Source organism: Taurulus bubalis, assembly GCF_910589615.1.
Source record: "Taurulus bubalis genome assembly, chromosome: 11".
Classification (NCBI taxonomy): Eukaryota; Metazoa; Chordata; class Actinopteri; order Perciformes; family Cottidae; genus Taurulus; species Taurulus bubalis.
This window is the reverse complement of record NC_136599.1, coordinates 4764884-4875942: the sequence shown is the minus strand read 5'-3', so window position 1 is coordinate 4875942 and position 111059 is coordinate 4764884. Positions and strand designations below refer to the sequence as shown.

The window sequence follows — 111059 nt, the reverse complement described above, 5'->3', positions numbered from 1 at the left end:
TATATATATATATTTAAGCAATAAGGTACTCGAGGCAGTACTGTGTCGTGCAATAATGTACTGTTCAAGGGAGTTGTTCGGCAAACCCTTGAACTGTACATTATTGTCAGTAAATCACAGATTTTCTGACCAGGCCAGTTGGAAGCAGGGTGGAGGATGACACGCATCCACCGATGTAAAGAAATGCTCTCGCTGCTTCTGTCCGTCTTTTCTCCGTCATTTTTCTCCTCCATGATGTTTAGAGAACTTGCCTCGCGTCGGGAAATTACCAACGTAATTATCTCTCACTGAAAATTATCAGTGGTCAAACCCTTTTCATTCCTCATCTCATTTTAGGGAGGAAGTGGCGTGTGTGTTGTCGTTCGTTATGCTAGTGTGGGGGATGCTAAGTGAGCTTGTTAGCTGTTCCGTTTGAGCTAACGTTACTGTTAGCGAAGAGCCCCGTTGCAATACTGTGAACACTCAAGCAATAAACCTGCAAGTTAAGGAAACCAACGTCTGCGAGTCGTTACTGCGGACGTTACAATATCAAAGTTTACACGAACATGTTTGGAAACTGTCAAGCTTGAAATGACAACTAACGGTCGCGCAATTTAAATCTACCTGTTATTTTAAGTGCGCACTGATATGGAACGCTCTAACTGTAAACAGGCTGTACAGTACTTTATGGCTGAATAAACTACACCTCGTGACTCACTCTCAACCAATCAGAATGCTTGATTTAATCTACCCGTATTATAAATATATATATGTATATATATATATATATATATATATACATATATATATATGTATATATATATATACATATATATATCATTTTTTTTATATATATATACATGTATATATATATATATATATATATATATATATATATATATATATATATATATATATATATATATACATGTATATATATATATATATAAAACACACCAAATATTCTTGCAGAGGCCTCCAACTAGGGATGAGTCACTTCCTGCTACTCGGTGTATTTTAAACATTGACCTGTTATTTTGATTAAACCCGGAAATATTTCTGACACAAAACATTTGATGAATGTATCATACTCCTCTGCATTCATAGTTATTTGATAGTGAGGTTTTTCAAATAATTTTACTAAATAATCTCAAATCAAAGTCCACTTTCTGGCTTTTTCCAGCTCTTTCAGTTGCATGAACGCGACAAAAAATTAGGCAGACCAGTACTGGACATATTAGTTAAATACTGATAAACAATATTTTATTTTGTACATAAAACATATCAGCAGATATGCATTCATTTATTTTACATAACATGTAAAGTACACAGACATTTGATAATGACGTCATGCACACGTGGTCAACGATAATCTCACGAGAGCGAGGCGGCCGCAGATTTTAAAGCCAGGCGCCACAGTAGGTCTCCACCGACTGCGTGGCCCAGTGCATGATGGGAAACGCCTGGCTGTCGTTACATAAGAGAGCTGATTGGGTCTTAGATTTGACAGCAAACACCACGTGCTTGAAAATTCTTATTTCATGTGTAGTTGTAATATTTAACGCTCGATTGTTAGTCTCATGTTTAATCTGAAAACATCTTGTGTGGTTGATAATACAACATCTTATTTATATCAAAACGAGTAGTAATGTATTTCACAGGCAGACATAAAAAGAACAAAGGATGCATCTACACACACATTTCTACATAAATATATATTTATAAACTACATGTCGACTACAGATCGGAACTAACAGGAAGTAACCGTTTCTGTGGCATGAAGGCAGCTGAAAACTGGCCGACTTGACCACAGTTTTCTTTCCAACGGCCCCTACTGCTGCCGCCTGCTCTCGTCTACATTCCAGGCGAGGTGCAGTTATTGCGAACGAGCCTTAGCAAACGCTGGTGACACTGTAGGGAGGAGACCTTCTGCTGAACGCTCAAAGATGAGTGCATTATCTGGACACGTTGTGGCAACCCAGGGGACTTGGAGGCAAGATTCAGAAATAAAACAGTAGACTCAGAGACCATAGTAATGTAACAAAAAGTGTCCTTTAATAAATAGGTTAGGGTAAAGGGGTCAAACTCCAAAAAAGATTCCTTCCGGTCGGGGTCTTTGGCCTGTCTGTTCGTATGTGTGGAGACGTCTCTGCCTGGACGTCTGTCTGGACATCTAGACGTCTTTCAGTAGTCTGTCTGGTCACTCTTTGTGACCTGGGTTACATAGGTTTAAGAAAAGGTTGTGGTTTAGGTTAAAATAACTCCAGAAGTGATGCTACTTAAGTACAAAAGTTACTTGACAGGTAAATCAATGTCAACGTCTCATTTCCCACGGGGCAAGATCAACAGTCTGCTGGTTGAAAGACTGGTTTTGGTTTGACCTTGCCAAACTGTTCCTATTTGTGATTATATTAGGGCTGTAATGGGGTGGAAATGTCTGTCGGAAGTATTTGATCAAATTTAAGCTTTATTCATCAATGTAACGTCAAATTTAAATGGTCCTCAAACCTAAATTCTAGCATTGCTTAGTTTGATGTTAGATAATAAATCAACACTGTTGAGCGATCCAATTGGACTTGATCTTTAAATGTGTCATGCCATACAATACATATTGACACTAAAAGGTTGCAACACATTGGGGTTTCCCTTGGGCAAGTGCTCCTTTGAGTTTTTTTTGTTTACTTCCTCTCTGCAGGTTCACTGAAAGTATTTCTGAAAATGGCTCCAAGACTCTTTATCTCATAATCACATAATAGGCAAAGGGTGGTTACCTAGCACACAGTGAACTATGGCTTTCATTTGAACCAGAATAACCACTGCTAGAAAGCAGCTTTGTTGTTCTCTCTGTGTAGTCTGACTTAAAATGCATTATGCAATATGTATTGTAAGTTGAACCCATGCACACGGTGAAGACATTTCCTGAGATTGCTGCCATTGGTTGAATGTGGATGCAGTATGTTCCAAGTTTTTGTGTGTAAAATCTTGACTTTAAAGGAGATTTTTCAGTTACATGTGTCTACATTCTTCTGTGACTCCAGGGAAAGCAGAAAGAGGAAGGGCGGGAGCTCCATATCACATCTGGCACTGAGTGTCCAATTACAAAGGTTGAAGTGTTATGCAACAAGAAGAGAGAGGAAAGAGAACAGCTTGCAGAGAACGACAGCAGAGGAACAGCAGCAGTCAGCATGTCTTTTGATCTGGACAAGGTATGTGTCTCTATTCATCTAAGAAAGAAGAAAATGCAACACTACAGCAGCTTAGTAGTCAAAGAGGCAAGGAAGAAAAGTGATTAGAGTTATACATGAAAAGGTAAAAAAAGTTAGGGTAAAAAGACAAAAGTACACATATAATACAATGTATACATACGATACTATATGCACTATGAAGTTTAAAATCTCTTTTCAAAGAGCTGCTTCTCTCACATTGGGTTCATTTCTTGACACGATTTGTTAAAATGCATGTATAATGAACAAATAAATATAGCGCTGTGTAGATATAAAGCAGATGTCTACAAGTGTCATTTTGAAGCTGACTTCAGTGTCTGCAACTGACAGTGAACAATGTTTGCATTCTTTTCCGCTCAATCAATTTGCTGCAGTTCAATCACTCTGATAAAATGATCACATGCTTTAATGTTTTGATTATTGTCTTTTTAGTCACCCTCTCGACCAGAATTGTTTGATTTCCACGGGGTCTCAATGACCCACTACTTCACAGACAACTGGGAGAACATTCAAGACTTTCAGGCCAGGCCAGATGATATACTCATTGCAACATACCCCAAAGCAGGTAACCCATGAACCCATAAACATCCAGTGTAGATCATTTGTAGGTGATAATAACATCTGTATAGAGGTGGGTGGTTGGGATCATTTGATTTTCCTCTCTGTCTCTCTCTTCCTGTCTTTAAGGAACCACCTGGGTCTCCTACATCCTTGACCTGCTGTATTTTGGTCAGACAGAACGGAAGACCTCCGTCCCAATATTTGATAGAGTGCCTTTCTTGGAGATCATCATCCCATCTTTGGCTTCAGGTATTTACCTCACTGTAGCTGTCAAGAAACTATTGAATCATTGTTCAGGCTCAATGCTTTGCTCACTCCATCTTCACCTCTTCACACAGGAAAAGACATGGTGGACAACCTGCCGACCTCTCCTCGAATCATTAAAACTCACTATCCAGTCCAGTTCGTGCCAAAGTCCTTTTGGGAGCAAAACTGCAGGGTTAGTAGTTTGTGTGTTATTTGCAGTCTATCTATGCAAGATGCTGAAATAGACGAGTCACACTTGAGGCACGTCCACCTACAGTTACTGGTTATAAGACATGCCAGCCGTTTGAAATCAGAATTGGTTTCACCTCATTTATCTGAACGCTCGAAGCCTGTTACGAAGTCTGTTACCCAAGAAGTTTAGTCAGCTATTTGGTTTAAGACAGCCAACATGGTAACATGGAAATGATGGATGGAGGGCTGGAAAAATCTTTGTTTGCACTCACAAGTGGCACCAACATCCGCAATGGGGTTAGTTCAGTCTCAATAATGACAAATGCGCACAGAACAATTCACAAATATATTTGATTTACAAATGCACACAGAATCTGGACCTGGGATTTTTTTTTTAACATTTATATAAATCATTGGAATGTATTTGTATATTTGTGAATTGTTCTGTGCACATTTGTGAATCTTTCTGTGTGCATTTGTCATTATTGAGACTAAACCAACCCCATGGGAGAGGCCTACGAGCTACGAGCATGCACAAAGGCACTTATGCTCAATTAGCTGTTTGTTACATTATGATCCGCTTTGTAACTACAGAAGGCGTAGAAAAAGGAATGTACTGTGAAGATTATAACCAGCAAAACGGCATGAACAAACCTCCACAATGCCGTGGAGTTTGGTTTAACTGTCAACTCATATTCATGGATTCTTAATTGTCTTTATACAAGAACTGTAAAGAAAGAAGTCAAGTATTTAATGCATGATAAAGAAACAAATGTTCAACATCTTGTCAACAATTTGATTTGGCAAAATAACAAAATAATAACTAAAATATAGATATGTATTGGCTAACCTTTGGGTTGTCTGAGCAACCAAGGTATTTAAGTGTTTTCTTCTCCTGTAGATCGTCTACGTGGCCCGAAATGCCAAAGACAATGTGGTGTCTTATTTTCACTTTGATCGCATGAACATGGTTGAGCCAGAGCCCGGAGACTGGAGCGACTACATCCACAGATTCATGGATGGAAAAAGTATGTGTGACACACAATAACAATAGATGAGATGCACATATTTCCAATGAACGATACGGAGGTGCTTTCATGTTTCATTCTGTGGCCTCAGTGGTGTTTGGATCCTGGTACGACCACGTGAACGGCTGGTGGAAGAAGAAACAGACTTACTCGAACCTCCATTACATGTTCTACGAAGATCTGGTCGAGGTGATCTAGTTGTTATTGTGGGGCTCTTCCTATTCAGGCTACTTTGCTCCTCTACCCGGTAATAATGCAACAATGATATCTGACTGTGTTTCCAGGATACTGGACGGGAAATAGACAAACTCTGCAGCTTCCTTGGTTTGTCTAGTTCGGGCGAGGAGAAGAAAAGAGTTACGGAAGGAGTGCACTTTGATAACATGAAAAAGGACGGAATGGCCAACTACTCGACCAACCCAGTTATGGATTTCAAAATTTCTCCTTTCATGAGAAAAGGTAACCTGGTGAATAAATGTGTCTGACATGAAAAAACAAAACAGATTCTCCACTTTGAGCTAAAATACCAAAATGATTCTCTGTGGTTTACAGGGAAAGTTGGTGACTGGAAGAACCATTTCTCTGTGGCACAGAGTGAACAGTTTGATGAAGACTACAAAAAAAAGATGACGGACGTCACTCTTCAGTTCCGCACTGAAATTTGATCAGGAATGGTTGTGAATGCGTGGAGATGCGTCCAGGTGTGACCGGCAGCTTTGATTGTGGCATTACCGGGAGAAAATCGAGTATCGTAGATGTGTGGAGTACATATCCCACAGACATATGTTGTATGTTATTAACGTAATCATGAACAAGGAACGATAAAGATTGCAAAAGGAAAGTCAGGGCAGGCGGGAGGGGAGGTGGACGAGTTTGACCCAAGAGACTGATATTTGTTATATGTGAAACGAGAAGCCAACTCACGTAGGTTTGTTTTTGTTTTTTAAACATTTGCCTCTCGGGACTACAGATGGAAAATACCATCTTGGCTAATTCTGTCGCATTTAACAGAAATGTTTTTATTAATGTGCACTGTCCCCTTTTCAAATAAACCATTTAGAAAAAACATACATGGAGTTGACTGCGGTTTCACGTAGCTCTTCGTACTTATATACATATACATACACAATAAACAAGATAAATATAAAAAAGACATTAAAGACATCAGAGACAAAAAGACAAATAAAGACAACAGTAGTCAGAATAGTGCAAGTAGTGCAGATGGACGAGTCTGATTAATTGTTCATCAGAGTTCATATTGTGGAACCTGTTGAGAAAATCTTTAGTGAATCAATTTGTTAACCATTAGACAACCATTCCACCCCATTGTCGCAAGGTCTCCTAACCATGCGACAACCCAGCACAGGGAGGAAAACAAACATTTAGCAACAAGGTTTACCACCAGATCTGAGAAATCGAAAACGACCAATTTGGCTGCCTGTGCAGAGAAATGGTGAGAAAGAGAATCATATACAAAGGTGGCACAATCTGAATTAACAACAAAACCAATACGATTATTTCCTGTGGATGGATCACGTGATCTGGACTCATCAACCTAGAGAATTAAATCAGGGTTAGACAAGGGAATATCAGAGAGGTCCGGACGAGGAGTTCACAGAACTTGCAGTTCTGCAAAACAGTTCTGAGTAGTATATCATATATAATAATGCGCGCAACAGCCTTGTGCGCGCGCATTTAAAAAAAAATATGCATGTGCAAAATATTTTTTTTATTTTTTTTGGGAGGGGTTTGAAAAATAGGTGGAGTCATTTGAAAAGTGGGTGTAACTGTATGTATTTTAGAGTTGTGTCATAACATTGGGGTGTGTTTGAATATTTCTATATATACATATAGGTTTGTGACCCATGTTATTTCATTCACTTCTGGACCTTCTGGACCTTCTAACTGCTACTACCACTGCTGCTGCTGCTGTTTTAGCCGCTGTTGCTACTGCAACTATTGCTACCGCTATTACTATAGTTATTGCTACAGCTGCTGCTGCTGCTGCTGCTGCTACTGCTATAGCTGTTTGTATTTGTTGGAGTTCCTTTTGCTTGATATCAGGATGTCGTCTCCCGGTTATCTGGAAAAGACCCCATCAGGCAGTGCTATAGGTATGTCTGCAGGCCGTAGACCTGACATTTCTGGTGTGGAAGCGCCCAGGGCGAAGAGACGCCAGACAGGTCTTACCTCTGGGGGAGCATGTGTCTTAGAGTTAGAGTTAATGGGATTAAAGGGGTATGTTTACAGTGTTGTGTATGAGGATGTCATGGTGACCCTTGAATCTAGTATCACAGAGTGCTACAATGGCGTGGAAGAGTATGATTTTAGTGTGGGTGGTCAAATGTGTGTGAACGATTGGCAGCGGTTTCATTCAGTGGTGTGTGTGGATCTTGAGCACACAGAGTTTCGTGAGCCGCTCTATACGGCTTTATGGTACAGTGCTTCAGGCCCTCAAATACACCATGTTACAGCAGATCGTAATAACAAGCTAGCTGATGGGCTAATAGCTCTGTATGATTGTGAAGACCGCGAGGTGTTGTTTGCACATAGAGGATGTGTCGATTTGCGACAGGACCCATACCACATAATGGTAGCCCATGCCAAGTGGTTTTCCATGACTTTCATCATGCAATGGTGTGATTGGCAGGCACATTGTCTCTGACCATGTATGGAATTTCCTCGACGTCATTACAACTGATGGCACCTTCTCTTTTAATACCACTGCATTAAATCTCGGGATAGCCCGTGTGTGTACACCCTCCCCTGGGGTCCCACCTGCAAAACCCCCGCCTACTTGATGTGTCCCTCTCATTACATCTGTGTGCTTCATTAATGTACCACCAGCAGCAGCAGGCGTATCATTAGTAGTAGTAGAGGTAGCATTAGCATTACCCACTGCTAACACAGGGATTGACAGGTGGACATCATCATCATCATCATCACTGATCATTATTGTACCAGCTGCAGCAGCATCAGCATCAAAAGTACCAGCAACATGAGCAACCGGAGCATCAGCAGCAGCAGCATCATCGTCACTTATCACTATCACCTCTGTGATCAAATGTTCTTTCACAATGGTCACAACAGGTACCAACGGCACAGGTGTAGGTACCACTATGTCTGCATAAGTCTGTGTATCAACAAGTGAATCAATCACCAAGTCAGGTACATCTGATCTATCAGAAGCGATAGTAGTAGTAACATCTTCAGCAACAGGTGTCACAGGGGTTATGAATGATTTAGATGTTGATGCGATACTGTGCGAACGACTATTCAAGGCCAGTGCTAATAACACTTGATTTGCAGATACTTGTAACAGTGCTATGTACCTCTGTTCAATAGCCTCAATAGCGTTATCATCGAGCAGGTGGTCATGCACACTATCGCTGCCATCATGCTCTCTATTTTGTCTTAAAACTTTGGCAGGAGGGGTCATATTAGTGCCTAGTTAATAAAACGTTTAAAAAAAATAAAATAAAAAGCTGCTCTAAGAAACCCTCCCCACACCCTTTAGCATAATATTCCCTTTTTCGGGAATTAACCTCAGGAGTCTGGCCAGTAGCACTTCGTTGATCACACTCTGGTCACTCCTCTGCTTATTTATGTCGGCATCAATGACTGTTAGTGTTTTTTGCGTCGCTGCAGATTTCTTGCAGAGGTCTATGACTAATTCTTTTAAAACCTTATTGTCGCTTCGCGTCTCATTGCTTTCCTTTATCAAATGCTCATACTGAGCCTTTGTCACACACCCCACTGTGTGACAACAGGATGTGGTTGGTAGGTCACCCAGCAGTGAAAAGAGCTCCTCTGGGAGCACATCCAGCCATGATTCAGGGTTATCTATATGCCCAGTGCTTGGGGCTGTAGCTTGATCATAAACACCAATTTTCTAACTGGAGAAACCAAAAGATTGGTCAAGGACCGTAATCAATATGCTCTCAGACAAATGTTACCTTATCTAATAACGCATTAATCATTCCCTGTCTTCCTTATTGGTCAAAGGCTGTAGTATGAACCATTCCTTTTCTTTCAAGGGCCGTAGTATCAACCATTCCTTATCTTCCTTGTTGGTCAAAGTCCGTAGTCTAAACCATTCCTTTTCTTTCAAAGGCCGTAGTATAAACCATTCCTTTTCTTTCAAAGGCCGTAGTCTAAACCATTCCTTGTCTTCCTTGGAAGACTGGATGAATGATGATGAATCAGGAACATTTTACAATTATTTTATGAATCAACACACATTTAGAATAAGTAACAGGCTAAGACAAATTATCATCAATACAGACCATATCATTAAACAGAATTTGTTTCTTTCTCTGGTTTTATCAATTATTTTACAAAGTTCTGCGTCTTCGCAATCTCTATGAACTCAATTTTAAATTTGGAATATCAACTTCTTACCAGATTTGAAGAAAATTGCTTCCTTATTTGATCGTTTTGAAGTAAATCTGGCTCGTTGGGCGCAGGACTCCTCTCTCTTTGTCTAATGAGGTATGGGGCAGAACCAGTTTTTGGTTCTGAAGTGGCCACTACCCTGTACGCTCTTAGAGTCCAGACGAAGCTTCAAACGATCCCAACTTCTGACACCAAATTGTAATGGAAGATTTCCCTTATAATCCCTTAAGTCTCTGAATCAAAGTTGTCTTAAGTCTGTTTATTCCTGCAGGAAGGAAAAGTCTGTCACTGCTACTCGGTGCAGCCTACACAGAATTCGAAGAAGCCACATTCATCACCCCCAGGGCCGGCGATTGCTATAGGCGAACTAGGCGACTGCCTAGGGCGACAAATGGGTTGGGGGCGCCCTCACCACGCGACCGTGGGGGGGGGGGGGGGGGGGGGGGGGGGGGGGGGGGGGGGCGCTGTCAGGGACGATTCAGCTGTTTGTTTTCTCATCAAGTACCGAGACACGCATATTGAGAAACGGGCGCTGCAAACATCTTAATGCTCATTGGCCAAGACACGTCACATCTAAGATGTTCTATTACATAGATGACAACAACTCAGCCAAAAATCTGAATTTTTTTGTCGAGAAAACGGGACGCTGATTGGCCAAGACTCAACTCGTCACATCAAAGATCTTCTATTGTAAAGATGGCTTACTCCAAAAAAAAAAGTTTGTGCTCTCTGAAAAATGTGCGCGATCTGAAAAATAAATCTATTGCGCGGCCACTTTGACTGGCGCGTGACATTTGCAAAAATGAAGCGGTCTAAACCATCTGGAGAACAGGGACGAAAAAAGGAAGCAGAGGAAAAGAAATAGATATAGAGGTAAGTCTTCTGATCTCAGCCATCAAGGTGTCAAACGAAATACATTAATTATTGTGCATCACCTAATATTGGACGTTTCATTGCTGTCACTTAGGCTAGCTATAGCTAGCTAGCAACTGTTACTTTGCTAATTTGCTACATAGGCTATTACTAGCAAACGTAACTTCACTGATATAGATATCTGGATAACGTATGCTAGTTATGAACAGTACAGTTGCTGTCTACATTCATTATAAATGGCATAAGTTCTGTTTAGTGAATTCACAGCTAGCAGGTGCATACACACAGTAACCATTTTGGGGATAGTGGTAGTGTTCACCCTTCTGTACAGTTCCTCTCCAGGAATATACTAAAATGTATATGTGTGTTGTTGTTTTTTATTAAATTGGCCAGATGCACTCAGGCAATTTTTTCAGAGACCGGCACCTGCTGGAGAAAGGACGCCTGATTCGCCTCCCTCTGAACTTTGTAAGTAGCCTACACAACTAGTACTATTGTTGCTGTTTTTGTTATTGTTATTATTATTACTTTCATAATCACATCACATTAATACTTCTAATTGTAATCAGTAGCATTATTTAGCCTTGTAGCAGTGGTGGCAGTAATTGTAATTTATCTACTACAAGTTACAGGTCAGATAAAATGTATTTGTACAATGCAACTATGTGGTAGGATGATAGAAATGACCAAATGCAATTGTGTAACGAACAGCATGGATGAACTCTGTTTAAATTTTTTTTTTGTGTAATGAACAGCATGGATGAACTCTGTTTAAATACAGCTGCAGGAGAAGGGACATCCAGTAGTACTCAAGGGGCCAGTAACACACAGGCCAGGAACACACAGCCTGCATCAGGTGAGTCTATTTAATAGTATTTATTCAAGCCACATCCATACTTTAAAGTACAATAGAAACATGTTAGCATGTCTTAAATACAATAGGAGAGATGAAGTGGAGGGGAATTTGTGTGTAAGAGAAAAAAAACCTGTCAAACCTTGTTAACCATAGTCATTCCCTATACAGCTTGTATCATGTTTTGAGGCTTGTTCAATAAACATATTTGAAAAAAGATTGTTTTGCACAGTTTATGGAGTTAATTTAATCCTAACTTTGAGTGTGTAATAAATTATTTAAAATGATAAAAAAGAAAATGTTCTGAAACTATTCTGGTGTTTGTTGTCCATGCACCATTTATTGTTGAACTGCAATGTAGAAAAGTAGAATTATGTGGGTAAAGCAGTTAAGTTAATTTATGTCTCTTCAGTGATGTACAGTATTGTGTGTGCCCCATTTGGTACTTCATCTCTGAGGGTCATTTAAGGTTAAATTTAGACTCTCTTCTCACACAACCTTACAACACTATATTTTCCCATTACATTATACAGAGTTAGCATTTGGTTTTCTGTGAAGACCAGTGGCTTCTGCTCACTGCTGTCATGTTGGTATCATGGGTGGCGCTTGATGAGAATAGCCCTCCAGGAAGTCTTTTTTAGGGCGCTGATTGGATGAATTGTATGTCATTCATTTATTTCTTTAATCAGTGATTGGCTAAACTGCGTATTAGACCCGTCTTCCTTGGGCAGAATCGCTAGAGCGCCACGACGTGCACGCGCATTAGAGACGTACTGGAGCAGAGAGGAGGTGCATGAGCATCACAGACATGCAGCTCAGAGCTGCATGAGCAGAGCTGCATGAGCAGAGCAAATATTGATAATTTGTATAATTTATTAATATTTTTTATTGGTAGCTCAAGGTGGGTGGGGCCAAGCCCCCTTGCCCTCTATGGGCCTGCCGCCACTGCAACAAGAAGAGTGAGGAAAGAGAACAGCTTGCTTTTCTGGTATTTAACGACAGCAGAGGACCAGCAGCAGTCAGCATGACTTTTGATCCGGATAAGGTATGTGTCTCTATTCATCTAAGAAAGAGGAAAATGCAATTGCTACAGCAGTTTAGTAGTCAAAGAGGCAAGGAAGAAAAGTGATTGAGTTATACATGAAAAGGTAAAAAAGTTAGGGTGAAAACAATAAGACAAAAGTACACATACAATACAATGTATACATACTATATACTATATATTATACTATATATTCTATTAAGTTTAAAATCTCTTTTCAAAGGGCTGCTTCTCTCACATTGGGTTCATTTCTTGTCACGATTTGTTAAAATGCATGCATAATGAACGAATAAATCTAGCAACATGCAGATATAAAGCAGATGTCTACAAGTGTCATTTTAAATCTGACTTCAGTGTCTGCAACTGACAGTGAACAATGTTTGCACTCTTTTCCGCTCAATCAATTTGCTGCAGTTCAATTACTCTCTTATGCTTTAATGTTTTGATTATTGTCTTTTTAGTCACCCTCTCGACTAGAATTGTTTGATTTCCACGGGGTCTCAATGATCCACTACGTCACAGACAACTGGGAGAATATTCAAGACTTTCAGGCCAGGCCAGATGATATACTCATTGCAACATACTCCAAAGCAGGTAACCCATGAACCCATAAACATCCAGTGTAGATCATTTGTAGGTGATAATAACATTTGTATAGAGGTGGGTGGTTGGGATCATTTGATTTTCCTCTCTGTCTCTCTCTTCCTGTCTTTAAGGAACCACCTGGGTCTCCTACATCCTTGACCTGCTGTATTTTGGTCAGACAGAACGGCAGACCTCAGTCCCAATATTTAAAAGAGTGCCTTTCTTGGAGATCATCATCCCATCTTTGGGTTCAGGTATTTACCTCACTGTAGCTGTCAAGAAACTATTGAATCATTGTTCCGGCTCAATGCTTTGCTCACTCCATCTTCACCTCTTCACACAGGAAAAGACATGGCGGACAACCTGCCGACCTCTCCTCGAATCATTAAAACTCACTATCCAGTCCAGTTCGTGCCAAAGTCCTTTTGGGAGCAAAACTGCAGGGTTAGTAGTTTGTGTGTTATTTGCAGTCTATCTATGCAAGATGCTGAAATAGACAAGTCACACTTGAGGCACGTCCACCTACAGTTACTGGTTATAAGACATGCCGGCCGTTTGAAATCAGAATTGGTTTCACCTCATTTATATGAACGCTCGAAGCCTGTTACCTAAACAGGAAATGGGGAAACTCGAGGAAATGAAATTGAATGCTGTCAAAACCAAAGTGGTAGGGATTGATGTAATGAAGACTTTGAGGACCAATCAGGTAGAGACACGTAGGGGGAGATGCCCAGCTCCACCATTCACCGACATGACCTCAATCGTAACTGGGTCAGTGTCCTTGCTTCTTCATTAGGTTTGCAGTTCAATATTGGCCAAATTTAGATAAATCGGAATCAAGTGGGTGGACATTCTTCTCCGTAAAACTATATATTATAATAACAATATTAGCACCCCAAACCAAATGATTCTACATGTTACTTCAAACGGATTGTCATCATCAAAATGTGTTCACGTGAATGAAGTGTGTCTTACTTAGTCACTTAAATACAGATGTGAAGCTATCATTTGGTAAAAACTCTCCTGCGGATGGCTTTGAGAAGTTTAGTCAGCTATTTGGTTTAAGACAGCCAACATGGAAACATGGAAATGATGAATGGAGGGCTGGAAAAATCTTTGTTTGCGCTCACAAGTGGCACCGCAAGAGGCCTACGAGCTACGAGCATGCACAAAGGCACTTATGCTCAATGTGCTGTTTGTTACATTGTGATCCTCTTTGTACCTACAGATGGTGTAGAAAAAGGAATGTACTGTGAAGAGTGTAACCGGCAAAACGGCACAAACAAACCTCCACAATGCCGTGGAGTTTGGTTTAACTGTCAACTCATATTGATGGATTCTTAATTGTCTTTATACAAGAACTGTAAAGAAAGAAGTCAAGTATTAAATGCATGATAAAGAAACAAAGTAGGTGTGTAAAAGTATATTATATCTCATTTAAGTGTTTTCTTCTCCTGTAGATCGTCTACGTGGCCCGAAATGCCAAAGACAACATGGTGTCTTATTTTCACTTTGATCGCATGAACATGGCTCAGCCGGAGCCCGGAGACTGGAGCGACTACATCCACAGATTCATGGATGGAAAAAGTATGTGTGACACACAATAACAATAGATGAGATGGCCAGATTTCCAATGAACGATACGGAGGTGCTTTCATGTTTCATTCTGTGGCCTCAGTGGTGTTTGGATCCTGGTACGACCACGTGAACGGCTGGTGGAAGACGAAACAGACTTACTCGAACCTCCATTACATGTTCTACGAAGATCTGGCCGAGGTGATCTAGTTGTTATTGTGGGGCTCTTCCTATTCAGGCTACTTTGCTCCTCTACCTGGTAATAATGCAACAATGATATCTGACTGTGTTTCCAGGATACTGGACGGGAAATAGACAAACTCTGCAGCTTTCTTGGTTTGTCTCGTTCAGACGAGGAGAAGAAAAGAGTTACGGAAGGAGTGCACTTTGATAACATGAAAAAGGACAAAATGGCCAACTACTCGACCAACCCAGCTATGGATTTCAAAATTTCTCCTTTCATGAGAAAAGGTAACTTGGTGAATAAATGTGTCTGACAGGAAAAAACAAAACAGATTCTCCACTTTGAGCTAAAATACCAAAATGATTCTCTGTGGTTTACAGGGAAAGTTGGTGACTGGAAGAACCATTTCTCTGTGGCCCAGAGTGAACAGTTTGATGAAGACTACAACAAAAAGATGACGGACGTCACTCTTCAGTTCCGCACTGAAATTTGATCAAGAATGGCTGTGAATGTGTGGAGATGCGTCCAGGTGTGACCGGCAGCTTTGATTGTGGCATTACCGGGAGAAAATCGAGTATCGTAGATGTGTGGAATACATATCCCACAGACATATGTTGTATGTTATTAACGTAATCATGAACAAGGAACGATAAAGATTGCAAAAGGCAAGTCAGGGCAGACGGGAGGGGAGGTGGACGAGTTTGACCCAAGAGACTGATATTTGTTCTCTTATGTGAAACGAGAAGACAACTCACATAACTTGCGTACTTCAGTAGTAGTTTCATTGTTAGCACTTTATAATAACTACACACTATTTAGCATTAGGAAAGCATTCATGAACACTTAATTCATCATTTATAAAGCATTCTTCCAACATGAACACTCATTAGTAACTCATTAGAAAGTATAGGGAAAGAACTCAGAAAGAACTCCGGCCAGGTGATGGGAGTGTTGAGTATGTTTTATAGTTTGCTGGTACATACATATGATTGATTATGAGTATCGAGCTATCACCTGGATTGGTCTACTTACAACTGAGGTGGCGTATGTGTTACAGGTACCAGGATTGGTACCTGGGAAGCAGATAATATGTTCCTGCAAACAGGACACAGAGATTACACAATGACTTTTTCACGTCTGTTCACTGCTTTGGTGCTTTGCAGAATCCACATATTTATTTAGCCTGTTCAACAGCATGAGGCATAAACAAATGATAGCTTACATTTCAACAGCATTATAAAATAATAATATCACAGGAAACATTCATTGAGCCAAACAACATGCAATCTTGATGGACGTGACGATGTGGCGCCATTTTTGTGCGCGCCGCACACCGGACAATTAAACTGAGCACTCACTCACACACTCACATATTCATCAAAACAGTATTTTCATTCAAACAACCTCACACAATTCTCATTAATCTCACACACCTGCAAACAGGACACAGAGATTACACAACGACTTATTCACGTCTGTTCACTGCTTCGGTGCTTTGCAGAATGAGGGAATTCGCGCCGTTGTGGTCGTAAACCAGCTGATTGCCGTAAAGCGTCTGTCTGACGTAAAACGTCATAAACCACCATCCTGCCCCCTGCTGGCGACATGGTGGACTGCACTTCAGTACAGAATTCAGCATTTCAGTTCCTCTTTTAAACAGTATTAAACAGTATTATTTTGAATACACAAAGCTTACTTTAAACCCCATATGTAAGCACATTGGTGGGCGTCACACACTCCCCGACAAAATAACAAAATGGCTCCTGACATTTCCAAAACTCAAGTCTCAAAACTAACTTCATCAAAATACATATAACTCACAATTTCTTTCAACATCCAAAACTCCCTTTAAAATCAATAAACCGGTGTAATGTATGGCATGTTTGTTGGTGGCATGTACGGTGCAGGTTGGTATGTCAGTGGGAAATGAAAGGGTGTACCCCAAAATGGTAAGTACGGTGCACTGTAAGCCCCGACTACGTTAACTGTAGGGTTCGGTTGTAATGAAGGCTGGCCAAGTGTGTCATAGGTCAACATGTGCCTCGGCTTCCTTTCCCTAGCAGATCGCTTAACCTCTGTGTGTGAATTTGCTGGAGGTGGGGTCACTGGTCTCTCTTCCTGTCCATTCTCTGCTTCTGTTTGGAATGACAAGGGTAGGTTTTCATTCTCAGTGTTTTGTGGTTGTCTTTGCTCTTCCCTTCCAGGCACTGTAACTGTCACTGGATCAGGTAAGTATTCATTCTCACCCCAGTTTTCATCTCTTAGAGATCTTTGGGCTGATCCTCTCTGGATTGAACCAGGTGTTTCAGGCACTTGGACTGAACCTCTCTGCTCTGTTCTGCTCATAGGTATCCGTAGTGTGAGAAATATGTTCAGATCCTGGGAGGTGGTGGGAAATGAGGATCCAAAAAGTTATAGTATAATTATATTTAATAAAAAATGATAGACAGCTTATGCTACCGCGCGGGCCCTTTAAAATCCACGGCGCACTTCAGGACACCGGTCCGAACAGTCCTCTGAGCAGAGGAAAAGAGACCGAGCGCTCGCGCAACAGTTACTTTTCAACTCATTCGCGGGACTGGGTCCTTCCTGTTAGTTTAATGTTTTATTACCTTTCTAAACATTTTACTGGCTCTGCCGTTGGGGGCGGAAATAAATTCCTTCTTTCGTCTTCCGTCTTCCTCTTCTTCCCCAGAAAGGGTAGTGTCCATTGTCTAAAAAGTCAATATTCGGCTCCGCCCCCTCAGGCGAACAAGAGAACTACACTCCTTATCGCACTAGTCAATATATCATGCAGCATGCAGTATTTGTCTAACATTCATTCACACATCAATCATTCTACAGTAATAAAAGTGACCTTCATATGCATACAATTACAAATCCCTCATAATAATATCCCTTATTAATTATCATATTTCATGCATTGTAATTTACACACAAACAACTCATTTTATATAGATGTGCAAGTCACATGTGACAAACTAAGCTTAAAAACACTACAGTAGCTAATAGCCTCCAGTGCTCTGTTCATCCTCTGAATCTTCTGAGTCATCACTCTTATCTGTCTGGTCCTCCAAATCACTGACTCGGGCCTGTCTTTTCCTCTGTCGTGTCTCAGGTGCTGACTTCTCTGCACAAAGAGGAGTTTCAACAGGTAGGTCGCTCACAGGGAACAACAGGTTGCGATGTAGAGTTCTCTTTTTCAGCTTATCTCCAGACTCTGGATAGACAACATACACAGGATTTTCGGATACCTGTTCCTTGACTATGTATATGGTCTTCTCCCAGTAGGATCTTAGCTTCCCGGGCCCTCCTCGCTCATTGAGGTTCCTTACCAGCACTCTGTCTCCGGGCTGCAGGACTGCTCTTTTCATCTTGCTGTCATAATAGGACTTGCCTCTAGCGCCTGACTTCTTGCTGTCTCTCATTTGCAATCTGATAAGCATCAAACCTTCTCTTTGCCCACTTCTGTGCATATCCCTTGGGTGTGACTACATCTGCATCTCCCACCCGGCCAAATAAAAGATCGATTGGCAGGCGTGGATGATGTCCATACAGCAAATAGTAGGGCGAGTAGCCAGTGGACTCATGTCGGGTACAATTATACGCATGTATAATTTGTGGGAGATGGTCCTTCCAACGCTCGTTCTCCTTGTCGGCTAGTGTTCGCAACATCTGCAGTAGGGTTCGATTGAACCTCTCGGCTGGGTTGCCTTGTGGGTGGTATGGCGACGTCCTGGAATGACCCACCCCTGACACCTTCTGGAGCGTCCGAAACAACTCGTTTTCAAACTCACGACCCTGATCGTGGTGCAGATTTGACGGGTAACCAAACCTGGGTATGAAGTCATTATATATGCGTTCCGCCACAGTCCGTCCAGATTTGTTCTTTGTAGCATAGGCTTGGGCGAATCGTGTGAAATGATCAACTACCACCAGAATGTATTGGTAGCCACCTCAACTGGTCTCCAGATGCAAGTAGTCAATACATACAAGCTCTAAAGGGGAGTTAGATGTTATACTACCCATGGGGGCACGTGTGTGGGTGACAGGTTTCTTTTGTTTTATACATGGGCACCCACTCATATTCATCAAAACAGTATTTTCATTCAAACAACCTCATACAACTCTCATTATTCTCACCCACCTGCAAACAGGACACAGAGATTACACAACGACTTTTTCACGTCTGTTCACTGCTTCGGTGCTTTGCAGAATGAGGGAATTCGCGCCGTTGTGGTCGTAAACCAGCTGATTGCCGTAAAGCGTCTGTCTGACGTAAAACGTCATAAACCACCATCCTGCCCCCTGCTGGCGACATGGTGGACTGCACTTCAGTACAGAATTCAGCATTTCAGTTCCTCTTTTAAACAGTATTAAACAGTATTATTTTGAATACACAAAGCTTACTTTAAACCCCATATGTAAGCACATTGGTGGGCGTCACACACTCCCCGACAAAATAACAAAATGTCTCCTGACATTTCCAAAACTCAAGTCTCAAAACTAACTTCATCAAAATACATATAACTCACAATTTCTTTCAACATCCAAAACTCCCTTTAAAATCAATAAACCGGTGTAATGTATGGCATGTTTGTTGGTGGCATGTACGGTGCAGGTTGGTATGTCAGTGGGAAATGAAAGGGTGTACCCCAAAATGGTAAGTACGGTGCACTGTAAGCCCCGACTACGTTAACTGTAGGGTTCGGTTGTAATGAAGTCTGGCCAAGTGTGTCATAGGTCAACATGTGCCTCGGCTTCCTTTCCCTAGCAGATCGCTTAACCTCTGTGTGTGAATTTGCTGGAGGTGGGGTCACTGGTCTCTCTTCCTGTCCATTCTCTGCTTCTGTTTGGAATGACAAGGGTAGGTTTTCATTCTCAGTGTTTTGTGGTTGTCTTTGCTCTTCCCTTCCAGGCACTGTAACTGTCACTGGATCAGGTAAGTATTCATTCTCACCCCAGTTTTCATCTCTTAGAGATCTTTGGGCTGATCCTCTCTGGATTGAACCAGGTGTTTCAGGCACTTGGACTGAACCTCTCTGCTCTGTTCTGCTCATAGGTATCCGTAGTGTGAGAAATATGTTCAGATCCTGGGAGGTGGTGGGAAATGAGGATCCAAAAAGTTATAGTATAATTATATTTAATAAAAAATGATAGACAGCTTATGCTACCGCGCGGGCCCTTTAAAATCCACGGCGCACTTCAGGACACCGGTCCGAACAGTCCGCTGAGCAGAGGAAAAGAGACCGAGCGCTCGCGCAACAGTTACTTTTCAACTCATTCGCGGGACTGGGTCCTTCCTGTTAGTTTAATGTTTTATTACCTTTCTAAACATTTTACTGGCTCTGCCGTTGGGGGCGGAAATAAATTCCTTCTTTCGTCTTCCGTCTTCCTCTTCTTCCCCAGAAAGGGTAGTGTCCATTGTCTAAAAAGTCAATATTCGGCTCCGCCCCCTCAGGCGAACAAGAGAACTACACTCCTTATCGCACTAGTCAATATATCATGCAGCATGCAGTATTTGTCTAACATTCATTCACACATCAATCATTCTACAGTAATAAAAGTGACCTTCATATGCATACAATTACAAATCCCTCATAATAATATCCCTTATTAATTATCATATTTCATGCATTGTAATTTACACACAAACAACTCGTTTTATATAGATGTGCAAGTCACATGTGACAAACTAAGCTTAAAAACACTACAGTAGCCAATAGCCTCCAGTGCTCTGTTCATCCTCTGAATCTTCTGAGTCATCACTCTTATCTGTCTGGTCCTCCAAATCACTGACTCGGGCCTGTCTTTTCCTCTGTTGTGTCTCAGGTGCTGACTTCTCTGCACAAAGAGGAGTTTCAACAGGTAGGTCGCTCACAGGGAACAACAGGTTGCGATGTAGAGTTCTCTTTTTCAGCTTATCTCCAGACTCTGGATAGACAACATACACAGGATTTTCGGATACCTGTTCCTTGACTATGTATATGGTCTTCTCCCAGTAGGATCTTAGCTTCCCGGGCCCTCCTCGCTCATTGAGGTTCCTTACCAGCACTCTGTCTCCGGGCTGCAGGACTGCTCCTTTCATCTTGCTGTCATAATAGGACTTGCCTCTAGCGCCTGACTTCTTGCTGTCTCTCATTTGCAATCTGATAAGCATCAGACATTCTCTTTGCCCACTTCTGTGCATATCCCTTGGGTGTGACTACATCTGCATCTCCCACCCGGCCAAATAAAAGATCGATTGGCAGGCGTGGATGATGTCCATACAGCAAATAGTAGGGCGAGTAGCCAGTGGACTCATGTCGGGTACAATTATACGCATGTATAATTTGTGGGAGATGGTCCTTCCAACGCTCTTTCTCCTTGTCGGCTAGTGTTCGCAACATCTGCATTAGGGTTCGATTGAACCTCTCGGCTGGGTTGCCTTGTGGGTGGTATGGCGACGTCCTGGAATGACCCACCCCTGACACCTTCTGGACCCTGATCGTGGTGCAGATTTGACGGGTAACCAAACCTGGGTATGAAGTCATTATATATGCGTTCCGCCACAGTCCGTCCAGATTTGTTCTTTGTAGCATAGGCTTGGGCGAATCGTGTGAAATGATCAACTACCACCAGAATGTATTGGTAGCCACCTCAACTGGTCTCCAGATGCAAGTAGTCAATACATACAAGCTCTAAAGGGGAGTTAGATGTTATACTACCCATGGGGGCACGTGTGTGGGTGACAGGTTTCTTTTGTTTTATACATGGGCACCCACTCATATTCATCAAATCAGTATTTTCATTCAAACAACCTCATACAACTCTCATTATTCTCACCCACCTGCAAACAGGACACAGAGATTACACAACGACTTTTTCACGTCTGTTCACTGCTTCGGTGCTTTGCAGAATGAGGGAATTCGCTCCGTTGTGGTTGTAACCCAGCTGATCGCCGTAAAGCGTCTGACTGACGTAAAACGTCATAAACCACCACCCTGCCCCCTGCTGGCGACATGGTGGACTGCACTTCAGTACAAAATTCAGCATTTCAGTTCCTCTTTTAAACAGTATTAAACAGTATCATTTTGAGTACACAAAACTTACTTTAAACCCCATATGTAAGCACATTGGTGGGCGTCACATATGCTTGTCTCAGGACCTCTAGTTAGTGACGAGCTTGCTAGATGGCTAGCTAGCAAAAAAGTCACAGCTAGCTAGCTAGATACTCATAATCAATAATCAATCATATGTATGTGCCAGCAAACTATGAAATATACTCAATACTCATGCCACTGACGGGCATCGCCCCATATCACCATCATCTTATGGATGTTCTTTATTACTTTATGTTGTGTCTATTGCCCTTTTCTGTTGAGAAGATAACTGAGACTTTTGTTAGCTTTGAGGCACTGCTGGCCTTTCAATGCCATTTCTAAATGCTTTTGGGTTTTTTTCATGTGTGAGATATATATATATATATATATAGATAGACAACAACATATTATGGAAATATGTTTAGAGAACAGGGCGGATGGAAATTGCACTATATACACAATACAATGTAATGTACTTATTTATTTTCCAACACTATCAGTAAGCGTGTCTGTTCAATTTGTGTTTGAAAAGTGAAGCCAATGCTGAAGTGCCCTAAACCTGCATTCTCTCTAATGGCCATCAGGGGGCGACCACACTGGTTGCAAAAAGAAGTCTGATTGTGTAGAAATCTATGAAAAAATGACTACTTCTTACATGATTTATTCCCTCAGTAAACATGAGTTTATGTCTCCATCACTAGTTTCAAGTCATCTTCAATACAACATGATGTTCATTTTGTAAATTATAGTCCATTTAGAGTAAAATAGACCATAAAGCAGGGGATGCTTTAGGGCGGGGCTACCTTGTGAATGACGCTACCAGAGCCGTATACGGCGTCTCTACGTCACTTCTCCACACTCCAAATAGGGTCACTTCTGTTCACTGGTTGCAAAAAACAAATGGCAACGGACTAAATGCCGAACTCAAGGCTTCAAAACCGCAGTTCACAAACCAATGGGTGAAATCATGACAACGTATCCACTTCTCATATCCAGTAGTGATGTGAGTCTTTAGTCAAGTCAACATAAACCACGCTCTTTTCCATAACTCAGGGGTTTTGTTGCCTAGACCTAACTTCAGAATCAGAATCAGCTTTATTGGCCAAGTGTGTTGACGGATGTTTTTGCATCTGGGGAGAGGCTACAGGTTGTACCTGAATACAAGAATCTTGGAGTACTTTTTGATTCCAAACTATCATTCAAATCTCAGGTGAAAAAGGTCTGTAATCGGGTCAGATTTAATCTATCAAACTTCAGGTTCACACAAAACTACATGTCAACAAAGGCAGCTAAGACACACCTGCTTTCTATGGTTGTCTCCCATATCACCTTCTGTTTAACAACCTGGTCACAGGTCACAGTTAAGGCACAACTAAAGAAATGATTGATTGATGCCCAGCTCTGTCAGCACTAGAGCATAACTGCTCCTTGCCTTCCTCAATCTGTCCGTGTTGTACTTTCCCTCTGTTTGTCTGTTGTCAGCCGTCTGTCTGTCTTGACTTTGCTGGTCGACCATCATCTACCTGCATATCTTTTATTGTATTGTATATGTAATTCTGTTTCTAGGTTTGTTTTTGTTTTTTAAACATCTGCCTCTCTTGGCTAATTCTGGCGCATTTAACAGAAATGTTTTTATTCATGTGCACTGTCCCCTTACCAAATAAACCATTTTAAAAAACATACATGGGATTTGACTCCGGTCTCTTCATACTTATATACATACACAATATACAATAAACAAGATAAATATTTAAAATTAATTGTTCATCAGAGTGACGGCCAGTGGAAAGGCGTACAGAGCTCTGTAGCGCCTACCAGAGGGGAGGAGTTGGAACAGCTTGTGTCCAGGGTGTGAGGGGGGGTTGGGTACAAATATAATTCTCCTGCAGAAGATTCAGTCCTGATCCCACCTCCGTGTTCTCAAGGTCAATGTCCAACATTCCACAGTAGGAAAGACAGAACAAACTGGCTTTATTGTGTATGATTCAGACACACACACTGGTTTAAGAAATACGCTCTATGCAGGGTAAGTGGGCTACTTTAAACTGGAATAGGGACAAAAATATATGTTTTAATATGTGCTTCACTATAAATGTATTTGGCCGTTTGACTTGAGTTAATATTTGACAAGACATTTCAACAACTGGGATTAACTGGTAAATCATTTTGACACAAACCTCAACTGGAGAATATTTGGCAGAAGTGAACCAGAAAGGCAAAGAAACTATTGGCTGTAATTGCTTTTTCTTTTTTCTTTGGTTTTCTATCAAACCATACATTTATTTGCAACGCTTGTGGGAAAGTGTACACATCAGCTGCATTATTCCGATTATTATAGTCGTGCTTATTTTTGTTTTTGTATTGGGTTTTACTGGGGAACACGTTTAGCTGAAATGTCAATGTTTTTATCCTTCTGCTATTGTATAGTACGGTACATTTTACAAATTGCTTATATGTGCAAGGATACTTGGCCAATAAAGCCAAGTACTGTACTTAAGAATAATTTTAAATTAATTGTACTTTAATTCAGTAATTACATTTTCTTTTTCATTTAGCACGCCTTTATCAGCTACAAGTAATTTAATTAATGCGTGACTTTATAGACGAAGCTATTACGATGTTAACTGAAAGGAACAGGAGGATTTGAAGTTTTTTAATATAATTGAATATTGTTTGTACAGCAGTAACAGTAATGTTTACAACAGCAAAGTAATGTAATGAAGCCATTATTATTTCACAGGAAACAAATCTAAAATGTTAATTCAATGAATGAGTTTATAAAGAATACAGAACACAGACATCAAATATCAGGGATTCCTCCTATCTTCTGTTGCCTTGTTTGCTTTGTCTCAGCAAGCAGTGAAGTTTACAATAACAAATTAAACTAAACAATTAGACTACTGACAGACAGCTTTGTAATGTTTGCTAATGTTTGTCTATTCTGGGCTGCAACATGGTGGACTCATCTCCCTTTGTAGATATAAATGGCTTTTTCAAAGCAAATAAAACATATGTATGTTTGGCTGCATGGATTATACCTGATGATTAAAAATGTTTTAATTCTCACAGATGGAGGTGATACAGCCAACATTGTTTGACTTCCATGGAGTCTCCATGTCTCAACACTTCATTAACAACTGGGACGAGATACAGAACTTCAAAGCGAGACCAGATGATATTCTTATAGCTACTTATCCTAAAGCAGGTGGGGAACTTGTGGCTTTTTTTCTACTTTTAATTCATCATTGTATGTTGATGAATGCTTCCTATGCTCATCCCACTAATCAGAAAGTATCCATGTGTTAATCTCAGGAACAACATGGGTCTGTTACATGCTGGATCTTCTGTATTTTGGACAGACGTGTCCAGAGCGCCAGGCGTCCATCCCTCTTGATGAGAGAGTGCCGTTTCTGGAGATTGCCAAACCTTCTCTACCCACAGGTTCAATCATAAGATCAGGGTTGCGTTATGCATGGGAAAAACATTTTATCCAGTTATACAGGAATAACATAACCGTTTAACCCCATTATAATATACCATTATGAGACGGTTAGAGATGATTAGAAATTAATTATTATACATTTATATCAGAATTAGCGGATAATCTCATCACACGATCAAATAGAGACTTGACATTGGACCACATCATATATTTTAGTACACGTAAACATACAGATTTGCACATAGCAACACACATAGAAACGATAGTACACTATGCATGCAGTTCAGCCACTGACTCATGCTTCTCTTCACAAAAGGTAAAGACATAGCAGACACACTTCCTACCACTCCTCGTCTCATTAAAACTCATCTACCACTCCAGTTTGTACCAAAGTCCTTCTGGGAGCAGAACGTCAGGGTAAAAGCCATGCACATCTAATATGTAGCCTGCGAAATATGAGATACGAACCACACTTAATTATGATGCAGATGGATGATATTTCTTATGTTTTCTCTTTCTGTAGATAGTCAATGTGTTTCGTAATGCAAAGGACAACGCGGTGTCCTATTACCATTTTTGCCGCATGAGCAACAGCATGCCAGAACCAGGAGACTGGAGCACCTTTCTACAGAACTTCATGGAGGGAAAGGGTGAGTTCAAAGTAATGTTAGTGTAAGGGAGGCACACCATCTTGTCATTTCCTATATCACCACCTCATATAATGCTGTGTCTTCAGTGGTGTACGGATCCTGGTATGACCATGTGAGCGGCTGGGGGGAGAAGAAACAGACGTATCCAAAGATTCACCAAATCTTCTATGAAGATCTGATTCAGGTGAGCTGAGGTCTGTTTGCATGTGGTTTGTTTTCAAGAGAGCTTAACATAACAGAGGTGAAACAGTCGGACTGGGTCCTTCCTATCTCCAGTCTCCTCACTTTATAGAGAAATAGTTCATTATTATTATGGTTACAAGGAACTTTAATATTGTGCTAATTTGGCGATCCCTGCAGACGAAAGTAGTAGATTCCATTTAGAAAACCTCTCATTTTACTGGATTAGGGGTCTAGCAGTCTGCTCTGTTCAGCCCTGGTTTTTCTGCTGTTACATCTCTTAAAACAGAAAACAGATCTAAGCTCAACATTGAGCATGAATTGAGAGCGGCCGTATCAAGCCTGGAACTCTGTTTTAAAAAGATGCTGACAAGTAGAGGAAAGCAGGCTCATTGCAGCCACTAATACAGATACAATATGATGGCTCACACAGATCTGCACTCATTTTGTTTTGTTTTGCACAGGTTGCACGTTATTGTTATTATCTTAAAACGATATTCAGTGCAAAACAAGTTTATTGCAGTTGCCAAATGTTAGTTAGATAGAACTTTATTTGCATTGTTTTTGATTTTTGTCAGATGGAGCAATATGGTTTTCTTAACAGGGATTTCAATTTTCTTCATTCTATTATTTGAAAAAGCACAGATGGAGGAGTCACAATTCAAAATTCAGCATGGACCATTTTTTTTAAACAATTTTAATGGGGCGGTGGGGCATGAACATTTGTCTTCCTCCAAAGTGGGGCGTGACAAAAAAAGTTTGAGAACCACTGGGTTAAGGCAATAAAACCACTAAGTTACGAGGCTGAGTGGCAACAGATGTGTCGTGGAAGGTGATGTGGGGAGAGCAGGAATGGAAAGAGAGTCTGAGGGCATCTGGATAGTTGAAGCATGACAGGTCCAGGTAAAGAGGAGGGTCAGAGGTGAAAACAGGGACAGAGAGCAAGGCTAAACTACAAAGAGAATGTAAAGCTAAGATAGCTGTTTCCTTCTCTTAGAGGTATTTATGTAGAGCTAAACTAAGTGGCAAGTTTCATATTAATTATACAGGCATGAGAGTACTATTTCTCATCTTCCTAAAATGTCAAACTACTCCTCAAATAGACTTTATACATGTAGCGACTGATCTCGTGACTTGCCACTCGGCTGGGTGCGGGAGAAGATCCTGTTCCTTACGCGCTGTTCCTTAAAAGAGAATCTTTAATTAATGTGTAATAAAGCTGAAATTCTTACATTTTCTGCAGGACACGGGACAAGAGATGGACCGACTCTGTTCCTTCCTTGGTTTGTCTCCTTCCGCTGAGGAGAAGGAAATAGTCACAACGGAAGTGAAGTTTGACAAAATGAAAGAAAACAATATGGTCAACTTTTCCACTGTCAAAAGTATGAATCAAAAAGTGTCTCCTTTCATGAGAAAAGGTACAGTGAAAAAACGTTGATTGGGAAAGAAATTCCTGTTTGCACAAAAATCTGCTCATTAATCTCTGATTCTATATATTAAATACCTGCATGATTCTCTCTGTTTCTCCAGGGAAAGTTGGTGACTGGAAGAATCACTTCACTGTGGTCCAGGATGAAAAGTTTAATGAGGACTACAAGCAGAAAATGAAGAATAGTACACTGCAGTTCCGTGAAGTTTAGAGGCCTTTGCACCCTTATCATGAACTGTGATTAATCTGATAATGGTGAGTTTACTGAGGCAGATGTTATTTGGATTGACAACATTTTTAGTTTTGGACAATTCTTGTTATTGTGATGTTGACTGATGACCTACTCGTGTTTAACCCTTAAACTAATCAAATTGATCCCCGATCACTCGGATGATACATGTTTGGGTGCTTTCAATGTAATATGGCAAAAATAAAACTTATTGAAACACTTTTTCACAGAAGTGTGTTTTAGAAATGATCATGTAATACATACAAATTATTGTTGACTTTTAGTCATCTGACAAGCGATAGCCTGTGGCCCTGGCTCCTCATGCTGGAGGAACAGGCTCCGCTGAACATTGTACCAGTGAATTAAACACAGCTCTCTCTAATCGCCTGGATTCAGTTGCAACTCTTACTATCAAAACAAGACAGACCAAGAGGTCTACACCCTGGCTTACTGAAGAAGCACATGCTCACCCACATACAGGAGAACGGCCTAAATCTGGTTTAAGTCTGTCAGTTGCTCACCCTTTACTGCTATTGATTGATTGATTGCTTTGTATCCTAAGTAACTTCTGACATTCTATAAAAATAACTTTTAAAGTTTTTTTGCAAATGGACCAAGAGACTGTGCACTTGAATAATAAGATACTCTTAGGAAAAAGCCAGGCAATATATATATAAGTTGTACATAGGTCACATGCCTGACTATGAAAGTACCATTACCTGAGGGTGTTTTGTATGTGAAGTTGACTCGAGGTGCCTGAGGCAGATAATAAACCGGACTGCAAATAGATCATCTCAGTGAGCTGTTCCAACTCTCCATTTCTTAAGTGAGCAGACATTTGGCATAATCGATAGTTATTAGATGTGTGGATTGGATCAATAATATCTATAATAACCAGCAGCGACTCATTCATTACACAAATGAGGCTCTTAGGGCACCAGAAGAGCACACTGTAAAATGTAATAGTGGTCCAGACTTGCATTAAATGAGTTAACTTTACTTGGCTATCAAAAATATCACTTCTTACTAGTTTTTACCAAGTAACAGTTACTTGCAGGTCGAAAATAACCAATTTACTAATTACTTTTAGTAAAGCTCACTTGATACACTCAAGTAACAAATAACGGCTGGGGTCTGAGCATGTGCAGAAGCCAACATTCAGTCCATGTGCGTACTCAAGACACGGTGGATCTAGCTGACTCAGAGGCAAGAAAAATGGCTTGGATTTTGAGTCTAATTTTTTCTTTTGACGAACAATAAGGTGTTATCAAAAGCAAGCAAAAACTGTGTGTAAAACATTTAGTGTTTCTTACTGCTGCTAATGTTGAAAGACACTTCAAAATGTGTACTATGTGGAGACCAGGGATTGAACAGGATACCTTATGGTTACAGGACAACCACTCATCCACTTGAGCTAGTCAGGTCACATGAAAACTCATTTAATTGTCACATAATGAAAGTTGACGAAGGCAATTTGGTCAGAAGAGTCTGTCTCTTCCTCTGCAACGGAGTTTCATGATAGTGGGCGAGCTGTACCCAGCATGCAGTTCGGCGGTGTAATTTTTTAAATGTACAATTATTAGTGTTATAAATTGTTTATGTGTTTATGGATATTTTAAACCGGTATACTGGCGAGGCCAAACTGTTGAACCCCAAGGTTCTTTGAGATGAGCCAGGCAATGGCAGCACAATGCATTATGGGTAGGTTTGGCTCATACTTGATGACTGCGGTGTGTATATAATGTTTTGCTTGGAATACACAAAGTGTATTTCACATGGATCACATGGATGTGGGAGGGCTCTGGGTGGGGTATATGGGTGGGGGCGGAAGCACTTTTTCTTTTTTTCTTTTTTCTTCTGTGGTACATACTGATTGGAAGTCACAGCTGTTGAAAGAACCAGAACAAAGTTACATACAGCAACAGCTCCTCCATTGGTTATCCTCAAAGATTTGTACAAGCTGGCACTATATCTCCGTATATAATATCAGAGCTACCATCTAACTTATAGCCATGATTTGTGTGAATGTCAGAACACTAGCTAATTTATAGCTCAATAGTCAGTATACATATCAGAACCCCTGCTAGCCTACAGCCATGGCCTAAGTTAATATCAGAACACCGGCTATCATATAGCTATGCCCTAAGTTAATATCAGAACAAGAGAAACTTGACCCCTGTCAGTTTGCTTATAAAAAGGGCTGCGGTACAGAAGATGCGGTCGCCACACTGTTCCACCTGATTACAAAACATCTAGATCAGTCAAAGGACAACTATGCAAGGGTGTTGTTCTTGGACTTTTCTTCAGCCTTCAACACGATACAGTCTGATATATTGGTGTCAAAGATGGTCCAGTTAGAACTGAATCCATATTTGATTCACTGGTATGCATGTTTCTTAACCAACAGAGTACAGAGAGTAAAGGTGAACAGAACCCTTTCCTCAGCATTAACTACAAATGTTGGCGCTCCACAGGGTTGTGTAAGCTCAGCTGTACTCTTCACTCTTTATACTGACAGTTGTCGTACTGAAGAATGTCTGTCTGAGGGTAGGAGCAAAGGACCAGATCAGTACATTCTAAAGTACTCTGACGACACAGTTTTAATTTCTCTCTTAAATAGTTTCAGTGACCCTGGACTGCACCAGCAGAGAGTAAATAAGGTGGTTGAATGGAGTGATAACAACGCTCTCATCATAAACACAAAAAAGACAGAAGAGATTGTTTTTGGTACACCACTGGAGATATGCAAATCTCCTATTACTATTCATAGTGAACAGATCGATCAGGTATGTTCATACACATACCTAGGAGTAGCAATAGACCATCTTCTTAAATGGAAAGATCAGATCGAATCAGTGTGTAAGAAAACAAAGCAAAGAATCTATTTCCTTTGCCGTTTAAGATCTTTTGGTGCCAGTAGAAGGATTCTTCTTTTGTTTTTCACTTCAGTCATTATGAGTGTTCTTCAGTACTGCAGTACCACCTGGTGTGGATGTCTGTCTGTAGCCCTAAAGTCACAAATGTTACAACAACTAAACATTTGTTCAAAGATTGTTGGACAACCACTTCAGGAGCTGTATGCTTCCACGTATGACAACAGCATGCTGAGGTTGGCAAAAAACATCACCTCAAACACTAATCATGTTTTGTATAGTGAATACAGGTTATTGCCCTCAGGAAGGAGATACGAGGTACCACTTTTCAAGAAGGTTAGACTGAAAAAGTCTTTTGTCCATCAATCAACTTTGATGCTAAACCGGAGATAGGCGGAGTGGTGGACAATGTGCTCTCGACTATCTGTACCCATGTATGTAAATTTGTTGTGTTTCAATGTGTCATGTCAATGTGTGTAATTCATGTTTTCTGTTTAAACATGCAACGGCTGCTGGGTCGCAAGACAAATTTCAGCACCAGCTGACGAATAAAGTTCATATCATATCATATCATTATATCAACACCTGCTAGCTTACAGACATGGCCTAAGTTAATATCAGAACACCGGCTATCATATAGCTATGGCCTAAGTTAATATCAGAACACCTGCTAGCTTACAGCCATGGCGTAAGTTAATATCAGAACCCCGTCTAAGATATTGCTATGGCCTAAGTTAATATCAGAACACCGGCTAAGATATAGCTATGGCCTAAGTTAATATCAGAACATCGGCTAGCTTACAGTCATGGCGTAAGTTAATATCAGAACATCGGCTAGCTTACAGTCATGGCGTAAGTTAATATCAGAACCCCGTCTAAGATATAGCTATGGCCTAAGTTAATATCAGAACATCGGCTAGCTTACAGCCATGGCCTAAGTTAATATCAGAACACCAGCTAACATATAGCTATGGCCTAAGTTAATATCAGAACACCGGCTAACAAATAGCTATGGCCTAAGTTAATATCAGAACATCGGCTAGCTTACAGTCATGGCGTAAGTTAATATCAGAACCCCGTCTAAGATATAGCTATGGCCTAACTTAATATCAGAACACCGGCTAACATATAGCTATGGCCTAAGTTAATATCAGAACATCGGCTAGCTTACAGTCATGGTGTAAGTTAATATCAGAACCCCGTCTAAGATATAGCTATGGCCTAAGTTAATATCAGAACTTTTTTTTTTAACTTCCTCTCTGCACTCTCTGTTCACTGAAAGTATTGATGAAAATGAGCCAAGACTCTTCATCTTTGCATAATAGGGAAAGGACGGTTGCTTAGCACACACTGAACTGTGTCTTTCATTTGCCAAAACAAACTAGAATAACACCCCAGGTAATCTGACTTCAAATGCACTTTAAACAAAACACCTCCACACCGCAAGCTAGTTTAGCTTAGCTCGCAAGCTAGCTATTAGCTTAGTTAAGCTGTGGAGGTGGGACCCAGCAGAGAGCCAAGCAGAGTGAAAAAAAGAAACACAAAAAGCAGAAAAAGCTGAAGCCCTGACGGCCAGTGTTTATTAATGTTTGTCCATTCTGGGCTGCAACATAGTGGACTCCCTATGTAGATATGAATGGCTTTTTCAAAGCAAATAAAACATATGTATGTTTGGCAGCATGGATTATACCTGATGATTAAAAAAATATTTATTCTCACAGATGGAGGTGATACATCGACAAACACTGTTTGACTTCCATGGAGTCTCCATGTCTCAACACTTCATTAACAACTGGGACGAGATACAGAACTTTAAAGCGAGACCAGATGATATTCTTATAGCTACTTATCCTAAAGCAGGTGGGGAACTTGTGGCTTTTTTTCTACTTTGAATTCATCATTGTATGTTGATGAATGCTTCCTATGCTCATCCCACTAATCAGAAAGTATCCATGTGTTAATCTCAGGAACAACATGGGTCTGATACATGCTGGATCTTCTGTATTTTGGACAGATGTGCCCAGAGCGCCAGGCGTCCATCCCTCTTGATGAGAGAGTGCCGTTTCTGGAGATTGCCAAACCTTCTCTACCCTCAGGTTCAATCATAAGATCAGGGTTGCATCATGCATGACACACATATTTTGTACAGTTATACAGGAATAATATAACATTTTAACCTCCTTATAATATACCGTTATGAGACAACCCACTTTGTTTGAAGTCTAGAATTAGACAGACAGAATTAGAAGTTCACTATAATTTAGATGCAACAAAGTATTGTTTCTTGAGCAGCATTTACAACAGCAAAGGCACTATATAAAGTCATTGATGTCCCACTGGAAACAAATCTGAAATGTTAATGAAAATAACACAGACATCTGTCAGTTTCAGTCATTCCTCCTGTCTTCTGTCCTGGCTGCTTTGTCTCAGCCAGGGAGGTTTACCAAAAACAAGCTTTTGACCAATGGTGCATGCAGCGCTTGTGTAAACATAGTGGCAGTTGGTGAGACTGTAGTATTTGTAAGCCTTATCGTTTATTGATTTAGGTTTCACTTTTGTTTACATTTAAATGCACACTGCAGTGTGATAATAAAAAAGACCAAAACATTCAAATGTACTAATAAAAAGCACTGTGATTGCCGTATAATCTCATCACATGATCAAATAGAGACTTGACATTGGACCACATCGTATATTTTAGTACACGTAAACATACAGATTTGCACATAGCAACACACATAGAAACTATAGTACACTATGCATGCAGTTAAGCCACTGACTCATGCTTCTCTTCACAAAAGGTAAAGACATGGCAGACCAACTTCCCACCACTCCTCGTCTCATTAAAACTCATCTACCACTCCAGTTTGTACCAAAGTCCTTCTGGGAGCAGAACGTCAGGGTAAAAGCCATGCACATCTAATATGTAGCCTGTGAAATATGAGATACAAACCATACTTAATTATGTTTTCTCTTTCTGTAGATAGTCAATGTGTTTCGTAATGCAAAGGACACCGCGTTGTCCTATTACCATTTTTGCCGCATGAGCAACAGCATGCCAGAACCAGGAGACTGGAGCACCTTTCTACAGAGCTTCATGGAGGGAAAGGGTGAGTTCAAAGGAATGTTAGTGTAAGGGAGGCACACCATCTTGTCATTTCCTATATCACCACCTCATATAATGCTGTGTCTTCAGTGGTGTACGGATCCTGGTATGACCATGTGAGCGGCTGGTGGGAGAAGAAACAGACGTATCCAAAGATTCACCAAATCTTCTATGAAGATCTAATTCAGGTGAGCTGAGGTCTGTTGGTATGTGGTTTGTTTTTAAGAGAGCTTAACATAACAGAGGGGAAACAGTCGGACTAGGTCCTTCCTATCACCAGTCTCCTCACCTGATCAAGAAAAAGTTCATTATTATTATGATTACAAGGAACTTTAATATGGTGCTTTTTTGGAGATCCCTGCGGGCGATCGTGGTAGATTCCATTTAGAAAAACTTTCAATTTACTGGATTAGGGGTCAAACAGTCTGCTCTGTTCAGCCCTGGTTCCAGGCACATTATTAGTACCTTTGGTTTCACAATTGGCAATGCAGGTTAACAGTATATGGACACAAATGGGACACATGAGAAAGCAGCAATATGAATTGAGTGATATATTTCCAAAAGCTTACATCAAGAGTCCAAACGGCAGTGGTTCCTGCAGGACAGCAGATAGGAAACAAGACACTGCAGAGCAATGATAATGATCTTATCAAAAACAAAGGCAGGTAAACTGGTTCATGTGGATTGTGGTTGACGAGTGAATGAGATGCAGGCGAGGAGGTGGGCAGGGACTCAAGGCAGTTTGAGAAATAGAAACAAAATGCAATGTATAGGTTTTATGGACAGGGACACAATTTGTCCGTTTTTTTTCGGGACAACGTTACGTTTAAAAAAAAAAGTGAGGCAGTGTTAAGGCAGTGGTTCTCAAACTTTCACGCCCCACTTTGGAGGAAGAAAAATGTTCGGGCCCCACCGCCTCAACAAAATTGTAACAAAATGGTCCAACTTTTTGTGACTCCTCCATCCGTGCGTTTTCAAATAATAGAATAAAGAAAATTAAAATCCCTTTCAAGTAAACCAGATTGCTCCATCAGACATAAACTAATAAAATGTGCAATCACTTTGTTAGAACAATGCAAATAAAGTTCATCTGTGCAAAAAATTACTAATTTTTGGCAAAAATATTACCTTTGTGGCTGCAAATAACCTGCTTTGCACTGAATATATTTAAGCTAATAACAGCAACGTTCAACCTGTGCAAAACATGTAAACAGGTAGCGGTTCATCCCTGTTCTCCCCATAGTTTCATGTTGAAGTGTCCTTGAGCAAGACACTGAAGCCCCAGAGCTTCACAGCAGCACACTGCTCCTTAATTACTAAGGATGGGTAAAATGCAGAGAATAATTTCCCCACTGTGGGATTAATAAAGGATTATAAAAAAAAGGATTTTTTAAAATCTATTTTTTATAATCTGCATCTCTTTTTTTATAATCTGCATCTCCCCCCCACCTGTAATACATCTGCGCCCCACTAGAGGGTCGCGCCTCACAGTTTGAGAACCACTGGGTTAAGGCAATAAAACAACTAAGTTACGAGGCTGAGTGGCAACAGATGTGTGAAACAAGGCTAAACAACAAAGAGACTTTAAAGCTAGGATAGCTGTTTCCTTCTCTGAGAGGTCTTTATGTAGACTAAACTAACTGGCTCTAGTTTCATATTAATTATACAGGCATGAGAGTGCCAATTCTTATCTTCCTAAAATGTCAAACTACTCCTCAAATAGACTTTTTTTTTAGTATGTTGTAGTGACATACATCAAGATTACATATAAATTAGAATAATATTGCAATTTTTAGACTGAATATTGGTCAGAAAGATATCTATTATGTATCTTTAATTTATGTGTAATAAAACTGAAATACTTACATTTTCTGCAGGACACGGGACGAGAGATGGACCGACTCTGTTCCTTCCTTGGTTTGTCTGCTTCCGCTGAGGAGAAGGAAATAGTCACAACGGAAGTGAAGTTTGACAAAATGAAAGAAAACAATATGGTCAACTTTTCCACTGTCAAAAGTATGAATCAAAAAGTGTCTCCTTTCATGAGAAAAGGTACAGTGAAAAAACGTCGATTGGGAAAGAAATTCCTTTTTGCACAAAAATCTGCTCATTAATCTCTGATTCTATTTATTAAATACCTGCATGATTCTCTCTGTTTCTCCAGGGAAAGTTGGTGACTGGAAGAATCACTTCACTGTGGTCCAGGATGAAAAGTTTAATGAGGACTACAAGCAGAAAATGAAGAATAGTACACTGCAGTTCCGTGAAGTTTAGAGGCCTTTGCACCCTTATCATGAACTGTGATTAATCTGATAATGTTGAGTTTACTGAGGCAGATGTTATTTGGATTGACAACATTTTTAGTTTTGGACAATTCTTGTTATTGTGATGTTGACTGATGACCTACTCGTGTTTAACCCTTAAACTTATCAAATTGATCCCCGATCACTGGGATGATACATGTTTGGGTGCTTTCAATGTAATATGGCAAAAATAAAACTTATTGAAACACTTTTTCATAGAAGTGTGTTTTAGAAATGATCATGTAATACATACAAATTATTGTTGACTTTTAGTCATCTGACAAGCGATAGCCTGTGGCCCTGGCTCCTCATGCTGGAGGAACAGGCTCCGCTGAACATTGTACCAGTGAATTAAACACAGCTCTCTCTAATCGCCTGGATTCAGTTGCAACTCTTACTATCAAAACAAGACAGACCAAGAGGTCTACACCCTGGCTTACTGAAGAAACACATGCTCACCCACATACAGGAGAACGGCCTAAATCTGGTCTAAGTCTGTCAGTTGCTCACCCTTTACTGCTATTGATTGCTTTGTCTCATAAGTAACGTCTAAAATTCTCCAAAAAGAACCTTTTACGTTTTTTTGCAAATGGACCAGGAGAAATCTGAGGTATTAAATGTATATAAAATAGATTGAAATAGGTACAATTATAAGTGTAAAAGTTAATGCATGTATGTTGACAGGTCTGGAGTAAATTTGTAAATTAATCATAGGATTACAGGAAATAAGCAAATAAAAAGGCGTGGCCATTGAAACTTTCAGTACTCGACATCAGAGTCTTCCTCACTCAATGCATTAGTTCATGAATTATTCATAGTGTGAACACATTATTAGTCAATAGAAAAGTAGGAGATCTGGTTCTGATCCCACCTCCACCAAGAACCAACAAACTGACTTCATCGCGGATGATTCAGACACAGACAGTGTTTTGGGAAATGCGCTCTCAGCAGGGTAAGTGGGCCACTTTAAACTGAAAAAGTGAAAATATATGTGTTAGCAGGTAGGCTTATACCTTTTGCCTACCTGCACAGCGGAATAATAATTCTGAGGAATGAACGGACGGACGTTATATTAATGTTGCACGGTATACCGATACTACAAAGGTACCGCGGTACCCGTACGTTAAAAACAATACGATTTTGCATATTTTAAGTATCGATACTCAAAATAGCGTGCTTCCTTAAAACGGCTCCTCTCGTCTCTCTCATGCTCTCTGCATGCATTGAGTGCATGGAGACGGAGCTGTAGGAGGCGGGGCTGCAGGAAGCGGGGCTGCAGAAGGCGGGGCTGCAGGAAGCGGGGCTGCAGGAGGCGGGGCTGTAGGGGGCGGGGCTTCCCGTGCTCACACACACAGCAGCAGCGCTCACAGGGAGAGGGGGAGACATGTGGAGTGCAGGAGCTTTTGCCGACCGTCTAACACGGAGGTCCGTCTGCACAACGTGTTTTAAAGCCACACAGACTAAGGGAGAACACGTCGAACATGGCAAAGCAGCATTCAGGCAGACACCCCGCACTTATTAAAGAGTTCAACGAACGACAGGTAATGTGATTATAAACATGAAAACCCCCAAGCTCAGCATATACAGCCTAACACAAGTAGCCTCAGCCTAGTTTGATGACAAGCCTATATGATCATGAGGTCAGAATGCACACAAAAGTGTACCAAATAAAAGCAAACTGGCGACATGAGGGTAAATCTTGAGCTAATTATTTTTAGTTAAGGAAAAATAACTTCCATGAATTGAGATAAAATATGAAGTGAAAATATCTTACTCACTAAATAGTAAATAGTTGTAATAAGTGCATCAACAAGTGTGAATATTCACACTTCTGCCAGACAGCATAGTGTAATTGCATTGTATTGGTAAAAGGTATGTGGTGGCATGTTTTTCATTATTGTTTTTCAATAAAGGGGAGAAATTACCCTTTAATTGTGTCCATCTTTAATGTACCCATAGCTTTAGTTTTTTTTCATCTCAAACACACGTCTGTAAAATTATGTAACTCTACATTTGCTCATACTTATGGAAATAACTGTAGTCATCTGGTCAGATATGGACAATAGGCCTACATAGCCGTGTATAATCAATGCTATGATGGCCATATCATAAAATAAAATAATAATTTGAAAATAGCTATAACTTTGTGATTCTGTTCAGGCCAGGAGAGAAGGCTTAGCTGGCCCTGACGGCCCACCACTGCTAAAATTTCAATAAATAAATGAGTGAAGTTTATAAAGAATACAGAACACAGATATCAAATATCAGGGATTTCTCCGATATTCTGTTGTCTTGTTTGCTTTGTCTCAGCAAGCAGTGAAGTTTACAATAACAAACTAAACAAAACAACTACTGACAGACCGCGTTGTAAAAAATGTCATGCAAAAACATGAACGAGTCTAGTCTAGAGCCGGTGTTCATTAATGTTTGTCCATTCTGGGACAACATGGTGGACTCCTTATGTAGATATAAATGGCTTTTTCAAAGCTAAATAAAACATATGTGTTTGGCAGCATGGATTATACCTGATGATTAAAACATGATTTATTCTCACAGATGGAGGTGATACAGCCAACATTGTTTGACTTCCATGGAGTCTCCATGTCCAACTACTTCATTAAAAACTGGGACGAGATACAAAACTTTAAAGCGAGACCAGATGATATCCTTATAGCTACTTATCCTAAAGCAGGTGGGGAACTTGTGGCTTTTTTTCTCTACTTTTAATGAATCATTGTATGTTGATGAATGCTTTCTATGCTCATTCCACTAATCAGAATGTATCCATGTTTTAATCTCAGGAACAACATGGGTCTGTTACATGCTGGATCTTCTGTATTTTGGACAGACGTGTCCAGAGCGCCAGGCGTCCATCCCTCTTGTAAAGAGAGTGCCGCTTCTGGAGATTGACAAACCTTCTCTACCGAAGGGTCAGGGGTGCATTATGCATGACAAAATATATTTTCCAGTTATACAGGAATGACATTAACATAGTTGCCGTCAACTCGAGTAATCTTCACTTCACCTGGTTCACTTCACCACAGTGACATATCTGCTTGCATTTTGTGCGTGTGTGTATTTGTGTCTATGTGTGTGTAGTTGGATGAGTTTAGCCCGACAGAGAGCAGAGCAAATGCACACTGCAGTGTGCTAATAAACGACACCAAAGCATTAAAAAGTACCAATAAAAAGCACTATAAACGTCAAGGCTTATACATAGTACAATCTTTAATGATCAACTATCAACTATCTATTGTATTTTATAGTCAAATGATTACTTATTGCAGCTATCGTATTGGAGAAGAATAGAGGTTAATGGAAGATATCAGAATTACCGTATAATCTCATCACATGATCAAATAGAGACTTGACATTGGACCACATCGTATATTTTAGTACACGTAAACATACAGATTTGCACTTCGCAACACACATAGAAACTATAGTACACTAGGCATGCAGTTCAGCCACTGACTCATGCTTCTCTTCACAAAAGGTAAAGACATGGCAGACCAACTTCCTACCACTCCTCGTCTCATTAAAACTCATCTACCACTCCAGTTTGTACCAAAGTCCTTCTGGGAGCAGAACGTCAGGGTAAAAGCCATGCACATCTAATATGTAGCCTGTGAAATATGAGATACGAACCACAGTTAATTATGATGCAGATGGATGATATTTCTTATGTTTTCTCTTTCTGTAGATAGTCAATGTGTTTCGTAATGCAAAGGACAACGCGGTGTCCTATTACCATTTTTGCCGCATGAGCAACAGCATGCCAGAACCAGGAGACTGGAGCACCTTTCTACAGAACTTCATGGAGGGAAAGGGTGAGTTCAAAGGAATGTTAGTGTAAGGGAGGCACACCATCTTGTCATTTCCTATATCACCACTTCATATAATGCTGTGTCTTCAGTGGTGTACGGATCCTGGTATGACCATGTGAGCGGCTGGTGGGAGAAGAAACAGACGTATCCAAAGATTCACCAAATCTTCTATGAAGATCTGATTCAGGTGAGCTGAGGTCTGTTGGTATCTGGGTTGTTTTCAAGTATGCTAACCTTCCAAACGATCCTGACCATTGAGTTAACAAATCTACAAAAATGTATGCTCTTGAGTGTGCAGTGTTTTAGTGCCACAGTTTTGTTGGATTGTTTTGTCATGTTTTGTTATAGCTAAATGTGACTGGTTGTTGATGTGGACTACATGCATTTTCCGTTAATGACGGCGCATCCAGTCACACGCGATTTATGTATACGATATCAGACGGCACAGAAGGCCCAGGTAGAAAATGCCACTGATGGATTTCCAAAAGCTTACATCAAGACTCCATAAGGCAGTGAGTTCCTGCAGGCAGGACAGCAGGTAGCAGGCAGGAAACAAGACACTGCATAGCAATGACGATGATATGACTAAGAACAACAGGAGCACGTGGAGTGTACGAGTGTGACGATTGAATGAGATGCAGATGAGGAGGTGGGCAGGGAAGCACAGGCATGAGTGGTACTTCTTATCTTACTTATCTTACTAAAATGTCCAACTATTCTCCTAACATTTAGACCTTTAGTACATTTTGTACGATGTAGTGACATAAGTCAATGTTACATATCTTTAATTTATGTGTAATAAAGCTGAGACTCTTAAATTTTCTGCAGGACACAGGACGAGAGATAGATCGACTCTGTTCTTTCCTTGGTTTGTCTCCTTCCGCTGAGGAGAAGGAAAGAGTCACAACGGAAGTGAAGTTTGACAATATGAAAGAAAACAATATGGTCAACTTTTCCACTGTCCAAAGTATGAATCAAAAAGTGTCTCCTTTCATGAGAAAAGGTATAGTGAAAAATGTCGATTGGGAAAGAAATTCCTGTTTGCACTAAAATCCGCTCATTAATCTCTGATTCTAAATATCAAATACCTGCATGATTCTCTCTGTTTCTCCAGGGAAAGTTGGTGACTGGAAGAATCACTTCAGTGTGGCCCAGGATGAAAAGTTTAATGAGGACTACAAGCAGAAAATGAAGGATAGTACACTGCAGTTCCGTGAAGTTTAGAGGCCTTTGCACCCTTATCATGAACTGTGATTAATCTGATAATGTTGAGTTTACTGAGTCAGATGTTATTTTAAATTGACAAAATATTAGTGTGGGACAATTTATGTTATTGTGATGTTGAACTCCTTGAATTTATCAAATTGATCCCCGATCACTGAGATGATACATGTTTGGGTGCTTTGAATGTAATATGGCCAAAGTAAAACTTATTGAAATACTGTGTTGTACAGGAGTGTGTTTATTACATTTTTTTTAGAAATTATCATGTAATACAGTAGTCACCAACCTTTTTAAGCCCAAGATCCCTGACCTCTGCCTCGGTGACAGGCAAGATCTACCTATTGAGGCGTTGAGAGAAAAAGACTTTCCAGACTGGCGAAAAATTCGCCCGACGCTGAATCAGGCGTTCATGAATCAGGCCGAGATCTTTTCTGACGTCTTCCTAAGTCCGTAAGAAAACATTTTAGAAGACACTTCAAACATTTTTTGAGAATGAGGTCCAATGTGTTTCTGAATTTATTTTCATTTTATTTTGGAGAGCAACAGGGAAAGTCTCCGAGATCGACCGGTCGATCGCAATCGACGGGTTGGCGGCCACTGATGTAATACATACAAATGATTGTTGACTTTTTGACATCTGGTGAGTGTTGCGGCAAAATGGTCTTGTTGTTGAGTGTGGTCTCCAAATGTAAGTCACGATAGAAAAGTGAAAGATAAATAGCAGAGTGTACATTTCCCATAGCATGAACGATAGCTGTGGCCCTGGCTCCTCATACTGGAGGAACAGGCTCCACTGAAAATTGTACTAGTGACTTAAACACAGCTCTCTCTAGTCGCCTGGATTCAGTTGCAACTCTTAACATCAAAACAAGACAGACCAACAGGTCTACACCCTGGCTTACTGAAACAAATGCTCACCCTTTACTGCTATTAATTGCTTTGTCTCGTAAGTAATGGCCAACATTTTCAAAAAACAACCTTTTACGTTTTTGAAAATGGACCGAGAGACAGAGAGAGACTGTGCACTTGAATAATAAGATACTCTTAGGAAAAAGTTAGGCAAAATATATACACTACTGTTCAAAGGTTTAGGGTCACCCAGACAATTTTGTGTTTTCCATGAAAACTCACACTTTTATTTATCAAATGAGTTGCAAAATGAATAGAAAATATAGTCAAGACATTTACAAGGTTAGAAATAATGTTTTTTATTTGAAATATTAATTTTGTTCTTCAAACTTTGCTTTCGTCAAAGAATGCTCCATTTGCAGCAATTACAGCATTGCAGACTTTTGGCATTCTAGCTGTTAATTTGTTGAGGTAATCTGTAGAAATTTCACCCCACGCTTCCTGAAGCACCTCCCACAAGTTGGATTGGCTTGATGGGCACTTCTTGCGCACCATACGGTCAAGCTGCTCCCACAATAGCTCAATGGGGTTGGGATCTGGTGACTGCGCTGGCCACTCCATTAAAGACAGCATACCAGATTCCTGCTTCTTCCCTAAATAGTTCTTGCATAATTTGGAGGTGTGCTTTGGGTCATTGTCCTGTTGTAGGAGGAAATTGGCTCCAATCAAGCGCTGTCCACAGGGCATGGTATTTAAAATCCCTTTTACCTTCTACAAATCTCCCACTTTACCAGAACCAAAGCAGCCCCAGAGTGATCCAAACACCTCAAACTTTGATTCGTCTGTCCATAACATTTTTTCCCAATTTTTCTCTGTCCAATGTCTGTGTTGTTTTGCCCATATCAATCTTTTCTTTTTATTGGCAAGCCTCGAATATAGCTTTTTCTTTGCCAGGAGTCGCCTCTTCACTGTAGATGTTGACACTGGCATTTTGCGGGTACCATTTAAAGAAGCTGCCAGTTGAGGACCTGTGAGGCGTCTATTTCTCAAACTAGAGACTCTAATATACTTGTCTTCTTGCTGAGTTGTGCACCGGGGCCTCCCACTTCTCTTTCTACTCTGGTTCGAGCCCGTTTGTGCTGTTCTCTGAAGGGAGTAGTACACACCGTTGTAGGAAATGTTCAGTTTCTTCGCAATTTCTCGCATGGAATATCCTTAATTTCTAAGAACAAGTATAGACTGGCGAGTTTCACATGAAAGTTCTCTTTTTCTGGCGATTTTGAGAGTATAATCAAACCCACATGTGATGCTCCAGATACTCAACTAGTTCAAAGGAAGGCCAGTTGTATAGCTTCTCTCACCTGCAGAACTGTTTTCAGCTGTGCTAACATAATTGCACGAGGGTTTTCAAGGGTTTTCTAATCATCCATTAGTCTTCTATGTGATTAGCAAACACAATGTACGATTAGAACACTGGAGTGATTGTTGCTGGAAATGGGCCTCTATACACCTATGTAGATTTTTCATTAAAAAACAGACGTTTCCACCTAGAATAGTCATTTATCACATTAACAATGTATAGTGTATTTCTGATTAATTTAATGTTATCTTCATTGAAAAAAGCAGCGCTTTTCTTTGAAAAATAAGGACATTTCTAAGTGACCCCAAACTTTTGAACGGTAGTGTAAGTTGTACAAGTCCCAGGCCTGATGAATAAGCCGGACTGCAAATAGATCATCTCAGTGAGCTGTTCCAACACTACAAAAACACCCTCAAGGTCAAACTAGCTTCATCAGGCTTTTGTTGTGTTTGTGTAGGTAAAGTTGGCCCTTTGGGTCTGCGGCAGAACATCAGTCAGACTGCAAACTGAAGGCGTATGTGTGTATTTAATTTGTATATGTGCATGTGATCTAATTCACTAAACAAGGAGAATCACACAAGGAAGACTGAACCATTTGCATTACAGCAGTTCTCTGTTTGACCCAAAGTGTAAACTCTGAAAACAATTGCAGTCTCTAGGGCAGGGGTCAGCAAACCTTTCGTATCCAAAGAGCCATTTTGACCTTTTTCCACCAAAAAAAATTGTCTGGAGCCGCAAAAAATATTTGATATCACAGCTTCTGAAGTTTTATATATAGTCATATTATATATACAAAAAACTATAGTTTGTTGTATTTATGAAATTATAGAACAAGAATAAAGACTTTTTTTTTACATTGTATTGCTATTTTACCTGTTTATAACTATCAAACAAAAAATAGTCATGTGTCGGCTACATTAAGGTTAATTAAAAACACAAGTATGCAGACCTTCAGGTCAATCTTTATTTGTGGCTCATGTGGTAGAGTGTTTGCCCTGGAACTGCAAGGTAGCAGGTTCAATTCCTGTCCTCTACAGTGAGTTTTACATTTTAAACGCATATCTTTTGCTACGTTTACACTGAGCGTCCTCCTCACTAGAGCACCGCAAACGGAGGACGGATCCGTTTTTACTAGCGGACGCCTCACTGTCTCACGAGCTGACACAGAACCAGCAGCAGTAGTGGAGTTTGGAGATGTGATCCACTTCCTGAAAGTATATCTACTTTACTCAGTTTAGTTTGCTGCAGCAGTTGAGGAATCGCTCTTCTGCACTCATCTGCGCGCGAGAGCGGGGCTCTGAGTCACGAGTAGCAGCTGCAGGGCGGAGGCTTGACAGCGACGTGACGCACATTTTAGTGAAAGAAATATTTAAACATTTATTTTTATTTTCAGTGACACAATATCACCTAAAACTGAAAGATAAGAGGACTTCCCTTTAAAAGTTTTTCCACTGTGCAAAAAAAAAAGTTGGCTTTCTTTCTTTTTTTTTTTGTCAAAGCCTCAGGGAGCCGTAACAGACGGGCTAAAGAGCCGCATGCGGCTCCGCAGCCGCAGGTTGCCGACCCCTGCTCTAGGGCAATCAGTAAGTCTAACTGATAGTAATATTGTTATTTTAGTAGCAATGCCTAGTATGAGGTGAAAGGAGAAGTCAAAATAGTCAAAGAAATTTGAATTCAGCCACTTAACACAATACAGACATTTAGATAAGTCTAAATATAGACACCACAAAGGGTATGATGAAGTATTGTAAAGAACCTGAGGTATTATAAAATAGATTGAAATAACAATTATCATAATTATAAGTGTAAAGGTTAATGTAAATTTGTAAATTAATCATAGGATTACAGGAAATAAGCACTTAAATGGCATTTACTGATAGCACTTTGTAGTTGAACTTTACTGAAGAAATAGTACTTTCTTGATTCTTGTTGTTCTGAGTTTGTACTCAGTCAATTGCACTTATTGTAAGTCGCTTTGGATAAAAGCGTCAGCTAAATTAAATGTAATGTAATATGAAGCCTATGATGTTCTCAGGTAGTTGTGCAAGATGACACAGAATAAAAGAAGCAACAAACTTAAACTCATCGTGGATGATTCAGACACAGACAGTGTTTTGGGAAATACGCTCTCAGCAGGGTAAGTGGGCTATTTTAAACGGAAAAAGTGAAAATATTTGTTTTAAAATGTGCTTCACTTAAAAGTTAATTGTCAAATTCTTACTGTTTGACTTGAGTTCATAATGTACAAGCCATTTCAACTGTGAACCAGTGTGAACCAGAAAGGAAAAGAAATGATCAGCTGCATTATTCATCTTATCATAGTTTTTTTTGTGTTTCAGTGTTTTTATTTGGTTTCACTCGGGAACACTTTCAGCTGGACTTCAAATGTTTTTCCCCCTCTACTACTGTACAGTACAGTACATTTTACAAATTGCTTATATGTGCACGTATAAGTAATATTCTAAGATGAATCTACTGTATAATAGGGAAAGGGTGGTTGCCTAGCACACACTGAACTATGTTTTTCATTTGCCAAAACAAATTAGAATAACACCCCAGGTAATCTGACTTCAAATGCACTTTAAACAAAACTAACGGTGGAGTGACTGATCTCCATCCAGTCACTCGGCTGGGGACAGGAGAAGTTTCTGTTTCTTACTCACTTTTTCAGATCCAGGCTGTTTGTACATCGCTGGGTGAGGTTCCCATTTTATTATTTTATTATTATTAAGTATCACTGGAGACATTTTCTGAGATGATGACATTTTATTAAATGTGCATGCAGTATGTTCAAGCCCAAAGCTTTTTGGGAAAATTAGAGACTAATTTTACTTTATGTCAGGGTATGAAAAGTAGTAAAAACTTATTTTTAAGAATTGATTGTGCTTGCTGGGGCTGACTCTTATCAATGTCTCACTTTTTTACACACACAATTTAAAAAAGTACACAGTTACATGTATCTACATTCTTCTGTGAGTACAGGGAATCGATAAAAGGGAAAACAGAGGAACAGCAGCAGTCAGCATGTCTTTTGATCCGAACAAGGTATGTGTCTCTATTATTGTAAGAAAAAGTTATTGTTACAAGCAGCTCAGTAGTCAAAAAGCTAAGAAAGAAAAGTGATTGACAAATGTATACGAACAATAAAGTGTATACATACTATATCCTATATATACTATAACTGAAAGTCAAAAATCTCTGTTCAAAGGGCGATGGGTTAATTTCTTGTTAGGATGTGTTAAAATACATGTATAATGAACAAATACATCTAGCACCACGCAGATATAAAGCAGATCTCTAGAAGTTTCCTGTTAAATCTGACTTCAGTGTCTGCAACTGACAGTGAACAATGTTTGCATTCTTTTCCGCTCGATCAATTTGCTGCAGTTCAATCACTCTCATAAAAGGATCACATGCTTTAATGTTTTGAATATTGTCTTTTTAGTTACCCCCTCGACCAGAACTGTTTGATTTCCACGGGGTCTCAATGATCCATTACTTCACAGACAACTGGGAGAACGTTCAAGACTTTCAGGCCAGGCCAGATGATATACTCATTGCAACATACTCCAAATCAGGTAACCTATGAACATAAACACCCGGTGTAGATGACTTATAACTGATGAAGAGAATTATGAAGAAACTTTAAAACTCAGCTCATGCTCATTAAAGAAATGTCTGTGTAAATTACGATACTTAGCTGTTTAGTTTCATATCAATGTGTATCAGTAACAACGTTAATGCATTCAACGTAATATCTCCTTGTGCCTCTGTAATTGTAAAACCATGAAATGGATCTCACTGATCCTGCATGTATATAGACAAAGTCTAAAGTTTCACCGTAAATACTTCATTGTGCCGCCATTGTAAACTATGTAATGGATTTCACTGTTACTGGACTGCGAACATGTGACTGACAAAATGGCGGCCGCCATTACAAGGTAAGCACAACACACGTGTCACCTGAGAGGCGGAGACTGGGATCACGTTCCAAGAGTCGTGGACGCGCCTGCACACCCACTAGAATCCAACCAGAAGACGCTCCGCCCATGTGCACACATCTCAGCTGAGACCATACTTATATATCACAACCTTTTAAAAACCAACCTATTTTGATGCCCTTTCCTCAAAAATTACATACCCAAACTAAAAAGGGTGTATCTCTGGACCATTAGGGCTATTTGAATAATTTTGGTTATAATAAAAGGTACACATGTGAGATTTTGTTCAGATGTGTAAATATCTGTCTATATGTTACTGGTTAAGAGTAAATGAAGATGACACAGCAAAATTACGAGGTTTCAGGTCCGCTTAGAAAAAAAGCACTTTCAGGATGATTATTTCTTTGAAATGATGCAGCTGTAAGGTCCAACTCTAACCCAAATCATACACAATATGTGAACATTCTCTAACCCAAATCATACACAATATGTGAACATTCTCTTTCCCAAATCATAGCTCAATATGTGAACATTCTCTCTGCAAAGGTTGACTTTGATAAAGTAAAGCAGAACAAAGTTAGAGAGGCTTTAGTACAAAGAACATTCAGGCGAGGTCTCCAAAATTTGCATTGGTGCACATTTGCGCACATCTGTGACATTTGAATGTTTTCATCTACCAAACAATATATTTGATACTTATGGTGTTCAATACATCCAAATGAAGCAGTTTTGGGCTTTTTTTATAAAACAAGCTATGATTTACAGTTTTATATAACAATCGCTCAGGTTTAAAAGGTTAAATACATCCATTTTATTATAACTACCTATTTACGACGTCCTTATTGCCCTCTGAAGATTCTGAACATAAACGTTTGTATAGAGGCGAGTGGTTGGGGTGATTTGATTTTCCTCTCTGTCTCTCTCTTCCTGTCTTTAAGGAACCACCTGGGTCTCCTACATCCTTGACCTGCTGTATTTTGGTCATACAGGACGCCAGACCTCCGTCCCAATATTTAAAAGAGTGCCTTTCTTGGAGATCATTCACCCAGCTTTGGGTTCAGGTATTTACCTCACTGTAGCTGTCAAGAAACTATTGAATCATTGTTCAGGCTCAATGCTTTGCTCACTCCATCTTCACCTCTTCACACAGGAAAGGACATGGCGGACAACCTGCCGACCTCTCCTCGAATCATTAAAACTCACTATCCAGTCCAGTTCGTGCCAAAGTCCTTTTGGGATCAAAACTGCAGGGTTAGTAGTTTGTGTGTTTTTTGCAGTCTATCAATGAACATGCAAGATGCTGAAATAGACGAGTCACAAAAAATATATTATGTCTCATTTAAGTGTCTTCTTCTCCTGTAGATCGTCTACGTGGCCCGAAATCCCAAAGACACCGTGGTGTCTTATTTTCACTTTGGTCGCATGAACACGCTTGAGCCGGAGCCCGGAGACTGGAGCGACTACATCCGCAGATTCATGGATGGAAAAAGTATGTGTGAAACACAATCACAATAGATGAGAAGGCCAGATTTCCAATTAACGTTTCCAATGAGGTGCTTTCATGTTTCATTCTGTGGCCTCAGTGGTGTTTGGATCCTGGTACGACCACGTGAACGGCTGGTGGAAGAAGAAACAGACTTACTCGAACCTCCATTACATGTTCTACGAAGATCTGGCCGAGGTGATCTAGTTGTTATTGTGGGGCTCTTCCTATTCAGGCTACTTTGCTCCTCTACCTGGTAATAATGCAACAATGATATCTGACTGTTTCCAGGATACTGGACGGGAAATAGACAAACTCTGCAGCTTTCTTGGTTTGTCTCGTTCGGACGAGGAGAAGAAAAGAGTTACGGAAGGAGTGCACTTTGATAACATGAAAAAGGACAAAATGGCCAACTACTCGGAAGTCCCAATTTTCGATTTCAAAATGTCTCCTTTCATGAGAAAAGGTAACCTGGAGAATAAATGTGTCTGACATGAAAAAACTAAACAGATTCTCTACTTTGAGCTAAAATACCAAACCTATTCTCTGTGGCTTACAGGGAAAGTTGGTGACTGGAAGAACCATTTCTCTGTGGCCCAGAGTGAACAGTTTGATGAAGACTACAACAAAAAGATGACGGACGTCACTCTTCAGTTCCGCACTGAAATTTGATCAAGAATGGCTGTGAATGCGTGGAGATGCGTCCAGGTGTGGCTCATTCCCATGAGAAAATTGCCTATTATGGTAGAGTCGAAGTTTGGAGTACATATCCCACAGACATAGTGTGTATGTTATTCTTGTAATCATGAACAAGGAAGTATAAAGATTGCAAAAGGCAAGTTAGGGCAGCCTGGTATTCGTTCCCCATGTGAACCCCAACGAGAAGCCAACTCACGTAACTTCAGGAGTAGTTTTATTGACTTAATCTAACTGAGAATTATGATATTTCCCTAAACCTAACAAAGTAGTTTTGTTGCCTAAACCCAACTAAATTGTATCCTGTGAAGATGGAAGTTCATTTTGAAAAGTTTGTATGCATGCATTCATCTTTATACTTCCAATAAAACAACAAGAGCTCATTCATATCATTCCTTTTGTTTTTTTCATGGGTGATATATATATACGTAGATACATTGTGATAAGTCTAAATATAGACACCACAAAGGGTTTGACCAAGTATTGTAAAGAGCAAAAGAATGTGACCAAAAACCTGAGGTATTAAATGTATATAAAATAGATTGAAATAGGTACAATTAGAAGTGTAAAAGTTAATGCATGTATGTTGACAGGTCTGGAGTAAATTTGTAAATGAATCATAGGATTACAGGAAATAAGCAAAACAAAAGTTGTGGCCATTGAAACTTTCAGTACTCGACATCAGAGTCTTCCTCACGCAATACATTAGCTCATGAATTATTCATAGTGTGAACTCTGTAGTAGAAAAGTAGGAGATCTGGTTCTGATCCCACCTCCACCAAGAACCAACAAACTGACTTCATCGCGGATGATTGAGACACAGACAGTGTTTTGGGAAAAAAGCTCTCAGCAGGGTAAGTGGGCTACTTTAAACTGAAAAAGTGAAAATATATGTTTTAAAATGTGCTTCACTTAAATGTTATTTGTCAAATTCTTACTGTTTGACTTGAGTTCATATTTTACAAGCCATTTCAACTGCCAACTGGGATTAACTGTATCCGTGCAAACATAAGTAATATTCTTTTGGCCATTAAAGATGATTCTACTGTCCTTAAGTATGATTTTTAATTAATTTAAAAACGTTAAACTTTAACTCTGATACATGCCAGATGGAAATATTGTACTTTGTACTGCTATACATTTATTTAATAACTTTAATTACTTTGCCGATTTACATTTTGAATAGAAAATACAATCAACTGTTGATTTATGATTATTTGATTTTTTCTTTTTGAACTTCCTCTCTGCACTCTCTGTTCACTGAAAGTATTGATGAAAATGAGCCAAGACTCTTCATCTCTGCATAATAGGGAAAGGACGGTTGCTTAGCACACACTGAACTGTGTCTTTCATTTGACAAAACAAACTAGAATAACACGCCAGGTAATCTGACTTCAAATGCAGAAGTTCCTGTTTCTTCCTCCAGGCTGTTTGTATATCGTTGGGGGAGGTTCCCATTTAATTATATGTCATGGTTGTACAACTTGTACATTCCTGGTCACCTTAAGTGTTGTGGAGATCTCCCCGTCACCCCTGCGTCACCACCCACCTGGCTGTTACACCTGTTCCCCATGTATAAACTACCACAATAAAGTGCACACTACCACAATCAAATACAGACACAACCAATGGCTCCTACAAATGGCATATATGTTAAATTTACACTGGAGACATTTTCTGAGATTGTGACATTTTATAAAAATGTCACAATCTCAGTATGTCCAAGCCCAAAGCTTTTTCGGACTATTTTTACTTTGTATAGGTAAATCAGGGTATGAAAAGTAGTAAAAACTTATTTTTAAGAATTGATTGTGCTTGCTGGGGCTGACTCTTATCAGTGTCTCAATTTTTTACACACACAATTTAAAAAAGTACACAGTTACATGTATCTACATTCTTCTGTGAGTACAGGGAATCGATAAAAGGGAAAACAGAGGAACAGCAGCAGTCAGCATGTCTTTTGATCCGAACAAGGTATGTGTCTCTATTATTGTAAGAAAAAGTTGTTGTTACAAGCAGCTCAGTAGTCAAAAAGCCAAGAAAGAAAAGTGATTGACAAATGTATATGAACAATAAAGTGTATACATACTATATCCTATATATACTATAACTGAAAGTCAAAAATCTCTGTTCAAAGGGCGATGGGTTCATTTCTTGTTAGGATGTGTTAAAATACATGTATGATGAACAAATAAATCTAGCACCACGCAGATATAAAGCAGATCTCTAGAAGTTTCCTGTTAAATCTGACTTCAGTGTCTGCAACTGACAGTGAACAATGTTTGCATTCTTTTCCGCTCAATCAATTTGCTGCAGTTCAATTACTCTCATAAAAGTATCACATGCTTTAATGTTTTGAATATTGTCTTTTTAGTTACCCCCTCGACCAGAACTGTTTGATTTCCACGGGGTCTCAATGACCCACTACTTCACAGACAACTGGGAGAACATTCAAGACTTTCAGGCCAGGCCAGATGATATACTCATTGCAACATACTCCAAAGCAGGTCACCTATGAACATAAACACCCGGTGTAGATGACTTATAACTGATGAAGAGTATTATGAAGAAACTATGCTCATAAAGAAATGTCTGTGTAACGTAAATTACAATACTTAGTAGTTTAGTTTCATATCAATGTGTATCAGTAACAACATTAATGCATTCAACATAATATCTCCTTGAGCCTCTTTAATTGTAACACCATGAAATAGATCTCACTGATACTGGATATATATAGACATGATTGTAAACTATGTGATGGATTTCACTGTTACTGGACTGACATTACAAGGTAAGCACAACACACGTGTCACCTAAGAGGCGGAGACTGGGATCACGTGCCAAGAGTCGTGGATGCGCCTAGGCACCCACTAGAATCCAACCAGAAGACGGCTCCGCCCATGTGCAAACTATGCACCAATGTATTGCTTGTATTTCTCGACAAAAAGGGTGAAGTCACTCCATTTTTTTAACAGTATATGAACTGCCGGCAGGCTGAGTTCAGGGATATGTGCAGTTTGCAGTCTGTGGACCACTGAAACTGAAAAGACCTCAGCTGAGACCATACTTTGTATCACAACTTAACTTAAATGAATCCATTATTATAACTACCTATCTACGACGTCCTTATTGCCCTCTGAAGATTCTGAACATGACACTGATAATAACATTTGTATAGAGGTGAGTAGTTGGGGTGATTTGATTTTCCTCTCTGTCTCTCTCTTCCTGTCTTTAAGGAACCACCTGGGTCTCCTACATCCTTGACCTGCTGTATTTTAGTCATACAGGACGCCAGACCTCCGTCCCAATATTTAAAAGAGTGCCTTTCTTGGACATCCTTCACCCAGCTTTGGGTTCAGGTATTTACCTCACTGTAGCTGTCAAGAAACTATTGAATCATTGTTCCGGTTCAATGCTTTGCTCACTCCATCTTCACCTCTTCACACAGGAAAAGACATGGCGGACAACCTGCCGACCTCTCCTCGAATCATTAAAACTCACTATCCAGTCCAGTTCGTGCCAAAGTCCTTTTGGGATCAAAACTGCAGGGTTAGTAGTTTGTGTGTTTTTTGCAGTCTATCAATGAACATGCAAGATGCTGAAATAGACGAGTCACAAAAAATATATTATGTCTCATTTAAGTGTCTTCTTCTCCTGTAGATCGTCTACGTGGCCCGAAATCCCAAAGACACCGTGGTGTCTTATTTTCACTTTGGTCGCATGAACACGCTTGAGCCGGAGCCCGGAGACTGGAGCGACTACATCCGCAGATTCATGGATGGAAAAAGTATGTGTGAAACACAATCACAATAGATGAGAAGGCCAGATTTCCAATTAACGTTTCCAATGAGGTGCTTTCATGTTTCATTCTGTGGCCTCAGTGGTGTTTGGATCCTGGTACGACCACGTGAACGGCTGGTGGAAGAAGAAACAGACTTACTCGAACCTCCATTACATGTTCTACGAAGATCTGGCCGAGGTGATCTAGTTGTTATTGTGGGGCTCTTCCTATTCAGGCTACTTTGCTCCTCTACCTGGTAATAATGCAACAATGATATCTGACTGTTTCCAGGATACTGGACGGGAAATAGACAAACTCTGCAGCTTTCTTGGTTTGTCTCGTTCGGACGAGGAGAAGAAAAGAGTTACGGAAGGAGTGCACTTTGATAACATGAAAAAGGACAACATGGCCAACTACTCGGAACTCTCAGTTCTGGATTTCAAAATGTCTCCTTTCATGAGAAAAGGTAGCCTGGTGAATAAATGTGTCTGACATGAAAAAACTAAACAGATTATCTACTTTGAGCTAAAATCCAAAACTATTCTCTGTGGCTTACAGGGAAAGTTGGTGACTGGAAGAACCATTTCTCTGAGGCCCAGAGTGAACAGTTTGATGAAGACTACGAAAAAAAGATGACGGACGTCACTCTTCAGTTTCGCACTGAAATTTGATCAAGAATGGCTGTGAATGTGTGGAGATGTGTCCAGGTGTGACTGGAAATATAGCATTACCGTGAGAAAATAGAGTTGCCTATAATGGTATAGTAGAGGTTTGGAGTACATATCCCACAGACATATTGCTTATGTTATTCATGTACGCAGGGCAGTCGGGAGGGGAGGTGGACGAGTTTGACCCGGCAGACTGGTATTCGTTCCCCATGTGAAACGAGAAGCCAACTCACGTAACTTCAGGAGTAGTTTTATTGACTTGATCTAACTCAGAATTTCATATTTACCTAAACCAAACAAAGTAGTTTTGCTGCCTAAACCTAACTAAATTGCATCCTGTGAAGATGGAAGTTTATTTTGAAAAGTCTGTATGCATGCATTCATCTTTATACTTCCAATAAAACAACAAGAGCTCATTCATAGCGTTCCTTTTGTTTTTTTCATGCGTGAGTTATATATATGAATAATGAATGAATGAATATATACTTTATTAATCCCCAAGGGGAAATTTTTTTGTCGTCATCAGTAGCGCCTTTAAATTGAAGATACAAACACACAAGATAAAAGATCAAATATATAAAGAAGCAACAGGGATGAAAGATATAAACAAATTAAAATAAAGTCATATATATTTAAATATACACAATAAAATAGAATACAACTAACTGGAGAATATATTTATATTTACAGCCGCAGAGTGTATTCATTAACTAGAAAATTTCACAAGAAATTTTGAAAGTGTGGCTACTATTGCCGTAAGACGTCGCTATATATCAGACATGAAAATCCCTCACCTTTTGGCGAAATTCGCCGTTTTGAAACCAAAATATGTCATCCACGTGAATCACGTAGATCCGAAGAGTTTTTGTTTTGGGGAGAGTGCGGGGAGGGTCAACTGTCCGCCGTTTCTAAGATTGGAGTGGGACACGGGAAAAAAAACTGAGGTCGTGATCATCTTAGCAATAGAAGATCTTTGACGTCGCGAGTCTTGGCCAATCAGCGTTAAGATTTCTACAGCGGCTTCATTTCTCTCCCACCAGTTTAATAATAGTAAGCTAGTCAGCCTGCTAACACGTTAGCTAACGTTGTTGGAGAGACAGCGAGTGAGATTACTGGTAGCGGAGAGTCCGTGGCATCTGTGACGTCAGACAGGAGAGCGGCGAGTCAGCGGCACTGCAGTTCTACCTACCGACACCTGACTACATATAAGGAGAGGACAATGGAGATTTTATCCAACTTTTATTTTAATAAAAAAACCGAAATGAGTTTCCTACGTAAGGTGGCCGGTGTCCTGTTTATATTTAAGGGTTTAAGATCTACGTGTAGGAAAAAGTGTATCCTCTAGTTAATTATAATCTATATAGTTATGCGGTTATAATCACTGTCACACAGAGAGAGGTGTGCATGTTCAGGTTTACTGGTGGAAACATTATTCAGTGTTCTATCTATCTGTGTGTCTGTTCTTGTTCTTAGAGATGAAGGCTATTCCATGCGAGAAATTGCTGAACAGTTGTCTGGGTGACCCCAAACTTTTGAACAGTAGTGTATGTGTATATATATATATATATATATATATATATATATATTATATATATATATATATATATATAATATATATTATATATATATATATATTATATATATATATATAATATATATTGCATGGAGGAGGACTCTTTAACAAACACTTCGTTATTTTAAAAAAGTAAAAATATACACACAAATGTTACATACCAAGCATATACATTCAGTATAATATATATATATATATATATATATATATATATATATGGCAACGTGATGGCTCACATATCTGCACTCATTCTGTTTTGTTTGGCAAAAAAAAAATTAAAAGCTTATTGTTTTCCACAATGAGCTATTTAGTAGTAACTAGATATGAGTTGTTTTTTGCACAGATAGAACTTACACAAAACATTGTCTGATGGAGCAATCTGATTTACTTGAAAGTGATTGCAATTTTCTTTATTCTGTTATTTATAAAAGCACAGATGAGTCAAACAATTATGTTATTTACAGAAAAAATTTGAGAACCACATCTTTAAGTGTTTGTGTCGGAGTCGCCGCCGCCGCCTATTTTGCACTATTACAATACTTATAGGCAACTAGTTATCATGTCTTCCGCTCCATGAAACACATGTTAATGCTCAGTAGTACACATATGGTACTTTAATGTATTTGCATTGTAATAAAATGTGATCATTTTAAATGGGCATGTATGCAGCTGAAACGGGTAGCCTAGTGCATCCCACATTTTTCAACAGAACATTTTAAAACATTATAGTCATTATGGCCTTTATAAAAATGATTGTTTTGGGGGAGGTGGGGTAGTGCACTATGCCCCTGAGATGCGGCTTAAGAGTTTGTCCTTAATGGAGAAAAAAAAATTCCCCTTACATTACTTTTACTTTTATACTTTTAAGTAGTTTTTAAACCAGTACTTTTACACTTTTAATTAAGTATAAAGCTTGAGTTGATACTTCAACTTTTACAGAAGTATTTTTAAACCCTAGTATCTATACTTCTACTTGAGTAATGAATGTGAATACTTTTGACACCTCTGGTGGTAAGTACACGCAAATAAAATGAGGGATAACCATGTTAAAATAGAATGGACTAAAAACAAGATGGAGACAAGATAGACACTAAAAATCATCCATGTCAGAGGCACAGAACATAAAGCACGCAGAGTATGTGAAATATATAAATCAGTCAGACAGATAAACAACAATAAAAGATGCAGATGCAAGTAGATGATGGTCGACCAGCAAAGTCAAGACAGAAAGGCAGCTGACAACAGACAGCTGACAGCAGACAGACAGACAGCTAAGAGGGAAAGTTCAACACGGACAGATTGAGGACAGTAAGGAGCAGTTACGTTCTAGGGCTGTCAGAGCCAGGTACTAACTAACCATTTCTTTAATTGAGTCTTAAATTAACTGTATGTTTGTAGTTCTCTTATGGTCCCTTTGTAGTTCTCTAATGGTCCCTTTGTAGTTCTCCAATGGCCCCCTTGTATTTGTAGTTCTCTAATGGTCTCTTTGTAGTTCTCTAATGGTCTCTTTGTAGTTCTCTAATGGTCTCTTTGTAGTTCTCTAATTTATTTAAACCTATATTTAACCAGGAGAGTCCCATTGAGATTAAAAATCTCTTTTTCGAGGGAGACCTGGCCAAGACAGGCAGCAGCATAAGAAACACATAGTTACAGACAGAAAACACAAAACAAGACAAGTTAAAAGAAACTAAAAGCTAAGAGACAGTGACGGAACAGAGTTCATTTAAGAAACATTTACATTTTTGGGAACCTGCCTCTATTTCTTTCATTTTAGATTTAAAAGCAGTCAGTGGTATCAGAGTACACAAAAGCCCTTTTTCCCATTTCCGTTCTGGCATTTGGGACAGTGAGCATACAAAAGTCCTGAGAACGCAAAGAGTATTGTCTGACACTTGCATGATGAAAACACACAGGTAGTATAGGAGCAGACCAAGGATTGCCTTATAAATGAAGGTGTAGCGATGACAGATACGGATGGCCAAAGCAGGCCATCCTACCAGAGAGTATAACTCACAGTGGTGAGTCAGAGCTTTACAATTGGTAATGCACCGCAGTGAAGCATGGTAAGCTGCGTCCACCCTACAAAGACAGTTAGCAGAGGCATGCATATAAAGAAGATCACCATAGTCCAACATCGGTAAAAAAGTAGCATCAACTAATCACTTGTTTACATTAGTTGAAAAGCACAGCTTATTTAAAAAAAAAAAATTTAACCTCAACTTTTTCAGGTCATCATTTAGAATACCCAGATATTTATAAGAGTTTTTAGGGTTTAGGTCTTGGCCATTCTGGCAGATGAGTATGTGCTGACCGAGAGGGCAGGTTTCAGGATGATGCTCTGAACAGAGGAAACAGCGGTAATGTTCGACCCATAGGGAAACGGTGGGAGGAAGGAGTTGGTCCTTCGGCAGGGTAGACTGGAAAGGACCGTACGTGGTCAGTTGCCGGTTGAGGCTAGTGACCAAAGTCATTACTGTAAGAGCAGGGGACATTGAAAGGATGAATGCCCTGTTAGGACATGGTGGTGGAAATGTTAAACCTTCCGCATTGGCTGTTCCGGTGCGAACGGTCTGTCATGTAGTTCCTCCGTGTGTGTTTCCTTCCAGTGAGCAGGTAGAACCTGGAGAGGATTGCAACTTAGAAGAGTCCAGTTTCTCAGGTTTTGTGCCTGCGAATGATATCAGGGTACCAGTAAAGATACTGAGAGATACAGGGGCTTTTAATTCATTCATTGTGAGTTCTGTGCTGCCTTTTTCTCAGGAAACTAACACCAGAGAGTACATTCTAATGCGATGAATGGGTTTAAATATACTGCATGTCCCATTGCATAAGCTGCGGCTTGACTGGTTTGGTTCAGGGTGAGGTGGCCATGGGTGTACGGCCTGCATTGCCAATTAGAGGGGTGGATATCATTCTGGGAAACTACCTGGCTGGTAACCGTGTATGGGCTGATGGTCCGCCACCTCCTATAGTAACATTGTTTGCCTCGGTTTCAAAGATACCTGATGAGAATGCACAGTCGTTCCCTTGTGTTTTTACAGCTGGCGCACTTACCCGGGCTATGTGCCGTGGAGAGGCAGAACCTGAGGTTGAGCAGACTATCACAGATGAGAGTTTGGCTTTCTCTGGGTACACACCCAACTCTCTTTTGTCTGTTTCCCGCAGCGACTTGCCGGTTGAGCAGAAGGCTGATCCTGCGCTTAGGGAGCTATTCGACCAAGTGCTCTCGAGGGTCCATGGGAAGAGTGCTGCAAAGGGTTATCTGCTGCAAGATGGTTTGTTGGTGAGAAAATGGATGCCGCACGGAGAGAACTTCGTAGGTAACCAGGTTTTTCAGGTTGTGGTTCCATCCAAATTCGAAGAGGTGCTGAGGACGTCGCACGATCAATCTGGGCATTTGGGGGTTCGATAGACATACTACTATGTTCTCAGGTTGTTTTTTTCTGGCCTCGAATGAAGAGGGATGTGTCTTGTTATATCAAAACATGTCACATGTCAGATGACGGGTAAGCCTAACCAGACCATCAAGCCGGCTCCACTGGCTCCAATTCCCGCAGTTGCCCGGCCATTTGAGCATCTAATCATTGATTGTGTTGGTCCCTTGCCACGTTCAAAGTCTGGAAGTAACTATTTGCTTACAGTCGTGTCAAAGTACAAGGTATCCAGCTGCCTAGCCGTTGCGCACCACTACTGCTAGATCTGTGGTTAAAGCACTGACGCAGTTTATTTCCATCTTTGGAAGCAAAGAAAAAAGCTGTCAATCACAATTGTCTGTTTTGTATGTTTTCAGTCTTTTCGTTCTTTTAAATCTTTTTTATCTTAAAAATGGCTGAAATTTCTCAAGCAGAACTTTTTGATTTCCACGGAGTCTGGATGACACACTTGTATACAGACAATTGGGAGAATATTCAAAACTTTCAGGCCAGGCCAGATGATGTACTTATTGCATCATACCCCAAAGCAGGTCAATACACCAACATGAACAGGATGCTCTTTGCTTAATATGGATCTATACGCATCGATACTTATCTTATCCTCATCAAACATTTGGAGTATTACATTATCCATGTTATCCGTTTTTCAGGAAGCACCTGGGCCTCCTACATCCTTGACCTGCTGTATTTTGGTCAGACACTTCCAGAGCGCGAGGCATCCATCCTTCTCACTTCAAGGGTGTTAAACATGGAGATGGCCTTCCCTCCTCTGTAGCCAGGTTGAGTTAATAATCACATACTCAACATATTTCTTGGCTCTCAAACATGCAAAAATTGTATGCCATGGTGGTAATGCTTAGCCTTTTGGACGAATCAGTAAACTACATTTCTCACATTGAATTACATGGCATTGTAGAGCTTGTGTTCCAGGGAGCGTGCAATAACTTCATGAACACTGGTGCATTTATAATCATCAAGGCATTTAAATGTTGGATTGTGTTGTATTTTTAGGGAATCCTCCACCCATAGTCAACGGAACAGACCTGATCAACGACCTGTCCACCTCTCCTCGAATCATTAAGACTCATCTTCCAGTCCAGTTTCTGCCAAAGTCCTTTTGGGAGCAAAACTGCAAGGTCACTAATACCTTTTAAGAGCTATATCCATAGTTGACGAATGCACTCTTTCAACTAAATTATTTAGTTTTTTAGGATTTAAAGCCACGGAGATAATTCAAATAACCCCCCGTTTTCTTACATGATGCATTTTATACAGGTTTTACTCTTATTCTATCTGTATATTTAATTTAAAATTGCTACTGTACTCTTCTCTTACTGTTTATTGTTATCTTATTTATAATACTTGATTGTTTTACTATGTGTCTCTATTGTGTGCAAGGCTGCTGTAATCCTGCAATTTCCCCACTGCGGGACTAATAAAGGATTATCCTATTTTAGCTTATCTTGAAATTAATCATTATTCAAAACAGTAACCTGTGAGGAAATTTCAGTAATCATTTTGTGAGAATAAAGCTCAGTTTTATTTAAACAGAGCAGGATGTTCTAATGTTGGAACACAATGTTTCTAACGCTAGACTGAACAGAAGTGAAGAAACACACTGGGACAAGAGATAAATACAACCAGGGAAGAGCAGACTGAGGACAGCATCTGTTGACAAGGTAGACACATGTCTCAGGATAATTGTATTTCTATTTCTACAATGTGCTGTTTTTGCTAGATATGCTCACATGGGGGTTCAATATTTATATATTCTATAATGAAAACACGTAATCCTTTCTATTCTAAGACTGTTTTACTGGAATTATCTTACTTGTACTTTTTAGATTATTTCTGAAAGCAATTTTTTTTCATACTTAATATTTTATTTAGGTATTTTTACAGTTAAAGAGAAATAAATCCTTTGAAAATTTAAAAAAAGAATACACGTAAGTAACCATGCATCTGGCAAAGAAGGATCAAAAAGAAAAAAACAGATTAAATAAGTTAATATATGTAAAGAATCTCAAAGCAATTTTCAAAGACAATCTGACATCATTTTTAAATACACAATGATCATGTGTTTTGTATGTTTTCAGTCTTTTAAATCTTTTTTATCTTAAAAATGGCTGAAATTTCTCGAGCAGAACTTTTTGAGTTGCACGAAGTCTGGATGACACTTGTTTACAGACAATTGGGAGAATATTCAAAACTTATAGGCCAGGCCAGATGATGTACTTATTGCATCCCAAAGCAGGTCAGTACACCGACATGAACAGGACGCTCTTTGCTTAATATGGATCTATACGTGTCGATACTTATCTTATCCTCATCAAACATTTGGAGTATTATCCATGTTATCTTTCAGGAAACACCTGGGTCTCCTACATCCTTGACCTGCTGTATTTTGGCCAGACACTTCCAGAGCGCGAGGCATCCGTCCCTCTCGCTTCAAGGGTGCTACTGTTGGAGATTGCCTTCCCTTCTCTGCAGCCAGGTTGAGTTAATAATCACATACTCACCATAGTTCATGACTCTCAAACATGCAAACATTTTATGCCATGGTGGTAATTCTCAGCCTTTTGGATGAATCAGTAAACTACATTTCTCACATTGAATTACATGTCATTGTATTGTAGAGCTTGTGTTCCAGGGAGCGTGCAATAACTTCATGAAAACTGGTGCATTTATAATCATCAAGGCATTTTAATGTTGTATTGTATTTACCACACGGTAGGATTCATTCACATGTAAACTGTTTCATGATGTTCAGGATTAGGGAATCCTCCACCCATAGTCAAAGGAACAGACCTGATCAACGACCTGTCCACCTCTCCTCGAATCATTAAGACTCATCTTCCAGTCCAGTTTCTGCCAAAGTCCTTTTGGGAGCAAAACTGCAAGGTCACTAATACCTTTTAAGAGCTATATCCATAGTTGACAAATGCACTCGTTCAACTAAATTATTTAGTTTTTTTAGGATTTAAAGCCAGGGAGATAATTCAAACAACCCCCCGTTTTCTTACATGATGCATTTTATACAGGTTACCTGTCAGGTGGTGATTTAAGGGAGGACCCAAACGCCGAAGCAGCAGTTCAAAAAGTAAATTTAATCCATAAACAAAAGTTAGGTCAGGCCTTACACAGGCCAAGGAACGCACAAACAAGAGGAATCCCAAAATAGGGAGCAAGAACAGGAGGCAAAAACCAGTAGCAAAAAGGAAACAAAAACAGGCAGCGGAACGAACCGACAAACACAGTTAAACTCACGGGACATCCAACAGGGGTAACAGACGAGGAAAAACCAGTACAATCCGACAAGGGGACAGGAGACAAACAGGGTTTAAATACAAGGGGAAGGTAACGAGGCACAGGTGGAAAACAATGAGGACAGCACAGGTGAAGGGAATACACAATCAGGGAACAAGGCGGACAGACAATTGTGAAGTGAAGAAACACACTGGAACAAGAGATAAATACAACCAGGGAAGAGCAGACTGAAGACAGGCGGTGCTTTGTTGTTGTTTGGTTTATTTACTTATTTATTTTGTTTTGTTTCTTTGTTAGAACAGTTAGTCCTGAATCTGCACACTCCGGTACAGTAGGTGGCGGTATGCACCTAGGCAAATTGGTTGCGATCCGCCAGTCAAATTTATAGAAGAAGTAGAAGAAGACTGAGGACAGCATCCGTTGACAAGGTAGACATGTCTCAGGATAATGTGCTGTTTTTGCTGAACATGCTCACATGGGGGTTCAATATTTATATATTCTATAATGAAAACACGTAATCCTTTCTATTCTAAGACTTTTACTGGAATTATCTTACTTGTACTTTTTAAGATTATTTCTCGAAGCATTTTTCTTTTTTATACTTAATATTTTATTTGGGTATTTTTGCAGTTAAAGAGAAATAAATCCTTTGAAAATTAAAAAAATGATAATGTAATTAACCATGCATCTGGTAAAGAAGGACCAAAAAGAAAAAACAGATTAAGCAAGTAAATAAGTTTATATATATATATATATACACACACATAAAAAATCTCAAAAGTTTTCAAAGACAATCTGTTTTTAAATATGCAATGATCATGTGTTTTGTATGTTGAGTTTTTTTTAAAGATGGATGATATGCCATAGTTTTTGATCACCCAATAATCATACGTTTTCAGTCTTTTAAATCTTTTTTATCTTAAAGATGGCTAAAATTTCTCGACCAGAACTTTTTGAGTTCCACGGAGTCTGGATGACACACTTGTATACAGACAATTGGGAGAATATTCAAAACTTTCAGGCCAGGCCAGATGATATACTTATTGCATCATACCCCAAAGCAGGTCAGTACACCGACATGAACAGGACACTCTTTGCTTAATATGGATCTATACGTATCGATACTTATCTTATCCTCATCAAACATTTGGAGTATTATCCGTTTTTCAGGAAGCACCTGGGCCTCCTACATCCTTGACCTGCTGTATTTTGGTCAGACACTTCCAGAGCGCGAGGCATCCGTCCCTCTCGCTGTAAGGGTGTTAAACATGGAGATTGCCTTCCCTTCTCTGCTGCCAGGTTGAGTTAATAATCACATACTCACCATATTTCTTGGCTCTCAAACATGCAAACATTTTATGCCATGGTGGTAATGCTTAGCCTTTTGGATGAATCAGTAAACTACATTTCTCACATTGAATTACATGGCATTGTAGAGCTTGTGTTCCAGGGAGCGTGCAATCACTTCATGAACACTGGTGCATTTATAATCAAGGCATTTAAATGTTGTATTGTGTTGTTTTTTTTAGAGAATCCTCGACCCATATACAACGGAACAGACCTGATCAACGACCTGTCCACCTCTCCTCGAATCATTAGGACTCATCTTCCAGTCCAGTTTCTGCCAAAGTCCTTTTGGGAGCAAAACTGCAAGGTCACTAATACCTTTTAAGAGCTATATCCATAGTTGACGAATGCACTCTTTCAACTACATTATTTTGTTTTTTAGGATTTAAAGCCACGGAGATAATTCAAACAACCCCCCGTTTTCTTACATGATGCATTTTATACGAGTTACCTGTCAGGTGGTGATTTAAGGGAGGACCCAAACGCCGAAGCAGCAGTTCAAAAAGTAAATTGAATCTATAAACAAAAGTTAGGTCAGGCCTTACACAGGCCCAGGAACGCACAAACAAAAGAGGAATCCCAAAATGGGGAGCAAGAACAGGAGGGGGGGGAAACAGGCAGGGGAACAAACCGACAAAAACAGGCATAAAACTAGTGTTGTTACGAGATGTGCCGACTCTCCGAAGCGTGTGTCGAGTAATGGAGGGGGCGCTTCCTCGAAGCGCGTATCGAGGCTTGCTTCATTTAGGGGAGGAGCCAAAAATGATGACATCCAAAGCCTCGCTGCACCACGTGACTGCTTCGAGAGCGAGAGAGAGATCATCTCACCATCACTACATAAAACAGTTAAACTCACGGGACATCAAACAGGGGTAACAGACGAGGGGAAACAGTACAATCCGACAAGGGGACAGGCGACAAACAGGGTTTAAATACAAGAGGAAGGTAACGAGGCACAGGTGGAAAACAATGAGGGCAGCACAGGTGAAGGAAATACACAATCAGGGAACAAGGCGGACAGACAATCACAGGGGCAGGAAGTGCAGGAACACAGAGGACACACAAGACAAGGACATCACAATAAAACAGGACACCAAACAAACCAACATCATAACAGTAGAGGGAACTGCTGCGAGGCGGCAGCGGGGACATGGAACGGCTCGGGGAAACTAGACTCGGGGGCGGCGGGCTTTTTGAAATATCAAAGGATTGACTACAGATTTTTACCATGTTTATGTTATTAAAGAACTTTTTTTCTGTTTTATCTTTACTTATAGAATTGTTTTTTATCGTAAGGCTGAATGATGACAATAAGAAAAAGAGAAATCCAATACTTCCAGCTACAAGTACAGCTGACTTATGATCAGTTGTTCATGAACACTTATATGTACTGTAATGGTAAAATAAAGTGTGGTAATATTGTGAGGATAAGAGAGTCTAAATTGAACCTTAAATGACCCTCAGGGATGGATTACCAAATTGAGGGAGAAAACAGATGTACTGGGATCAAAGGGGTGTTGATCTTCCTGCAGTGGTACAGGGGGAGGGTCGTAAACAGATAAGGTGTTGATTGGGAATGTAAGTTGTGTTTGGTGGGAACGGAGGGGGATCATGTCTCTCGTAACAGACTCAGCTACTTGGTCTCCTTCATTGGGGGGTTTAGAGGCGGAGACCTCATGGTGTTATAAAATGGGGTGATAACGGTTACTCCATTGAGAATTCTGTGTTACAAGCTGCGCCAGTAGCTGTGACAGACTTGTCCTTCCTGCAGGAATAAACAGACTTAAGACAACTTTGATTCAGAGACTTCATTCCTTTTTAACAGATATGATACAGGACAATCTTCCATACTAGTATGTCATGCAATGCTGCTCTTCAGATAATGCAAGTGTTTTCTTGTTGTGTAGATCGTCTACGTGGCCCGCAATGCAAAGGACAGTGTTGTGTCTTATTTCCATTTCGAAGGCATGACCTTATTCAACCCAGCGCCTGGAGACTGGAGCAGCTACCTCCAGAGATTCATGGAGGAGAAGAGTACGTAGGAAATGTTGTAATAAATTCGCTTTTATTGAAGCTGCACAGATTTCCTCCACACTCAAGTGTTTATATGTATTATTCCGTTGCTTTAGTGGCATTTGGATCCTGGTACGACCACGTGAACGGCTGGTGGGAGAAGAAACAGAGTCATCCAAATCTCCATTACATGTTCTATGAAGATCTGGTCGAGGTAATGTAGTCTTTTTTGTGGTTTGTGGGTACTTTTCCAAAAAGATGCTGTAGGTGTTAATAGTGCGATACTTCTCTCTTGACCACACGTCTCCAGGATTTTGGACAGGAACTAGACAAACTCTGCTGCTTTCTTGGTTTGTCACCTTCGTCTGAGGAGAAGGGAATGATTACACGCAGAGTGCAGTTTGATGACATGAAAAAGAACAACATGGTCAACTATTCAACGTTCAAAGGGATGGATTTCACAAAGTCTTCCTTCATCAGAAAAGGTACAGTGGATAGTGGCATGCAACACATACCTGACATGATACAATCAGATCTCCACCTTTATCTAGAAATACCTGTCTGATTTTCTGTGGTGCTGCAGGGAAGGTTGGTGACTGGAAGAATCACTTCACTGTGGACCAGAGTGAAATGTTTGATGAGGACTACAAGCAGAGAATGAAGAATCCAACACTGCAGTTTCGTACTGAAGTTTAGACTCTGTACATAAGAGGAGACACTACACGTCAAAATTGTAACAAATAGATATCAATGTAAAATCTAGAGATGCAATTAGTCAAAGGAGTAAAATTAAATCCTAAATGTGTATTTTGGATGTTTTCTTTCCACTCGTCTGAAAGAAGCAAAATATCTCAAAATGGATCAGTGCATGGAAAAATGTTGTTTTCTATTACAGTGAATTCTGTGGGAATTTACCATTAAATAATATGTTACTGAATTCCCATGTGGATAATTAAACCACCATGTTTGACCTTCACCCTGCAGAATGAAGTATGTTTGGAAATACAAAATAAAAATATGAACACGATTTCTCATTTTTATTTGAATCCAGACATGAAAATGACATAAGGCCATTGTACTGTAATTACTAAACAAGCATCTCACATCACTGGGAGCGACCGAGACTCTGGTCAGGAACAGAGGCGTGGACTGAGTTTCACTCCAGAACGATGTTCATCCAAAAATGTCACGTCTTGAAATTAATCATTATTCTAAACAGGAACCTGTGAGGAAATTTCAGTAATCATTTTGTGAGAATAAAGCTCAGTTTGATTTAAACAGAGCAGGATGTCTCATGTTGGAACACAATGTTTCTAACGCTAGACTGAATAGAAGTGAAGAAACACACTGGAACAAGAGATAAATACAACCAGGGAAGAGCAGACTGAAGACAGCATCTGTTGACAAGGTAGACATGTCTCAGGATAATGTGATGTTTTTGCTGAACATGCTCACATGGGGGTTCAATATTTATATATTCTATAATGAAAACACGTAATCCTTTCTATTCTAAGACTGTTTTACTGGAAATATCTTACTTGTACTTTTTAAGATTATTTCTGAAAGCAATTTTCAATTTTTTCATACTTTATATTTTATTATTTTATTTAGGTATTTTTACAGTTAAAGAGAAATAAATCCTTTGAACATTTAAAAAAAGAATACACGCAAGTAACCATGCATCTGGCAAAGAAGGATCAAAAAGAAGAAAAAAAACAGATTAAATAAGTTAATATATATAAAGAATCTCGAAGCAATTTTCAAAGACAATCTGACATCATTTTTAAATACACAATGATCATGTGTTTTGTATGTTTTCAGTCTTTTACATCTTAAAAATGGCTGAAATTTCTCGACCAGAACTTTTTGAGTTCCAAGGAGTCTGGATGACACACTTGTTTACAGACAATTGGGAGAATATTCAAAACTTTCAGGCCAGGCCAGATGATGTACTTATTGCATCATACCCCAAAGCAGGTCAGTACACTGACATGAACAGGACGCTCTTTGCTTAATATGGATCTATACGTGTCGATACTTATCTTATCCTCAAACATTTGGAGTATTATCCATGTTATCTTTCAGGAAACACCTGGGTCTCCTACATCCTTGACCTGCTGTATTTTGGCCAGACACTTCCAGAGCGCGAGGCATCCGTCCCTCTCGCTTCAAGGGTGCTACTGTTGGAGATTGCCTTCCCTTCTCTGCAGCCAGGTTGAGTTAATAATCACATACTCACCATAGTTCATGGCTCTCAAACATGCAAACATTTTATGCCATGGTGGTAATTCTCAGCCTTTTGGATTAATCAATAAACTACATTTCTCACATTGAAAAACATGGCATTGTAGAGCTTGTGTTCCAGGGAGCGTGCAATAACTTCATGAAAACTGGTGCATTTATAATCATCAAGGCATTTTAATGTTGTATTGTATTTACCACACGGTAGGATTCATTCACATGTAAACTGTTTCATGATGTTCAGGATTAGGGAATCCTCCACCCGTAGTCAAAGGAACAGACCTGATCAACGACCTGTCCACCTCTCCTCGAATCATTAAGACTCATCTTCCAGTCCAGTTTCTGCCAAAGTCCTTTTGGGAGCAAAACTGCAAGGTCACTAATACCTTTTAAGAGCTATATCCATAGTTGACAAATGCACTCTTTCATCTAAATTATTTTGTTTTTTAGGATTTAAAGCCAGGGAGGTAATTCAAACAAACCCCCGTTTTCTTACATGATGCATTTTATACAGGTTACCAAGTTTGATTAAATCAAACTTAATGAGGATTTTTTTGAAATATCAAAGGATTGACTACAGATTTTTACCATGTTTATGTTATTAAAGAACTTTTTTCTGTTTTAACTTCACTTATATAATTGCTATTTATCGTAAGGCTGAATGATGACAAGAAGAAAAAGAGACATTCACTACTTCCAGCTACAAGTACAGCTGACTTATGATCAGTTGTTCATGAACACTTATTACATGTATGTCATGCAATGCTGCTCTTCAGATAATGCAAGTGTTTTCTTGTTGTGTAGATCGTCTACGTGGCCCGTAATGCAAAGGACAGTGTTGTGTCTTATTTCCATTTCGAAGGCATGACCTTACTCCACCCAGCGCCTGGAGACTGGAGCAGCTACCTCCAGAGATTCATGGAGGAGAAGAGTACGTAGGAAATGTTGTAATAAATTCGCTTTTATTGAAGCTGCACAGATTTCCTCCACACTCAAGTGTTTGTATGTATTATTCCGTTGCTTTAGTGGCATTTGGATCCTGGTACGACCACGTGAACGGCTGGTGGGAGAAGAAACAGAGTCATCCAAATCTCCATTACATGTTCTATGAAGATCTGGTCGAGGTAATGTAGTCTTTTTTGTGGTTTGTGGGTACTTTTCCAAAAAGATGCTGTAGGTGTTAATAGTGCGATACTTCTCTCTTGACCACACGTCTCCAGGATTTTGGACAGGAACTAGACAAACTCTGCTGCTTTCTTGGTTTGTCACCTTCGTCTGAGGAGAAGGGAATGATTACACGCAGAGTGCAGTTTGATGACATGAAAAAGAACAACATGGTCAACTATTCAACGTTCAAAGGGATGGATTTCACAAAGTCTTCCTTCATCAGAAAAGGTACAGTGGATAGTGGCATGCAACACATACCTGACATGATACAATCAGATCTCCACCTTTATCTAGAAATACCTGTCTGATTTTCTGTGGTGCTGCAGGGAAGGTTGGTGACTGGAAGAATCACTTCACTGTGGACCAGAGTGAAATGTTTGATGAGGACTACAAGCAGAGAATGAAGAATCCAACACTGCAGTTTCGTACTGAAGTTTAGACTCTGTAAATAAGAGGAGACACTACAGGTCAAAATTGTAACAAATAGATATCAATGTAAAATCTAGAGACGCAATTAGTCAAAGGAGTAAAATTTAATCCTAAATGTATTTTGGATGTTTTCTTTCCACTCGTCTGAAAGAAGCAAAATATCTCAAAATGGATCAGTGCATGGAAAAATGTTGTTTTCTATTACAGTGAATTCTGTGGGAATTTACCGTTAAATAATATGTTACTGAATTCCCATGTGGATAATTAAACCACCATGTTTGACCTTCACCCTGCAGAATGATGTATGGAAATACAAAATAAAAATATGAACACGATTTCTCATTTTTATTTGAATCCAGACATGAAAATGACATAAGGCCATTGTACTGTAATTACTAAACAAGCATCTCACATCACTGGGAGCGACCGAGACTCTGGTCAGGAACAGAGGCGTGGACTGAGTTTCACTCCAGAACGATGTTCATCCAAAAATGTCACGTCTTGAAATTAATCATTATTCTAAACAGAAACCTGTGAGGAAATTTCAGTAATCATTTTGTGAGAATAAAGCTCAGTTTTATTTAAACAGAGCAGGATGTTCTAATGTTGGAACACAATGTTTCTAACGCTAGACTGAATATCCATCCATTATCAGCCGCTTATCCGGGGTCGGGTCGCGGTGGCAGCAGGTTCAGCAGGCCGACCCAGGCTTCCCTCTCACCCGCAACACTTTCCAGCTCATTCTGGGGGATCCCGAGGCGTTCCAAGGCCAGCCGGGAGATATAATCCCTCCAGCGTGTCCTCGGTCTTCCCCGGGGTCTCCTACCAGTTGGACGTGCCTGGAAAACCTCTAATGGGAGGCGTCCAGGAGGCATCCTCACTAGATGCCCGAACCACCTCAGCTGACTCCTTTCGACACGAAGGAGCAGCGACTCGACTCCAAGCTCCCTCCTGATGTCCGAGCTCCTTACCCTATCTCTAAGGGTGAGCCCGGCCACCCTGCGGAGGAAGCTCATTTCGGCCGCTTGTATTCGAGATCTCGTTCTTTCGGTCACGACCCAGAGTTCGTGACCATAGGTGAGGGTTGGAACATAGACCGACCAGTAAATGGAGAGCTTCGCCTTCCGGCTCAGCTCCCTCTTCACCAGGACGGACCGGTACAGCGCCTGTTTTATTGCTGCAGCCGCACCGATCCGTCTGTCGATCTCCCGCTCCACCTTACCCTCACTCGTGAACAAGACCCCGAGATACTTGAACTCCTTCGCTTGGGGTAGGCAGTTTGTCCCCACCTGGAGGGAGCAATCCACCGGTTTCCGGCAAAGCACCATGGCCTCAGATTTGGAGGCGCTAACTCTCATCCCGGCCGCTTCACACTCGGCTGCAAAACGCCCCAGTGAATGCTGGAGGTCACAATCCGAGGAGGCAAACAGGACCACATCATCCGCGAACAGCAGAGAGGCGATCCCGAGACTCCCGAACCGGATCCTCTCCGCCCCCTGGCTGCGCCTAGATATCCTGTCCATGAAAGTCACGAACAGGACCGGTGATAAAGGGCAGCCCTGGCGGAGGCCAACACCCACCGGGAACGTGTCTGACTTACTACCGAGGATACGAACACAGCTCCTACTGCAGGCGTACAAAGACCGGATAGCCCGTGCCAACGGGTCCGGCACCCCATACTCCCGCAGCACCCCCCACAAAAACCCCCGAGGGACCCGGTCGAAAGCCTTCTCCAAGTCCACAAAGCACATGTAGACTGGTTGGGCAAACTCCCAGGACCCCTCCAGTAGTCTTGCAAGGGTATAGAGCTGGTCCACTGTCCCACGACCGGGACGGAATCCGCACTGCTCGTCTTGAATCTGAGGTTCGACAAGCGGTCGGAGCCTCCCTTCCAGCACCCTGGCATAAGCTTTTCCCGGGAGGCTGAGCAGTGTGATGCCACGATAGTTTGAGCACACTCTCCGGTCCCCCTTCTTGTAGATGGGAACCACCACCCCGGTCTGCCAGTCCATGGGCACTGTTCCCGACCCCCATGCGACACTGAAAAGGCGTGTCAACCAAGACAGCCCAACAATGTCCAGCGCTTTCAGCATCTCAGGGCGGATCTCATCCACCCCTGGCGCCTTGCCACCAAGGAGCTTTTTGACTACCTTAGCGACCTCTGCCAGGGATATGGGAGAAACCACCCCAAAGTCTTCCGGCGCTGCCCCCTCTCCGGGGGACATGTTAGCCGGGTTTAGGAGTTCCTCAAAGTGCTCTTTCCACCGCCCGACGATGTCCCCAGTCCGGGTCAGCAGTTCCCCCCCCCTGCTGAGAACAGCCTGGGGTAGGCCCTGCTTTCCCTTCCTGAGCCGTCGGATGGTTTGCCAGAACTTCCTTGAGGCCAACCGAAAGTCCTTCTCCATGGCCTCCCCGAACTCCTCCCATGCCCGAGTTTTAGCATCCGCGACCATCGCAGCTGCAGCCCTTCTGGCCTGCCGGTACCCGTCAGCTGCTTCAGGAGACCCCTGGGCCAGCCAGGCCCGAAAGGCCTCCTTCTTCAGTTTGACGGCTTCCCTCACCCCCGGTGTCCACCACCGGGTTCTCGGGTTGCCGCCACGACAGGCACCGATGACCTTCTGGCCACAGCTCCGAGCAGCCGCGTCCACAATAGAGGCTTTGAACATGGTCCACTCGGGTTCCATGTCCCCAGCCTCCCTCGGGATTTGTGAGAAGTTCTTCCGGAGGTGGGAGTTGAAGACCTCCCGGACAGGGTCCTCCGCCAGACGTTCCCAGTTCACCCTCACTACACGTTTGGGCTTGCCAGGTCTTTCTAGCCGACTCCCCCGCCATCTGATCCAACTCACCACCAGGTGGTGATCAGTTGACAGCTCTGCTCCTCTCTTCACCCGAGTGTCCAAGACATACGGCCGCAGATCAGATGATACGACTACAAAGTCGATCATTGATCTCCGGCCTAAGGTGTTCTGGTACCAGGTACACTTATGAGCCACCTTATGCTCAAACATGGTGTTCGTTATGGACAAACTGTGGCTAGCACAGAAGTCCAACAACAAAACACCATTCGGGTTCAGATCGGGCAAGCCGTTCCTCCCAATCACGCCCCGCCAGGTTTCTCTGTCATTGCCCACGTGAGCGTTGAAGTCTCCCAGGAGAACTATGGAGTCGGCAGGCGGCGCCCTTTCCAGGACCCCTCCCACCGACTCCAAGAAGGCCGGATACTCCGAACTGCTGTTCGGTGCATAAGCACAAACAACAGTCAGAGCTTTACTCCCTGCAACCCGTAGGCGCAGGGAGGCGACCCTCTCGTTCTCCGGGGAAAACTCCAACATAGCGGTGCTCAGCCGGGGGCTCGTGAGTATCCCCACTCCCGCCCGGCGCCTCTCACCCTGGGCAACTCCAGAAAAGGACAAAGTCCAACCCTTCTCCAGGAGCTTGGTTCCAGAGCCCATGCTGTGCGTGGAGGTGAGCCCAACTAAATCTAGCTGGTACCGCTCCACCTCCCGCACCAGCTCCGGCTCTTTCCCCGCTAGCAAAAAACCCTGATGAATTGCAGCCCACGGACTAAAGTTACCTCGCCCGGACAAGGGAAACCGGGGCACCCTCCCGGAGCCAGACCCAGGAGGGGAGCTCGTCGGCGAGCGTCTGGTGGCCGGGCTTTCGCCCATGGGGCCCGGTCGGGCTCAGCCCGAAGAAACAACATGGAGCAGCAGTCACCCCGTGGACCCACCACCCGCGGGGAGAATTATCGGGGTCGGGTGCTATGCAGACCGGGCGGCAGGCCAGGCAGGAGACCTGGGCGAGCCGATCGCCGGCAGCATAGACTAGCTCTAGGGACGTGGAACTGAATAGACTGAATAGAAGTGAAGAAACACACTGGAACAAGAGATAAATACAACCAGGGAAGAGCAGACTGAAGACAGCATCTGTTGACAAGGTAGACACATGTCTCAGGATAATGTGATGTTTTTGCTGAACATGCTCACATGGGGGTTCAATATTTATATATTCTATAATGAAAACACGTAATCCTTTCTATTCTAAGACTGTTTTACTGGAATTATTTTACTTGTACTTTTTAAGATTATTTCTGAAAGCAATTTTCATACTTAATATTTTATTTAGGTATTTTTACAGTTAAAGAGAAATAAATCCTTTGAAAATTAAAAAAAATATATAACACACGCAAGTAACCATGCATCTGGCAAAGAAGGATCAAAAGAAGAAAAAAAACAGATTAAATAAGTTAATATATATAAAGAATCTCGAAGCAATTTTCAAAGACAATCTGACATCATTTTTAAATACACAATGATCATGTGTTTTGTATGTTTTCAGTCTTTTAAATCTTTTTTATCTTAAAAATGGCTGAAATTTCTCGAGCAGAACTTTTTGAGTTCCAAGGAGTCTGGATGACACACTTGTTTACAGACAATTGGGAGAATATTCAAAACTTTCAGGCCAGGCCAGATGATGTACTTATTGCATCATACCCCAAAGCAGGTCAGTACACCGACATGAACAGGACGCTCTTTGCTTAATATGGATCTATACATATCGATACTTATCTTATCCTCATCAAACATTTGGAGTATTATCCATGTTATCTTTCAGGAAACACCTGGGTCTCCTACATCCTTGACCTGCTGTATTTTGGCCAGACACTTCCAGAGCGCGAGGCATCCGTCCCTCTCGCTTCAAGGGTGCTACTGTTGGAGATTGCCTTCCCTTCTCTGCAGCCAGGTTGAGTTAATAATCACATACTCACCATAGTTCATGGCTCTCAAACATTTTATGCCATGGTGGTAATTCTCAGCCTTTTGGATGAATCAATAAACTACATTTCTCACATTGAAAAACATGGCATTGTAGAGCTTGTGTTCCAGGGAGCGTGCAATAACTTCATGAAAACTGGTGCATTTATAATCATCAAGGCATTTTAATGTTGTATTGTATTTACCACACGGTAGGATTCATTCACATGTAAACTGTTTCATGATGTTCAGGATTAGGGAATCCTCCACCCGTAGTCAAAGGAACAGACCTGATCAACGACCTGTCCACCTCTCCTCGAATCATTAAGACTCATCTTCAAGTCCAGTTTCTGCCAAAGTCCTTTTGGGAGCAAAACTGCAAGGTCACTAATACCTTTTAAGAGCTATATCCATAGTTGACAAATGCACTCGTTCAACTAAATTATTTAGTTTTTTAGGATTTAAAGCCAGGGAGATAATTCAAACAACCCCCCGTTTTCTTACATGATGCATTTTATACAGGTTACCTGTCAGGTGGTGATTTAAGGGAGGACCCAAACGCCGAAGCAGCAGTTCAAAAAGTAAATTTAATCCATAAACAAAAATTAGGTCAGGCCTTACACAGGCCGAGGAACGCACAAACAAAAGAGGAATCCCAAAATAGGGAGCAAGAACAGGAGGCAAAAACCAGTAGCAAAAAGGAAACAAAAACAGGCAGCGGAACGAACCGACAAACACAGTTAAACTCACGGGACATCCAACAGGGGTAACAGACGGGGGAAAACCAGTACAATCCGACAAGGGGACAGGAGACAAACAGGGTTTAAATAAAAGGGGAAGGTAACGAGGCACAGGTGGAAAACAATGAGGACAGCACAGGTGAAGGGAATACACAATCAGGGAACAAGGCGGACAGACAATTGTGAAGTGAAGAAGCACACTGGAACAAGAGATAAATACAACCAGGGAAGAGCAGACTGAGGACAGGAGGTGCTTTGTTGTTGTTTTGTTTGGTTTCTATTTGCTTTGTTGGTTTGGTTTTACTTACTTATTTTGTTTTGTTTCTTTGTTAGTTAGAACAGTTAGTCCTGAATCTGCACACTCCGGTAGTGATGGGACGATGATACCTCAAGGAGTGTATTGACACACTCAACAAACTGTGTCGGCACTGTATTGATACTGTGTTGGTCACCCAATAGTGACCCCTGCAGTAGTTATAAAATCATTGCAGGTAAAGAAAGTCCTTGTTCGTGTAAATGCTAAAACTGAGTTGGTATGTAAAATATAGCAAATTAGAGTAAAAATTCAGAGTTACAATTTTTTAACGTATGTGCACATTTGTCAACTTAACTGTTAAATCATATGAAATAAAAGACAAAAAAGTGATCAGTTCATGAATTTTTATTGAGAAACAAAAGTTTTTCGAGTGTCTTTGCTCCAAGGCGATTTCTCCTCTTACACACCAGCTCCCCAGCCTTGGAAAATACTCTTTCGCATGGTACAGACGATGATGGTGAGCAGAGAGTTTTAAGTGCAAGTTGATGAAGATGTGGGTATATGTTCTGGTTCCATTTCCAATATTGCAAAGGATCTTGGTTTCTGGGTGTGTTTGTTTCTGCCAGGTAGCGTTGGACTTCAATAATGGAGTCAGCTGTTGCGTTCCTCGTCTTCTGGGTCTCTGCAACCTCCATATCTAAAGTCTTCCAGAGATTGTGCCCTAAAAAAATAGTTAATCATTACTTCATTATCACATGATAAATCATATCACAAAGTGCCACAAAAATGTATTTTCATACCTGAACTGGGTTCTGACCCATGTGAAGAGCTAGGCTCTTCTTCTCTTGGGTCAGGCTCTTGGCTCCTCATTTCTTCTACACATTCTGACTGCAGTCTCTTCACCGCTTCACTTGCCTTTTGCTGACTAACAAATCCATTCTTTTTAAATCTGGGATCTAACAGAGTTGCCAGAGTCATCACACAGAGATTCTATGCCGCAAATAGCGTCAGGTAGCCGCTTCCTCAGGTTTTCAGCCAGTTGCTGAGCAGCTGTTTGTGTCACTGTTGTGGCCTGACGTTGAAGCTCAATGTGGAGCATTCTCATCATGGGAATGACCTTCGACCCAGAGACCCTTTTTTCCTCAGACAGTTCTCTTGTAGCTTGGTCAAAAGGAACAAGAACCCTGAGCATCTCTTCAATGATCTGACATTCTTCTGGAGTCAGTGGAGTGATGTCAGGTTTTAATGAGGCCAGTGACACCCAGACTGCCTCCTTCTGCTCAGTCATTCTTTCAAACATTTGGTAGGTACTGTTCCATCGTGTTGGCACCTTGTTTATTAATTTATGGCCCGGTGTTCCCAGCTGTTGCTGTATTTGAGTGAGCTTCTCTTTAGCAGTCACGCTCGATCGAAAGTATGTCACAATGTGTCGTGTTTTGTTGCGTATTTCAGTTATTGTTGGGATTTGATCACATGATTTTCTCACAATTAAATTCAGGGAATGGGCTATACAAATGGTATGCCGTATTTGCAGCATTCGAGCACATGCAGTCATGTTTGCTGCTGCATCAGTGACAAGACACCTGACCTTTCCTGCTATGCCCCACTCCTCCATGAGGCTCCTTTTAACCGTGGCAATGTTTTCTGCAGTGTGTTTCTGAGGAAAATGCTGCACTGCCAAGACTGATGAATGGAGTTCATGGCTTTCTTTGTCCACATAGTGGCCAGTAACAGCTAGATATGCCTCCATATTCATGGACGTCCACATATCAGCTGTTAAAGTAACAGCAACAGCACTCTGGAGGTCCTTTTTGGTTTTCTCCTTTTCCTCCTCATATCTCTGGCTCACCAAGTCCTTGATGGTCTGAAAATAACCATACAAATACTGTTACACCAATAAAATATAGTTATATAGTTAGTACAAACATATAATTAAAATTCTTAAACATACCTTCCTGCTGGGTAGAGCATACGAGGGTACAATAAGCTTTAGGAGCTCCCTGAATCCCTCATTTTCAACAAAGCTAAGTGGCTGACAGTCTTTGATGATCATATTGACCACTGCCTCATCCACTGCTTGCTTGTTAGGAACTGCAAGCCAAAAGAAACATGGGACGTGGTGGTGTAAGATGACATGGTGGTGTAGTGGTTAGCACTGTCGCCTCACAGCAAGAGGGTTGGAGGTTCGATACCAGGCCTGGAGCCTGTCAATTTGCATGCATGTTTTTTTTTTAGCACAATTTTTAGAGAGAATTTTAACATACCTGGGGTACTCTCACGAGTATCTGCCAATTCTTCATTGCCATGCCGAGCTCTATAATGCCTCAGCATTGATGAAGTGCTCTTATTGATATAAGATAGCTCTGTGGAGCAGAGCCGACACTTCACCTACAATAACATAAAAAGTTAATTTATCTGAAAACAATTCAAACCTCTTACACCGGGGAAAACTTCCTAGGACGATCCATGATCAAGCAAAACTCCATCCGACAAACCCACGACATGTTGATACAGTTTGTTTCCTGATAAACACACTTTGGCGCGGCACATCCAAACGACACAGTTCCTGTATCGGTCACGTGATTCTTTCTTAAAGCAATACACGCACCGATACAAGGTTTCCCTCTTGAGCTCTCGGCACAGTGCTGATGCACCAGTGTCGCTCGTCCCATCACTACACTCCGGTACAGTAGGTGGCGGTATGCACCTAGGCAAATTGGTTGCGATCCGCCAGTCAAATTTATAGAAGAAGAAGAAGAAGACTGAGGACAGCATCCGTTGACAAGGTAGACATATGTCTCAGGATAATGTGCTGTTTTTGCTGAACATGCTCACATGGGGGTTCAATATTTATATTGAGGAACGTGCATTTAAAAGTAAAAGGCAATTCCTTCAGTTGAGAACACAAGTCGTGTCTCGTTTATTTTACATGTCGTAACAACACAGATGGCGCTGCCCTCTAACCTAACAAGCATTGGCACATACGCCATCAACCACAGTCGAACTCTTAAAGGGACCGCGATCCCGGAACAGTAATAGCTACGTGTATAACACATTACTTGAATAACTGCCTGAAACAACAGTGTATAGAACCACACTAAGAACAAGGGTGAATTATGAAATCCCAGTCACTACACACGTCCCCCCAGAATTCACACTATAAGTAAACAATCATCGGAGAGGCGGCCATATTAACCGGCCGGAACGACTGTGTTTTACAGTGGGGTCGAGGAGAGACCACCGTGGCAGGCGTACCACCACGACACGGGTGTGGGGCCCGGAGTGTGGAAGCCCCGGGAGGGAGAGAAACAGGGGGTGGTTGCAGAGCTGGAGGACGCCCGCGTCGTGGGGCCTGGGCCAATTCAATGGGCCTATCAATGTTCAAATGAGCCGGTTTGAGGCGATCAATGGAGAGTCGCGCCGATTTACCACCCATGTCCACCACAAAATGTTTGTCTCCCGTCTCCAAAACACGGAATGGACCCTCGTAGGGCGGGCGTAGCGGCCCCCTGTGAGCGTCGTGGCGAATAAAGACGTATTCAGCCGTCTGAAGCCCAGCAGGGATGTGCGACTGAGGGAGGCCGTGACGGGAAGTAGGGACAGGAGCAAAAAATCTCGCATTGTCCAGCAGTGCGGCCCACTGGAGAGTCGGAGACCAGGGAACGGTGGAGGTAGGGACAAAATCCCCTGGAACCCGCAGTGGCTGGCCATAAACAAGCTCCGCGGATGAGGACTGCAGGTCCTCCTTCGGTGCAGTCCTGATGCCAAGCATCACCCACGGGAGCTTGTCGACCCAGTTGCTTTCCTTGAGGCCGGCACGAAGAGAAGCCTTCATTGATCTATGAAATCGCTCACAGAGCCCGTTAGCCTGCGGGTGGTATGCAGTCGTGCGGTGGAGTTTTGTTCCGAGGCTCTGGGCCACCGCGTTCCACAGCTCAGACGTGAACTGCGCGCCCCGGTCAGAGGATATGTCCGAAGGGGTGCCGAAACGGGCAACCCAGGTGCCGATAAATGCCTGTGTCATCTCGACAGATGCCAACGACGTCAGTGGCACAGCCTCAGGCCAACGGGCGGTCCTGTCAACCATGGTCAACAGGTAGGTGAAACCCTGAGAGGAGGGTAGAGGGCCCACTAGATCCACATTTACATGGTCAAACCGCCTCTCTGGCACCGGAAACAACTCTAACGGGGCTTTAGTGTGGCGGTGTACTTTGGCCCGTTGGCACTCAAGGCAAGTGGTAGCCCAGTGTCTTACGTCTTTTTTGAGGCCGTGCCAAACAAACTTTGCCATCACCAGCGTCTGTGACGCTTTCGAACCAGGGTGGGAGAGACCATGGATGGCATCAAAGACGCGTCGTCTCCACCCCGTGGGAACGATCGGCCCGAGGACTGCCTGTGGAGACATCACACATGAGCGTGGTGCCGGCTTCACCAAAAACCACATCCTCTATTTTCAAACCCGTAGTCGAGGTCCTCAAGGTGTGCACGTCTGGGTCTGCAGTCTGGTCCGCTGCCATGCGGCTGTAATCCAGACCAAGCTGGACTGCCCCTGCCACAGCCGTGACAGGCAGTCCGCCACCCGATTGTCCTTACCGGCCACGTGCTGCAAATCCGTGGTGAACTCGGAAATGTAGGACAGATGACGTTGCTGGCGGGCAGACCACGGCTTGGCCAACTTGGCTATGGCGAAAACCAGTGGCTTGTGGTCCAGCAGGAAACGAAAGTGTCTGATGGCGAGGTAGAGACCCAGCAGCTCCCGGTCGAAAGTGCTGTACTTACGCTCGTTAGCGCGCAGCTGGCGGCTGAAGAAAGCAAGCGGCTGCCAGGCCCCGCCTACCCACTGTTCGTAGACGGCACCGACAGCGTAGTCCGAGGCGTCGGAGGTGATGGCGATGGAGGCCGTGGCTGCAGGATGAGCCAGCATGGTGGCCTGCGCCAGGGCTGCCTTAGTGTCAGTAAAAGCCTTGTCCCTGCCCTCTGTCCAGTCCACAGCGTGCGTGGGCTTACCTTTCAAGGCCTCGTGCAAGGGCTGCATGAGCTCAGCGGCTCGAGGAATGAAACGGTGGTAGAAGTTCACCATGCCGAGGAACTCCTGCAGGGCTTTCACGGTGAGCGGGCGCGGAAACTGCGTGACCGCCTCCACCTTCGATGGGAGCGGCACTGCACCGTCTTTGGTGACTCTGTGTCCTAGGAAGTCAATGGTGAAGAGACCAAACTGGCACTTGGCAGGGTTAACAATCAGGCCATGTTGGTTGAGCCGCTCGAAAAGCGTTCGGAGGTGCGACAGGTGCTGAGATTTGGACGTGCTCGCCACCAGAATGTCGTCCAAATACACAAAAAGAAAAGGCAGGTCACGTAAAACAGAGTCCATGAGGCGTTGAAAAGATTGGGCTGAGTTTTTAAGGCCGAACGGCATCCTTAAGAACTCAAAAAGACCAAACGGCGTAATCACCGCCGTTTTCGGAATGTCCAGTGAATGCATGGGCACCTGATGATAGCCCCGCACGAGGTCTACCTTAGAAAATAAATCACCATACCGGCCAGGTGTGCTGAAAAATCCTGTATGTTCGGGACCGGGTATCGGGCAGGTGTCGTTGCCTCATTAAGCCGCCGGTAGTCGCCACATGGGCGCCAGCCGCCACCAGGTTTGGGGACGATGTAAAGGGGTGACGCCCACGGGCTGTCGGATCGGCGGACTATTCCAAGGCGTTCCATGTTAGAAAACTCAGCCTTAGCAACGGCAAGCTTGGTCGGGTTGAGGCGCCGAGCACGGGCGTAGACGGGTGGACCAGTAGTGGCGATATGGTGCTCCACACCATGTTTCACGGCCGACGCAGAGAAAGTGGGCTGAGTGAGTGCTGGAAAACCAGCCAGCAAACGGTGGAAGTCATCCGATGTGGAGAGCATGCCAGACAGTCGTATGGGGTCAGCCTCGCTGAGTGTGCACGTATAAGAGCAGAACGTGACAGCGTCGATCAAACGCCGGTTCTCAACATCCACCAATAGTCCATGCGCACACAAAAAAAATCAGCGCCAAGGAGGGGAACGGCGACTTTTGCCGTGACAAAATCCCAGCCAAACCGATGCCCTCCAAAGCGCAAATCAATGTACCTTGTGCCATACGTGCGGATGGGGGTCCCATTAGCCGCTTCCATCGGAGGGCCATGGCTGTCGGTCACCATGTCCAAACGGGATGCAGGCAGGACGCTCCTCTGTGCACCCGTGTCGCACAGGAAACGCCGCCCGGAGATGTTGTCATGGATGAAAAGTAGCCTGCCTACGCGGCCGTCACTCATGGCCACTAATGAGCGCCGGCCTTGGTGTTTCCCAACCCGCCGAAACTGCACGGTGAGCGGCATTTAAGAGCCCTCGGTCCAAACTTCTCGTGATGAAAGCACAAGCCTGAAGAAGACTGCTGCCGACGAGAAGAGGATGCTGCGACAAGTGTGGAATCCTCCATTGTCACAGGAGCGACGTGCACGGGAAAACGCGCGGCCATGACACAGTGCCCTTGGCTCGCCAGGAAAAATTTATCAGCCTCTTCAGCCAGTTTTCTACAGTCAGTGATTGTGGTGTTGGCCAATGCAGCTCTGACTTGGGAAGGCAGCTGACGCAGGAAAAGTTGGATGAAAAGAAAGTCGGCTCTGTGCTCACCCAGGATATCTAGCATACGGTCCATGAGCTCAGACGGTTTGCTATCACCCAGTCCTTGGAGGGAGAAAAGCCTGCTACCTCTCTCAGCGTCGGACAGTTCAAAAGTCTTTAACAGGTGTGTTACGCCCCGTGGTGGCTCGGCGTGGGACGCAACATAAAAAAAACAACAGTTCCGGACCAGAGCGGGTGCAGTCACACGTTTATTCACAAAAAAATGGCAACACAGGGAACAACAAGGACTTTCAGTGGCACCAAAGAAAAGAACTTAACAAAACCCCATCCCCCCACATGGACAGGTGCTTCGCACCCAAAAAGTACAGGGGGTGGTGCTCACTCTAACCTAGGGTATTAACAACAAGTAAACCTACGTGAGTGCAAGATGTAAACCCCAGGGTATCTTACCTGTCCTCGTTGGCCCTGTGCGCACAACCAAAGGAAGTAACAAAGACAATGACAAAACCAAAGTAGGATGCTAACAAGAAATAGTTTACACAAAAGGTGGGGTAGCTAAAGATAAAACATAAACAAGGAAACAAACAAGCAAGCAAGCAAGCACTAACAGCTAGTCAGCGCTCAAACCGAGCTCTGCCACGCCACAGCACAGCGTGCCGAGTCCAGCGTGCAGGGCTAGAGTGAGACTTGACAACGGAGGACTATTAACAGGGGGACTGGTTGATTGGAGATCTGGAACAGGTGGGTTGAGTGGATGACTGGAACCAGGTGTGTACATCTGTGAAGTGTGAGAAAGACAACAGGAGGGGGAGACAAAACAACAACAAAGCAACACAAAACAAGCACAACACATGTGCGCATACCAGACCGGACACCGTCCGTAACAGGTGGGATTTTAGCGCTGCATATTTCTCCGTAGCTGGAGGCTGTTTAAGGAGACCCACCACCCGGGTCGCCGTTGAGTTACCGAGGGCCGACACAACGTAGTAGTACCGTGTTGCATCAGCGGTTATCTCCCGCAACGCGAACTGCGCTTCCGCCTGGGCAAACCACGCCGCCGCTGACGATTCCCAGAATTCGGGGAGTTTGAGGGTAACAGCGTTCGCGGCCATGGTCGAGTCGTGTTTGCGAATACGCCGAGCAAACAAATGTCGGGGGTCACCAGTGAGGAACGTGCATTTAAAAGTAAAAGGCAATTCCTTCAGTTGAGAACACAAGTCGTGTCTCGTTTATTTTACATGTCGTAACAACAACACAAGATGGCGCTGCCCTCTAACCTAACAAGCATTGGCACATACGTCATCAACCACAGTCGAACTCTTAAAGGGACCGCGATCCCGGAACAGTAATAGCTACGTGTATAACACATTACTTGAATAACTGCCTGAAACAACAGTGTATAGAACCACACTAAGAACAAGGGTGAATTATGAAATCACAGTCACTATAATATATTCTATAATGAAAACACGTAATCCTTTCTATTCTAAGACTGTTTTACTGGAATTATCTTACTTGTACTTTTTAAGATTATTTCTCGAAGCACTTTTCTTTTTTATACTTAATATTTTATTTGGGTATTTTTGCAGTTAAAGAGAAATAAATCCTTTGAAAATTAAAAAAATGATACACGTAATTAATCATGCATCTGGTAAAGAAGGACCAAAAAGAAAAACAGATTAAGCAAGTAAATAAGTTTAAAAAAATATATATACACACATAAAAAAAATCTCGAAAGTTTTCAAAGACAATCTGTTTTTAAATATACAATGATCATGTGTTTTGTATGTTTTGAGTTTTTTTCAAGATGGATGATATGCCATAGTTTTTGATCACCCAATAATCATACGTTTTCAGTCTTTTAAATCTTTTTTTATCTTAAAGATGGCTAAAATTTCTCGACCAGAACTTTTTGAGTTCCACGGAGTCTGGATGACACACTTGTATACAGACAATTGGGAGAATATTCAAAACTTTCAGGCCAGGCCAGATGATATACTTCTTGCATCATACCCCAAAGCAGGTCAGTACACCGACATGAACAGGATGCTCTTTGCTTAATATGGATCTATACGTATCGATACTTATCTTATCCTCATCAAACATTTGGAGTATTATCCATGTTATCCGTTTTTCAGGAAGCACCTGGGCCTCCTACATCCTTGACCTGCTGTATTTTGGTCAGACACTTCCAGAGCGCGAGGCATCCGTCCCTCTCGCTGTAAGGGTGTTAAACATGGAGATGGCCTTCCCTTCTCTGCTGCCAGGTTGAGTTAATAATCACATACTCACCATATTTCTTGGCTCTCAAACATGCAAAAATTGTATGCCGTGGTGGTAGTGCTCAGCCTTTTGGATGAATCAGTAAACTACATTTCTCACATTGAATTACATGGCATTGTAGAGCTTGTGTTCCAGGGAGCGTGCAATAACTTCATGAACACTGGTGCATTTATAATCATCAAGGTATTTAAATGTTGTATTGTGTTGTTTTTTTAGAGAATCCTCGACCCATAGTCAACGGAACAGACCTGATCAACGACCTGTCCACCTCTCCTCGAATCATTAGGACTCATCTTCCAGTCCAGTTTCTGCCAAAGTCCTTTTGGGAGCAAAACTGCAAGGTCACTAATACCTTTTAAGAGCTATATCCATAGTTGACGAATGCACTCTTTCAACTAAATTATTTTGTTTTTTAGGATTTAAAGCCACGGAGATAATTCAAACAACCCCCCGTTTTCTTACATGATGCATTTTATACAAGTTACCTGTCAGGTGGTGATTTAAGGGAGGACCCAAACGCCGAAGCAGCAGTTCAAAAAGTAAATTGAATCTATAAACAAAAGTTAGGTCAGGCCTTACACAGGCCCAGGAACGCACAAACAAAAGAGGAATCCCAAAATGGGGAGCAAGAACAGGAGGGTGGGGGAAACAGGCAGGGGAACAAACCGACAAAAACAGGCATAAAACTAGTGTTGTTACGAGATGTGCCGACTCTCCGAAGCGTGTGTCGAGTAATGGAGGGGGCGCTTCCTCGAAGCGCGTATCGAGGCTTGCTTCATTTAGGATAGGAGCCAAAAATGATGACATCCGAAGCCTCGCTGCACCACGTGACTGCTTCGAGAGCGAGAGAGAGATCATCTCACCATCACTACATAAAACAGTTAAACTCACGGGACATCAAACAGGGGTAACAGACGCGGGGAAACAGTACAATCCGACAAGGGGACAGGCGACAAACAGGGTTTAGATACAAGAGGAAGGTAACGAGGCACAGGTGGAAAACAATGAGGGCAGCACAGGTGAAGGGAATACACAATCAGGGAACAAGGCGGACAGACAATCACAGGGGCAGGAAGTGCAGGAACACAGAGGACACACAAGACAAGGACATCACAATAAAACAGGACACCAAACAAACCAACATCATAACAGTAGAGGGAACTGCTGCGAGGCGGCAGCGGGGACATGGAACGGCTCGGGGAAACTAGACTCGGGGGCGCCGGGCTTTTTGAAATATCAAAGGATTGACTACAGATTTTTACCATGTTTATGTTATTAAAGAACTTTTTTTCTGTTTTAATTTTACTTATAGAATTGTTTTTTATCGTAAGGCTGAATGATGACAATAAGAAAAAGAGACATCCAATACTTCCAGCTACAAGTACAGCTGACTTATGATCAGTTGTTCATGAACACTTATTATATGTATTGTAATGGTAAAATAAAGTGTGGTAATATTGTGAGGATAAGAGAGTCTAAATTGAACCTTAAATGACCCTCAGGGATGGATTACCAAATTGAGGGAGAAAACAGATGTACTGGGATCAAAGGGGTGTTGATCTTCCTGCAGTGGTACAGGGGGAGGGTCGTAAACAGATAAGGTGTTGATTGGGAATGTAAGTTGTGTTTGGTGGGAACGGAGGGGGATCATGTCTCTCGTAACAGACTCAGCTACTTGGTCTCCTTCATTGCGGGGTTTAGAGGCGGAGACCTCATGGTGTTATAAAATGGGGTGATAACGGTTACTCCATTGAGAATTCTGTGTTACAAGCTGCGCCAGTAGCTGTGACAGACTTGTCCTTCCTGCAGGAATAAACAGACTTAAGACAACTTTGATTCAGAGACTTCATTCCTTTTTAACAGATATGATACAGGACAATCTTCCATACTAGTATGTCATGCAATGCTGCTCTTCAGATAATGCAAGTGTTTTCTTGTTGTGTAGATCGTCTACGTGGCCCGCAATGCAAAGGACAGTGTTGTGTCTTATTTCCATTTCGAAGGCATGACCTTACTCCACCCAGCGCCTGGAGACTGGAGCAGCTACCTCCAGAGATTCATGGAGGAGAAGAGTACGTAGGAAATGTTGTAATAAATTCGCTTTTATTGAAGCTGCACAGATTTCCTCCACACTCAAGTGTTTATATGTATTATTCCGTTGCTTTAGTGGCATTTGGATCCTGGTACGACCACGTGAACGGCTGGTGGGAGAAGAAACAGAGTCATCCAAATCTCCATTACATGTTCTATGAAGATCTGGTCGAGGTAATGTAGTTGTTTTTGTGGGTTGTGGGTACTTTTCCAAAAAGATGCTGTAGGTGTTAATAGTGCGATACTTCTCTCTTGACCACACGTCTCCAGGATTTTGGACAGGAACTAGACAAACTCTGCTGCTTTCTTGGTTTGTCACCTTCGTCTGAGGAGAAGGGAATGATTACACGCAGAGTGCAGTTTGATGACATGAAAAAGAACAACATGGTCAACCATTCAACGTTCAAAGGGATGGATTTCACAAAGTCTTCCTTCATCAGAAAAGGTACAGTGGATAGTGGCATGCAACACATACCTGACATGACACAATCAGATCTCCACCTTTATCTAGAAATACCTGTCTGATTTTCTGTGGTGCTGCAGGGAAGGTTGGTGACTGGAAGAATCACTTCACTGTGGACCAGAGTGAAAGGTTTGATGAGGACTACAAGCAGAGAATGAAGAATCCAACACTGCAGTTTCGTACTGAAGTTTAGACTCTGTAAATAAGAGGAGACACTACAGGTCAAAATTGTAACAAATAGATATCAATGTAAAATCTAGAGACGCAATTAGTCAAAGGAGTAAAATTAAATCCTCAGTGCATGGAAAAATGTTGTTTTCTAATACAGTGAATTCTGTGGTAATTCCCATGTGGATAATTAAACCAACAGAATGAAGTATGTATGGAAATAAAAAATAAATGAAAATATGAACACGTTTTCTCATTTTTATTTGAATCCAGACATGAAAATGGAGCAAGAGATACAAGAACACAAGTTCAATGAGTAAAACAAATGAATGAACCTAACACTGCACTTCTGCACTGAGACTACAGACTGGAGTTGCATATTGATTGTATTCTCTGAGGCACGTACTGCTTTGTTGGGGGGAAACACTACGGGTGCTGGAGGGGCCACCCTGGTCATGAAGTAGAAGAGGTAACAGCGGGTACTGATACAGTGAAATCTCACAGGTTCATTGGAATGTAGACAACAACATAAGGCCATTGTACTGCAATTACTAAACAAGGATCTCACATCACTGGGAGGGACCGAGACTCTCGTCAGGAACAGAGGCGTGGACTGAGTTTCACTCCAGAACGATGTTCATCCAAAAATGTCACGTCTTGAAATGAATCATTATTCAAAACAGGAACCTGTGATGACATTTCAGTAATCATTTTGTGAGAATAAAGCTCAGTTTGATTTAAACAGAACAGGATGTCTCATGTTGGAACAAAATGTTAATTCTAGACTGAACAGGTCAATGAAGAAACTAAATGTGTGTTTCTGTTTCTCTCTAAAACCTTCGTCATCATTTATTGCCAGAATAAAAATAAAAAATAACTACAATTTCTGTAAACCGTGGCAATGTAGAACGTCATGACAACCTCTGCAGTAACGTATTACATGTAACAGCTCTGCAGGTCCTAAACAGATCCCAGGTTCACGTCGTATAAGAGCTCCAACACATCAGCAACAGCGCTTTAGATTGTCTTTCACAGTAACAACTACAGCTATGTTTCAAATACACCTTTATTCATGAACATCAAAAATAACGTTATTTACATTGTTGCTTATACATCATATATTTGAAAGATATTTTCCTCTTGGGTAGTAAAATACTTCAGTCTAGTGCTCAGGCTTACAGTTAAGTGCTCTGTTATGGAGTTAAGGTCTATTATATGAGATCTGAGGTTCATGCCAAGCCAGTCTCACGTGGTGCAAAGCTGTGCAGCATTTCAATATTTTACACATCAAACAGTCTCAATTGATTCAATGCAACGGATTTTGATTTAATATTCTCAGTCAAATCCTGTGAGAACGCAGTCAAGAGGCTTTAACCGTACATCATTATTGATTGCAAAAAAAATAACAGGATGAGACCGATGCTCGAACCTCACCGTGACGTTCAGCGACAGCTAAAAGCTTCGGAGGCAGTTTCCCCGACGAGCAAGTATCCGCATGTCTCTGGACGTTTTTTTAACCGCCCGCCTATTTATGCAACCGGCTTCACATTAACATACGAGGGAGCATGGACGACAACAACAGCAGCAGCAGCAGCAGCACGTTACGAGCCTAGAAATAGAAATCTGTTGCTGAGTCACTATGATACTGGTAAGACGCTACAGAGAGTTCACCCAAATAACGTGTCTACAGAACCGTAAAAACAGCACGGAACCAACCAAGGTTATGTATGGCACATCTTTACATCACAAAGCATTATGGAAATATGGAAGACAGCAAAGAAACTCTATGAAAGCTATGATATTTGTTTTGTTTTTTGCCCCCACAGAAATAATAGAAGCGGGAGCTACAGACGCTTGAAGCCACGTGTGTCTTTTAACCCTTCAAACTTATTGACATGAATGTTCACACATTTCACACCCGGCACAAGCAAGGGGCTTTGTATGTATGGTCCCAGTGCACTTAAGAGTGATACCAGTGTTATGCATGTGTGTGTGTGTGTGTGTGTGTGTGTGTGTGTGTGTGTGTGTGTGTGTGTGTGTGTGTGTGCGTGTGTGTGAGAAAGAGATGGAAAAATGTGTCTGTGCTTTGTCTCCCAGCTTTACCGTCAGAGTAAAAGGTATGCCATATTTGTTCCACAATAAGTTGTTAAACCCTTCAACAAGGAAAAAGGCAACTATCCTTTCGGGTCTTCACCGAGAGAAACTTTTAAATACTTTCCCTCTTCTAAACTGTATTAATTTCAGGCAGTTCATCGATCATCTTTTTCCTAATTTTGTTGAAGTCTTGGTCGGGAACGGTATTTGGAAAATGGGTTTGTTTGAAGTCATTGGTCCTCATGTCCAGGATTTGGTTCATAGATCTATGATTTCACTGTTGACGCTGGCGGAGTCGTCCTGTCGGCTGACCTCCAGGTAACTCCGCGACCCCGCCGGCCTCCCAGCCCTCCCCCGCACCCTCTCCGAGTCCGGGGTGATGAACGGCCGCGTGTCGTCCACGCCGTCGTCCCCCAGATTCCCCGTCGATGTCCTGGAGGGACGCAGTGACACGGGGCAGGACACTGAAGAGGGGACGCTCCCCGACTCGTTCCCAGCCCACCGGTGGCCCTGGTGGGAGGGCGTAGGGGGAGCGGTCACCTGCCTGCTGGGAACACTGCTGAGAACGCTGCCCCCCAGTGGCATGGAGGACTCTGTGGCGGCGTCGCTGCTCTCGGAGAGCATCTGGGGATCACTGTTCCTGCGGAGCCAAGGCCCCGGGCTGACCCCTGACCCCGGGGAGGGGGTCTGCGAGGTCAGAGGATGAAACAGGCTTCCTCCTCCGAACAGGTGCTCCCTGTTCAGGGCCTCGTCGATGCTGCGGGTCAGGTTAATGGGAGACGGGGGCCGCAAGTCAAACTCATAGAGAGACAGGGAAGTGTCCCGGTCCGGATCCAGATTGCCACTCACCGAGCGCTGCGGGGGCCGATCCAGCGCCTGCAGCCTCAGCAGGGAGCCTGTGGAGCCGTCAGATGGGCCTCGTTCTGCAGAGTGGCCCCGATGGTTTCGTCCCCGGTTGCTGTCTTTGACACAGCGGGGCTGGGCGCTGGCCAGCTCGTGGTTCTGGTTCCTGATTAGACTCTTGCTGATGTCCGCTCCAGGGCGCTCCTGGCCAGCCCAGTTGTTAGGCACCTCCCCAGGTCCTCCTCCCCCTCCTCCTCCTCCTCCTCCCACCCCATTGCTTTCAGACTTTCGACAGGGCTTCCCCGTAAGGCTCTGGACTATCTTGGACCAGCAGGTGTGTCTTTGTGGGGAGCCTGTGGATTGTCCAGGAGATGGCAGGTCTCCTGCCGCTCTGCCATCTGGTCCGCCTTCCTCCCTTCCATGGCAACCTTGAGGCCTCCAGAACACCCAGGAAGCCAGGAGTAGAAGGGAGAACCCCCAGGCCAGCTCCAGGAGCCGGGCCCAGAAGTGCACCAGCCACCATCCCCAGTTGAAGCGCGTCCAGTTTCCGAGCAGTCCATAGAGCCATAAGGTGGCATGAACATGCAGCCCACAGCACAGCGACCCCAGGACCGCGCACACCGCCAGCACTCTCCCCAGAATCATCCCCATCCTCTTGCTCCCTGTCCAAGCCTTCCTCCTGGCCTCCTCAGGGACTCCAGGGTGGGGAACGGAAGAGCTACGTATGCGTGGAAACACATAGCAGAGGAAGCCGAGACAGAGGGCCAGGCCCCAGCACAGGGACAGGACCTGCAAGGTGACGGGCACCACGGGGGACAGGGCCGGGGAAAGCAAGTCGGCCGCCAGCAGCAGAGTACACTGCAACACGGCCAACACGGCCACCAGGGGAGGACGCTCCAGAGGGGAAGGTAACACACTGACTCCTGCCACCCTCACAGCCAGCAGAGCCAGGGCAGCCTGCGCCCACACCAGCAGGTGCAGAGGCAAGTTGTAGAGGGCCGTAACCGCGGGGCGAGGAAGGAGCTTCCGAGTGCCATAGGGGTCGATCAGGAAGAGAGCGGCCCGGAGGCCTCCGGCCAGAAACAGCAGAGCGTTGGCGAGGGCGAGAGCCCCCCGATGAGGACAGTTCGCCCCAGGGGACAAGGTGAGGCCGAGGGCCGCTCCAGCAAACAGCAGGAGGAAGAGACTCGCTGAGCCGTAGACGTGCAGCTCCCAGGCAAAAGACAGCGTCCGGCTCAGATCACCCCAGTAGAGGAGCGTGCCGTTAGGGGAGGGCGGGTCGCTGGGAGAGGGCGTTGGGTTAGACGTGGAGTGGGGGGCTTGGTGAGGATGTCCCAGGAGGACGGAGCGGTTTCTCGGAGCAATTCCAGCCTGATGTGTGGGGCTCAACCTCGTGTGGGCGACAGGTACGACACCGGTGGCAAGGACGGAAGGGGTCCCTACGAAAAGAGAAACAGAGTTTTTAAATATATAAAAATACTACTATAAAATATACTCATCTAAAAAGCAGAGCTTTAGAATAAAAGTAAATGAAATACAATACAGAGCCACTAGAGGGAGGTAGCTCACCGTCAGAGCCATGATGTCTTAGTTCTTCATTGTAACTTAATCAGCTCTGCACACACATTGTCCAAGGTCTACATTTAATATAAATATGAAGGCCTAATAAAAATGCATAGCTTCTTTTTCTCTTTCCTCTCAGTGTGTCTCATCCCAAAACATGGCTTATAAAGAAATAACAAACCTAAACCACAGAAAGCAGAAATGTATACACATCGTGACATGTTTGTTTATTTATTTACTAAACCGGTTAATACCAGCATGTAGGGTGACGAGAAGGTTTACACACTCAAGGCAAAAATCTTATTATGTCATTTTCATCAACGTATTGACAAAAACAAAAAGATGCCCAGAAGGTCATGTAATAACAGTCATAACATGCCATATGATTTGAAAGCTATTCCACTGCATAATCCCCATCACATTCATAAATTCAAATGTTGCTGAGCAAATGTCCTCGGAATAACTTAATAGTAATTGTGTGGAATATTTGGATTATATTATGTAATTACACCCACATTATGTAATTACACCAAACAGCGTCACAAAGCAGCCTCTGTCAGAATTTTCAGTGTCATGCAAATACATAACTATACCTCAAGTATAGACAGCACCGTGACAATGTGGCATCTCACAGTGTGCTGCAGGAATCAGTCTTAAAACCAGGAAGTGAGTCAGCATTTTTGCACTTGAAGTCAATGGGCTTTTGGTCAGAGGCCTGGAATAAGGTCTGTGGTTAACACAAGCTTCAGAGATTTTAATGTTTTGTTCGACAATGTATAATATGTCAATAAACATCGCAGCTGTGTCTTAAAAAAGTGTCTCAATGGAACGACGTCCACTAGCCCGCCTTTACAGCCTCGTTGAGTTTATACTGGCGCTCGTGTGACCGCGTGCGACTTCGTTTACAGCCTCGCGTTACTTTTAACTTTTGCACATTGGACTCTCGCTTTGTTCATTTGACATTTCACAAAACTTGTCAGGAATCATAAACTCGTGTTTGCAACAGAGCTTTTTTTCCGGCAATAATCACTTTGGCTTTTTCAAGAGATCCGGTGCAAAGATACGTCATTCCTGCAACACTTGATTCTCCGTCTCTCTCGTTTGATGCCTTCACACACACACACACACACACACACACACACACACACACACACACACACACACACACACACACACACACACACACACTCACACACTTCAGTTTGCTCAAGGCACTCCACCTTATCCTCCTGCAAAACCTTGGAAACACCCGCCACTGGGGCGCTTTCAATTTGAACTACTAAAGGCGAAAGGCTGTCTATCTCAAAATTATTTCTCATAAACCTAAACTTTAAACTTGATGGATGGTGGAACAACACGATCAGCCACTAGGCGGACGCTAAACCTGTCCTCACTACATAGGAGACGTGCATAAAGCTGACAACGACTAATGACTCACTCTAACATGTGTTTCACATCCTGGCTCCCTCCCTCCGATAACACACACACACACACACACACGTTTCACTTTCAGACTCACACTGCATACAGATCCCAGACACACTTCTTTATTTATATAAAGGTATGTTTTACTTCCTTCCCTCAACCCTCTTTTTTTTCTTCTTTTTCTTCTTCTTACAGGAGCAAGATCCAGACACATTCCAGATGTGCCGATCACGTTTCACAGCTGGATGCACTTACCCCTACCCTTGAGTTTTCTCTTTTATAAAACTCTGCTTACACTGCTTTAAATGTCCACACGGTGCAATGGACAAAACAATAAACGCTGTTTTCCATCTCGTATGACCCCCGACACACATGTGGACGGATATTTTCATACATTTGGACGGCGGATACAGGCGACAAATTAGATGACCGCACCTGGGAAGAGGCACTGGTTCAGATATGTTCATCATCCTTCAATGCCAGACATCATTAAAAACTGTTCTAAATACTCCATAGGGTTCACAGGTCCAGAGCCTAGAGAAGCCATACTGAACCCAATGTCGATCCCACCTGCATTAGGTGGACGATTGATCCTGATACTTTGTGCCACCAGTGTCGGGCCGGCCCTTTAGTGGGTCAGCTTTAGGAGTGGAAGGTACAGAACGTACAGCCATGACGCCATGGATGTATCACAGGAAGAGATCTGGACCCAGCGTGAAAGGTGGCGCCCAGTTCATCCTTATGAAAGTTGCTCAGTGGACTTCTTAGTGGGGAATTCAGATGAAAATACCCGGATCTTCCGCATTATGGGGCCCATGGAGTTATGGAAAATAACTCTGGATTTAGCTGCTAGTGCATTTGACATTTGTTTGGACATAAGTATTTAATAAAAGGCTATTGAGGTGTTCGTTGATTCTGGGAAGTTGATTCCCCTGAAAAAAAATAATCCACTGAGTTTCCGACGTCTTTTTTCCAATGTAAGTCTATGGGGGGAAAAGTATTTTTAGGATCTCGTGGGGTCACCGTTTGGCCACAATGTAAAATTTGCTTCCAAGGTGGAACTCATGCTGCTTTGTTTGACAAAGAAACAGCCAATAGCGCTGCACATAACACAGAGGTGGAGGAGCCTCCATATATGGACACGGTTCAGGTTGAAAAAGTCAGACGACGGGCAGAAAATGATCATCTGCCGATTATGTCGACATGTGTTTTTAAGGGGTGGTAATAAAAGTGATAGGTTTGGTGAGCAAGGAGAGAACGTGTTTACGGTATAAATATGTGGGATCCGAATAACACTTATTTCTTGTTTATTTCACAGATTTGTCTGTGACATAAACAGGGCAGAGTCTGTTTTTTTTTCTTCCTCTGTTTTTACTTGACATCTCTTTGTTGGTACTCTCGTCATTATTATGATTCATAGTATGATCTGAACCATGTATTTAGCTTGTCTCTATGCATCTATGTAATGATCTTTGGACCTGAATTATTCTTACAAAACCTTTAAAAAGTGTTATATAAAAAAAAAGATATACCGTACAAAATGGTATTTCCATGGTTGTAGGACTTTAAGAAGATGACCTGCCAGGGAACCTACTTTAAAAGTGCTCACGGGAGCGTGCGTGTTTAAAAGTCATTAATATGTTGTTCTGGTGGTATCTAAGAGACTGGCTCATGCGCCCCATGTGTCATACTTTTTCCTTTTTCCATCCATGTTTTTTTCTTCTCCCCTCCCTCCATCCCGTCTCCGTGCATCTGGTTTTCATTACCGTCCTCGCTCCCTGCACTTCTGTGCCTGTACCTTTCTTCCATCACACTTCCACCCGCCCCATCGACTCTCATCTCTGTCTCTTCCTCAGGCCCTACTTTCCTCTCCTGGATCTCTTTGCATGGCTGCGATTCTTCTCCTCCTCCCCCTCCTCACCTCCTTCTCATCCATTCTTCCCTCGCTGTGTCTACCCCACACAACTACCATCCCACTTTTCCACGGAAAAGTTGCTCTGCTTTTTCCCCCCCTTCACACTCTTTTGAAGCCTTTTCCAGATACTTCCAGTAAAACAGATTCCAGCTGCACAAATAATTCCATTCTAAATCATCAGATAGGATTAAAAGAACAAAACTAGTAATAGACCTTCTTTTTCGTACCTGTCCTTGACGACTGTGAAGTGGTGCTGGCTGTGTTTCTTCCCATTTGAGCGGTTTTGTTTGGGCGACGTGTTGGTTTGGAGGACGTTCTCACGGCCTCCTGCGTGGTGGGAAGCGTGCTGGCTGTCGATGCGGTTGTCGCTTGCTGTGTGGTGGTGTCTAGCGGCTGTTTATTGCTTATGGTGGGTTTGGAGGATGTCGTGGAAGTGGAAGTATCTCCGACGGTGGAAGGAGTGTTCTCTGTCAGTTTACCTAAAGAATGGTGGAAAAGAGACATTTGTGACACGGTGTAAAGACTTTGACCTCAACAGCACCTTTGCTGTCCCGATCCAACACATTTGATTTCTCACCTGACGGTACGACGGTCCGGGGCGGCGCCCGTGTTGCCACGGTGGACGACGGCGGGGCTCTGCGCTCCGTCTGTGGCGTCGTGGAGATTTTACCGGCCGTGGTGAGCGCGAACAGGTGCGGCTTCGTGGTCCGACTGTCAAACGGCGGTGGCGTTTTTACATCCGAAACGTTCAATGTCGCCGTCTGCGCCTGAGGCTGATACTGAGCCATTTCATCCGCCGCCGTCGACCGAGGAACGGGCGCTTCCTCGGTCACGGGCATCGCTGATGGAACGCTACCTGATCCAAACTCCTGCAAATCACCATCCGCCGTCTCTTTGAGCGACCCCTCCTCTGGATTTCCCGCTGCCGCCGGCTTATCACCTGCAGACTCAGCGACTGCGGTGAAGGTCAAAGTGGGCAGAGGAGGAGTTGAGCCTTTCGTTGTAGCATCTCCCTTTAGCAAAGCCCTGCTTAAGGCTAAACTAGCTGTATCCGTCCTGGGCCTGGAGGCAGTGGGTTGAGATAGAATCGGCCCGCTGCTGAGGTTCTGCATTGAAAGAGCGGATATAAAAGGAGGAGTGGACTGAGGGGTCGGGCGAGGGATTCTTCTCCCCGGTTTCGCTGCATTCGTGGTCGTCTGTCTATCTCCAACTGTTGCTCTGATGGGCACGTCACTGCGCCCTCTGGGAGGTAGAGAAGGCCAGAATCTAGCGGTCTGCTTGGTCGGTACAGGTGAGGAATTAACAGGCATGTCCAGATGAGAGAACGAGGAGGAGGAGCCGATGATGATCTGGGCATCTGTGGGATGGAGGATGGAGAGGAGGAAGCCCAGGAAAAGGAGAGACATGCGAGCCATGGTCTGCCTCTGAGTGGTGAGCGCCGGCGACTGGTCTGTCTGTCTGTCTGTCACACCATCCTTCAACTGTGATGCTGTTGACAGAGAAAAACAGGTCATTTTTACTTTTTATTAAATAAAACAATAATTTTGGGAATGTATACCAGGTGGCAACCAGTGTCTTAAAGCTGCATTCTCTCTACTGACCACCAGGGGGCAACTCCTCTGGTTGTATAGAAGTCTATGCTTCATGTGTTGAAGCTGCATTCTCTCTACTGACACAGGGAGTGACTCCTCTGGTTGTATAGAAGTCTATGCTTCATGTGTTAAAGCTGCATTCTCTCTCCTGACCACCAGGGGTGACGCCTCTGGTTGTATAGAAGTCTATGCTTCATGTGTTAAAGTTGCATTCTCTCTCCTGACCACCAGGGATGACTCCTATGGTTGTATAGAAGTCAATGCTTCATGTGTTAAAGCTGCATTCTCTCTCCTGACCACCAGGGGCGACTCCTCTGGTTGTATAGAAGTATATGCTTCATGTGTTAAAGCTGCAGTCTCTCTCCTGACCACCAGGGGCGACTCCTCTGGTTGTATAGAAGTCTATGCTTCATGTGTTGAAGCTGCATTCTCTCTACTGACACAGGGAGTGACTCCTCTGGTTGTATAGAGGTCTATGCTTCATGTGTTAAAGCTGCATTCTCTCTACTGACACAGGGAGTGACTCTTCTGGTTGTATAGAAGTCTATGCTTCATGTGTTAAAGCTGCATTCTCTCTCCTGACCATCAGGGGCGACTCCTCTGGTTGTATAGAAGTCTATGAGAAAATTAATCTACTTCTCTCTTGATTTATTCCCTCAGTAAACATTGTAAACATGAGTTTATGGTCTCAATCTCTAGTTTCAAGTCTTCTTCAACACATTTGATTTTGAAGCGGACGCATCTTATTTAGCATTCTGTTGCACTTAGCTCCACCCTCTTGTGTTAGGTCTGGTTGTTTAAAGCCAAGATGGCCACGGCCAAAAACCAAGATGGCTACCACCAATTTCAGTCCACAAACCAATAGGTGACGTCACGGTGACCACATCCACTTCTTAGATACAGTCTGTGATGTAAACATGATACCACACAGGTGCCGAATGCAGTTAAAAAAACATTTTAGCTTTTACAGAATTCGGTCCATAGCTGATTTAAAACAGTGTAAATCAGTGAGAATTTGCAATGAAGTCTACTTTAATAAGCAATGCATGTCGCAACCGAATCGGCTGATTCAGAGGGCCGGTCAATGAAACTCCCACTAGCTTCCAGCAGCATGACACCGGCGGACACACAGGGTGTGGCGTATGGTTTCAGAATACACGACGCATACGCCGACACACACAAAGGCAAGAGTTCACCCATACGTTACACAAACCATCGACATGGCCGAGTCAAAAAGAGAAAACAAGAGGAGTCACAGATGGTTTCATTCAGTGGCAGATGGACAGTTTCACCTCGTTCTTTCCCCTCGCTATCTCTGCCATAAAATGTTCTTTGGATGAAAGACAGTTTCGTTCTCCTCCAAAGTTTTTCTCGTTGTGTTTGAGTCATGGATGCCAGGAGCTGACAGCTGTGGTGTGGTGAAGCTGAGCGAGCTCAGCGACACGGAGAGACCCCCGGCCCCCCCGAGGATTACACAACCTCACGAGTCACCCAGCTAAACAGCTGCCAGTCGCATCCCCTCAACACGCACTTCTTATCAAGCACAAAACTCCCCTTTTTCTTTTACTATTCGGGCCTCTGACTTACATAAAACTCCCATGTTCCAGCCAGCCTCTGCCCGTGACTCACAGCGGGAGATAACCTCGGGGATCACGCCGAAACTTCAGCTGAAACATTAGAAGGAACGGCACAGAAAATAGAAATCGGCGCCTACGGGAGAATTCATTCTGCTGCTCATGACTCACCTGGGGTGCATCCGCAGCTGCACACCACGGTCAGCGTATGCATTTCGTGCTCTTGTAAGACATGAGTTATCTGTGTGAGCGTATGGGAGAAAAATGTGTGTGTGTTTGTGTGTGTGTGTGTGTGTGTGTGTGTGTCTGAGAGGAAAATGTAGACTCGTGCACGACGGTCTTTTGTCATCCTGCTCACTTTAGGTTTACATTGTGTATGTATTCTTTTTTTAAAATTCTATTTTATCTTATTTTATTATATATTTAAAAAAAGAAAGCCTCCTGTGGACAGGTGCTACAAACACTCAACACAGTGCATCTGTTTGTGCATAGATGCATGTCGTCACCTTCCTACAATAATGGCAAATGGCAAATTTACAAGCTTTTTAATATGGCATTTTGATGCTAGCAATTAAGCTAGCAATTTACTTAGCATTTGTGTCAATGCAAATCTCAATCGAACATAATATTAGTCATCATAACACAATTTGCCGTGCCTAGAGGCAGCTTGTGCACCCCGATTACATTGATATTAGTTTTTTGTGTTTTCTGAAAAACCTGAAAAAATGACTATTATTTTAGGACGGTGACGATGTTATACATTCTAATGTCGCTGTGATGTCCATATCAAATAAATAAAGTCAAAGTCAAAGATGTTGGTCGTGTTGCACAACCGCAGCTGTACCACGAGTACAGTAAGAGGTAGTGTCTTAACGTCCACCCACTCACAGTAGCCTCACTGTTTATTTTCCTTCCTGTCTCAGCCCCCTCTTCTGCTCTCAGTCTAGTCGGCCGTTGGCCAATCCGACCTCTGATTAATCGCTGCTTTCCCCTCTTTTCTTTCTTAAGAGTGGAGAAGAGTTGCTTCAACAATGCCCGCATGGGGTGAGTGTTGAAAGAGTGGCCCGGAAAGATAGCGAGATACGGGTGGATGTAAGAATGCAGAGATAAAAAAAAAGAAGAAGAAGAAAAATGGGCATGTTCGCATAACGCATAGGAAGGAGGGGCGGAGGAGACGGAGGAGGCAATGACGGTAATGGAGCTGACAGTGGAGGGAGCGAGGATTGAGGGGATAAGAAATGACAAAATTAAGACGTGAGGGCAGTAAATTTAGAGATAGCCAGTTGATGTAAACTGACAGGGAAAGGGAGAGTCCGGGGGAAGGCATGCGGAGAAGCCGAGGCCCGCTCCACCTTTTCCCGCTGAGGTCAAACAGGCAGGTGTGCAACCTCTGGCAGCCGGTGATAAACAACCAGGCTCTGGAGGAAAAAGGCGTTGGGTAAACACAGTGGTATCTCGGTCCAACGTAATCCGTCACGTGCGTCCGATGTGTCTGAAAGTAGGCGGTGGAGATTAATGAGCCTTAAAAAAAACACGTTAGGACACACAAGATTTAGTGAGAGGAGGGCAACGCTCTGCTGCTGCGTTCCAAACGCTGTCAGCTCTAATCCAATCTCCCAACGTGGGCCTTGAACACACACACACACACACACACACACACACACACAGGGCAAGTTGCCCCCCGCCAAAGAAAAAGGAACGTTTTCCTTGACTGGATTTAGACAACTTGACTGCAAAGTTTCCATTGAAGTCAAACAAATTCCGTCTGATTGGCAGCTCCTCTGAGCTGAGACTGAATTACAGGCCAGGAATAGCCCACCAAGTGTGTTGCTGGGTTTCATTTAGGCAACCGTGCAAAGACCAGATCAGTGAGATCAGCTGGTTTGGTGTTTGGCTGGAATACAACACCTGGATGCTCTCCGCCCGCCTTCAGCGAGGGAGGAAAACACAGAAACGCTCCCTCTGTGACGGATCACGTTCAGTCAGAGGATTCTTTTTAACTGATGTTTCCAGCCCCTCGAGGGCAGAGGAACACACTATTTAATTTGCACTGGGGGTGCAGTGCATGTTGCGTCGATGTCGTCATTTTCTCTAACACACAATACGCTCTTTATCCAGAGCAGGAAATGCCCACACATAATATCCACTAGTGCAGCCGTCAGCGACAAATCTGAAGATTACTATAAACTCCTCGCCCACAGCGTCGACCTGATTGTTACACAAACGCATGAGTCGGTGCAACAGCAGCTGTTGTAATCAGTTAATCGGTGCAGAACTGATGTCACGTCTCCACTGATGTATTAATATGGCCGCCGAATGCCCGTGCATACAGAAATAAATAAAGAACCAGAAAGAGGGAGTGAAGTATCTGGAGAATCTCCATCTTCCTTGCACATATTTCTCTCTCTCTCTCTCACACATTCCAGGCAGCCTGGCAGTGCAACATTTCCATAAATTTTAGGATGAACAAAGACTGGTCTGATGTCTCCCTTTGGGCTGCATGGGTATCGCACCTCAACACTTCTTTGGTTATGAAGCACAGAGTATGCAAAACATGTCAACGGGTAAAAAACACCCTTTGACTGTCGGGACAGATTTCTCATTTTGTTTGCTTATTCTTTAAATCAGGTATGTTTCCGGAATGAAATCACAATTTTTGCAAATTTGACACTGTAATTTCTTACAAGACCCTCGAGCTGCTGCTCGCACCGTTTTGGGAGCTGTGGCTTCTTTTGGTTCTGCAGAAGAAAGAAAACATGTTCATATTCCTCAAAGAGGGAGATATCAGAACAGGTAACAAGCTATTACCGGGTATTACATCAGCACATGTATTGAAACATGCCAGTCTGCATGTGATGCCAACACGCCTATACCATGCAAACAGGGTGTTTACCATCAAGCGGACATTTGCTCATGAAATGGAAATGTCTGCACAACATTTAATGGCAGATTAAGCCAATAACTGTTGAGCGACGCATCGGAACGGCGTGTCTCTGACGGAGCGTCCGATGCCCGAGTCGACTGGCGTGTATCCGATGACGGAGGTTGGCTCTCCGGTGACCGGGATCTGACCGCCAGAGTCACCCGTGACTCAGCAGAGAGGAAGATGCCCGTTTGACGTCCGGACGACAGGGACGGAAATAAGAAACAGATTGCAAATCTTTCCCCAAAAATAGACATCGAAATATTGACCAGAGCGGCAGTAGTAACGGGGTTTCTGCAGGGGCAATGAAGGAGGAGACTGGAATAAACCAGCTGAGGGCTGTGTGTCCGTTAAGTACCGTCGGCCATACAGATGTGCAACTTGTGTCGAGGGGGAGAGGTGAGACTGTGAAGCAGTGTGTGTGTGTGTGTGTGACACAGGGAGAGGAAAAGAGTGAGGGGTGTGTGAGGGAGTATGTGTGCGGTTATGTTGGTATGCGGGTAGATGGGGGAGGTCGCTGCTTGGACCGTTACAAATTCCACACCTTGGAATAACATCTGGATCCCAAACAGCTCGCCACAATATTCACTTTGCTTATTGCATGATTATGGATGCGACACGTTCAAATGAATGAACGAATGCCGTTCAGTTCAGATGAAGTAGATTTATGAGGAGACATATGGGCTCTCGTTAAAAAAAAAAAAATGCATTCTAGATTCTCCAGCATGGTTTTCCAGGCGGTCACCTCCGCCCTGAGACTAAAGATGTCCATTTAGCTCTGAACACAAACCCACTTCTGTTAAAGATGCGGCCCCACCGCCTCAGGAGGAGAGGGGTGTACGCCCTCACACAGCCGGGGTCACGCCGGAGGAAGAGCAGAGGCTCCAGAACCAATCCAGGATGCGTTTGATCCCCCATTTCGAAGCGGACGTCCAGCTTTTAAAAAAAATATAGAAAATGCTGAGCCGTGCAACATCTTTGACTGATGTTCCGCCTTCATGCGAGACACAGATCAAAAGGTCAAGCTTTAAGGGTGAGGCCCTTTAACTGCACTGTGACTCACACACACACACACACACACACACACACACGCTACAAATATTGACATACGACAGGTGATTGTGGACAGAAGCTAAACGCACGTTGTCTACCCAGATTCAGTAAACAACTGTGAGTATATTTGCTCAGGATTTCCAATTAGCACTCGCACACTCACCCCCCTGAAAAGAAAGAGAAAACTCACCCTGAGAGATAGCGAGTCTGGTGACTGATTGAAACAACTGCTAAACCACAACTATAGGCCACAAAACAGACCCGGTTCGTAAACAGTTGGCCGGCTGCAGGGAGGGAACCGCAGAGCCCAGACTCTCACTTTGCTACAGCTGGATGCAATAAAAACAACCGCGGTGTCAAGTGGGGTGTTGTGTGGCAGCGACTGGATTTGCAGACATATTGTATGTATATAAAAACAATTTAATTAGGCCTATTATTATGCACGTAGATGTTGCATAATAACACTTTTTTAATTGTGTAATAATGTATATATAATCAGGGCTACACAGCCAGTTTAGGAACAGATTGTGACTCGGTGAGTTTGTGCTTCAGGCCCGTTGGTCTTGAGTCCAGCTGTGTTTTCTACTATTCTGGGAAGTGTGTTATGTCTGCTGTTAACTGGGAGGTTTTATTTGTCTGTACTTCCAGTTTAAAACAGCGTTGTTGTGGGGTTTTTTTTACACAAGATAAGCCAACTAAGCCATTCAAAGGCCACTCAACACTGAGGCACGCAGCCGTGGATCATCCTCAGTCCTGTTCCACCCTTTGTCTCTTTCAAAAAAACAACTGTGTTCTCTGAAAACACACAGTCAAAACAGAAAGTCCTAAATCTCTCTTGAGCTGCTTTTCAATTGTGCAGCGTCCTTCCTTCTTTCTTTCACTTCTGGTTTCTCTTGTTCTTGGATTAGGGTGTGCTGTTTTCATTCTGAATTGGAGTCGTATGGCTGCGCGTTGCATCCAACTGGCACTTTGTGCGCCCTGGGCATGGAGGGGCGTGGCCTCTCTCTCTTTCTGTCTCTTTCTTTCTCTCTCTTTTTCTCCAGGGTTCAAACCCTGATGAGGAACAGGTGAATCCAGATCCTCTAGTCGGGCCCTGCCTACATGTTGAGGTTGGACAACCCTCGCTAATACACTGTACACACACGCACACGCACACGCACGCTGCGCACCTGCATAATACCCCACGTGTTGCCGTTTCTCCAAAGTTATTCCCACTTTTCATATATTCATATATAGATATTTGGGGGCAATTTGTAGTTGACATGCAAATTATGGAAACACGAGAAGCTGATTGAATCAGGTGAACAGACAAATAATATCACCACGGGACAGAATCAAAGGGACTACTTTTTTACGTAAAATGCGACTGAATAAATGAGTAATACAGTCTTGCGGTTGTGTGTGTGTGTGTGTGTGTGTGTGTGTCCTCGTCGTGCCGTGGCCTCATTACGTTACACCCTGATGGTCATTAAGCCGCCTGTCCGTAAACGGGAAACAGCCTGCAACGTAAACTGCGCGCGTCATGGATACAGAGTTACGCGTCTAGAGATCCAATGACCCCTGCATTAGACATGCACGGGGCGCCGTGACGTCACGTGAGGTTTTCCTACACGCTGACGTGATCACGATCAGAGCATGTAACGCCGTTACATGACGTTACACCCCGGTCCCGATGTAACGGAGCTCGGGACGTTCAAGGTAACGATCATCCAGGTAAAGGTGCGGACGCGTGACGGCGAATTACAGCCGCGTGAGCCCGCACAGGTAAGAGAGGAAGCGTCCCGTCCCGTCCCGTCCCGTCCTCCCTCCCCAACCCCGCGCGTGGATCACTGCGCCAAAAGTACCGCCGCATAGCAGCCGCTGTGTTGCCGGCCATTCACCACGCGAGCCATACCTGCGGGTGTGTGTGTGCGCTCCTCTCCTCTCCGATCGGTGTCCTCTGCGTGCGGATACGGTGGGCCGGGACGGACCGGGAGTCCGCGGGAACGGGATTCCGCGTTGCGTTAGTCCGGTGCTGGGTACCGCGCGCGTGAAGACGGTCCTCTGTCCGCGCGCAGAGAGCTTCAGCAGCCTCGTCCCGCTGCCATGAGCTACTGAGCAGATAACGCCCCCTCCACTGCGCTCCATCTCTCTCCACACTGCTCCCTCCCTTCCTTCCCTCCCTCCTTTCCTCTCATTTTCTCCCCCCCTCCTTCACCTCACAAGTAAACACGAATGCCTACCTACCGACCTACCGCCTGGCACGCCGGTTACGCAACAGCAGTTCCAGCCTGAACCCACAGAGGCCTACCTTTTCTTTTTTCTTCTCTGTGTGTGTGTGTGTGTGTGTGTGTGTGTGTGTGTGTGTGTGTGTGTGTGTGTGTGTGTGTGTGTGTGTGTGTGTGTGTGCCCAGTGGAAATATGACGTCACCGGCATTGACATCATCACGCAGCATGCGGTGCCACTATCCAGCTTCTGGGTGGGAATCTATTATTACCTGATTTCATATTTTGAAGTGGGATTAAGAAAGCTAACGGTTAGCAAGTCGTTGCTGCTTATCGGGACAATTTGCATTATTTATACCATCAATACTTAACTCTGGGCAAAGCGAGTATTTTTTGTGAGGAGGTCAAATAAAAGCTGCAATAGCTGCCTCTAATGTTGCAGCTCTGCAGCTCAGTTAGCGGCACGCATTTGCAATTAGAACTCAACTGGACATTAGCTAATCATATCAATTTTACTGGTATGAAATGATTTAGCTACGAAATGTGTAACCGTATCTACATGTTGACGTGACAAAGCCTGAAGAAAAAATGTAACAACTGCAAGGGCCTTGGTGAAACGTGTAGAAATCATCGGTTGTGGTGTGAAACGAGTGCGACGAGGAGTCGGGGGTTTGTGGGCCAGGTGGAGGAGAGGCCACCTGACATGTTTTTGGCAGAGGGGTGCAGCAGCAGGGACAATGAGCCGGGGGGGAAACAAAGCATGTGCATGAAACTCTACCTCCCTGCCCTCCAAAAGCAGGGTTCGTTCAGGGGGGGGGAGCAAGACCCCCGAGCCAAGATGACTCGCTCTCTATACTCCCTCTCCATCTGATCGTGTCTCACACAAACACAACACTTGTGTTAGGACGCGCTGGCGAGGCCGCAGCTCTGATCCGGGTGTGGGACGTTAACTGGGTCTCTGCCTCACCCACCCGGTGTCATTACACTTCCCTCTCTTGTCCCTCTCATTAGATTGTCTGCACTGTACCGTCCCAGAATAACCTGTGCAGCTCAGAGGATTGTCCTAATGCCATTACGGTACTACAGAGCCGGCAGGAGAGGCAGTGAAAGGTCGCTGCTGGAGGAGGGGGGACACTTCACCACTGTAATCCCGTTATTGCGTATGGATTACAAATTCCACGCGAGATATGTGATCAAACCCTAATATGCATTTATAAACCCACCGGATAGAGACGGGTGGATGTTTGGATCACGTTTTGTGGAAGAGATGCGTAACTGAGATTATTTACCACTCGCGCCTCGTCTTCTGGCTGCAGTGTTCATCATGTTATCATATTATTGGATTGTTATCCAGTTATGTGACGCTAATGAGATTACTGTAATCCGGTGTACCAGATTCATAACATCTTCACAGAAACGGGGAGTCTTTCCTCGTACACAGGTGGCTTCTATACGCATCGCTTAAAGTTACTGTGAGTAATGAAACCGTCTCCGGCATCTCTTTCTCCTCCAGGAGCGTCGCTGGGCCCAAAGCGAGGCACGAGAGAAGCAGAACCAGGAGGAAGAGGGGAAACTGTCGGGCCCCTGCTGCTGTTAAATGAGAGGTTTCTCTAATGTTAAAGGAGTCTGGTGCTCGGAAACACGATCAAAATCAACACAACATTTAAAAAAAGTTCCTTGTCACTTTACATTAAGGGCGTTCTCGTCCCGCCTCGCCGCATGCTGCCGCCCCGTCAGCCCCCTGAGGCGACACTGGGCGGTTAAAGGTGTGAATTCAAACAAAAACGCATCATGTTTGGTGTTAAAATAGGACAAACACATTGTAAGATAACCTTATAGGCCCATGTTGCCCTCGCTGAATACAATTCAGGGTTCATACACATTTTGACCAATTTCCATGACTTTAAACCGAATTTCCACGACCAAACATGTTGTGAAATCTCGGTGTAAACATGAAAAAGTGAGAAATTAACAATGAGAATACAAAGCATACAGTAAACCTTAAATGACTCAAATGAATGAGACAGTAGTTTGATTAACAGAATAAACATTTATATAGATGCCTGTATGTATGCCTGCTTATATTTTGAAAGCATATTCATTGTTTCAAACTCAGCGTAAATGAACGTCATGAACACATGAATATAACACATTTACATGATTTTTCCAAAACTTTTGGGATTTTTTTTTTTTTTAAGGACTTTTCCGGGCCTGGAAACAACCATTTTAATATTCTATGATATTTCCAGGTTCTCCGTGACCGTGAGAACCCTGAACATTGGACCTTTACTTCAAAATGAAGGAAGCGAATTCGCCCATCCGTCCCCGGTTTCAACAGTTTTTGACGGCTTTGTTTTTTTTAATCAGATTTTGACACTTGACTTTCACTTTCCCATCTCCATTTTCTAATAAAAAAAAATAAAAAAAATTCAAATTTTCCTCCACAACTAAGAATAAAACAACCCAACCTACTTTATATTTACGTCCTACAACGTATTGCCTTTTTCCCACAGCTCTCGAGTCATGTGGGAATATTTAGCGCGCTTTAAATAAAGTGAGAAGGCAGCGGTATTTAAAGCTCGCTAAAGGAACAAAGTCTTTAAAAGGAGACAGGATAGTGTTTCTATACCATCTCTGTGCAGGAATGTGGACAAGACGTTCCACTTAGGCCTCTGGATTGATCCCAGTAGGGCTGTGGAATCCAACCACGGGTCAGACGGAGACGCTTCCTCCTCCCGATCCATAAGGCATCGAACCTTCATCACAGCCAGCCGAGTGTGTGTGTGTGTGGGGGGCGGAGGGGGGGGGGGGTCCTATCAGTAGAAGTAGAAGGCATTCATGTTATTCAATGTAAGCCTCTTTCATTGACAACAGTCCTGCTGACGTCCATCAGACACAAGGCAGATACTCTCTCTCTCTCTCTCTCTCTCTGTATCTCTCTCTATAACTCTCTCCCTCTCTGTGTGTGTGTTCTCTCTCTCTCTCCATCTCTCCCCCTCTCTCTGTGTGTATGCGTGTGTCCCTCTCTCTCCCTCTTTCTCTCCCCCTCTTTCTCTCTCCCTCCATCTCTCCCCCCCTCTCTCTCTCTCTGTGTGTGTCTCTCCATCTCTCTCTCCCCCCCTCTCTCTCTCTCTCTCTCTCCCCCTCTCTCTCTCCCTCTCTCTCTCTCCCCCCTCTCCCTCTCTCTCTCTCTCTCTCTCTGTGTGTCTCTCCATCTCTCTCTCCCCCCCCTCTCTCTCTCTCTCTCCCCCTCTCTCTCTCCCTCTCTCTCTCTCCCCCCTCTCCCCCTCTCTCTCTCTCTGTGTGTCTCTCCATCTCTCTCTCCCCCTCTCTCTCTCCCTCTGTCTCTCTCTCCCCTCTCTCCCTCTCTCTCTCTCTCTCTCTCTCTCCCCCTCTCTCCCTCTCTCCCTCTCTCTCTCCCCCCTCTCCCTCTCTCCCCACTCTCTCTCTCTCCCCCTCTCCCTCCTCCTCTCTCTCTCCCCCTCTCTCCCTCTCTCCCTCTCTCTCTCCCCCCTCTCCCTCTCTCCCCACTCTCTCTCTCTCCCCCTCTCCCTCCTCCTCTCTCTCTCCCCCTCTCTCCCTCTCCCCCCCCCCCCCCCCCCTCTCTCTCTCCCTCTCTCTCCCCCCCCCCCCTCTCTCTCTCTCTCCCCCCTCTCTCCCCCCTCTCTCCCTCCTCCTCTCTCTCTCCCCCTCTCTCCCTCTCCCCCCCCTCTCTCTCCCTCTCCCTCTCTCCCCCCCCCCCCCCTCTCTCTGTGTGGCGTTCCCCTCACCCTGTGGTTGTCTAGACACCAAAGGAATAATCTCCCCAGCTCACAGACTTGCATGTGGGGACTGGACCCCTCCCCTCCGGCAGCGTTGAGTTTCACCACATCCAAGGTGAATCAACACGACTCTCTTTACATTTTTTATCCATCTTAGGTATTGTATCTGATTCTGTTATATAATGCATCTGTTACTATTCAGGAATAATAACATCCATCATTTTAAGTAGTAGGCGGATGTGCATAGAGACCATTTTTGGGGGTTGAAACCTACAAAGAGCCTGGATATGAAGAACGGGATCAGGTTCTTTTTATTAAATGGATAATAACAATTATATTATATATATAATTCAAAGGTATGTCCCTTTGATGCTGTAGCTACTGTGAACAATATAAAGTTGCCAGAGAGTTACACTTTAAAATGATCATACTGTATCTGTGATGTCAATAATTATTTATATCCAATATCTAACTAAACAATGCTTGCATACCTGGGCACACTTTCCTTTAATTTACATATTTTTAAAGTATAAAATATGATGTATATATAAAGGAAAATTCACAGCTACTGCATGGTAATTTGTAAAAATATTAAAATAATCCATGATATAATCATGTTGCCATTTATGTTAACGCTAATCTGGCAAAAGGATTTTACTAATACAACAATACATAAATACATACATACATACATACATACATATATATATATATATATATATATATGTATGTATGTATGTATGTATGTATGTATGCCTTTTATGTTTCAGTAGAAAGTGGTGTTGTTGTCCTGGACTGCATTATTTTCTAATATTCTTCATGTATTTAAATAGTAAAAATACGCAAAAATAAAAATGATTATCTAAATATAATGTCGTCTAATACAACACCACCTTTCAATTTGACCTCAATAATCAACAAACATCATAATTTACACATTTCAGAAAATGGAAACTGAACATTTTAAAGGTAGAATATTATATAAATATAAATATATGTAAGGGACAGAGGTGCATCAGGGATTTAATGCATATAACTCACTCCTTGAGCTCTTGATTTTTACACACTCTCTCCTCACACACACACACACACACACACACACACACACACACACACACACACACACACACACACACACACACACGTACAACTTGACAACTAGGTCCTGACATCTCTCTGACTCGGCTACGACTGAACCACTTCTGTCACTCGCAGAGAAACAAATTAAATCTCGCTGCTGCACATCTGGAAGAAGACAGAGCATGTTTTGTGCTCCAAAAAAGATGGCGCCCCCTGGTGCCCTTGGGCGTAACGATTCCCTCTGAGATAAAGTAGATAGGAAGAGAGATGTCCTCTCAACTGAATAATTCTCGGGGCCGTGACACAAGCTGAGAGCCGCGTCTCTTCATCTCTTACGCAACTGTTGTGTTGTTTGAGTCTTTGCACGTGCACACAGCTTTTTTTCTTCTTCTTCCATTAAGATTCATGTGCCCCGCCTCCGGCACACTTTCACCTCGCCCTGCCTTAAAAAAAAAAAGAAGAAAAAAAGAATAATATTCCTCTGGTCTCAGCTCTATTTTTACCCTGCCTCTCTCCCTCCCCGTGGCTCCGGGCCTCAGCTTCTGTCCGGCTCGGCTGAGAGTGGAGATGAAAGCTGACTCACATGTTCATTAACACGCACGGCTGCACCGACTTCCACAAATAAATGTTGTCTGTGGATGCGAGACATGCACACACACACACACACACACACACACACACACACAAACACAGATGCTGCAACTACATGCATGATGCACCTGCTCAAATAAGCCTTTTCAAACCAGGCCAGGAACGATGTTTGATATATATGCACGCTGTCGCTGCACTTTTAGAACTATTTCCTCTGCATATATTTGAAGAAAAAAAATGTTGCGCAACAGGGGACAGTAATAGGTCAAACGCCCCTCGAGACTTGTCCGCGTTGTCACCAGAGACAAGTCACACAAGCCCCGAGCCGCCGCAGCAGATAGCTGCAATCCCTCGCTATAAAAAGAGCAGCTGACACGGTCCACCGGCGCCTATAAACACACACACACACCGTGGCAGCTTTGTGCGATCGGACAGACGCACTATTTCGACGCTGGGAAAAAAAATGCAGCAAAGACACACACACAACGTACACTGTTTCGGTGTCCGGTGACCTTTTCTGGACATGCAAAGCCGATGCCGTGACGTGTCGGTGCGCCGGGTAACAGGAGCCGGGGGGCTCGGCAGAAAGCGGTGACCCTTTGAATATGTTGTTGTGATGTAGAAAAAAAGACTGTGTAAAGCAAATGGCCCACTTTAAGTAGTATCCTATTTTGTATTATTCATCCTCCAATGCATACTGCCACCTAGGGGCCTCGTTTGGCAACATTGAGCCGGAGTGAGAGACGACGTGAAGCTTTCAGTGTCAGTGGGCTTGATGACGTTTTCTCTCACAATAAATACACACACAAAAAATATCCCATAAGTTATTTTGTCTTTATTATAAAAAACAAGTGTGCTGTATTATTACTGTAGTAGTGAGCTAATAGGAAAGTAGACATGGAAGAGGTCACAGTAAACACAAACCCTGAGAATCTTATAATGATGAGTTTTCTACCATGATGAATATACTCTTTATATATTTGAATTCCAATAGTCTTTTTGTTTGTGAGTCCTGATGTAAGAAGCTTGTTTACCTCTCTTCACTCTCTCACTAGACGGACGTCTTTGCTTTCTTGCGATGCGCCGACTGGGTTTTCGTGTCCTTCGCGGCTCCATTAATTGTTTTGCTCTCGCGCGCCGTCGCCACCTTTGCCTCCTCGTCTTCCTCTTTCTTCGGCCGCTTCAGGGGCGACGTTCCTTTGAGCGTCTGGAACTTCTTGAGGTCGGCGCAGAAGAGCACCTGAACACACGGATACAGGAGACACGCGCTGTGTTTGTGGCGGGCCGACGGGAGGTCACATGACATGAAACTCACGGGCGGCACTCACCGACTGGGCCCAACCTGCAGAAGGACCCCACAGGTGTCTGAAGAAATCCCCTGTGCAGAAATACGACATTGGATTGTGTTAACGATGAAAGAGACCAGTGTTGACCATCAGAGCGAACATACTCCTGATATATATGTATATATATATATGTATATATATAATGCTGCATGTGACTACCAACCGAGATCTCGGTGCAGTTTATCCGTGATGCTCTTCTGTTGGTTGCCGGGAGCGTAGCCGTAGTCTCGTTTAGCGATCTGCCACACGTGTGTGTCTATGGGCACGGCCTCGGCCTTATCCAGGGACATCAGACACACACAGTCGGCCACCTACGGACACACACAGGGCCTTGATTACATGTTGATGATGCTACAAATTCACCAAAAAAAAAGTACAAGAGGCTGCTCTACCTTGGTG

The 111059-nt window shown here is 42.8% G+C and overlaps 8 protein-coding genes and 2 pseudogenes across 10 annotated transcripts in view; 8 read left to right on the top strand and 2 right to left on the bottom strand.

The window, feature by feature from the left end:
* The first annotated feature begins 3130 nt into the window (after window positions 1-3130).
* Window positions 3131-15230, top strand: LOC306743899 (annotated as a pseudogene). Its single transcript has 14 exons — window positions 3131-3185; window positions 3636-3768; window positions 3891-4013; window positions 4103-4203; window positions 5104-5419; window positions 5515-5689; window positions 5783-5889; window positions 12855-12987; window positions 13110-13232; window positions 13322-13422; window positions 14439-14565; window positions 14657-14754; window positions 14850-15024; window positions 15118-15230. The product of its transcript is annotated as an uncharacterized misc_RNA (transcript).
* Window positions 15231-24888: 9658 nt separating this feature from the next.
* LOC306743560 (cytosolic sulfotransferase 2-like) lies at window positions 24889-27756 on the top strand (the record flags this gene model as incomplete). Its single annotated transcript, XM_079226086.1, has 7 exons — window positions 24889-25024; window positions 25132-25260; window positions 25578-25678; window positions 25785-25911; window positions 25998-26095; window positions 27335-27509; window positions 27622-27756. 7 exons carry the CDS (start codon window positions 24889-24891, stop codon window positions 27729-27731), a joined length of 876 nt encoding a protein of 291 aa, XP_079082212.1. The 3' UTR covers window positions 27732-27756.
* A 4587-nt stretch (window positions 27757-32343) lies between these two features.
* On the top strand, window positions 32344-41299 carry LOC306743897 (annotated as a pseudogene). Its single transcript, XR_013771250.1, has 14 exons — window positions 32344-32482; window positions 32590-32718; window positions 33424-33524; window positions 33606-33916; window positions 35606-35780; window positions 35893-35996; window positions 37483-37572; window positions 38588-38723; window positions 38833-38961; window positions 39528-39628; window positions 39735-39861; window positions 39948-40045; window positions 40687-40861; window positions 40973-41299. The product of XR_013771250.1 is annotated as an uncharacterized misc_RNA (transcript).
* A 4602-nt stretch (window positions 41300-45901) lies between these two features.
* On the top strand, window positions 45902-49787 carry LOC306743559 (cytosolic sulfotransferase 3-like). Its single transcript, XM_079226085.1, has 9 exons — window positions 45902-45987; window positions 46274-46336; window positions 46737-46869; window positions 48171-48293; window positions 48383-48483; window positions 48595-48721; window positions 48816-48913; window positions 49007-49181; window positions 49275-49787. The coding sequence occupies exons 2-9, from the start codon at window positions 46316-46318 to the stop codon at window positions 49385-49387; spliced, it is 891 nt and encodes a 296-aa protein (XP_079082211.1). The 5' UTR covers window positions 45902-45987; window positions 46274-46315; the 3' UTR covers window positions 49388-49787.
* Window positions 49788-50214: 427 nt separating this feature from the next.
* Window positions 50215-54288, top strand: LOC306743558 (cytosolic sulfotransferase 3-like). Its single transcript, XM_079226084.1, has 9 exons — window positions 50215-50265; window positions 51323-51385; window positions 51786-51918; window positions 52651-52773; window positions 52863-52963; window positions 53075-53201; window positions 53296-53393; window positions 53487-53661; window positions 53754-54288. Exons 2-9 carry the CDS (start codon window positions 51365-51367, stop codon window positions 53864-53866), a joined length of 891 nt encoding a protein of 296 aa, XP_079082210.1. The 5' UTR covers window positions 50215-50265; window positions 51323-51364; the 3' UTR covers window positions 53867-54288.
* Window positions 54289-58305: 4017 nt separating this feature from the next.
* Window positions 58306-66193, top strand: LOC306743896 (cytosolic sulfotransferase 1-like; the record flags this gene model as incomplete). The annotated part of the gene is made up of 9 exons (XM_079226461.1): window positions 58306-58369; window positions 58478-58756; window positions 59284-59400; window positions 59521-59562; window positions 59882-60006; window positions 65392-65518; window positions 65614-65711; window positions 65808-65982; window positions 66081-66193. 9 exons carry the CDS (start codon window positions 58306-58308, stop codon window positions 66191-66193), a joined length of 1140 nt encoding a protein of 379 aa, XP_079082587.1.
* A 1142-nt stretch (window positions 66194-67335) lies between these two features.
* Window positions 67336-69344, top strand: LOC306743895 (cytosolic sulfotransferase 1-like; the record flags this gene model as incomplete). Its single annotated transcript, XM_079226460.1, has 7 exons — window positions 67336-67474; window positions 67583-67711; window positions 67983-68113; window positions 68543-68669; window positions 68765-68862; window positions 68959-69133; window positions 69232-69344. The coding sequence occupies 7 exons, from the start codon at window positions 67336-67338 to the stop codon at window positions 69342-69344; spliced, it is 912 nt and encodes a 303-aa protein (XP_079082586.1).
* Window positions 69345-83574: 14230 nt separating this feature from the next.
* On the top strand, window positions 83575-86720 carry LOC306743894 (cytosolic sulfotransferase 1-like; the record flags this gene model as incomplete). Its single annotated transcript, XM_079226459.1, has 7 exons — window positions 83575-83713; window positions 83829-83957; window positions 84190-84314; window positions 85919-86045; window positions 86141-86238; window positions 86335-86509; window positions 86608-86720. The coding sequence occupies 7 exons, from the start codon at window positions 83575-83577 to the stop codon at window positions 86718-86720; spliced, it is 906 nt and encodes a 301-aa protein (XP_079082585.1).
* A 2253-nt stretch (window positions 86721-88973) lies between these two features.
* Window positions 88974-95965, bottom strand: LOC306743893 (uncharacterized protein). The gene is made up of 3 exons (XM_079226458.1): window positions 95113-95965; window positions 94763-95014; window positions 88974-91071 (listed from the first exon to the last, which is right to left on the bottom strand). The coding sequence occupies exons 1-3, from the start codon at window positions 95948-95950 to the stop codon at window positions 89048-89050; spliced, it is 3114 nt and encodes a 1037-aa protein (XP_079082584.1). The 5' UTR covers window positions 95951-95965; the 3' UTR covers window positions 88974-89047.
* A 14168-nt stretch (window positions 95966-110133) lies between these two features.
* Window positions 110134-111059, bottom strand: part of ogg1 (8-oxoguanine DNA glycosylase) — a 3215-nt gene continuing 2289 nt past the window's right edge. The window contains exons 4-7 of the mRNA XM_079225653.1: window positions 111053-111059; window positions 110824-110971; window positions 110643-110692; window positions 110134-110554 (exon numbers count right to left, since the gene is read on the bottom strand). The exon at window positions 111053-111059 is cut by the window's right edge and continues 172 nt beyond it. Of these exons, the coding sequence (XP_079081779.1) occupies window positions 110366-110554; window positions 110643-110692; window positions 110824-110971; window positions 111053-111059 (394 nt within the window). The 3' untranslated portion in view covers window positions 110134-110365. The remainder of the gene's footprint in view (window positions 110555-110642; window positions 110693-110823; window positions 110972-111052) is intronic.

What these genes read in the sequence shown, in the direction of transcription:
- LOC306743559 (XM_079226085.1), top strand. Translation starts at nt 46,316, where the DNA reads ATGTCTTTTGATCCGAACAAG. An exon ending in TTTGGGATCAAAACTGCAGG is followed by an intron (nt 48,484 to 48,594) that starts GTTAGTAGTTTG and finishes CTTCTCCTGTAG; the next exon opens with ATCGTCTACGTGGCCCGAAA. An exon ending in GTCTCCTTTCATGAGAAAAG is followed by an intron (nt 49,182 to 49,274) that starts GTAACCTGGAGA and finishes TGTGGCTTACAG; the next exon opens with GGAAAGTTGGTGACTGGAAG.
- LOC306743893 (XM_079226458.1), bottom strand. Translation starts at nt 95,950, where the DNA reads ATGGCTCGCATGTCTCTCCTTTTCCTGGGCTTCCTCCTCTCCATCCTC. An exon ending in CCGGACCGTCGTACCGTCAG is followed by an intron (nt 95,015 to 95,112) that starts GTGAGAAATCAA and finishes ACCATTCTTTAG; the next exon opens with GTAAACTGACAGAGAACACT. An exon ending in TTCACAGTCGTCAAGGACAG is followed by an intron (nt 91,072 to 94,762) that starts GTACGAAAAAGA and finishes CTCTTTTCGTAG; the next exon opens with GGACCCCTTCCGTCCTTGCC.
- LOC306743558 (XM_079226084.1), top strand. Translation starts at nt 51,365, where the DNA reads ATGTCTTTTGATCCGAACAAG. An exon ending in TGTCTTTTGATCCGAACAAG is followed by an intron (nt 51,386 to 51,785) that starts GTATGTGTCTCT and finishes TTGTCTTTTTAG; the next exon opens with TTACCCCCTCGACCAGAACT. An exon ending in TGCAACATACTCCAAAGCAG is followed by an intron (nt 51,919 to 52,650) that starts GTCACCTATGAA and finishes CCTGTCTTTAAG; the next exon opens with GAACCACCTGGGTCTCCTAC.